This window comes from Miniopterus schreibersii, assembly GCF_964146895.1.
Source record: "Miniopterus schreibersii genome assembly, chromosome: 15".
NCBI classification, from domain to species: domain Eukaryota; kingdom Metazoa; phylum Chordata; class Mammalia; order Chiroptera; family Miniopteridae; genus Miniopterus; species Miniopterus schreibersii.
The window spans coordinates 47925430-48041578 of record NC_138115.1 but is presented as its reverse complement, the minus strand read 5'-3'; the positions used below and the strand labels follow the sequence as shown (position 1 = coordinate 48041578).

The window sequence follows — 116149 nt, the reverse complement described above, 5'->3', positions numbered from 1 at the left end:
AATTTATACTAGCCAAAAAGGTGGATTGGTTATTGCAAGCTTACCTTCCTATATCAGATGAATGGCAGGCTGATTACCTAATGCTGACCAGGGAATTCCTGATTGATTTAAGATTTCATTTTGGGGAGACCCAGAGCTGTAACTAAATTAAATGTCAATGCCCGGCCAGGCATGGCTCAGTGGTTGAGTGTCGACCTAGGATCCAGGCGATCGGGGTTCGATTCCTGGTCAGGGCACATGCCCGGGTTGTGGGCTCGATCAATGACTCATCATTGATGTTCCTATCTTTCTCTCTCCCTCTCCTTTCCTCTCTCTGAAAATCAATAAAGATATATTTAAAAAATAAAAATAAATAAATAAATTAAATGTCAATTTGGTGACATGGGGCTTAGCATAAGCAACTCCATTTGGTGCCTATTGTCCTGTCTTTAAGAAGTCCTTCAAGAACTTCTGGCCACCATGGCCAGAAGAATATACCTAAGGAACTAACAGTAAAGGTAGAACGAGATCCCTACTGTACAGGACAAGGCCCGACAAGCTAACCCGATAATTACCTCTCCCCCTGAGTTCCCACAGAAAGAACATTACCAGTCATGCTCCAGCCAAGCATAACTCCATTACTCCGTGCAAAACATTGTGTTTAAGTCATCCCCTTTGTGTTGCTAAAGGTCCCCCTGTTTCTTGTCACAAAAGCTGACAACCCAACAAATTCTTGGAAACCCACTTATCACAGTGCCTTTGTGGTTACTGAGTATAAAATGAGGAACAAACTAAGGGTCAGGGCTGCAGTTTGGCTCTTACATAGGTGAGACACTGCAACTATAGCTGCTGGCCAGCTAATAAAGGCTCCAAAATTCAAACACAAACTGGTCTGGTCTGTTGCTGGTCACCCGGTCTGTTGCTGGTTACCCCGGGACACTTCTTGATCAGCATTACTCAGGTAATTAACCCCTGCCATCCCCTATTAAGATTTAAAAATTTTTCTCAGTTGAATTTTGATCTTTAACAGGACAAAACAGCTGGAGGTGTGGGAAGGTAAAGTTTTATTGCCTGTGGCTGGGAACCAAAAGTACCCCCGCTAACCTGCCCCTGGTGGTTGTGTTGCTGGGGGAAGAGGCTATCGCGGAAACTAGCATCTGGCTCCCCTCCCTGAAGGGGCCCCAGGGGGAAATGAGTGACCCCTTAACAACGCCTTCCTGCCAGGACGGGTGGCGGTCAGCTAGATCTTCGTGGTCCCTAAACGACGCCTAGTTTGGGAGCCTGTTCTGGGCCCTTGGGGAGGGAGGCCCCAGCGCAGCCCCGCACACGCACTGGGGGGAGGTGGGCACACAGGCCAAGGCTGGTGGAGCGGTGGGGTCCCCACTGGGCATCGGAGGGTGGAGGGCAGGCGTCCGGCGCGGGAGGTGGCGAGCGTCGCCAGGAGCCGGTGGCTCGGACAGGGGCGGGCCAGCCCTGCGCTGGAAGCGGGAGGAAGCCGAGACGTTGGCCCTCCCAGGTTCCTAGAGAGGCCACCGAGGCCCGGGGCTGTGACGCGCGTGCGCGACCCCTGGGCTGCGAGCCGGGCGCGGGGCTGTGGTGAGGCCGGGGGCCGACGGCGGGGCCGCGGGAGGCGGTGAGTGTGCGGGTGGGGCGGGGGCGGCGGGGCTGCTGGGCCGCGGGCCGCGGGCGGGCGGCGGGGGCACCTGCGGGGACCCGCGCGGGGCGGCGGCGGCTGCGCCCGGGCCCCGAGGCTGCGCCCGGGCCGGGTGGCCCGGGACCCCGAGCCCGCGGCGGGAGGGCGGGTCCGGGAGCGCCTCGCGCCCGGCGCCCCGAGGGAGGGTTTGGGGCGATGGTTTCCGCGCTTTCTCTCGGCCCATCACGCAAACAAAGCGCCCCCACTCCCGGCGATCAGGTGACGCGGTGAGTGACAGAAAAGTAAAAGTACCTGCAGTCGGCCAGGGCTTTCGTCGGGAGGCTTCCTGATATTTCAGGATTCAGGCGTAACTGTGCAAACTCCTGCACATGTATGTTACGAAATGGGATCACCCTATTGCTGGTAAAAACTGACTCTGATAAAACAATATCGTGATGAAATGTACATACATTAACCAAATGATAGATAAGCGTTTACTGTTTTAACCATTTTAAAGTGTGTAATTCAGTGTTATTAAGTTAATTCGTACTGTTGCTTATTGGAAAGTTATGCTATCTTCAAGCTGTGTAATGAATTTGTTCAGATACTGGTTAATTTTGGTGCTGGCATTATGATACCAGTGAAACATGCTTCCAAGTATCATTAAAAGAAAACATTTTGTTTGCTGGTTATTTCCCATAATACACAGTGCATGAGGCTGTAAATGCTCAACAAGTGACATCTATGGAGAAAAATAGAAAAATCTTGTTTGTCAGGGTGATAGTTTCAGCATGAAGGAGTGGTATGTAAAATGCAGTTTGTTAAACATGAGGCGCATCTCTAACCTAAGGCCACCGTTCTGTCCTCTGACTTGCACTGGCCCAGGAGATCAGGTCTCCGTCCTGGTGAATGTGGTGGCCAAGAAAGACCATCCTGTGTCAGACTGTGGTTCAAAAGTGAAGACTCATTAATATTAGTCGGTTACTTTACAAGGAAATATCGGGGAGTGGTTTTAGCCGTTTTTTGATTGATTTCAGGGAATATCCATCTGTTAATACACAAGCGTCTATATGCGGCGTTCAGGAACTGACCAGTGAGGCTGCTCTTACATGCTATGTTAATGCTGAAGATATCAGATAAATCTTGGTTAAAAAAGTAATTCTTGCCCCAGCCTGGTGCCTTGGTGGTTTGGAGTGTTGTGCTGTACACCAAAAAGGTTGCAGGTTCTCTTCCTGGTCAGGACACATTCCTGGTTGTATTCCTGGGTTTCCAGTTCTATCCGGAGTCAGGGCTGGTTGAGGAGGGTTCAGGAGGCAACCAATTGAAGTCTCTTTCTATCTCCCTCTCTCTTTAAAGTCAATAACCATATCCTTGGGTGAGGATTTAAAAAAAAGTAATCTGGCCCAGCCGCCATGACTCAGCAGCTGAGCATCGACCTGTGATCCAGGAGATCTTGGTTTAATTCCTGGTCAGGGCATATGCCCAGGTTGTAGGCTCAGTCCCCAGAAGGGGGTGTGTGGGAGGCAGCCCATCAATGGTGACTCTCTCATCATTGATGTTTCTGTCTCTCTCCCCCTCTCCCTTCTTCTCTCTGAAGTCAATAACGACATATTAAAAAAAAAAAGGAATCTGAAAGATGGGAACGTTTTGAAGATAAGCCTCAATATGTACTTAAAATGGCAACAGAGGAAAGCATCAAAAGTACTGACTGTTCCGCCTTTAAATTTTTGGTGGCTCCTAATATCCAGGAAGTGTTAGTGTATAAGCACTCTATGATGTCAGAGAGTTGCTTGAGTAAAAATGCATAAAATATTGTAAACATAACTTACTTTATTTTGCAATCTCCAGTATTTTTATATCAGAAACAACCTGAAAGAGCTTCCTCCTTGTTTACTATACAGCATATCCCCTGTCACTAAGATACGAGGTGCTTTATTTATTTCATTATCTGTCTTTCCATAAGGTCCTCACAGCAGCGCTTTTCGCCTGCTGTGTTCACTGCTATGACCGTAGTGTCTAATACATAGTAGTTGCTCATTAAGTATTTGTTAAATTAATGAAAGAACGAATCCCGGTTGGAGGTAAGAATTCACTGTATTTTATGCCCTTGATTGCCAGGTCAATCCTAAATAATATCTAAGTGTTACCAGAAAGGGAGCCTGGCCCTAAACGGGTCTGCCTTGAACCAGCTGGTAGTGTGTGGGTTCTTGACTTCCTGCAGGAAAAATTTCACAGCACTAGTCCAGGTGAATTTTCGAGGACGTTTATTAAAATTGGGGACAGTGAAGCAAGGAGAGGCTGGGGAAATGAGTCTAGGCTGGTCTGCTTTGGCTCACTAAGAAGTCAGGAAAAAAGGGACCTGGAGGACAGGTTCAGAGGGTTTGCCTGGGATGAACTACTATTGGTCATTGCTGGCCTGGTTACAAGCCTCTTGGGGTCCCTTAGAGTTTGGGAGATGCAGGCCAGTGGGAGAAGGAAGGGGAGAGGGGGAGTGTGCTCTGGGGAGGAAGAGCATGCATGGGACCTTTGTTTTGAGAGGTTTTAAAGGCTGGGCATTTACCAGTGGTCTTAGGGAAGGGTTTTTCAATGGAATATTCATCAGCTTTATGCTGATATACCAAAATAACTTCATCTATTTTTGGGTGTGGTCTGAAAATAGTAATAATTGGATTTGTGCTGTCTGTCTTCCTGAGTGGGGTAATTTAAACCATTTACCCGGTGGGTGGGGAGGAGAAGTGCAAACCATTTACTCTTAAGTGTCCCTGGTTTAGGGAAGATGGAATTTACTAGATGGCTGCAAACTGCAGTTTAACTATTGGGTCTCAGTTTCCTTTTTATGCTTGTCCTGGCTTACTGGCCTGTTCATAAGATAGTTATAAATCAGAAAAAATGATAACTCAGACTACAACTTAACACCTTTTACTTTTGAAGAATTGTAGACTTACAGAGGGTCACTGAACTAGACAGTTTCCTTACCGTCTATCCAGTTTGCCTTCAGTTAGTATCTTGCATAACCGTAGTACGATCATCAAAGTTAAGAAGTTGACAGTGGTACCATCTGATTAATGAAACTGCTGACTTTAATCAGAGTTCATCAGGCTCTTACTGTTGACCCTGTGTGCTCCAGGATCCCGTCTAGAAGCCCTCATTTATTTAGTTGTCATGCCTCCGGATTCTTTTTCAGTCTGCGGCAGTTTCTCAGTCTTTTCTTGTTTTTTATGACGTTGACACTTTTGCAGTATTTTGTACTTATATTTGTAGAATGACCAGCAATTTGGTTTTGTTACATGTTTTATCCTGTTTTGAGAATGATGTTAGTATGTCTTGTTACTGGTGATAATAATCTGATCCTGTGGTTTCTGCCAGGTTTCACCACTGTACAGATAGTGTCTTTCCCTTTGTAATTAGTAGTTGGGGGAAGATACTTTGAGACTTTGCATAGAAATATCCTGTTTGTCCTTACCTTTCACCAGTCAATTAGCATTCTGTGGTGGATCTTGCCTGCAGCAGTTATTGCTGTAATGGTCTAATGAGACTTCCATTTCTGTAATTCCGTCTACATTTATGAACTGGAATGCTTTGTGAGGAAGAGCTAGGCCTTCACCCTCTTTTGTTTATTTGTTCGATTAGCTGTATCAGTGTGTGATGTCAGATGTGTAATTTCTTCTTTGGCTTGTAATGCAGTGCTGTCCTTATTTATTTCATTGCTTAATCTCTTCCTGCATTTGGCCACTGAGAGCTCTTTCAGGTTGCTTGTTTCCCCCTGAGGTGCCCCATCCTTTTTCATGTCTTTCTCTGACTTTCTGGCATCAAATTACTCATCTTGTATTTTTTCTACCCTGCCCTGGAATAAACCACTTTCCCAAGGACCCTGGTTCTGTTTATTTGAGAGCAGTATTTAGATGTCATGTTTTGGGCACTAGGTTTGAGCTTCTTTCTTTCTTTTTTAAAACAATCCTCACTCGAGGATATGCTTTAATTGATTTGTTGGTTTTTTTTTTTGTTTTTTTTAAGAGGGAGAGACACATTGATTGGCTGCCTCCTGGATGCGGCCTTTTGGTGTATGGGACACCACTCCAACCAAGCCCCCGCCTAGGAAGAGCTTGTTTCTTTTATCGTTCTTTCTTTTTTTAATCATCACCCCAGGACATTCTTTCCATCACTTTTTAGAGAGAGTGGAAGAGAGGGAGGAGGGGGAGAGAGAGAGAAGAGAGAGAGATACATCCATGTGAGAGACATCGATTGGCCGCCTCCCGCACGCACCCCAACCAGGGCTGGGGATCGAACCTGCATCCAAGGTACGTGCTCTTAACCGGGAATCAAACCCGCAATCCTTTGGCCCTCCGGCTGACTTTCTAACCACTCAGCCAAACTGGCCAGGGAGAGCTTGTTTTCTTAATTGAGATTTTTGTAAGTATATTTTAACACTTTAAATATGTACCGGAAGGGGAATCTTTCTTTCGTGGCCATTACTGAGAAACTTGTTTGCTTACTGTCCATGCATAGAGTAACCCTATCTACCCTCCCACGGGTAGGAAAAACATGAGAATAAGAGACTACTTCATGAGGATTTTTAAAGGGAAACAAAATGACATTGCATATGAGTCGAAGGAGCAAAATGACATAAAGAAGATGTCCTGCAGAATGGCCAGACAATTGCTTGGGATTTTCCCTGTTCTTTTCAAAGTGTGTGTTTTCATTGTGGGAACGAGAGTGGGTTAAGGTATGACTTGCTGAGAAGAGGCCCGATCCAGCTCAGGTTGCTTCCTAGACCCTGGCGGCTCCCATCTGTGGTAGAATCTTAACAAGTTGATGAATGAAGCTTTTCTTCTGTCCTCAAAAGCTAGTTGGGACATGAGTCACCCTGTGGCATTAGGATACCTGAGTTTAATTGCACAGGTTCAGTTCACTGGCCCCCATCTCTTTCCTATGCCCTGGGTCTTTAATTCAGAGTTTGAAAGACCCCCTCCTGGGCCTTTTCTCTTTAGCTTTATCCAAGTTCATGGTTTCAGCAGCTGGGCTCCCCTGTCCTTGAAGCCCTGGGCCCTTTGCCATGTTATCAGGCACCACCTTCACTCTTCTGCTTGTCAGTTTTCCCACCGGCTGTTTACAAATACTTCACTATGTGGTTGGACATTTCTGCACAGCTCCTTTAGAACAGGCCAGCTTGGAAGCTCACCACCGAAATCTAGTTTCCGTCCTTCACAAAGGATTGACCTGCCTTACTGGTTTTCACCCCCCTTTCCCTCCCCTTCTCCGGCCCCTCCTCTCCCCCTGCCCCTCCCCCTACCCATTCCGGCCCCTGCCCCTCCCCCTTTCCCTCCCCTGTCCCTGCCCCTTTCCCTCCTCTTTCCCTGCCTCTGCCCCTCTGGTAACCGCCAGCCTGTTCTCTGCCTGTTTGTTTTCTCTTGCACACTGGGTTTGGGGGCAGCCTTTTGCTTCTTTGCTTCTGTGCCTCACTTCCAGAGTTTGCCTTACGTTGCTCCCTTTGCTCAGCCAGCCTTCTCTGATTTGGTTCCTGACTCCATGGTTAAAACAGAAGTAAAGTCACCTGGGTTTTTTCCTTTTTTCCCCAGTTGCCTGAGCCACAGCCACTGTTTGCACCCAAGTTCCCTTTAAGGATGTGCTGCCCCTTTTGCTGGGTCTCTTCAGTCCAGGGAGCTGATACTCAGTTGCTCTGTATTTTAAGCAGAATTATTGGTCCCTTTGCTGGTTATAAAAATAGTGAGGAACATTTCAGGAGACATAAGTAAACAGGAAGGGAATGCCCCACATCCCCCCGCCACAGGAGACGCTGGCTGAGAACAGTGTGGTGCAGGGGCTTAGGGACTTCTTGTGCATATGCAGACTGTGCTTTCTTTTTATTTCGTGTCATGATTAAGTGAGTTCATAACTATAATTTCTAAAACTTGCCTTTTAATTTTTATTTTAGGAAATTGGGAAGTGACAAAAATGTAAAGAAAATGACAAAAAATATAAGAGTATAAAATGTATGAAGAGAAATAGCACATGGATAACCATGTCTAACATTTGTGTGTATTTTTATTTATCGTTTTGTGTACCTCAATAAAAAAAGAAATGAGAGACCTGGTACATGAATTTCGTGTTAAAACATCAAATTACTACGGATAAAATAAAATCTCTTTTAACTACTATTCCCAGCCTCCATGCCCACAATCAGCTTTTGAGAATCCTCCCAGGCCATTTTAAATTCCTTGGAGAACTTATGTGTACATCACACACACACTTATGTACACATATATGTGATTTTAGGTTTTTCCTGCAATTATATCTAGTGTGTTGTTTTTAACTTAGAATATGTTTTTGTTACTGTTGGGAGAGGCAGCGAGCACAGCCTCTGCAGCTCCCCTTTTGCCTAGCTCAGTGCAAGGTGAGTGGCGGGGGCAGGGAGCGTTTCCTGGCCGAGAGAGGAAGCGCGCAGCCTGTGCTGGGCTTCTGCCTTGTGGGGGACTGTCTTTCCCTGTTCGGTGCTTCAGGTAACCCCGTGTCAGGGGCACGCAGGCCCACCCCTGCTTTCTGTGTTTCAGACCCCACCTGCCAGGGCTCGAGGTCTTGAAGTATGCCGCTCCAGTCCACACCGCCCGCACCGCATCAGCGGTGAAGTGGATCCGCTCGTGGGGGACCAGTGGCTTTCCAAGGTCCCCTTGTGTATACTCTTTCCTCCCTCTTGCTATAAGTACGCACTGTGCCTCTTGAGCCTGGCATATATGTTTTCTGTTCTCAACAACTTAATATCATGCTCTGGCCTCCTCTGTGGGTGACACCTGCTTTTTAACCTTGGCCGCACAGCCTGACCATCCAGGGAACAGAGGAACGATGTTGATCTTAAGGGTCTGGTAGGACTTTTTCACTGTTGTATGGTATTTCATCTAGAAAGTGCTACACTTCTATTTAGCTGTGCTGATGGAAAGTAGGTTATTTCCAATGTTGCGTTACTACAAACAGCACTCTAGTGAACACCTGTGTAAATGGCTGTATACGTGTGCGAGTGTTTTTCCAGGGAGAGTCCCAGAAGTGAAATTCCTGGTGCCTAAGTGCTTTTCCTGTGCCTGTTGACATGATGGTGTGATCTTTGTTTTTTATTCTACTGATATGTTAAACTAATCTTGCATTCCTAGAATAAATCTCACTCAGGTCATGGGGTGTAACTTTTCTTAAATGTGAATGGAGTCAGTTTGCTAGTATTTTGTTGAGAATTTTGGATTTGTATTTATAAGAGAGATTGATCTGTCTGGTTTTGGTATCAAGATAATACTGGTCTTGTAGCATGAATTGGGAAGTGTTTCCTCCTGTATTTCTGAAGCATTTGTGAAGAATTAATACTATTTTTCCTTTAAATATTTGGCAGACTTCAGCAGTGACGCCACCTGGGCCTCAGCTTTTCTTTGTGGGCAGTTTTTGACTACCCGTTCAGTCTCTTTGCTTCTTATAGATCTAGTCAAATTTTGTGTTTCTTTTCTAGTCAGTTTCATCAGTTTATGTTTTATAATAGTTTGTCAATTTCATCTAAAATATTTGTTTGCAAAAATATATTTTCAAGTGATTCTTTTTATTTATGTAAAGTCGGTAGTATGTTCCCTCTTTCATTTCTGATTTATGTAATTTGAGTTCTCTCGTTCTTTGTCAGGCTAGCTAAAGGTTTATCAGTTTTGTTGACCTTTTCAGTGAACCAACTTTTTATTTCATTGATTTTTCTCTTTTTCTAATGTCTGTTTCATTGATTTCCACTGTATTCTTGACTATTTCATTCCTTCTGCTTGCTTTAGGTTTAGTCTGCTCTTTTTCCGGTGTTTAAAGATGGAAGATTAGGTTATTGAGATCTTTCTTTACATGTACACATCTGAATAAAGCTCTGTACATATTTTCCTGTGTTCTCAGATGTTTTCTCAGTTTACCCCGAAATGAGACTGGCAGGCGCCACTGTGCAGATGCTCATGGGCCTCTTCTCATACATCCAAAGATGATCCAAACTAACAGGGTCAAGGTCCACCACCATTCACATTGCTCCCGAACACTAATTTTGGTTATTTCAGTCTCTTGCCAGTGACGTCTGATGTCCAGCAAATTCCATTGTCCCCCGCAGTGCTGAAAAGATTCTCTGACATCCCAGCAGCAGCACAGCTGACAGAGGCTTGGCTTGCACTCTGCTGTAGACCCTGGACAGGAGCGATGCCTCCAGGCAGGTGGTATGCTGTGCGCCCAGCTCAGGCCCAGGCTTCAAGAGAGCGAGGGCGCCTTCAGATGGTAAAGAAGGAAGAAGAGGGTGAAGGCTGCACTTCTGTGCAGGCTCCTAGGCCCCAGACGCTGAACCGTCCTGGCCAGGAGCTGTTCCGCCAGCTCTTCAGACAGCTTCGCTACCACGAATCTTCTGGGCCCCTGGAGACTCTGAGCCGGCTCCGGGAGCTGTGCCGCTGGTGGCTGAGGCCCGACATTCTGTCTAAGGCCCAGATCCTGGAGCTGCTGGTGCTGGAGCAGTTCCTGAGCATCCTGCCCAGCGAGCTCCGGACCTGGGTGCAGCTGCATCACCCTGAGAGTGGTGGGAAGGCTGCGGCCCTGCTGGAAGAGCTGCGGAGAGACTTCAGTGGGACACCATTGAAGGTGAGTGTGAGCAAGTGTGCAGGGCCCAGTGACCTCTGCCTGCGGGTGAGCCAGCTTGTTTGGGGGTAGGGTTGGCCTCTGAACCCTCAGCCTTGAGGAATACAGGGGAAGCCTTCCCTTGTCATTCCCATGGCACCTGAGCATCAGCAAACTAGACCCTGTCCCAGGACCTCAGAGCAGGCAGCCCTTCCCACCTGCCCAGAGGACGATCGCTGCAGGAAGGGGGTTTGCAAGGATCCTTAACTAACAATGACACGTTTTTAGACACAGTGACTTAGTTTATATAGAGGCTGTCTCCACATCTTATCTTATTGGACCTGATGCTGACTGTAAGGTGGGGCGATGTCTCTTGCTTGTAAGGGGGACTCGTGGCCCCTCGGCACGATAAGGCCTAGAAGAGCAGTCTCTGTGCACCAGTCTGCTTTTTCTCAGTAAGCCTTTGAGGATTTGTTCTGTGCAGGGATGAGACTTCATTCCACACTGAACGACCTCAGTGTTCTTGCCCACGTTGTCCCTTTCAGAGCCTCAGTTTATTGAAAAGAAAATGCAAAACTGACCTAACAATGAGCAGTTGTTCAGTATGCATTTGATGAGTGCCTACCTTGGGCTTGGCCCTGGCCTTGGTGCTGGAAGCAGAGCTGGCTGTCCCAGTGCCTGCAGCAGAGCAGCAGGTCAGTTCAAGTGCACTCTGCCTCTCCTGCCCTCATAGGCGACCTTCTCAGTGCTTTCAGCATCTTTGGAGGTATTAAAACTAGCATTTATCATATTTGTGGGCTTTTATTTTTTATTTATTTATTTTTTTACATGTTTTTATTGGCGTATTCCCTGACCGGGATTCATACCGTGACCTCCTGGTTCATAGGTCAGGGCTCAACCACTGAGCCCCACCGGCTGGGTGCCAGGTACTTTCTTATGTGGAGCTAGACTCTGGTTCTCCCTCTCCCCTGCCGGGGCCCGCACGAGAGCCCAGAGAGGCTGAATGGTGAGGGCCCTCCCTGGGCTTTGTTCCCCTTTCCCCTCTGCCTGTAGGCAATAGAGGGCTGGCTCACCCTTCTCTGGTCTCCGCTCTTTAGAGTTTGGCCGCATGGCCTCCTCTCTGAGTTGCTTTCTGATTCCCATGGGGATCTCTCACATTTTCTTCTTCCCAGGACACAGCACCTGCCCAGAGCCCAGATGTGTGTTGGATGGGTACAGGAGCCCTGCGAGCCGAGCAGATATGGCCCTCTGCTTCACCTCCCAGGAACGGCTCTGCTCTGGGGGACCACCTGGAGCCTCCCTGTGAAACAGGGGTGCATGACTTCCTGACTGGGCAATCTGGTACTTGCCCCCTGGCACTACGACGCCAGCCTTCGCCACAGTTCCCCCATTTCCTGTGGTGTCCTCTTTCCACCATCTGTCCTCTCACCAGAATGCCTTTCCATCCTGGCCCTTAGCTCTGTGTCTTTCTACCTGTTCTGTGACCCATGTTAGCCCAGCCCCTCCTCCCTTGTACCCCCCACCCTCATTCCCTGGCCTCCAGTGCACACTGGGGAAATGAGAAATTGGTGTTTAACAACAGCCCATGCCCACTCCTGGGCCCCGGAGTGCTCTATGGGGGGGAAACAGTGGGCTGCCCTCTCTCATGGCTCTTTCTTCTGCAGATCCTCCTGCTGCACAGGTGCCTGCCCTTTCCCAGGGAGAGGGGTGCCCAGGAGATGCGGTGGCAGCCCAGCCTCAGGTGAGCCACAGGATGTTCAGTCTTTCGTGATGTCCAGGTGTTGCTGCCTGATGGAGCAGCTGCAGCTTTCCTGTGTCCTGCGTCTCTGTGTCCAGTGACCTCACACCCAGAGATTCATGTCCCAGTGACCGAAATATCCCCCCTGAGCCCAGAGCCCTTCTGCTGGGTGGTGGTCTTCTCTTTCACCCTTACCAGGTCCATCCTGTCCTCACTGAGAGCCACCCCATTCCCCTGCCTCCTCCTGAAAGCTGGGAACTGTGGGCCGGCTCTGAGGTAAGGACTGTGTTTTATAGGAGGCTCTGACTTTCAAGGATGTGGAGGTGACCTTCTCCCAGGATGAGTGGGGGTGGCTGGACCCTGCTCAGAGGAACCTCTACAGGGATGTGATGCTGGAGAACTATGGGAACCTGGCTTCTCTGGGTAAGGCATTGCTCCCCCTGCTCTGCCCACCTTTATTGCTGCCTTCTTACTGTTCACTATGGTGCATAGGAAGGGGCCTGACCTGGGTTTACATCCCAGCTCTGTACCTTTGAACCAAAGCAGAGCCTTCTCTTGACACACGGGGGTAAGAATGCCTGGCATGCTGGCTTATTGTAAAGATTAAGTCATGTGTGTCAAGTTCCTCTTCTCCTTAGGCATCCCAAATATGTCAGCTGATTTAACTGATTGAATTGTCATGTGGTGCCCACTGCCAGGGAATCCTAGTGATCCTTTTGGCAGTGACTTCTCTCAGCCTCTCCTGTATCTGCCCAGGGCTGTTAGGAATGGCTGTCTGGGCCTCCTGCCTTAGCTTCCTCCACCTGCCTCCCTGACCTTTCCCTCCTCCCTACCCAACCCCAGGCCCAAGAGGGTAGTTGTGTGTGACTCGTCTACCTTCCCACCCCATCCCCTCCCCTTCTCTTCTGCAGTGGGGCCTCTCACCAAACCTGCTCTGATCTCCTGGCTGGAGGCAAGGGAGCCGTGGGGCCTGAAGGTGGAGGCAGCTCAGCCGAAGGGGAATCCAGGTGCTGCCCCTGCAGGTGAGTTTCAGAGAACCTGCCAGATCCTGCTCTCCCAGCATCTCTTCTCTTCTCCTAAGGCCTTTCTCAGCAAGTCAGTCATGGGGAACTTACTCCACTGTTTGCCAGAAGGAAGGTCCTTATTAGTTTTGCTAAGGAATGCCAGGCCCTGGGCTTCTCCCTTCCAGACTGGCCTACCAGACATTCATTTCTGGCCCTGCCCCTTCCCCAGAAGCACTTTCAGTAACACTCTTGCCCACCGGAGGGCTTCAGTGTTCCTTCTCTGTTTTGTTCATTGATGGTCCTCAGCTCTGGGCTGCACCCCTGTTGACTCCCCAGAGCCTACCCCTTCCTGCTCTTAGGAGCCCTCATTCCACTCCTGCCCCTGTTCTCTGTGCGGCCCTTCCCCCTGTGGTCGGCTTGCTCTCCAGTCCTGTCAGCCAGCCCTCCTCGGAGTCCCAGCCCCGGCTCTGTTTGTACTGTGGTTCCTGTCCCCTCTTGCTATTGACACTCACCTCTCAGCCTTTTCTTTTTTAACTGGATGTGAGTCCTGCGAATGTCCATCTGCAATGCTCATCTTGCTTCTCCTCCTCCCTTTTCTGTCACCCAGATACCCTTCCACGTTTTGCTTTGTTAGTGACTATTTGGTAAAGGTATCAGCAGTCAAACAAAAACCATACTACCCAAGTTCATGGCACTTTTTTGTCCGTTGGTGCTTTTGGCGGTTGCAAGTATGGAAAAAGAGTGCATTCCCTTGTGTTTTATGTCAGGAGGGGAGCTCCAGATTAAATCAAACAAGATCATCTTAAATCCCAAACCTTTGGAAGAAGCACAGATCTTAGCTGTGTCATCAGGATGTCGTGTGGTGAGTGTTTCTGAGGAAACAGAGCCCAGAGTACCTGAGGAACAGAAGAGCATGTCACAGGAGCCATGTGGAAATCCCATCCAACTGAGTGCTAAGGAAAAAGAGGGCAGTTTCAGTCACAGCACAGGAAAGGAATCGGAGGAGGCAGGAGGCGGCAATAGTCTTAATCTCAAGCATGTGGCATATTTGCGAGTTTCCAGAAGAAAGAGATCCCGGAAGCATGGCTGCGGCCGACTCTTCCGAGCGAGCTCGTACTGCTATGACTACCAGGAGTATGGGAAGGGCCTCCGACGCATGCTGGCCTCGTTTAGCCTCTCCCAGAGAATTCACGCTGGACTGAAAGGGACCGCGAAGGATGTGCACAGGAAAGACTTCAGCCTGAGTTCTCATCGCCCACGGAGTCTTCACGTGGTGGGGACGTTGTATAAGTGCAGCGACTGTGGGAGGACCTTTAGCCGTAGCTCCCATCTTGCGCACCATCAGAGACTTCACACTCAGGAGAAACCGTTTAAATGCCGGGTGTGTGGGAAAGCCTTCAGGTGGAGCTCCAATCGTGCGCGGCATGAGAGAATTCACACTGGCCTGAAACCTTATAAATGCAGTTCATGTGACAAAGCTTTCCAGCGCTTGTATGCCTACCGCCTGCACCAGGAAACCCATGCTAATCAGAAATTTCTCGAATTTAGTTGGTGTAAGGAAGCTCTCAGAGCATATGGCTCCCGGTTGGATCATCATTTGCAAGACCAAAGCGGTGAGAAGGTCTTTGACTGCAGCCAGTGCAGGAAATCCTTCCACTGTAAATCATATATTCTCCAACATCAAAGGATCCACACGCAGGAGAAGCCATATAAATGCACCAAATGTAGGAAAACCTTCCGTTGGAGGTCCAACTTCTCTCGTCATAAGAGAATGCACCAGGAAGAGAAATTCTATAGTCCAGACAGGTGTAGAGACGGTGACAAGTGTAGAGAAGACCACAGGCGTGGAGACAACCACAGGCGTGGAGACGACCACAGGCGTGGAGAAGATTTCAGGGCGGCCCCCAGCTGCAATCAGCCCCCGAGCGTGCCCCCTGTGGAGGAAGCTTTCCTGTGTCGGCCGTGTGGGAAAACTTTTACTGAGAAGAAATCCCTCCTTAACCACCAGAGAAGCCACACGGGCGAGGGACTGTACCGATGCAGGGAGTGTGCGGAAGAGTTTACGCACAGGTCAGACTTTATCGCTCATAAGCAGCAGCACGCCATGAGCAGAAAGCCCGAGGACGGGCCTCCCCCCAGCCAGGATGGAGTCCCCCAGGCTCCTCGGAGCAGCCCGGCCCCGGAGGCGGCCTTCCGGTGCAGCCAGTGTGGCAAAGGCTTCCGCAACCCCTCTGTCCTCCTCCTGCACCAGCGGGTTCACACCGGGGAGAAGCCCTACAAGTGCCGGGAGTGCGGGAAGGCCTTCCGGTGGAGCTCGAACCTCTCGCGGCACCAGAGGAGCCACTCTCTGGGAAAACGGTACTCCTACCACGACAGCGAGGACGCTGCAGACGTGCAGCCAGAAGTCCTCCTGGGCAAGAAGAAACCTTTCTTGTGCCAAGAGTGTGGGAAGAGCTTTACACGTAAAAGGAGTCTCTTAGATCACAAGGGGATCCACAGTGGAGAGAAGCGCTACAAATGTAACCTATGCGAGAAATCTTACGACCGAAATTACCGCCTGGTGAATCATCAGAGAATCCACACCAAAGAGAAACCTTTCAAATGCCAGTGGTGTGGGAAAAACTTCATCGGAAGACACACCCTCAACATCCATCTGAGAAAACACACCCAGGCTGCGCCGTCTGAAAGCAGCCTGGCCAAGTCGCCTTCCTCCCGCGACAAAGGGGTGAGTTTACAGGAGTTAAAACCAAGTGGCGAGAAGCCCCAGGAAGCTTCTGAACAAGCTTGCGAGCAGAGCGCCAGGCCCACCGGACTCCAGAACATACCCGCAGGGAAAAAATGTCACAAATGTGGCACGTGTGGGAAAACTTTTAGCAAGACCTCGCAGCTCATTAGCCACAAGCGATTCCATACTCGAGAGAGGCCCTTCAAGTGCACGAAGTGTGGGAACACCTTCAGGTGGGCTTCCAATTTGGCTCGGCATATGAAAATGCACATTAATGATTAGCGTGGGGCCTGACGGTGGGAGAGAGGGCTCCTGGCTGTCCTGCTGGAGAACCCCGAGTGTAGGCAATGTGGGGAAACCGTCAGAGAGGGCCCAGCTCTTTCTCTTTTAGAAGCTAATCACAGAGAATCCTGAGGATTCAGAAATTCAGGATCCCCTCATTTTTACCCACTAGGAAATGAGACGTTTTTTGGTGACCTTCTGGAGACTCAGGCCCTCAGGATTGGCCTTTGTACCATGGCCTGGAGCTGCCCCAACCAGATCTTCTTCCATAACTCTAAAGGGAGAGACAGCCCTTTTGGTTTGACAAATGTCTGTGGTGTGGTGGGCTGTGGCTGCTGGGAAGGGGCCGGTTGGATCCTAGGTTTCCCTCCGAGTTTCACCTATGTTGGTGCCTATTCTGTTTGACCTTATAAGCAACAGCAGCAGCAGGAACTCGTAGTCTCCCCAGATGCCTTCCAGGGAGTTCTGGCTGCGCCTTCAGCCTACAACTGGCTTTGGATATTTGCTGTGGGAGGCAAGTGGAGGAGAGCAGGACGCTGGGCTAGTCCCTGGAGAATGGAGTGCTCCCGTGCCGGCGCCATCTCCACCCCACAGGTGTGCGTGGGCAGCGGAGATCAGTCTGTTAAACAGAAATGTGCTGAGCTCCTCCCACGTGGCGGACACTGGTGTGTGTACCAGAGGCCCAGCAGTGACAAGAACAAACAAAAGCTGCCGTCTTGGATCTTTACAGACAATAAACATGAGATCCATGGAGTATTTTGGTTGGGGGGGTTGGTGTTGTGGACAACATGCATCGGGGAAGAGTCAGAGGACATGCTGGATTGGGAGGTGGGTTGTGATTTTAAGGAGGCTGGTCATGAGGGGCCTCAACTGAGGAGGTGAAATTTGAGCAAAGACCTGGAGATCGGGGAGTGAGCTCTGTAGGTCTCTAGAACCACACCCAGAAGGTGGGCTCCTGTCTGGTTCCTCGGAGTGACTGGAGGCCTCTGGGCTACAGTGGCGAGTCAGCTGGAATAGGGGCCCAGAGAGGTGGTGGGCTCAGCTGCGTGAGCATCGGGGTCCTCGCTGGGGCTGGGCTGCTTTTGGACTATTTGAGTTGAGTGATGTGGTCTGAATGTGAATTACATTTTACAAGAGTTAACCACAGACACAAGGACTCACTAAAATGATATAGCTGAAAATTTTTTATGCAGTTATCCCTACTGCCAGCCTCCATGAGTGAACCCCCCACCTGCCAAGCGTCTGAATATTCTCTGAATATTCTGCAAGACCCCCAGCTCAGCAGGCGTAAGCAATTGTGACAGCGTAAGCAGTTGTGACAGCACCTCTGGCCCCTGCACACTGCCCTGTGCTGTCCCCTTCACCCGCAGTGCCACACCCCCACCGTGCTGTCCCAGCTTTCCCTGACCCTCGTCCCTGCTGCTGGCTTATCTGTTTGCCACGCAGAGGAGATTTTGCACAAAGTTGCCCCTGTTAAGGAAGAGAGCTGAATTTAGTTCAGTTGAGTCATGATTGGAAGTTTTTAAGAGGGTCTTTGAGTGAAATGCTGACAAGGCTACCCACAGGTGCGCTCCTGCCCAAAAGGAGCCTGGCTCTGCGTGGTTCCAAGCCCTAGGGCACAGGTTGACAGTTTCCCACTGCCCCAGTTCTCATCTCGAACCCAACTCTGCCCTGGAGGACACACCCAATTTTCCAACCCTGCCCCGTCTTCTCACTCCCCAGCGAGGACTGAAGTTGGGGCTGAAGAGAGCCAGGTGGGCAGGGACTCCGCCGAGAGCAGAGCGTCTGAAGGTCTTTTATTCGGCCGTCTGGCGTGGTCAGCCCCACCCTTGTTGAGCACACGGGCAGCCCAGGCACGTGCAGAGAAGCAAGCACAGGAGATGTGAATTAGTATGGAACATCTCACACTCATCACGTTGGCAGCTTTTTAAAAGCCCTGGTGTGGGTGTGTGGACCACTGGCAACTCAGTGCTGTGGGAGTGGAAATTGTGATGACGATTGTGCAAAGCAATTTGCAAAATCTTGTAAAGTTGTGTGTACTCTGTCACCCAGTAATTCTGCTCCTGGATGAGCCACAGAGTAACGCCTTGCAATGAAGGAGATGCTTTAAGACTGGGCATCGTGATATTGTTCGTTGCAGTATTGCTGAAATAGCAAGATTGGGTAAAGCCTACATTCCCATCAGCAGAACAGAGAAATACGTAGGTGGTTTCCGGTACTTTGGGAAGCGAATGTGAGAGAGCAAGAGTTGCATCTTTCACAGATGAATCAAATTGCTGAGGAAGTGGCGGGAGCTACAGACGGGGACCCTTTCTGCAAAGTCAACACTGTATCTGGGGTACCTTACTTAAACCTCTGTCTCACTTTGTAACCTCACAGGGTGCCTGGGGGTGGGGATGGTTAATGAAATAATGTATGTAAAGTGATTAGGACAGCGGCAGGAGTGGGAGCATTGCTGGCATATAGTACACCGTGTTGTTACCGTTTTGCACAATAATATATTTCCTGTGGATGCAAATTATATGAATTCAGAGTATAAAATCATGTATTGGAACGAAGTGTGAAAGTCCTGCTCTGCCCGCCCGGGCAGGAGTTGCTGATGAAATCGGTAACTGGAGGCTTCACTTGTGTTTTCTTTTTTAAAATAGATGTAGGTGGGTCAGCATGTTGATTTAACAGCACAGTGCAGTGGGTTCTTTTTTAAAACTATTTGCTTAAAATACTTAAAAATAAAAAGTTTTTAAAGTATGGGCTCTGATGTTTTCTGAGTTTCTAGAAATCCTCGCTCTGCCCTTTATGTGGTATTACTCAGAATGATCACTTAATCTCGCCAGGTTTCAGGTTCCTCACCTGCAAAAATCAGGAGCAACACAGGTGGTCCTTAGGAAGGGAACGGAGACCGGGTTTGCTCACCTAGACGGAGCGCCAGCAGCGGTTAAGGGCGCGCGCCCCTTGTAGGAGCGATCTCCCCGCGTAGGCGCGATCTCCCCCTGTAGACGCGATCTCCCCCCCGTAGGCACCATCTCCCCCCGTAGGCGCCATCTCCCCCCCGTAGGCGCCATCTCCCCCCCCCCCCCGTAGGCGCCATCTCCCCCCCGTAGGCGCCATCTCCCCCCCCCCGTAGGCGCCATCTCCCCCCGTAGGCGCCATCTCCCCCTGTAGGCGCCATCTCCCCCCATAGGCGCCATCTCCCCCCGTAGGCGCCATCTCCCCCCATAGGCGCCATCTCCAGGACGGGCGGTTGGAGGAGAGGATAAGCTGCCTCCCTGAGTTCCTCCTTCCCAGTGATGCCAGGTAAAGGCAGGAGGTGCAGACGCGAGTCTGACGATGAGGTGGCATCTGTGGGCGGCGGTGCTTAGTCGTTCCTGTGCTCTCTTGGGCGAGGAAGGGTCGTGAATGTGCAGGTACCAACTACCACAGCGTTGGCCTTCGTGCTGACCTTGCCAAGAGGAGGAAAGAAGTTTTGTATCAGCCAGGTTCTTGTCAGGACCCGGAAACCAGAAACCATGCCACTTATTTTAGTAAGAACTTTATGAAGAATTCTTCACTAGATACCTCTGAGTAAAAAGGCAAAGAGAAAACGTGAAGGTATCCAGGAGGCGGTAAAGCAGCAGCCCCCCCCCAGACGGTGAGCTGCAATACGAGGCTGACCCCATTCTTGATGTTTGACCGCTGATGATAACTTGAACTTTCTAGCCCGTTCTTCCTCACATCTGGGCAAGCTGACCTGACGGCCAGGCCAGGCTCTCCTCCTGAGCCCCGGAGAGGAAACTGAGGCAAACCTTGGCAGTTTTCGTTGCACTGGACCCCTCAGCCCTAGCCACAGTAAAAACTAGAGCCGCTCCCCCCTCCTGTCCAGGCAAACCAGCTGGCCCGGGCGCCTGCCCTGTCTCCAGGGAGCCTCATTACGTGAATAATGAACTTTCCTGTCACCTGTTATGTGTGTGATGTCGTTAGTCTTGATGTCAGGACAAGCTTGGGGTGGCGACAGTATCGATCCCACCTCTACAGTGCAAGTTACGAAGCGGGAACAAAGAGAAGTGGTTGGAATTGTCCAAAAGGCAAGACATCAGAAGAGAAGCCCTGTGGGCCGAGTGCAGACCTATGAGGAGAGCACGGGCTGGTGCAGTGTCCGCGCTCCAGAAGGGCCCGTGCTGGTCAGTCTGCAAGCTGGACTCAACTGCTGCCACCAGAGAAGCTGCCACTGCTGGGGGAGGAGCCTTGGGAACAGGAACCGGTGCCCGCAAAAAACAGGAAGGAAAGGGCTCCTCTTGCTCCTCATATTGGGATTCTCCAGAGAAGCAGCGTCAATGGGATGTATGTGCACATATAGGAAGAGATTCATGATAAGGAATTGGCTTGTGATTAGGGAGCCTGGCAAGTCCAAAATCTGCAGGGTGGGCCTGCAGGCTGGAGACTCAGGAGAGCCCGTGCTCCAGTTCCAGCCCGAAGGCTGGCTGCTGGAGACCCAGGAAGAGCCGGTGTTGCAGACGAAATCCGATGGCTACCTGCAGAGAATCCTTTCTTGCCTGGGGAGGCCAGTCTTTTTGTTCTATCCAGACCTTCAGCTGATTAGGTGAGGCCCACCCACATTATGGAGAGTAATCTGCTTTATGCACAGTCCACCAATTTAAATGTTAATCCCATCCAAAAAACAGCTGCACAGAAAAACCCAGAATAATGTTTGACCAAATAGCTGGGCACCCCGCGTATTAGGACACGCAGACCCAGGGAAAGGCCCTGAGAATGAAGATCTACCTCTGCAAATAGAGGTCAGGGCACACCAGTCCAGTCTAATAACTGGTAAGGGTTATTTTTAAGGGAAACTTGGATTCGCAGCATGCCTTGGGTAGTAGCAAGATGAAGGGAGTCCCCGCACTGCTTGGCTGGCACCAGAGAATTACATGGAGCAGAAAGAAGCGGGGAGAGAGAACAGTCACACGGACTAATGTGGAGCTGTTTCCAGATCCGGGAAATTGCTTTGCATGCTTGACCAGGTCAGGACAACTGGAATGTTTTCCAGACCCAGCACATTCCAGGAGGCAGGGGAGGGGTGCTGGTTAATGTCAGGCAAACAATGGCCATCAGGCAGTTTCTTTGGGGGGGGGGGTTGGATGAAAGCAGTCAATCCCCTTGATGGCCCAGGTCCAGCAGCTGTCACCCCCTCCTCCACACCCTGGCCCCAGGCGAGTTGACACAAAATTAATCATTACACTCTGGCACTGCAGCTTCCCCCTTAAATTCCTTGATGGCAGAGCCTGTCGGAAGCCAGCTGGCGGAGCGGAGACGGGTTGCGGGGCTCCAGCTCCATCATCATGGGCATCTGTGGAGGGGTGAAGTAGAGAGAATGAGCTGATAACTGGCACAGCTTCCCTGAATTGTTTATTTTAGAAATTCCTAGGACGTTTGACTCAAAACTTTAAACCAGTAATATTTATTAAAGAAATTGTGTGTTAAATTATGGACAACTGGTCACTCAGAGGTGCGAGTTAATGTCATAAGCAGCTGATTTCACACATTGACCTGGTACTTAGCTGTTGAATATGACCCGATCTTGCTGTAATGAACTCAAACTTAATGAAAGTCCAAGAAGAGCCTGAGGATTATCTTAGACTCAAGGGCAGCCCCTGGGAAAATATCCTGGCTGTTCCCCAAAATGTTAGTTACCATATGAGCCAGCAATCTCATGTAAAAGTGTCTCTTGTGGCCCTTTAAAACATTCAGAACATAAATATTGGAAACAAGACAAAGTATGGAATTTTGGAAAACGGTTCACCTTGGCCACGTTGAGCGGAGGGTGTTTCCCACACTCGGGGGTGTCGTGTCTGACCCACATGTTTAGAGTCCTGGCTGCTTCCTGCACCAGGCAGAGTCTTGGCTGGGATAGGCTGGGAAACACCTGACACAATAAAGATCAGGTTGCTAGGAGCCCCCAGCCTTCCAAGGCTCCTCCCCCTCGAAGCTCCCTCTGATGACTCCTCGGCAGACCTCAGACAGGTGAGCTTCAAATGCTTCATACCTTTCCAGTCCCCCAACTCCGGCCACCTGTTGAACCCACTGTGCCCTTGCTATCAGCCACCCTGGCTCTGGGCATCCCTGAAGGATGTGCTGACTTGCCTGTGACCTTGGGGCGGGCAAACCCTCTGCCCGAGGGCAACTTGGAACTTTGCGTAGGATGTAGGTGTCTGGACCTTGAAGGCTGGTTGATGGCCTAGGAAGTGTGCCTGGACATTTCTCAGGGGTGACAGTCACTGTCCTTTCTAAAGAAGGTGAAGAAAGTATCAAGCATGACAAAATAGGATGAGTCCCCAGCCCTGCTATTCGGCCCCCACCAAAGGTGGGCTCACCCTGAACTCAGGACGCTGCAGCTTTGCAGCCACGTCTGGCGCTGGTCCTGCAAAAGTGTTCACGTGGTGGGTGAGTTTCCTGTTGCTGCTGTAACTCACGACCACACACAGCTGCTTGGAACAGGAGCCACTCACCTCCCAGAGTTGTAGGTCCCCAGCCGGGCGAGGGTGGCTCGGTGCTCTGCTTAGGGTCTCATACGACAAACATTAACGTTTTGTCCACCCCGAGCTCTTATCGGGAGGCTCTGGGGAAAACCCTCTCCCAGGCTCATTTATTTTGTCAACAGAACTTATTTCCTTCCCGAGGCTTGCACTCGGCCGCCATCACCAAGCCAGCAATGGCAGGGAGGCCTCCTCGCACTTGGAACCCCTCCCTCCTTCCGCCGCGCCTCTGCCCCAGCCGGGGAAAGCGCTCTGCTTTCCAGGGCTCAAGTGGTTAGACTGGGGCACCCAGACTACACAGGGTAATGTCCCTAGTTTAAGATCTGTGATTTTAATTACATCTGCAAAGTCGCTTTGCCGTGGAATGAAACATTCACAGGTACCAAGCATTGGGGCATGGCCATCTTTGGGGGACCATTCTGACCACACATGGTTGTGGTTTTGTAAAATTTACAAGAGTGATTTATTTATTTATTTGCCAAGAACATCCAGCATTCTCCACTCTCTTACTCTAAGAAAGGGTTTTTCCAGCTGTAGTTCATTAATCGTTGCTTCCTTTACAAAATGAGTTTAAGGACTGGCAACCAGCATTTTCTTAATGGATACAGAATTGAATTGCATGGATAATTCCATAGAAGATGCTGCACATGCTCCATGAAACTTAGTACACACCCCCCCACCTGAAGTAGGTTCCAGATGTAAAGTATACTTCTTAGTGTACTTGGTTAATATTTAAAAACTTGTAAAGATATTAAGACCCTAGAATTCATCTGGAGCCTCTAGTGAGGCGTGCGCCTGGGCCTGGGAAGATCTTTGGAGCCTCTGGGAGGGTGTCCCCGAGGGGCCCCGGAGCAGGGTGGGTGGCAGGAGCGGGGCCGGGGGGCTCCCCTCACGGGCCCACTGAAGGTGCACCTGTGCTGTCTCGTCTTCTCCCTGTAGCTATGTCTACGAGTCACTTTGAACAGAGGAAGAAACCTCTCGATACGTTTTTCTGGGTAAACGAGATAACTGGAGAAGTCACCTACCCCCCGCTGAAGGCAGATGTGCCTGGAGCTCCTTTCGAGAAGCCCCAAGAGACCCCCGTGTGTCAGCGTGGGAGCATGCAGGGGGCCCCCCCCAGTGCCCAGGGCCGGGCCAGCTCCCCTGCATGGAAGCCTGACTCTCCATCCCCTCCTATGGCGTCACTGAGATACAGAGGCGCAAGAAACCCCCTCCCGTCTACACTGACCCACCACCTGGTTAGAGCTGGACCCAGGAGCCCCTCCCCGTTCTCAGCGACTCCGGCCGCCCCCCCACCAGCAGGAGGCGCTGCGCCACTATTCCGCCCCCTGAGTCCAGCCCCTGCAGCCCCAGCCTCCGCCTTTCCTTCCTGCCCTTCTGTCTTCTGGGCCTATACCTGCAAGCTGAGAAACGTCCTCACTGGGAATAACCGATTTTCCTTTTGAACTGAGCGTACTGGCCCGGCCGCGCCCCTTAAGCCCCTTCCCGGGCCCCGCGCGGCCTGCCTCCGACGCGCCGGGTGTGCGGGAGGCCCCGCGCCCGCCTCTGCCAGATTCTTATGGATGCGCCGGGCGCTCAGGCTCCATAAAGATGCACCTGCGATTCCGACGCGGCGTTTGCTAGGCTTCCTTTGCCTCCCCGCCGACTTGGTGTTTGACTCTCAGCTCTTTGGGGTTCAATAATCCGGTTCCGATGTGGGTGCCCAGCGACCTGCTCAGTCCCCACCGGAGCCAGGGGGCCTCCTTGGCTGAGGCGGGACCGGGACCGGGACCGGGACGGAGCCCAGGCTGTTCCGGGCTTCCGACCCCCTCCCCCAGGGCCGGGAGAGGTTCCCACGCCCCCTCCTCGGGTCCCACTCGCTTGCTAGAGCGGCTCCCGGGAGTCGGGGACACTTTACTTACCGCGTCGCCGGTTCCTGTGAGGACGGGAGTCGGGGCAGCCGGTGGAGCGAGCCCGGGGCGGGCGGGGCGGGGCGGGGCGGGGCGGGGGCTCCCCGGCTCGGGCTCCGCTCGCTCCGACCCCCGCCTGCCCGAGATCACTGGCCATTGGCGAGTGTTTCAACCTCCAGCCCCTCCCGTGTCCCCCGCGGCTGGAGGACCCACTTACAAGGTTGGGCCCTCGGTCAACCAACCAGTCCCCGCACTTAGGTGGGGGCCCAAAAGTCACCCCACCAACATGACAAAAGGCACCCCTGAGCCTCCCATTACTTGGAAATTCCAAGGATTTTAGGAGTCTGGGCCTATCAGATGTAATGAGACTACATGGCACACGAGGGCTGGGGGGAGCCCCCAAGGAAAAAGGCTTGGCAGGGTCCCCTCGAGGACGTGTTCAGGCCTCACTGGAAAGGCGTGGCCCTGCCCCCTGGCGGCGGAGTGGGCTGGGCGGCCGGGTCATGGTCTCCGGTCGCCGGGGAAGCAGGAGGCAACCCTCGGGGGCACAAGCGGGTACCGGGGGCCAGCCGAAGGTCGGGCCTGGGGACAAGCAGAGGAAGTCCGAGCATCCTCTCGGCGTCTAAAGGGCCACGGGGCGAGCCAGGGCCAGGCGCTGAGCCCACGGCTGGGAGCCCTCGGCTGGAGCCGGCTTCCACGACGCGACGACACGGTGCTTCCCACCCAGAGCAGCCGCGGGCGCAGGCGGGCCCCTTCCCGCGGTGTCCCTCTAGCGCCCTCTGCCGAGAGCCCACCTCGCGCGCGCTCGGAATCCACTCTGGGCATCCACTCGCGCAGAGCCCCGAAAGTGGGTCTGGAGCTCAGGTCTCCCGGGGGCCGCTTTCTGACCTGAGGATTTGTACTTAGACGGGCCTGATCCTGGGCAGTTTTCAAAGCTGGGACAGAATTTTCTCTTCTACGAGGAAGTCAAACAGGCATGTACAGCCCATCAATTTTCTGTACGTTCCTATTACAATGAAATAGCTGTAAAACTATTAATAACTGAATAGAGAGAAAATGCTCTGATTAATATATTATTTATTATGTAACAATTAGTTCTGAGACAAAGTCCAATTCAAAACATACTAATGATTTTAGAAATGACATAATCCAAACCTACTTTTCCAATAAATTTTCTTAAGTAACCTTTAAGGACCTTTTCTCTGCCATCATTTGGCTCTGGAAACACTGTTACATTACAAGAAAATGTAAGTACATGTGAGAAGGGATGATGCACATGCTGTAATAACTACAAACCAGTATTTCTTTTGAAAACACATTTAACCAGTTTAAATAACCAGTGTTTCAGATTAATTTAAAACATACTTCAAGAACGGTTTTAAACGTCTTTCTTTTCTAACGCACTGTGGGGAAAAATTCCTCACTTCTTCAGCAGCAAGGGCCACAAAAATGGTGCCGCAAGCCAGGACTCACCTTGTGCTCTTGAGAAACAATGAAGAGGTCTTGGATCTGGTGAAGAATATCCTAAGAAAAATATCTGCAGAGACAGAAGCCCTGTGTTTACAGGGGTGGCTCGGTGGTCGAAATAGCATTCCAAACACTGGTGGGAGGGGTGAGAATCCTGAATGGCTGGGACTCTTTGGGAAACAAGAATTTTTCTGGGTAGTGTTTTCCCCGGCAACAAATGAGTTACCTCATTAAATGATTCAGAAAAATTCACTGTTTGTTGGTTTCATGCTACGGTTTCACTATTTCAATGGGAAGGAAAACTTATGGTTTAAAACTAAATTCTCTGTCACTGAAGATGCTCAATACCAAATACTCAGTCAATGGCTTTTTTCCTTCCATTCTTTCTGTTGGGCAAAGTCCGGTTATGCAGCTTTTGCTACCCGTCAATGTTCTGTTCTGGACATCAACTGTCCATACTGGCTGCATAGTACATGTACTGATCCAGGGGATGTGACTATGAAGTTGCATGTTGAATTGGGTTGCGTACTCACCCACATTCATTCATATAAAAATATAGATTTGTAACTCTGTACAATCCCTCACATACCACAAATACGGTCTTTCATCCCAACAGCTTTTTGCCTGGTCTTGCCAGTCAGATAAGAAACAGCATAAGATGGGGAGTGAAAGAAAACCTTTTTAAAACAAGTTTCCCAGCAGCAATTATTTTTTAAAAATAGCTCTACTTTCAAAGCAGCAGTTAGAAACTTTGTTCTTGGAGTAGGTAAATAATACTGTTTTAGCAAACTGTGGATTTAAGTAAGTTTAATTTAACAGTTTCTTTCTTCTCTCTTTAAAAAAATAATATGGACTTCTGTGCTATTTCATGGCTTCTCCATTTTTCCAATTCCAAGGGATGCAGAGGTCTCCATCTTGCATCACGGAGTAAAAATGTGAGACGCAGAGGTGCATCCCCTGTAGGTAAGGCAGTGATTGCTCCAGAAGTCTCTTGCAGCAATCCACCATCTGTCTACTAGACACGCTGGGCTCCTTGTAAAACTTCTCCAGGGAAAATTTCTTCGTTGAAGCCTGAATCAACTCATTTTCCATAACCTTTAACCTGTTATAGCGAAAACAAAAGTAATATTGCCACAAGCAAATAAAAGAGCATAAAATGTAAATATTTTTAGAGACTGCAACTATCCCTTTCTACTCACAACAGACACAACAGTGGTTGTCATGCAGTACCTGTTATTTTCACATGTATCTCTAAAAGTATGTGTTAAATCTCTGTGGCAGTAACGGGGTAAAAGTAAATTAATACATAATTTAAAATGCTCTTATCCTGCCTCGCCTGGCAGCTGGTAGCCACTGAAGGAAGCAGAAAGCTGAGTGTGTACAACACCTCAAGTTTGACCTCTGGGCAGTAATGACTTCTAGAGGTTCCCCAATAAACAGCAGCTCACAACAATCCAGGCACCTGAGGCCTGGCCCTCTTCACCCTCACTCTTCTAAGGTCCAGTGCGCCCTTCCCTTCGCCTGAGGCTACAATGGCTCTGCCCCATCAAGGGCTACAGTTAAGGCCTAGAAAGTAAATGACTCAAGGCAGAAAGAGCTCAATGTCTTCCATTCTTCCTCCCACAGGTGGCAAGTGCTTATGGATGGGATGTAGTAAGTGATTCAATCCCCAAATGGCAACAGTGAGAGAGGACTCCGCTCCCCACACCCTCACAGGTGAACATCACTGGGGAAGCCCTCGGGAGACGGTGAGTAAAGCCACATCGCCATGGTCAGGCCTCCTGTCTAACTTAAGTATTGTGCCGGTTACAAATACCCAAGTACCCTCTTTTACCCAAGCTTAAACTCTGCATAGAGAGAGAGCAAGTAGAGTAAAACATGCATAGGCTAGGAGGTCTCGGAAACAGAAACGGTCGCTGTAGTTGGTCCGCAGTTAATGCTGTATCTGCAGTGACTGAATCCCTTCCTGCAACAATATCCAGGGCACCTTCCCAGGTGCTGTTTGCTTTTGTGTGAGGTTTCTCTTCCTAGGCAGGGTTGCTGAGAGAGTCAAGAAGGTGTGCAGGGTTAGGGCTGAGGATGTCTACTCTGTGCAGGATTAGAACTCTCCAGTACCATCAACAGCAGGGGATGATAAATTTTTTCTGTAAAGGGCTTTTTTCACTTGCTCTACAAAAGAGATTTGAACAGCCTGGCTTGGAAGTTAAAGGCTGTGCAGTGTGGCCAAGTCGCCAGGAGGTTCCCCAACAACACATCTCTGCACATCTCTGGGCAAGGCCCTGCATCCCTCCGGCTTCCAAGAGAAGCCTCTGGTCTCATCCCAGGGCCTCCCTGACCCGTGGGCGGGCCTGTCAGTCCCCCAGGGTGCAGTCTTGGAGGGGCCTCGAGTCCCGAGAGGGCCACACCTGCTGAGGTCTCTCGGGGCTGTGCTGGTGCCTCTGTCTGTAGAAGGCTAACTTAAAAAATATATTTTTTAAATTGCTTTTTGCCTTTCCTTGTAATTGCTTTGCTTTATTATACTCATAACTGATGAAAAAGAGGCAGAAAAAGGGAGGCGCCGAGAGATGGTGGTGTGGCTGGCGGCCTCTCTCCCTTTTCTTCTAATGCTAAGAAACGGACCAACATTTCCCAGTGAACTGACTCTTCTCTCCTTTGACACAAATTATGTCTATTTTTTTAAACACGAAGTTTAACCATTCTGTCTCTGACATCTACCCCGACAGGGACTTTTACAGTACCTGCTAAGCACCAAGGCCCTCAACAAATGTTAGTTGAATAAATGAACATTCTTTTAAACTGTTGTTTCTACTGTATGCAAGTATCAAAGCTATTAACCATTCTTTTATTGTTGCACACTTCTATTGCAGAGGTAATGGAATTTAGGTTCTTAGAAAACAGCGACAGCTGCTCCCGGGCAGAACAAGGTGGCAATAAGTAAATATGGAGCGTCCTCCATCGGTGAACTTCCTGAGATAAGGAATGTGACTGTCCCACACTTATCAGTCTGAATACCTGAATTTTAGGTTAGACTGAGTGGTAAGACCTTACAGGGACTGACGGCACTCACTCATCTTTCCTCTTCATGTTCTCTCTCGCCTGCTGGGCTCTGGTGAGAATAAACCACTGCAGGTTGGCTGGGTCGCAGAGCGTGGGGATGTTAAAATGCCCGAGTTCATGCAAGCTGGGAGCGTATCTGTCACTGGAATGACACATGTGAAAGCAAAACCCATCAATTCCTTCCATCCCCCACTGTACCCCAAAGAAAACATTTCATGAATCTGATTAATGGAGGATTCATCAGGGAAATCCACCCTAAAAGTAGAGCCTGACTGACTTAAAGTTCTGCTGTGTCCAAAGAGGCTCACATTTTTTAAAATTTTCACCCAAAGATATTTTTTCCACTGCTTTTCCGGGGCAGGGTGAGGGACACATCGATGTGAGAGTGTCACATTGATTGCTTGTCTCCTGCACGTGCCCTGACTGGGATTGGGGATCATGTCCTTGGCCAGAATCAAACAGGGGACCCTTCAGTCCGCAGGCCGAAGCTCTAACCACTGAGTCAAGCTAACTAGGGTGAGGCTCACTTTATCAGGATGACCACATACTTCCTGGCTCCAGATCTTCCCCATCTGTGAAATGGGGATAGTAACCCAACTCACAGTGAAGAGATAATGCATTTACGCTCTAAGCACAGTGCCTGGAAAACAATGTACATAGTACATGCACCAAAAATGTTGGCTACTGATTTAACATTAGTTGAATCCTGCCAAGTTTTGCACAGGATCAACTCTACCCTGTAAGTGGCGATATATTTACAGAATGTGTAGAGGTTCAACCCTTCAGTTCTCTCACGCTGGCTTTTATAATGTGTAAAAGAGTGTCGCTAACTGATGCAGTGACATTCTTTTCTTTAACTCCTAGGAACCACACACTGAGATCCAAAGCAATGTAATCTATGTGAATAAAGAAATGTCCTTGTTTCAGGAGTTTACCTGTTGAGGATCATTTGTAACCCACGCAGACTGCGAGGGTGGAAGGGTATTCTGTTTTTCAACAGTCGGTTATAGAACACGTTGAGCAGAGAGTAATACTCCTCAAGTGTCAGCACTGGCTGCAGTTCTTCGATATAAACAACCTGTATGTCACCCAGAAGATGGCTTATTTGGTCTTCTAGAAGCATCAGCCTCCTCTGAAGGTCAAAATAACTTGGTAATCTTTCAAAAAGCTACAGGATTTTTAAAAAAGGAAAGAAATATTTAATTTTATGTTATAATAACTCAATTTTAGGAGTCTAAAAAATGGTATTGAGATAATTTAACAAGATAATTATTTTCCTAGAGGGAAAGTTCAAGTAAGTGATAAACAAGAGACATAACGTAATGCTGGAAATATTAATATTCAAAACAAACCACATTAGATCTTAGGGATTTTCAGATAGGAATTGAAGAGATTGTAGAAATAAAGAAATATGTTCCAAATAAAAATAAGTTCTAAGTACCAATAGTTAGATATTTACGTAAGAATCTCAACTTAGTTTAGAAAGATTACATGGTAAAATAAAGAAGGGTTTTAGAAATAAAGTGTATGTACTTCGACTCCAAGTCTATTCAGAATTTACTTTAATTCACCTACATTAAATTAAATGCGATAATCACTACTGAGCTCCTACCATGCACTTAAGCACTAAACTGGGCCCCTGGAGTGAACAGATTAGAAGAGTCTGTCCCTGTTGGCCAGGGGCTCACAGTCAGGGTGCAAGGAAACAAAATAAAAATCAGAATTCAGCATGCTAGCTGCCAGGGCAGGGAGAATGGACACGGGGAAGGGTCAAGCAAAGGAAGTCTAATGTGACCAATCTGAAAAGAGAAACAGGACGCAGAAACGGTTGGATGCACTGGGGGTGCTGCAGGGAGTAAAAGCACCCGTGCAAGCGCGGAAGCACACACAGGCAGCAGATTCCCCAGCAAGGAGTCTGCTGAGGCTGGAAGGCGCAGGCCTGGGAGTGGACAGAGCACGGGCTGAGCAGGCGGGGGTGGGGGGCTGGGTCAGGGACTTAGATAATTGTACTTTCAGGACTTAGATAATTGTAGATTCACAGGCCTTTCAGTCAGTTCCCCAAATGGTAACATCATGGAGAACTGGAGTGTACAGTCACAACCAGGAAACTGAGCCTGACCCAATCCACTGCCTTATTAATTTCATCAGTTTTACCTGCACTCACTGTGTAATTAACTGTGTGCAATTTTATCACATGCAGATGCACGTGACACAACCACAGTCAAGATCCAGATGAGTTCCACCACAGGCATCCCCGTGCTACACTTTTAGTCACAGACACCTCTCCCCCATTCTTTAACCCCCAGCAACCACCAATCTGTTCTATCATTTAATTACTTTGAGAATGTCATAGAAGTGGAATCATACAGTTCGCAGTCTTTTGAGGTTGACTTTTCTCACTCAGCACACGCCCTCGAGACCCCCACGCTGCCGCAAGCAGCGCAGCTCATTCCTCCGTGAGTGGGGCTCCGCTGCACACGTCATTTAGCCACTTGGACACTGAAGGGCATTAGGGCTTATTCTTCTAGGTTTTGGCCATTATGAATATTTGTGTATAGCTTTCTGCGTGGACATAATATTTCATTTCTTTAGTGTAAATGCCCAAGAGAGCACTGCTGGGCCACGTGGTAGCACGTGGTCGAATGTCACAGGAAGCCTGCGTACTCTTTCCCAGAGGGCCTGCACCATTCTACACTCCTGACAGAGTGAATGAGTGCTCCGGTTCTGCACATCCTCGGCAGCACGCGGTGGTGTCATTATGTTTCACGTTAGCCACTATGACATGCAGTGACGCCTCACTGTAGTTCTAATTTGCGTTTCCCTAGGGCTAATCGTGGAACAGCTTTGCAGGTACTTGTCATCTGTATGTCTTTCTCTGTGACATGTCTGTCCATGTCTTTTGCCCATTTTCCAGTTGGATTATTTGCTTTTTATTGTTAGGTTTTGAGAGTTCTTTATATATTTAGATACAAAGACTGCCAGATATATGGTTTGCAAATATTTCCTACCAAATATTTGACTTGAACTGGTACTTCACCAAAGAAGGTATGTGGGTGGCAAAGAAGCACATGAAAAGATGCTCACCGTCATTCGTCACTAGCAAAATGAAAACTAAACCCACAATGAACTAGTACTGCACTCTTATCAGAATGGTTCAAATGAAATAGATGACCACAGCAAGTGCCAGCAGTTCCTTAAAAAGTTAGAATACCCTAACATATTCAGCCATTCCACTTTTACGTATTTACCCAAGAGAAAAGGAAATCTATGTCCATATAAACATGTGTAGATAATGTTCATAGCTTTAGTTCTAATAGCCAGAAACGGACATAACCCAAGCTGTGGTAGATCCACAGGATGAAATACTACGTGGCAATAAAAAGGAATAATTTCCTTGACACATGCAACAGCATGGATGAATCTCAAAATGGCTACGTTAAGGGAAAGAAATCAAATACCCCCACCCCAAAAAGTACACACTCTGTGCTCCCATTACATAAAACTTTAGAAATATAAACTCATCTATACTGACAGGCCAGTGGCTGGCTGGGAGTGGGTGCTGGAATGGAAGAGGGGATATGAGCATCCTTTCGTGGTGATAAATATGTTCATTATCTTGACCGTGGTAATGGTTTCACATATGTCAAATCTCATCAAATTATACAGTTTGTTGTATGTCAGTTATACACAGTAAATCTGTTAAAGTCAAAACAAAACAACAGAATGTGGCTTTTAGGTGATGCTTCAGAAAAAATTATAGAATTTCCAAATAAAACCTGACTTAAATATCAGTCTTCTAAGTATTTTAACTACATGATATTTAGCGTCTGATCTGAAAAGAGATGTAAATATAATTTTTTTTTGTTCACTGACATAACAGCATAGTTTGAAACAAAAGTATGTTGATGAGAAATCAGAGATTTTTTTGCATTTCAGCTTTTTCTTACTTTTGTCCAGTGATGATGGACGTCCATTGTCCCCAGCATCACATGGCCCACTGCACTGATCCCGGACCGGTCTGTAAATATTACTGTACACCCTGATGATAAAACACAAACCCACCGGTCACTGTCCAGAGATGCTTCATCCTTTCAGCACTGTGCACACAATTACTTGAATTTAGTGTATAAACTCAGGATTAAATGTAATAGAAGCATAAAGGCTAATTTTATGTCACTGATTTATTCAAAGAAATAGATTTGAAAATTTAGCTGTGATAAAGTCACATCTGCGAAGACTTTTAACACTTAGCTTTCCTCTATACTTTACAGGCGTGTATAGCAGCAAAGTAATATTTTAAAAGAAAATGGGAATGGTTTACCTTTTGCATTTTTAAGTGTTTCCAAGTTCTGCTGTGCTAAGCGGCCTAAACTATGCAGCTGGCTACAGCGATGGGCAAGGCCCCAGCTCCGCTGCCACCTGGTCCAACAGAGAGCACGTAGGCGCATTAAAACTGGGCACCCCTGGAGGAAGCATCCATTCACCCCCAGTGCTCAAGTATGCAAGCAACATATTTCTAAACTTGCTCACTTTTCAAAAGTCGGCCAAACGAAAAATAACTTGTTGACCAGAGGGTAAAAATATTACTAGTAATGTTCAAAGATTTAAAACAAGTAAATACAAAGCTTATTTCTCTTTATGTTTAAGAAATCCTTTTATTATACTAATCTCAGTGTGCTCTGACAGATTTTTAAAAAAATGTTTTTATTGATTTCAGAGAGAGGAAGGGAGAGGGAGAGAGAGATAAACATCAATGATGAGAGTTATTGATCTGCTGTCTCCTGCATGCCCCCTGCTGGGGATTAAGCCTGAAACCTGGGCATAGTGCCCTTTGACAAGGAATTGAACTATGACCTCCTGGTTCATAAGTCAAAGCTCAACCACTGAGACACAATGGCCAGGCTTTAACAGATCTTTTAGAGCTTATACTAGAAAAAGTTATTTTCGTATACATAGAGCCAAGACAACATCCATTTTCCCCCTCCTTTCCTCTTTTTAACTTGAATACCAACCTTACATGGTGGAGTGATAATTATTTTTTACGTATTATTTGTATATGAAAAAGGATATTTTTCTTACAAGCTCATTATGTAAAAAAGTTCAACTAGCTACAAATATATCAGTATCTAAACCTTACTTCACTATTTTAAACAAGAAATATAAAAGTTTTCTTAAACAGATGAACATTTGATTACTTTCATAAAAAGATAATTGAAGAGCCTGGGGTTGTGCAGGGGGGTGTAGGGTTTTCTTTGCAAAAAAAAAAAAAAAAAAGATAACTGAATATTTAGTTATCCAAATAATTAAAGTAAAAGATGCAAATATTTAACTGCTGAAAAACTTTACCAACAGATAATGCATTTATTCTAATCTCTATTACCTGATATCTGAGAGCTGCAACTGATGAGACAGTTCATCTTTTAAACGATCTAGTTCTTTTCTAAGTGGCAAACTATTCTCCAGCTTTTTAACAGCACGTTTCCCATTGTTATCTAACCAGGATCTAGAAAGAAAAACAGGGATATACGCATTCTAATGACAATGCAAACATGCCTACTATGGAAACACATATGCATTACTTTATAGTAGCCCCAATGTTAAACTCCAGTCAAACCCGGACCAAATTATAAGTAAAAAATAAAGGAGGGCGAGGCAAGTGTAGACAGAAGTAGCTGAGATGAGACTTCAGCAGGGCATTTGCTTGGGTGGGAAGGAATGGAGGTGGGAAAGGAGCACTAAGGGCAGTAAACATAGCAACTTAACAGCAGGTGTTTTTGGAGGCTTTGTGGTAAAAGGACTAGACTGGTAGGTCTGACAAATGAAGGGACTTGGATAGAGATGAAGGAATAAATATTGGGAGCTCTGGGTACTAACAACCAAGATTAAAATAAAGGGAGAAACTGGAGTCTACCCAGCTAGACCCCACAAAGTAACAACTGCAAGTTCCTCACTCAGGATACACTGCCTTTTAAATGTGATCAGTACTATTAAATAGTACTTCTCTGATGGCAACTCACGGTAGGGAATATCTTAAATGGTGACTTAGTGGACGTGCGCACACACATATTTATATATAACTAAACCATGTACTTTGAGAAACACTACTTAAACTTACTGATAATACGTATTTAACAAATTTAAAAAAGGAAAAAAGCAAAACAACTTTGCTGGTCCCCTATCAATAAATTGTGCTACGATTTGCAATTTGAAAAACACTAACTTAAGCTGATAATCTAGGGGAAAAGTAAATAAATGCATGTATGAGTTAAATCCTAACTATAAAATTCCCAAACATTCTATAGAAATAGTCCCAATGGTGTACTTGTTCAACGTGGCATTTTGTGGACACTGAGACTGACACAGAACTTATGACACTGAAAGTGATATATAACTACTTGAGCAAATTCAAACAGAAAAAATGGAAGTCTGACATTTACTGATATCTCAGTAGCTAACAGAATAGCATTCCAATAGTTTTTCTAAAGTTCAATGGCATGTTTTTGCACTGGGAAAGATAGTACATATGGGATTATTTTGTTTAGCTAGAAATGGATCTTGTTGGCTCCTTCCAAATTCAATTTTATATAATTAAAATATTTTTTGTTATATTATTTGATAATCAGAGAATATATCCAAAAACTGGAAATACTAAAATATGTATCACAGAGTAGCACTTCCTAATTTTTTTTAGATTGCTAAATTCCTTTTATTATAGTATATAATTTAAAAAATATGTTTTTATTGATTTTAGAAGGGAAGGGAGAGAGAGAAAGAGAAACACTGAGTGGTTGCCTCCTGTATGTGCCAGGACTAGGGATCGAACCTGTAACCTTTTGGTGTATGGGACGATGCTCCAACCAACTAAGCCACTCGGCCTGGGACACAGACTCTTTATATACAACCACAGGGACAGAATGTGGCTGGTCTTTACTGGGTCCAAAAATGACTTACTCAAAATACATGAATGGTGATTTACAAACACAACAAATGATAAATGTTTGTACATTTTATCAGCCTGTTCCACATGACATTTTAAAATGTCTCCATGTATTCTTACTATGTTTGGATTATTACAGTAAAGGACCTCACTACTGGACTCTCCAGAGAAACTGAAAATGAAGCTGAACACTTTAAGAAGCTTAATTTTTTTTATATGTATATAAATATATATAATTATATATGTCTTTATTGATTTCAGAGAGAGGAAGGGAGAGGGAGGGAGATAGAAACACAATGATGAGAGAGTCATTGATTGGCTGCCTTCTGCAAGCCCCCACCAGGGACCAAGCCTGGGTCATAGGGCAATGCTCAACCACTGAGCAACACCGGCCAGGCAAGAAGCTTAATGTTTAAAAATAGATTTAGATACATCCTTTCCTCATATACCAGGGGTAAGTTGAGGAGAATTTAAAAAACTTAAACAGTCTCCTGTATGTGTTTGGTATGAAAAGATAAAAAATTTAATACAATTGGAAGTATTCTGGCAACTAAGAAACATGACTATCTTTTTCATAAAGGTTACTGAATTAACTGTACTGATAGGATTACTTTTCCTGGAAAAGTACACTTTAATTTTAAACGTGAACTGCAAATAAGTTTAGTTAAACAGAAACTTGTACATACGTTAGGGTTGTTTCCATTTTCGAGACGTGCTCGAGGTCTTCATCTGGGTCCTTGAATCCAGTGAAGGAGTAATAAGACTTATCCCATTTGATGGGCCTGTCAGGCATCCTTTTCGCCTCTTTGAGAGGCTGGGGATGCGCACTGCTATTCGAGCTTTGGACATGTTCAACTGATAAACTGCAGGAGTTGAGAATATATAATACTGTGCTTAGCAGATCTCTGGTGTGCAAAGTAAATTTGACTGCTCGAAATCCTAGAGAATATAATTCCCCCAAACAATGAAGACAGATGATTATTTGCTTTATTTAAAATTCTGTCAAAACAAAAATTTTGTCATACAAAATTTATAATTTCAAAATCTTTTAAAACATAAACTCCATTAATTATTTAAGTCAATGTAAGGGCTGCTATACAGTGAGACACATCGACTGGTTGCCTCCTGCCCGCGCCCCTGCAACTGAGGTACGTGCCAGACCGGGAACTGAACCCGCAATCCTTTGTTGTGCAGTCCAACGCTCAACCACTGAGCAACACCGGTTGCGCTAGGGTCAAATTTTTTTTTAAAATATATCTTTATTGATTTCAGAGAAAGGAAGGGGGAGGGAGAGATAGAAACATCAATGATGAGAGTCATTGATCGGCTGCCTCCTGCACGCCCCTGACTGGGGATCGAGCCTGCAACCTGGACATGTGCCCTGACTGGGAATCGAACAGCCATCTCCTGGGTCCTAGGTCAATGCTCAACTGCTGAGCCATGCCCGGCCAGGCTAGGGTCTATTTTTAATAAAACTCCACGTCAGAGGTAGATGGAGAAACAGCCAAGGAAAGGACCTTGTGATTTCTGATCTCCCATATCCAAGCACAGGGGAGTAAAAGATAGGAGGAAACATGCTGCCAAATGCTCATCCCTGGAGAGACTGGGTGCACGCTGTCTTAAACATAAAGATCCTGTTTTAGTACCTTTCAGATCAAGCTCCTCCTCCTCCACCCAAGGTCCCGGGAGCCTGGGAGCATTCGGTGTAAGTTAGGGACCTTGGATGTGACAGCTTTGTACTCACACACAGTACTCCACCCCTTTCAGTTTAACAGTGAAGAACCAGGGGTTAAGGTCACACAGCTAGTCACCAGCAGAGCTAGAAATAGATTCTAGGTCTCAAGAGACCTATCAAATTTTGAGTTTCATTAATAGTTTGTTTCAAAAAAATTACATTGTATTTTCTAATTGTTTTAGCCTTCACTCACAGAAAATTCTTAGTACATCTTTAGGTTGTTTTAAAGTTCATTCTAAAAATAAAGTTATTTCCTCAAGGGTAACTGAAAGGCTATATATTTAGAGAAATAATAGAACCACATTTGCTCTTAATTTTAAGTATTAGTGGATCATGGATGGCTAAAGCTGTGACAAACGAGCAAACAGAACGCTGTGTATCAAGAATGATTCGCTCTAAAAACAACATAAGGCTGGAGGTAAGAGACCTGGGTTCTCACCCATATTCTATCTCCATGGTTCTGGGAAAGTTGCTGGACATTACTAAGTTACAATTACTACCTACCCTGCAGGGTACTTTGAGGACTAAATAAGAGAATATAAGCTTCACTTTAAAAATATATAAATTGTTACATACACGTTTAACACTTAAAACAGCACTAAAATAGGAAGGGGACAAATAGGAACACTTCAATTTTATAGACGAAAAGTTTAAACACAAAACACGGCTTATTTAAACACATGCAGCCAGGAATAGAATCTAATTCTAGGAAAAGAAATCAATTCAGTGATATTATTTTTCTATGACCAAGACTTTGTCCCAAAGGTGTTCTGGCAACGTCAGACTGAATGAACCTATTTAACATGAAGCTTGCAAAGGACAAACTAGAAATAAGAAAACATACCGAAAGTACTAAAGGGTTCCTGGCCATCAGAGGAATTCTGGTCTGTTTCTCTCACATAAAATGTTAGCTGAGTTGGTTTCAAGGACTTGAAGCCTGGTTTCTGGAGGTTTTCTAAATAGACACTTAACCTCTGAAGGGAATTTTCATTGACTTCCTGGAAAAAGATATTAAGGGGCATTTACACACAAACGAGAACAAGAAAACAATAGAAATTTTATCCTGACCTTTTAAACATATTGAGGGTATTAAATACTTCAGTATTAAAAAAAAGTTGGGATTTCACTGCATTGGTAGAGGAGGGAAAACATTCACCTCCTATAATCTACTATATTTGTAATCTACTATCCAGTGTAAAATGTATTGGCCTTTGTAACTCCATTTATCCTAAGTTATTTTTCCCATTAGTTTGCGTTCCCTGAGCACACACTGACTGATGCTGCAGGGACAAGGACTGGCAGTATTCAATACAAGGGACACCATCAGGGCACTGAAAAACCTTTCTTGGATCATCCTTTAAAAAGGACTCATCATGGAAACAGAGGCCTTAAACATTATTTCAAACCCTCAATTCTACTAAAAAAAAACCTGGTACAGAAAAAACAATTACTAATACTCTGAAGAGTTTACATGCTAGCCTTATTGTCTGCATAAAAATGTCAGATTTCATTAAAAACAGCATCTTTTCAGTTTGCAGTATCTATATTTCAAACTCGTTCAAAGCACTGATTATATCACCACGATAGAGCAATGCAAATGTGTAGAACACTCTGTATTATACTGTAACCAAGGCAAATAAACTAAACAGAAATGTAGACTAAATGTTAAAAAAATAAATGTTTACCCTTTCTCTGGGGTGCTGTCCAAAGAAATCTGGGTGCACTGCAAAATAGAACGGCCTCAAGGCATTGACTGCTTCTGCTCCTGAGAACGCTCTCGAACAAAAAAACCAGCGTGGAGACACCTTCTCCAGACACAACCTTTGAAAAGATGCGGATTTATTATTCGCTGAGGCGCAGACGTCCATGCACATCCCCCGTGCGTAAAGTGACGGCAGCATCACAATTACTGCGCATGCAAAATACCACAGAACAAGATAGAAACCAAAATGCAAAACTGGTTTTCTTAAGTCTACCAAGTTTTAACAAGCAGTGAGTGCCACACAGTTTGTAAAACCAGTGGACATAAAGGAGTAGAGGTCATTTTTTTCCTTCTAAACTCAGCCTGGATACAAAAGGCAAGGGAGCAGGCAGCCTGTTCAATCCAGGATCATTTCTGTTTCTGTGGTACTGCTTTGCTCAGTGTTGTCAAAGCACAAAACCTCAGGTCCATTTCTGCTCAAACTAGCTCACCACCCCCACTCCATATGCAGTTAGTCTGTTTCTTCTCACTTTACAGTGTCCCTTGAATCACTCCTTCTTTCCACTTTCCTGCTACCAATTACCATCACAAAACTGGGCAGCAGAGCCTCAGAATCAATCTGCCTCTCCCTAACCATACTGCACACAGGTTATGTCTCTAAAATCCCACTATCACTGTATTTCCTACTAACACACCACTTATGGTCTTTCGACTCCTGCAGAATAAAATTCATGCCTTAGTCTAGTATATAAAGTCCTCTAGGATAATTTCCAATCTATCTCTCAAACTTGATCTCCCACCACTCCTCACAGAAATCCTCAGTTCCAGCGATCATACTGGTTCTTTTCTTCTACATGGTGTCTAAGCTCTAACACATCCTCCCTGTCCCTCACACCCATCTATCCAAATTGTGCTCACTAAACAATTACCTACTATGCAGACCTACTATGTGCCAGGAGGCAATGTGCCTATTTCCCCCAGAACCTTCCCTTTTGAATCCTCATTATTAACAGTCTTTTCCTCTTGTGCACTAAAAACAAAACAACAAAAACTATTTGGAACATAATACCATAATGTGTAAATAATATATTTTCATTTGTTCTTCTTTCCTTCCACCTACCCAACCGTGACTATCACTGTTTTCTTGAAGGCAGTAAATATGTTTTACGTATACGTTGTTTGCTGTGTTGGTCTGGGTCTGCTGAAAGCAGAGGCCAAGACAGGATTAGATGTGCAAGAGAATTATTGGGAAAGGAAGGAGAAGGTAGGGAGAGCTTTTAGACCATGATTCAGACCTGTAGAAGGAGAGGGGGAAGGGGTGCTGGGTAGGAAGTCTTGGGCTGAGGCACAGTTCCAAGAAGGGCTCAGCCATGTCAAGGGGGAGTCCTTGAGCCAAAGCCACCCACTGGAGAAGTCCTGTGTCTTGCTGGAATGATTCTTAGGATTTCCAGAATACATACATAAATAGTAAATATAGCAGTCAAATGACCTTAGTATACAATTTAGATGCAAAGAGTGGTTTTCCATATGATAACAGCAGACTTGAGGACAACATGATAAAAAGTGTATTAAAGACAAACTTTATCTGTTTTCCTCTTACGCTTTCCCCGCTGAACTACTGTAAAAGATGGTCGTCTTCTTTTTCAACGTTTTTTATTGATTGTAGAGAGAGAGAGGATGGAAGAGGGAGAGATAGAAACATCAATTGGCTGCCTCCTGCACACCCCCTCCGGGGGATGAAGCCTGCAACCCAGGCATGTGCCCTGACTGGGAATCGAACCTGCAAGGTTTGGTACATGGGAGGATGCTCAGCCAACTGTGCCACACCTGCCAGGGCTGAAAGACGGTATTCTTTTATCTTCTGCTCTGAATGGACTCTTGCAGGACCTGGCTTTTCATGTGAATTTTTTTTCTGTTTTTGTTCTTGCCCTTCACCATAATATAAAATCACTTTAGAACTTGAAAAGTAACAATAAATTAAAATTAGCCAAATGCATAACAGGCCCCCCAATAGAAATTATAGATTGGACCATGAAGCTTACCTCCTCACAGATCTCAGGAGGCAAAACATTTCTGAATATATGTGTACGTCAACTTCCAGGCATCCATTAATCACTAAAAAGTTAAACATATACCAGTAATGAACAAGTTAAAAAACATTACCCAGTTACATCGCACTCACCAAAATGAAATACTTAGCAATAAAGCTAACAATGTACAAGACCTATATGAGGAAAACTACAAAACTCTGATGAAAGAAGTCAAAAAAGAACTAGGTGCTCTCCCTCCAGGGAACATGTCCATGCCTTACCCCTCCACCTCAGACACGTCACCTTCACCTTCCTCACTTCTAAGCTCCAAGAAGGGCCCTTCCTTTGCCTCTGTAACTTGTATCCGAAGCCCATTTCTTCTACAAATTACTTCTTCTACCTCTGTGATTTTCCAAATAAATGTTCTCATTAAAATAAAGAAGAAATGGAAAGATATTCCATGTTCATGGATAGGAGCAGTCAATACTGTCAAGATGTCAGTTCTTCCTGACTTTATCTATAGATTCAATGCAATTCCAATAAAAATCCCAGCAAGTTATTTTATGGGTATTGACACTCATACTAAAGTTTATAAGGAAAGGCAAATGACACAGAATAGCCAACTCAATAGTGAAGAAGAACAAAGTTGGGGGACTGACATTACCCACCATCAAAACTTACTATAAAGCTACAGGAATCAAGACAAGTGTGGTACTGGTGAAAGAACTGATAAATTGAACTTCATTAAAATTAAGAACCTGTGCTCTCTGAAAGACAATGTAGAGAAATTGAGGAGACAAGGCACAGATTGGGAGAAAATATTTGCAAAAAACACATGTATCTGAAAAAGGGCTGTTACCCAAAATATACCAAAAAAATCTTTAAAAAAGCAAATCCAGCCTTAGTTAAGACAGCACAGGTACAAGGCTCAAAGTTTGCAAAGAAGAGACTAGAAGGATATACATATGCAATCTATAGCTATCTCTAGTTAGCTAGTGGTAGGATATTAAGTGCTTTAATTTTTTCTTATTTCCTAGTTTATTAACAATGAACATATGACACATACTCTTAAAAATTTTTAAAAAAATCAATCAATGCTTTTAGCATATAAATTAAATGAAGAAAAGGAATAAAGCAGAGATTAGCATTATTCATTCAGTATTTAAGACAAGCCCCTAGGCCCTGGCTGGTGTGGCTCAGTTGGCTGGGCATCCTCCAATGCACCAAAAGATTGCAGGTTCGATTCCAGGTCAGGGCACATGCCCAGGCTGTGGGTTCGAATCACATTGATTTTTCTCTTTTCTCTCTCTCCCCCTCCCCCTCCCCCTGGCTGCTTGCCTTTTCATGTGGCACAGATCTTGGGACAGTCCTCGTCTTTGTAAGACCAAGGAGCCAATTTTATCACTTCCACCAGAAATAAACAGGTCCCAGAAAAACAAAACCACAAGGGTCCTGACTGATAACTACAGTGTCAACTTCTTAAATTTACTATGAGAAATATAATTGCTAAAAAGACTAGAAGATTCAGATCTGTGGTCTTTCCCTGATAGAAATTTGATTTTCTGTGTGGCTAGTCCTGTCAGCAGACTGAATATACACTGCTTCAGAGTAAAGCTGGGTGCTCTCATTTACCAGTGAGAAATGGTCTGAAAGCCTAGGGCACCCAGATCAACTGCAGGGTTCTTGTCTTCAAATTCTTGCATAGGTGGTTCTTGTGTGTATTCCATGGAGTCCACTATCCTCCCATTGGGAAAAGCCTCAAGCATGCTACAAAATAACTAAGAAGGTTACACTGTCTTATCAGACTTAGAACGCACTCTGGGTCCTTAAATTCACCCAATTTGCCAACAGGCATTTACCAAGCACTTATGTGCCAGCTTCTATGCAAAGTATTGGGAACAGAAAAATATTAAGACACTGCTGCCTCTCTGAAAACGTACAGCTCTAGGAGAGAGGGAGGGGGTGGAAACACAAACACAAGCAGATAAATTATAAAGCAACACGGTAAATGAAGTAACAGCCATGCGCAGAGTATTATGGGAAACTCTCAAGTGCTACACCTGGAATGGGGGGCAGGCTGTGGAAGGTCTTTTCCAAAGAGATGGTGTCCTCTCTGGATGGAGGCTGGACGATGGGGAAGGACACAGGTCACTTAGAAACCAATGCAAATGTCTGCTACAGTTCACTTAATAGTGATATTAGCTTCTATTTCATAAAATGAAAATTTCTAATTTTAACCGACATTCTGTGCTGTGAAGTGAGGCATAAAATATTCTGTTCAGTTTGAAATAAAATTTGGTAGTAGAGACACCTAAGTTGGTGGAAAAGTCGAATTTGGGTAGTTTAAGAAAAACTTTCATTTTGCTTAAATTACTTTAAAAAAAAATCCTCACCCAATGATATGATTTTATTGATTTTAATGAGAGAGGAAGGGGGAGCGGGGGGGGGGGGGGGGGGGGAGAGAAACACGATGTGAGAAACACCCACCGGTCACCTGCCACTCGCGCTCCCCCCCCCCCTCCGCGGGCTGAACCTTCCGCCGCGGGACGACCCCGACCGGAGTCGAACCCGCAGCCCTCCGGTGCCCCGACGGGAGTCGAACCCGCAGCCCTCCGGTGCCCGCGACGGCCCTCCAGCCAAATGAACCACCGGCCGGGGCTCATTTTGCCTAAATTACTTTGGACACATTTGGTAACGTGTTTGCCAAACTGAGATCCTTCGATTGATCTTTGGCCATTTGGCACAACTTTTATTTGACAGTGACTTGTTTTTCCTCAGGCTGCTCTCATTTAAACTGTGGCTTCCTCGGGGAACTAACTACCTTGTTCGCGTTTTAAAGGCAGTTTGTTGCATCAAAGAGGGATAAAAGCGGGCAATTTTTCATTGCTTTTCAGTTGAGTATTTCTCAGGGAAGGGAAAACAGGCAAAGAAAAAGTAAAAGCAGTTAGTCCCATGAGATAAACGAATCAACTGCGGCAAGGGCAACGTATCTGGACCGTTCGGCTTCCTTTTCTAAAGCTTTTGCTGCGAGATGTGAATCGTTACAATCTCCTACGGAAAGTCGGACTGACGCGGGCATGACGAGGTCGGCATAAACCGCCTTCGGTTTCCCGTTGCAAAGACAAGTTAACACACACGCGATGCAGACTCTCGGGCCGCGAGTTCACAAGTCAGCTCGCGGAGCTGCGGTGACGGCGCGCGGCCCACCGCGACCCCGTCCTGCCCGAGCCTCCCGAGGGCGCACGGGAGCCCCCCCGCCCCGCTCCTTACAGTTCCAGCCGGGGTCCGCCCCGAGCGCCTTCTCCCACCAGCGCCAGCTCCGACCTGTTTCACCTCCCACTCGGCACCTCTGGGCCGCGCGGGGCCGCGCGGCTGCGCCGGGGCGCATGCGCACCAGGGCGCCGGCCCGGCCCACGGGCGCGCGCCGCAGGGCCCGGCGCTCCCCCTGACCCCCGCCCCCCCGGACGGCGGCTCTGACAGGCTGCTCCCGCGGCGCTCTCCGAGTCCCCACCCCTAAACTCTCAGCGGGGCGCGCCCGGCTCCACCCCGCCACCGGGCGCGGGGCACGGCGAGTCCCTAAGGTGAGGCGCGGCGAGCGACCGGGCCGCTGACCGCGCTCTCATTGGCTGACGCGTGCCAGGCCTTCCTCCCTGGAGCGCGTGCGCGCAGCCCGGGCCGAAGGTTGAAGCCCTTAGGTGCCCTGCCCGCGTGACGTCAGCGCTCAGGTGACTCCCCGCCTTCCCGGCCGCTCGGAAGCCTCCGCGCGCTCGCCTTCTTACCGCCGGGCCGGAGGGAGCTCCGCGCGCCCGCCGTAGGCTTTAGGACGCGCCGGCGAGCGCCGAAATACGAAGGGCTGGGCGCAGGTGGGGGGCCTGGCCCGAGGGTCGGCGGAGCGACTGAGCACGCGCTGGAGGGCGGGAGGGCGCGCGGGCAGACGCGCGCATGCGCCCCGCCCCCGGCCCCCACCTCCCCAACTGCCAACGCCCGGCGCCCGGGGAGAGGGGAGGCTGCCTCCGCAGGTCCGCCGCGGAGCTTTCGGAGCTGAGGCTAATTTTTAACAAATTCTCTTCTCCAGCTTGCTTTGGACTTTGGCCCTTATCAGGATCTGGCTATTTTCAGACCTTAAGCGCTCTCGACCTTCAGCTTGGGTTTTTGCTCTGAGCTGTATTTCGCTGCTACGACTTCGATTAGCCCTAGAAACGGCCACAGATGGAATTAGGCAAATAACAATCACCTCTCTTTTCCCTTTTCTACCTTTTGACATTGCTGACTGGGCGGGGGGTGGGGAGCCTCCATTTGTTCCAGCCCTAAGGGCTCTTGACTTCTCATTAGAAACAGTCTTGTCATCACTTGTGATCCATTCCATCCAATCTCATTTTTCCTAAAAGCTTCATTATCGGCTCTGGCGTCTTGACCCTTTCAAATGATTCTTTGCTGTCAGCATCTAAACAATCTCATATTTCTCTAATTCCTTTCTTTGGGTTTCAGTTACTTCCTAACGACAAGACTGATTTATAACTGCCCCTTTACCATTCCTCACTTGTCCTCAAAGGCACCTCAAACGGATGGCAGTGGCATCCGAGCCGCTGTGCATCCCAGGCGCCCGGGCATTTAAAAGGCAGTTAGGGTGACGCCGTTGGTTCCTGCTGGAGAACCGCTCATCTCACTTCCCATCTCATTCGTGATATTCAGGCCCCACCTGACCGCCGCAAGGCGCTTTAGTCTGAGGTTCTAGGCTTATTCCAGTGATTACCATGTTTTGGGAACTCCTTTAAGTACTTTCAGCCCCCGTAGTTACGTTATTATTCACCTTATTCCGACTTTTTTTCCAATTTTAAATGGTTTAAAGCAGCAAATCTAAAGTATCAAATTCAAGATTGAGGATGACAACCTTGGTAGACTCTGAAAATGACTTCAGAAAAGGAGTTTTAACTTCCTAAGGTGGTTTGTAGGGACCGTTCTTGTTTGGATGTTTAAGTTCTGGTATATCCGTTTAAAATAATTTCTTCAGAGGCAAGAATATGTGGACCAGACTGACAGCTGTCAGAGGGAAAGGGGGCCGGGGGTTGGCCTGAGGTGGGCTAAGGGGGAGAAAATGGGGACATGTAATAGTGTCAGTAAAGTTAAAAAAAGAAATACTGTTTTCTTTAGTCATGCTGAAAGTATTTCCAAACTCTTCTAAGATACACTAAAGGAAAACTATTCATGGGGTAACAAACATTTTTGGTGTAACTCAGAAGGTCCTCTGGTATTTTAGTGTTGGAGTCATTTTTCAGTGTTACTTTGCTGTTCTGTATTAGATGTGGAACAGGCTTGAGAAACTGGACCGAGGACACACTACTTCATACCCCTAAAGGTTTTTCTGAATACTTGGTTACCTGCTTGCACATTTCCCCTTTTATGTCTCCCTCTTATTAAATGCTGCACAATATTCAGTTTGTAATTTTTCAATGTTTGAGTATATGGTGAAATCCCTAACTTAAAAAGAAGTCAAAAAGTAACCAGAAAATCACTCCGGTGGGGGTAAAATTATTATAAATAGCATACATCGATCAAAATCTTTAGTGTTTGAAAACTATTAACACTAAATAAAGGACAAAAGCTGAATATAGTGAAAACCGTCTTTATTTTTATTATCTTATTTTCAACAGTGATTACTTGAACTTAAAAAAAAGTATTAACTAATGGTTATTGAAAAGCCAAACCTTTCCAGCCCACTTCATGTTCTCTTTCAACCATTTCAGGGCAGAACAATGTTCCAAACTATAGACCTGTTCCTTATTAACATTGACGGTCATGTGCTTAACAAAAAGCTTGGGATCCGATAAACGAGCAGCCATCATTAATCTTTCCACTGCAGCTTGGTAATCATCCTTGCTCCGGGATTTGTTTTCTTCACATCTATAAAGTAAAGACCTCACAAAGTCAGAAACTCTAGGAAGATATTTACATTTATTAGTACTAGTTACGACACACTTTTTACTGTATACCAGTGGCTTTCAAACTTTTGACCATGACACAATAAGATGCATTGTGACCCAGTAGACACCCTCATACATAAAAATGGAAAAGTTTCAGAAACAAGATGCACCCTTACGACAACGTGTGCTCTATTTTTTGTCGTCTCATTTTTAATAATGTGGTTGCAACCCTCTAGACTGGTCGCACCACACAAATGGGCTACATAACCCACAATCTGAAAAAGTTAATAGCCTCAACCTTTGTATTTTCAAAGTTAATAATTGCATACTTTTTCATTATAATGCATGAAAGAATATTGAATTTAATCAAGTTTGGAGTTACTGACATGCTTTAACTTGATATTGGCTATTTTTAATTGTAAACATACTATGTAGCTGACATTTGGTAACAGAAATTGTAGTGTTCCTTTACTGTTTCTGGTTATTTTTCTTCAGTCTTGATTTAAGGTACTTCACAAAGTGCTAGAATTAACTTTTCTAATAACTTTTCTACTAGTTTCCGAATTTCATAAAATTCGTACTTAATGGCTGTTTTTCCTGTGGGATAGGGAGTGGGAAGTATTTAAAATAGAGATGTGGTTGTTATATTAAGCATCACTTTTTGTGTTTGCTGCATCCTGCTCTTGGTATCTATAGGGTCCAGCAGCAAGGCCCTACCTGCATTAAGAGCACAGTGTGGTCCATAGAGTGGTGGGAATGAGGACTTCCACTTGGAACAGGAACCCGAGAGAGGAAAAATTGGTCAGGCACCTTCTAATACCTTCTGGCTTGGGAACTGGTGCCTAGAATCTGGTCGATTGGGCATGTGCCAACTATGTGCAGTTTTTGAAATGCTAAGGATGAATAAAGTTCTTTCTCATAGAAGTTATTGTAACAAGATGGGGCTCAGCATGATGAGAAAACAATACTGGCTTGGAGAAAATCAAAGGTGGGGTCCCAAATACCCCTAAAATTCAACAGTGAATACAGAGGCTGCATGTGTGTGGAGAATGCAAAGCTGTGAGAAAACCATGCCACTCTCAGGATGATGGGAACCCAATGCCTCAGCTATTGCAGTACACAGGGCAAATAAGGAAGCCCTCAGAACAGAACAGAGCTAAAATAAACTAGCCAATTTTAGTTGGTTTAAAAACGAAGGTGGCTCTCATCAACTGCCGGACATAGAAAAACAGGCATGGATACATGGAACAGAGTGACAGCTGTTAGAGGGGAGCGGGGATGGAGGACTGGATTAAAGGTGACGGGATCAGCCAAAGAACACACATGCATGACACATAGACACAGGCAACAGTGTGGTGATGGCCAGAGGGAAGGGGGGCTGGATTGCTCATTCTGAGAGCAGTTAGTGGCATGTCACGAAGACACTCAAGGAACCAATGGAAGGGCCCATGTGGCAGGGAACTGAGGCTCCCTGCCAACAGCCTTGTGAGTGAGCCATCTGGGAAATGGATCCTCCAGCCCCAGTCAAACCATCAGGTAGGTAACTGCAGCTCCTGACTCCAACTACGTGACAGACCCTGAGCCAAAACCATCCTGCTAAGCTACTCCAAAAGTCCTGACCCACAGAAACTAAAATAGTATTTGTTTTAAGCCACTAAGTTTTGGGATAATTTATACACAGATAACTGAGAATACTCAATCTGAGGATCTGGTTTGTAACACCAGTAAACTGAAGCAAAATTTTTATCAGCTCTAAAACAGGAGTCCCATGAGATCCTTGTATTACATGTTTCCTGGATAAGGCTGACAAAAAATTGTAATAGTATAAGCCTAAATTCTGGGACTTTGAACGAAATTATTTAAAGGGATGCTAGTCTGGTCCAACAGCTACACTATAATATTTATGCATATATAACATTTTAAAATTCAGAAACTAGGCGGATGGGTTTATTTTCAACAGAATTGACTGAGCCTAGTAAACTATCACATAGGTCCCTTTTAGACCTGGTCTTAGATCTTTGTGTTGACCAAAAAGGTAAATAACTTTTAGGTGCCTATCTAAAAACTGTCAGTACATGAAAAAGACTGATACCTAAAGAGGACTCATCTCTGAATCAATACAGAATCTCTGAAGTTGTTCAAGTTTTTATTGAGTGCTTTGGTTTTAAGTCTCAAAACAGTTAACGCTTTCTTCTCAATTTAAATGTTACCCAAGTTTGTAAATACACACTACACAACAACATAAACATATATACAAATATGTAAAACATCTACATCCTAGGGCAGGTACAGGCAGTCATGATCTGCTTTCAGGATGCAACTGGAAGTTATATCAACCAACCTTTTCAAAACTATCTGAAGTGTCTGTGTAGGAGTACCAGGACTCTGAATACTACTAGCATTAGATACCAGGAAGATTTCGATAGCTAAAAGCATTTCAATCTCAGATAAATAAGACGGAATCCGTAGGAGTTTTCGATATAAATTTCCCTCTAATGGTGGATAGCAACCCAATGAAAGAGCACCTGAAAATCAAAAAAAAAGATCAAACTTTACTAAAACTCTCATAGGTGAAAACCCAGACTTCCAAAATATACATAGGTGATAATTACTTACAGTACAGAATAACTGATCACATTACACAGATTACACAAATTATATGGTAATGAGCTTATCCTGGTACATTTAAAATTTTCTGTAAAATGTTTTTGAAACATTAAACATGAAATTAGAAATACATTTAAAAAAACTCTGAAAAATGACTTGAGCCTCATTTTGACAACTGTATATTTAAAGCCATAGTCAACAATTTCAGAATAACTAAAATGCCAGAATAGCTACTTGAACCACTATCTTTGAATGTGTATCAACTGTTCTGTGTACATATTTGAATTTCTAGTTGTAAATATTATACAAGGATTCAGGGTTAGAAAATCAAAGCAAAAACCAATATACCAAAACTTTTTTTAATGTAACTTACTTTTGTAGTGAGCTCTCGCTTTGAGCCATAAACAACTCCTTCCTAAAGAAGTAATTAATCTTCTAAGAGAGGAAAAATCAATAGGGATGCTCTTTGAAATCATGAATTCTGCTACAGAGGATGAAATACCAAGACTGTTGCTTTCTATACAGGCATCTAGAAGTTTATTAAAAAGAAGGCTGTACTGTGAGACCTCCACAGTTTCTGAAAAGGAAAAAATAATGGATACAATGAAACTGGTCTATATTAGCCCCTCAGACTTCTTTTACTCCTTTCCTTTCTCTCTGCTCCCCTTGGCACTTTAGGAGTGGCAGTCACTCAAGTGCCATCATCTTACATATTCTTTTAAGTAACAAAAAAGCATTCAACAGAAGCCAATGATTCATTCATTTTGCAATGAAGCATAGGAAGGAAGCTTGGCGGCAAATTCAGAAGCTGCATTAACACCTCTGGGATCCCCACAGGTGACTCATCTGCAGTGTCTCAGATGGCGGACAGCACCTTTCCGTTTGCATTCCCTCTGCAGTTCAGACTGTGGACATGTACTTCCCTTGACTAAAAATCAATCATCCCCTCATAATATTCAGTCAAATAGAAGGAAACCCTTTGTTGGGTATTTCTGTTCCTCCCCATTCTTCACTTAGAAAGGGCAGTCCTTGGAGACTCCCAAGACTTTCATTCCCTATATTAAGTTAGCTCACTCTATAACCTAGACTCTAGGTTTTCAACCACGTTAGGCCCTTTTAGTGGTCCAGGCCTCATCAGAAAATTAGTGTCCTTAACTTCAGTCTCGTCCTAAATATTACCTTTAGGAAAGAGGAACTTTCCTAAAACACCAACTTTGATTGGTGAAGCAGAGGGGAGGCCCTCAGGTTAACATTTTCATTAAATGTTAACCCATACCTCTGAACCCACCACCCAAAGCCTTTCGTTTCCCTTAACATGGACTCCCTCTTCCTGTCTATATGATCCGAGCACAAGCATTCAAGAGCACTACCCTGCCATCACCCACGTTAGCTTTCTTTCTTTGAACTTTTCACCTGCTTAATTTCCTCTACTTATTCCATGTTTACCTATGTTATAAGGTAATGGAAACCAAGTTCTATATTTGTTAATAAAAGAAAAAGTATTCTTCATTATCCCAATACAAAGAATTCTTGTAAGATATAAAGCTTGCTGGGGGTCCTTAACACTGTTGGCTGCTGACGTGGCAGAGATAGGAAAGGCTTCTGTTAGGAACTGCTGACCAACAACCCAAAGACAAGCATCTCCACTTTTTTTTTTTTTTTTAAACCCATCAGGAAAGCATATTCAATTTGTAGAAAACACATTTTACAGAAAACAACTTCATTAAAAATATATGCTGGGATATAAAACTCAAACCAAAACAGGTAGAGAACTGTTTCTTATTAACAGTTAAATACCAGACGGGCAAGAGATAATTAAGCTAGACTTCTAAAAAACATACCTTGAGAATTTTGAAAACCTGGTAGATTTTGCAAAACTTCAAATGTCTGTCTGTAAAGGCTCTTCGCTAAGATTTCATGTGCAATTGTACAGAGCAGATTGTGTCGATTGAGTACATCCAGTCTATCACAAGGCCATAGTGGTGTATCGATTATCCACTCTGACTCTTTCAAAAAGAAAAAAGTACTAACACTTTATTTACACTATGAAAACTACACTTATTTAAAAACATTAGTTGTGATTACATTTTTTGGAAAGTGATAAATATGTGTACTCATAAAAGATAACCATGGCTCAAATGTATTAGGAACATATAGTGATGATCATACCTTATTATTTTTTAATTATTTTTCTTAGTATACTAATCAGTTACTTATTCATAAATTTAATGTTTATTTTTATGTGACAAAAATGTTCAGATTATAACATATTTGTAATAATGTAAAATTTTATAAGAACACTTATTATAAGAATACATTCTCAAAAATAAAAACCAGTTTACAATGTACTTAATACTAGTTTTGTTTTTTTTAAAAATAAATATATCTTTATTGATTTCAGAGAGAGGAAGGGAGAGGGAGAGAGAGATGGGAACTGAACTGCCATCTCCTGGATCCTAGGCCGATGCTCAACTGCTGAGCCACGCCCAGCCAGGCAATACTAGTTTTATGGTGATAAAAGTTCTTACTGCATTAATCCTGTTTTTCTCTGTTCCAGAGTTGGGAAATATTTTCCGTTTGTCTAAAAATCTCAGAGTCAAAAGGCAGTCAAATTTTCTATAATATTCTTTATCCACTTACCTTCCAACATATGCATATTCAGTCATTACCATGAAGATTTTGAATGTAGGCACTGAGAATGAAAGACTATAAAGACAGTCTGCATTGAATGAATTTCCAGGCTAGTAGTGAGTCAAGCAAACAACTATCAAGGTGAATACTGCGATGGGGGTGGGTGGGTATCGAAACATATCCTTTCTCCCCTAAATGTATACATTTAATATTATCCTGACCAAATTTCCTACAGAACTATATTAAAACCTGACTCAATAATCCTGAAATACATCCCAAAGAATAAACAGTTGAGAATAGCAAAAAAACAGTATGGAAAATATAAATATTATCACCTATTCTAAAGCTATATTAACTAAAAGGAGTATGGTGCTAGCACAAAAAGAGATCTCTTGTAGAGGAGACAAGTACAGAAACAGACCCAAGCAGACATGATTCTAATGTATGATAAAAGTGGCATTTCAAATAAGTGAGTAAAGGATGAGTTGGGACATTTGGGGGAAATAGGTAAAGTTAGGCTCCCACCTCATATCAAAATTTAAAAGTAACAATAAAAAATTCTGAAGACCATATGGATAAATATATAATTTTGAAATAGCCAACAACTACCTAAAGCATGATACAAAACAAAAGTTATGAAAGATTTAAAAAGCAGTTTATGTTAAACAGAAAATGTCAGTTGGGCAAAAGAACAAACAAAAATGCAAAAAGAAAAATCAGTTTTCCTAAGTGTGATATATACACATCACTGATGGTACCTGAACTAATTTTAGATGTTATAATTTTAATAATTTGTTATACAAATTATAAAAATAAAAGGGTCAAATTAAATATAAAAATAACATTAAACCTGTGATTTCATATATATTATTACTTAGGATGAGAACAAGTTGGTTGATTTACTTTTAAAATGTTTACTTTTAAATATAAACTATCCCTATAAAAATTCAAGCAAAACAAAGTACAAAGAAGAAATTAACAAAACTCTAATAAGCCCATCAATGAAATTTCACCAGGGCTCACATCTGGTGAAAATTATTTGGGAAAGAGGTATTAATGACCTAAATAGTGACTATACCTAGATAAATTAGATATTAAGTAGAAAGCCATCCACTGATCAAAAATGAAGACAATAGTTTTAAAAAATATTAAAATTGTTTATATGCTTATATTAGTACTATAGTGACAGTTATTAGGGTCCAGGAGTTAGGGCTAACCCTTATATTAAATTTCCTAGTATAAAAAAGTTAACATTAAAAAGAAACAACACCCCAAAATACACACATCTATGCTTTTAAGAACTCCAGACTGAGACAACATGGAAGGACCTTAAAAGCATTATGCTAAGTAAAATAAGTTAGACACAGAAAGACAAATACTACATGATCTTACTTATATGTGAAATCTTAAAAACACATACCACCAAACCAAAAAAAACAAAATAATATAAGATTTGTGGTTACCAGCAGTGAGGTTTGAGGGGCAGGGGAGCTAGACAAAGATGGTCAAAAGGTACAGACTTCTAGTTATAAGTGCTGGGGATGTGATGTAAACATGACTAGTTAACACTGCTGAATGGTCTACTTGAAAATTATGAAGAGAGTAGATCCTAAGAGGTCTCATTACAAGGGAAAAGCATACTTTTCTTTTTTCTATTTATATAAAATGATAGATGTTAACTAAGCTTATTGTGGTAATCATTTCACAATATATGTAAGTCATTATGTTTTACACCTTAAACTTACACAGTGCTGTATGTCAACTGTATCTCAATAAAACTACCAAAAAATCTTTAAAAAAACCCTCCTCAAAACAGCAATTTCTTCCCTAGGAAGGTACAAAGATAGTTAAATAAAGCAAGTCCACAGATAATCCATAATTAAAAATCCATAATAAAAATGATAATGCTTACAGCAGTGGTTAAACTAGAGGAGTTAAGGAAGTCTGGTTTTGGGACACGGGTGAGGTGTGAGAAGTCACCACATGAGAATGCATAGGTACATGGTCTTCAAAGTGAGGTCCCCGGACCTGCACCATCAGCCATATCTGAGAACTTGTGAGAAATACAAATTCTCAGGAGCCACCCGAGACTTAATGAATCTGAAAATCTGGGTATGGGCCAAGCAACCTGTGTCTTCACAAGCCTCCCAGGACATTTCGGTGGTCAAGTTGGAAACAAGACCAGAATCACCACTTTGCTCAGCTGGCTGACCAGCTTCATCTGGGTCTGCACACATGATTTGTTTTTCTGCTCTGGTTGCAATTTTATAAAGTCCATTTAAAGGAAATACTAGGGAAATAATAGTACTGGTGTAGGGCTTAAAAACATGGACTTTGTAGACAAAGAGACCTAGATTGGAATTCTTGCTCCATACTTATCTGCTGTGTGATCTTCTCTAAACTTTAGTGTTCTCATTGTGGGATACCATCAGCTATTTCATGAGGCTGGTATTGACTCAACAAAGACAAGTAACACACTTAGCACAATGCTTGGTATGTAGCAAATACATTATTAAATAATCAAGAGAAATACAATTCAAAAACAGACCAAGAACATGAACTGATAATTCATAAAATAAGGACAAATAAAGTTAAATTTTCTAATAAGCAATTAAATGCATAATAAAGCAGTGAAAATCACTTTTGCCCTATAAACTAGCAGAGATAAAAAGGTAATATATACAAAGCTGGCAAGGGTGTTTCATGATATGCATCTCCATACACTGGTAAGGAGACTATTATCAGTACCACCTTTCTAAAGGCATATTTTGTTTCTAGTCAGAGATGAGACTTGGAATGGGTTATACTGAATAGCCAGATTAGGGTTTGCATAAACTGGAGTGCACCAGTCTGTCTGATAACTGACAGTCAGAATATTGGGCATTAACATTTTCACTGTTTACATGCACCTGTGATCCCAAAAGGGACAATGTCTATATAGAATATACACCTATGTAATATTTTTCTAGGATTTTCCTCATGAAGGGAGGCTTCCTAATAAACTAAAATAACTTGCCACAAATCTGAATGGGCATAGGGCAAATTTGTCAACATTTACCAAAAAGCTTTAAACTGCCCTTGTCCATTAACCCAGCAATTCCATCAGAATTTATTCTAAGGACATAGTAGAGATTTTGATAAACAATAATCCATGCTGAACATCCCTTTATCTTAGACATTAGAAAACAAGCTGGTTCAAGAAGAGTGGATTCATAGGTATAGTTATGTATTTATATTTCTAGATATTTGTAAGATGGAAAACCATTCTTCCCATTAAATGATGTTGCAGGAGAATATTCCTTTTCACAGAAGGATGGCCATAGAAAGACTTCCCTGAAAAAAAGTGCAAGGTACAAAAAGAGTCTGTACAGCAACATTAAAGTGGACAGGAGTCATTTCTGGGTGTCTGAATAAGGGACTTTTATCGTCAGCTTTGCTTCTCTTCCTGTTCCCACTTCTCCATAAAGCATATGTGTTGCTTATATTAAGGTAATAAAAGTTATTTTAAAATTCAAGGGTGGTTTCTGAATAAAGGGAAGCATAACTTTTCACAAAACATATTCTGAGAGTTATTTTTCAACTTCAAAACTGATTATAAAATTATGATTTTCAGGCTTTTTAAAAAATGATGGTATGGGAAAGAAGTCAGGGTAAGAATTTGTTGTTTTTACCACGACACAAGCTACTAGTGCTGAGAAAGTTTAATGTGTGAAAGTGAAAAGCCAAAACAATATATTTCCTCTCATAAAGTGTCACCCAGTAAACCAAACATGGGTAAAATATCCTGCATTTCTCAAACATGAGTATTGCATGTAACCCCTTCTTTTAAATGCACTTTGTTAAAAGGAAAACTATAGAAAAAAAATCTTATGTAAAAGGTTAATCTGCCTCTCATCCCTGATGCCAAGCACTCAATTCCTTTCCCAGAAGCAACCACTATTATCTCCTAGGTGTGCTTCTACAAATATGCTAAGGGTATATAAGCACATATGTAAGTACCCATTTTATTTTTATACAAACGGTAGCGTACTCTATACCCTGTTCTGCACATTCCTTTTCTCACTTGATAACAGAGCCTGAAATCATTTCAAATGAATAGCTGTAGATCTGCCTCATTCTATTCCCATGCATGGCTATCACACAGTTTAATTAACTGCTCTTCCCTTAATGAGCACTTGAGTTATCCTGAATCCTGTGTTCTCATTGGTGATAATGAAAAAAGATTTCAGATAACATACTGCACATACCTTGTATGCAGATATAAATATGTTTGTAGGAGAAAGTCCTAGACATGGAGTTAATAGACTGATATACGCATTTTCAATTTTGACAAGTATTTTGCCAAAAAGCTCCTAAAGACAATGCGTGTGAATGCCTTCTCTATACCCTCAAAAAAAGCAAATAGCCAAACTCTGATCTTTGCTAGTCTGAGGTGTTCTGTTATTTTTTTTTTAAATATATCTTTATTGATTTCAGAGAGAGGAAAGGAGAGGGAGAGAGAGATGGAAACATCAATGATGAGAGAGTCATTGATCGAGCCCACAACTGGGCATGTGCCCAGACCGGGAATCGAACCCCGATCGCCTGGATCCTAGGTTGATGCTCAACCGCTGAGCCACGCCCGGCTGGGCGGTGTTCTGTTATTTTAATGTATACTTCTCCTAAGAGTATGAGACCCACTACAAGTGAGGTTCAGCCATTTGTATTTCCTTTCTTGAGATTGGCCTGTTCACTGCAGAACCCTTTCAAGAACTAAACAATTCTGGATAGAACTTAGCATACTTCTGTGGGCCCTTCTTTTGAAGAAAATTTTACTTATGAAAATGACTCTTTTAATGTTTTCTTTTCTTTATTTCAGAGAAAGGAAGGGAGAGGGAGAGAGAGAAACATGGATGAGAAACAGCAATTGGCTGCCTTCTGCACCGGCCCCCAGCCCACCCGGGATCGAGCCTGCAACCCAGGCATGTGCCCTGACTGGAATCGAACTGGAGACCTCCTGGTGCCTGGGACTATGCCCAACCACCTGAGCCACACCAGCTGGGCTAAAAATGACTTTCAATTGAAATGCTCACTGCAAAAGAATCCTGTGCTTATAACTTACAGAAAATGTAAAGATATCAAAATTAAAACATCAAAATTGTAAAAATTTTAAATCTCCTTAGAGCACTCCACATCCCTCCCACAAACTTCCCCTCATTCTGTTTCAGGTAGACGTTTCCTATAATAGAACGACCCAGGCCCATTTTCATCAATGATTTTAATCTTTCCATTTCCTGCCACATCTCTTCTTTCTAACAGAGCTTGTGACCTCTGACTTGCATATTTCGCCAACTTCTACTTTTGTATCTTGGTTGCTCTTCCCCACTTAGCAAACCTAGCTAGTGCGGTTTGCTAAGCTGTAGAAAACCTTTTCCGGCAAGTTTCTGATCATGAAGCCCACTCACAGCATCTGTACTCCATATACTCTGGGTACTGCACACACGCAGGCACGAATATGAGTGTGTGCCAGTACATATGTGTGTGTGTGTTCATGTAAAGGTTATCTATTTGCTTTACTTGGGCATATATTCCATCTTCCCACCTAAACTCAGATTCTCAAGGTTTCTTCATTCTTACCCCATTTTATCAAATAAAATCTGCCTGATGGTCCAAGCAGCCAGAGTTACTATTAGATACCATGCTGTACCACTACTGTGCTCCCTACATTTTTATTGACCTCCTACCAAACAAACCTGAGTTGCTTTATGCTGGCTTCATTTCAATTTCTGCTCGATGGATTACCTTACTAGGGAAAGTAAGCTTTGCTTGGTTTCCTTGGAAGTCATGTTTGCCTGTACATGCAGAGAGAATTTATGCAGACTGCAATCAGAATTTCCCTTTCTCAGATCACAGCTGAAGCCTGGGCTCTAAACCTGGAATGTCTGAGTTTGAATCCAGCCTCCACTCCTTGTTACATCATCTGGGGCAAGTTGCTTAATGTCTCCGACAACGTATTTTTTTTAAGCCATAAAATGGGTACTATAGTAATTCCAAACTCAGGGCTTCTATTAAGATTAACTGAGATAATGCAGGTAAAGAATTTAGTATGATGTCTACAACAAAGTAAGAACTAGCTATTCAACAAAGGTTTATACAATTTCTTCTTTGAAGCTATAGGTTAACTTTCTCCTTTCATTTTATACAACCACCACTTTTCCTACCCCCATGACCATTAGAGTTTAGACCAAATTATCATCCACAATTCAGTATTAACTAAAGGCAGTGATTTTCAACAGTTGTGCTGCAAGAATTTTTAAAACATGCAATACCTATTTAGTCAGGGGTACCACCTCTTTTCCCTTAGATTGTCAAATAAAAAAATGACAACAGCCAACACAGCAATAGCCTTCTGGTGTGAATGAATTAAAATTATACCTATTTTTTGGTCATATTGGCAAAAAATATATTTTTGGTGTGCTACAGAATTTTAGTAATTAGTTTATGTGTGCCATGAGATGAAACAGGTTGAAAATAGCTAACTTAAGGTAATTCATTACATAGACAAGAATTTATAACACAAATTTATGTTTGCATATATCAGAGCTTACCTCTTAATACCCACATGGCACCATCTAGGCTTCCACTTTTTAGAAAAATTTCTACTGCAATATTCACAATTTGACATCTTGGTGCTAACTTCTCAGGCCCTGTAAGTCCTTTTAAACTTGTAAAATGTATTTTTAATTCATAGAGCATATCTAAGACCTTCCTTCCCTAGAGTAAAAATAAAGAGCACTAATTGAGTACCAATCAATCATTTAGAGTATTAGAGACATACAAAGTTACACTGATTAGTGATAGAGAAACCCATTATTCAATTCGAAATATCATTCTAGACGGACAGTTCTCAAAACTGCTCCAAGATTCTACTTAAGCCCCTTCTTGCTCAGCCACAAAGGTAGAAGGGGAAGGGGGAGCAAGCAGGGCTTTGCCTCATATTACCCCTTGCCAACCATGGGACCCCTTTAAGCAGTTCTCCTTTCATGTGTTTTATACATTGTGCTTCCCCCTAAAGATTTCATTTGGCACAAGAATTTCATGCCTTGGTGTGGAAAACTATAAGTTTTTGTACTTCTGTTGATCACCTTGAGATCCAGGAGGGAGAGACAGTAAAAATGAAGACAATTATCAAATTTAGATAAAGAATGATAGTGAAGAAAAGGATAAGATTATTGGCTGAAAACTGTTTCTTTGATTCAACAGATTATTTCACGTAGTCTACATAAAGGCTTCTTGGACCTATATTATTATTTTGTATCGGGGATCAGCAAACTTTTTCTATAAACAGTCAGATAATAAATACCTTAGGCTTTGCAGGTCGTATCTTGTCAGTTGTACATTCTCTTTGGTTATTGTTTTTAATTTCTAACTCTTTAAAAATGTAAGAAACACTCTTAGCTCTCAAAATGTACAAAAACAGGCTGTGGGCCAGACTTGGCCTTTAGTTTGAAGACTCTTGTTTTATGTTATATACTATCTTGAGTGAGATGCATATTGTGATGTCAATGTACTTTCAATTTGACTATATAAATAGTACATTTTCAAGAGTTAGCTGCTTTAGCTTAATTTCAATGGTCTTTTATGTTAAAAAACGAATAGGTTGGATTAAAAATACTGATATTTGTTCTAAATAAGATAGTGAAAATTTTTAATTAAAATACAAATTCACCAGCTTCTTAATAACCTAATAAAATTTGCTCTAAAATTTGAGCAAAATCAATTTGTGTTTTTAAAAAGGGTCTTCTTGTTAGGTAGTCCTTAATTTCTCAAGCATTAAATATCCAAGATATTAATGCTATGACCAACCTTAAGCTAGACTATGACGCCAGGGACACAGTACATTCTGTCCATTCCAGGCCTACCACACAAGAAGTACTAAACCTCTTGGAGACTTCAGAGACTGAGACCTTCTGTACAATGATTCTGCTGCCTTTTAATTTTAAAAAGTTCATGATTTTATATGAGTGACCATGTACTTAAATGTTATTTGAACTTATTCAATTTTGAAGTAACAGCTATATAAGAAGTAACAAAAGATACATATTAATAGGTGATTTGCTAGTGGGCGTCTGTCAACTGTTCCACTCGCTATATTATTCCATCCCTCAGCACTTCCAATTTTGGGTTTTCCTGTCTTCTACTTTACTTAAGTTTACTAAATCTATAACCCTACCCACCACCTCTCAGGGAAATCTAAAGAATGGTAGTATAACATGGTCTGGAATCATTAGACCACTTCTATGGTGAGCTAAACCTCAAAGGCAGACATCAAGATATATGGTATTAGTATTCCAGAGCATTCTAGGAGGTGATTTTTAAGTTCTATTAATTGTGAGTATCTTGGGTTCATCTTAAAAAAGGTGTCTTGAACACCTGCAAAATTACAATGCTACTGACTGATATTCAGGAGCTGGGGAAGTTAATTCTGAATTGAAAGTTGCTTCAAATAAATATGACATTTAGCACAGCTTCTTAAGTGTTTTCTACACTGAAATTCTTCATAGTAACCAGTCTGATGCCACCTCCTTTCCACATTTGCCTAATATAGCACCTAATAAATCACTAATTCCAGGAGTCATTTTGTCACTTGTGATGATTATTAGCAAATTCCTAACTTAACCTATATTCTGTTCAAAAATCTGAAACTAACTTTCAATACTAAGCCCAAATGAAAATTTAATAAAGTACCTTGGACCACTGCAACAGCTTGTGATAGAAGTACATAGCACTGATTCCGATTCTTCCCAGCAAAGTTTTATCTACTTCACTATTTTGTGGATCTTTGCTAACTGAAACACAAAGTAGGCACATGGAGAGTGAAATAGTCACTTAAAATAATGGAAAAGGCAAGTTAATATGGAATTACTGATAGGAGCACAAACACCAGGTGTCAGCAAACTACAGCCCACAGGCCAAATCTGGCCTGTGGCCTGATTTTAGATATAGCCTGTGAACTAAGAATTTTTAATTTTTAAAGATGTGACATAGATCATATGTGATATACGCAAAGCCCAAAGTATTTACTATCTGGTTCTTTACAGAAAAAATTTGCTGACCCCTGATGAAAAATAGAGTAGTTAAGAGCTCGTGTCAAAAATAAGAACATGAAACATCTGATATTAAAACACCAATTTTTGACCTTATATCATTAATCTTAATTAGATGAAAAATTTTATGAAACCTGTAATATTAACATCCTCAACATGGAAAACATTAAGAGATTTACATGCCTGTTAAGAACATTACATCACCCTAACACATAAGACTCACACCAAAACAGTGACATTTTACCTGTTTCAGCAAATTCACAAAATGGGACACTTGGTCTCTCCTCTTTATAGCCTTTTGTTAGCGTTTCAGCAACACAAGTACAGAATCTCTGGAAATCTGCAAATTTTTCACAGTCCATTTTTACCTTAAGGTATAAATTTCCCAATTTGGTCCAGTCACCTTTTTCTTTACAGTTCTACCAGAATTATTAAAAACAAAACAGAAAAAGAAAGCTGTTATATTATGGGGTAGGTATATGCTGGCATTAGATGTACAGTAATTAATAAGACAATCTCTGCAAATCTTATAAACTTACTGACAAGTGTTACAACATTAATAACATGCCATTGTATGATTTGCTTTTCTGACTATTGCAGGGCCTTTATAAGTTCTAGCCTGGCCGGCATGGCTCAGCACTTGAGCACTGATCTATGATCCAGGAGATCAAGGTTCGATTCCAGGTCAGGGCACATGCTGGGGTTGCGGGCTCAACCCCCAGGTAGGGGGTGTGCAAGAGGCAGCCGATTAATGACTCTCATCATTGATGTTTCTATCTCCCTCTCCCTTCCTCTCTCTGAAATTAATAAAGACATATTTAAAAAACAAACAAAAAAACTTCCTTGATCATTTTTTCTCTGTATAACAGCCACATTTCTAAAACTTTTCCTAAAATAGGGTTACTATTCAAAGTTTCTGAGCAAGGATGCCAGCAATTTATTTAAAAATAAATAGTGTCATACCTCTATTTCATTCAAGGCTGAATCTAAATCACAGGTCCAGTTCTTTTTAAACTGCCTCATTTGTAACCTTTAACAACAGAAATGTGTTCATTAATGCACCCCTCCCCCAAAGTCACTATTACTCCTAATTCATTTATTTTACAGTTTATACTTAAGAGACTGGAGGAAAAAGAACGCATTAATATACCATAAAAATTCTTTAGAGCTAAAAAAATGTCAACTGCATAAATATCAACCGTACACTATTTCCTTCCCAAACCATGGGCAACAATAAGGGCAAAGGAAAAGCTACACAAAACCATACCTCCAGCCTAACTTGAAGACAGAATGCCAAAGCTTCAAAATAATTGTGAATAAAGAGAAAAAATAAATCACAGCACTTGATCTCTACTGTTCACATTCCACCCTCACCGTTCCACAAGCAAAGTCAGAACAAAACATAACAAAGCAAAAAACCTGTGGGGAGAACCAAAAAGGGAAACTACCAGAGGGATCTACATTGATTAAAAAACAAAACAAAAACCACTGCAGAGACTAAGTCCACATAAGTTTGAAAATGCTAAAAACAGTGTCTGGGTGGGTAGAACACAGACCACACAGGGGAACGTCAGTCTGTATGATTTGAAGAAGGCAGTCTGAATGCAGCTTTTGGGAGGAGAGACAAGAACGGGAAGCAGGAGCACCCTCTGGCAGTTGCAAAGGGGAGGAGAAAAAGGGGAAAGAAAGGCGGCCACGGAGCCAAGGAGATTGCAACAGGCCTGTGAAGAAACTCTCCGTGTCACTCAGCAGAGAGAACAGCTACCATCAGTAAGTCAACAAACAAGTGCTGCTTTTATTTCAACAAACGACAACGCTGAAATACCCATAACCTATAATATATCCACACAATAGAGTACTTTGCATTTATAAAAAAATGACAAGTTTCTCTAAGAATTGGTTTAGATTGATTTCCAAGATATACTGTTTGAGTGAAAAAAGCAAAGTTGAAAAGATTACTTTATGTAAGAAAGAGTATAAGAAAATATATACATACCTGCTCATTACAAGAAGGATTAACCAGAAACTAAAAGACTGGTTACTTCCAATGTGTAGGCAGGAAAGGAGTAACGGAGAGAATGGAAATGGGAAGTAGGGTAAGGAGGGGCAACTCTTCTCACGGCATCCTTTTTGCCATAGCTTTGATTCTTACAACAAACAGTAATGTTTTATGTAACTCCCTAAATAAGTAAAACCAACTAGGATGTGGAACTCTGAAATACAGTATAAACAGTAACAGACAAACCTAAATGTTCTACAAATAACCACACTGAATGAGAGAGAGAACTACCTTAAGTTAACGTAGGAAATAGTATTTTGGCTGAATACTGTAAGGCTAAAGGAAAGAAGAGCTTTTACTAATACTGTACTCCAGATAGTAACCCCCCGGGGTATGGGTTAGCAGTTCCGAAACTACTTCATGTGGATAGGACTGGATAACTGAGTAAACGTATTGTAGATAATGAGAGCTTTCTCACTGTCAGAGACAATGTATAAATAGGGGGCTAAAATGCACTTGTGTGTTAGATTAGACGCAAGCTATCAGCATAACTCATGTTTTATAATACCCACACAGAAATCTTTGTGTGTTTTGTATACATGTATTTCCTATACATATGTATTTACATATTTTCACATGCATATCTATTTCCTAGCCCTGTCCACTGACAAGACCTGGCTGCAATGACACTTCAGCAGCAATGAGCCTATGGCTCAGGGGGAATAACAACATAATTGAGACTTTTTGCTATGTATGTATAGTTCAATAAAATTTTTAAAAAAACTCATGGCTTTTCTTTTACTCAATACAGATATGATAATTACAAGAGTAGTATCAGAATATAGGTGTTTTTTTTTTTCCCCAAAGGCCTTTGGAGGTCCATAAGCTGAACAGAAAAAGGAAGCAGTGAGAGAAAGAATGAGAGGCGTTAAAATATCTTAAAGACAGTGAAAGAAAAAAGAATTAAGGTAACATATACATAAGAAGTGCATTAAGTGGAATTAAGTTGTGAACCAGAGGATAAGAGAGATTCCTTTTACACTTGATGTTGCAGAAAGATCTGGTGAGGGTGACCAAGAGGGTTGGCTAGAGGCAGCTTGACTAATGATGATGTAACTAAGACACAGCCAAGAGACGGGAGAAAGGCTTACACTGGGTAACTAGATGTCTGCACATGTGAGCAGTGATAAGTGCTTTGTCTTCATCCTTATAAGTCCCCATAGCCTTAATTATAATGATTTTTCTTACCTGGATTTCATTTCCAGAACTGCAGTTATTTCTTGTTTGGAAGCCTGTACCTGGTGTAAGAGCTTAACAATATAGTTACAGTGTTCTGGGTCAAGCACCATCCCAGCTTCAACAAGCTGTAGAAGAGAAAAAACATATTTCTCTTTAGCCTTATGTAGTCATCCTTATAAAAATATGAAAGAGTTGAAAACCAATGTGTAAAACAACTAAAAGACTGATGGAAGAAGTGAAAACAAGTAGAATTAAAACTCCTTAAAAAATGTAAACCCATGTTTTCTTCAAATATTTGAGAGCCACAGTAAGACACTCTACTTCAAGAATTTAAAGCAAAAATGAAAACAGTAATTTGAACTTGAAACTTGAATGTTCTCCCTGTTCTCCAAGTCATGGCAAGTTTTGTCACTTTACGCCTCGTTTGGTACTCATTCCATCGTTTAGCATAGCACTGATGTATACTTTATCCCCATGGTAAATTTCCTGAGAAGCATCAAACTGAGGTTTTCTGCAGCTACTAGAGGTGATCAGTAATTTCTGATTCAAAAAATTTCCAGGCAAGTAATTCTGTCATATTTCATAATGTGGAACTAGAGGTATTCACTGAAATATTTGTTCACCTGCTGTAGTAGTTCCAGTGCTGCTTCCCAAAGAAAATGAAGGGCTTTCCTGCTATTAGGCCTATTCTGAAATGGATGACTGGGTAGTACCAAATACTAGGAAGTATTCAAAGTGAAAATTTTAATATATTTTTAGAGAGTCATATTTTTTTTGTTTATGCAAAATATAAAATTCCTAGCCACCATTTCCTATTTACTTTTAGTCATGATTTTTTATTTATATATTTATTTATACACTTATTTTTGTTAGAAATGACCTCAAATTTTTTGTAAGAATTTCCTGTAATCATCCTTAAGGTGCAGATATGAGGATAGTTCATGAATCAGAAAGAAGTCACCTGAAGTACTTGGAACTATTTATTTATGGGGAAAGGCCTCTCAGTCACTAGAGTCTATTTATAAACCCTATTTCAGGAGAAAATAAACATTTCTGAAAATGGAATTCTTCGGTATAAAGAATGTGAATAAAAGGCATTTTAAGAGTGAAAGTGGAAATCGTTATTTTCTTGAAAATAGTTTCTTTCTAAATCATTGTTTTCACTGATTATTGACTATCAGAAAATAAAAAGATAAAATAAAATTATACCTTGCAAAAGATATCAATTAAAGCAGGTACAGCACTCCTTAATTTCATAGTTGCCACGTACTCAAATATTTCTAGTAGTATTTTCAGAGCAGGCTGGATAAAACAAAAAAAATTACACTAATTTTCTTGCCTTCTTTCAGTACATTTTAAGTGTCTCAAATTTGTTTATGCTGAGAAATACAAGTGTTCTCTAGGACATATTTAACAAACATGGAAATTGAACTGCTAAATCATATAAAGAGTTATAACAGAGGAATTAACTTAGAATATTAAAAATTATATATTTTCAGGTTACTTACCAGCGTGTTAACCATTATGCTGAGGTTCAATACCTGAAATACTTCTTTTAATAAGCAATGTTTGAGTAAAGAATTCAGAAGGTCATTTAGCACTTGTAAATCAAAGTGTACACCAGGAGGAAACTTTCTGTAGTACTCCATAAACATATTTACTGAAAATGAAAAAATATATTAAAGTTATTTGCTACTTTTAAGATAGTCATCTTTCGTAAATTTGACTTTTTTTTTTCTATTTTAAAAGACTCAGTAGAAATTCATTTTCTTAAAAGGTACATTTCCAGTATCACACATATCTGATGAAAATAATTTAAAGCAAAAGTTAATGGCAATGACATTTGAAGTCAACCATACTTTAGGAACTAGATTGGAAGTTAACTCATGTGCTCTCCACAAAAAAATAGGTCCAAACTGCCTCATACACCATGGTCTCAATATGAACTCCCAGGAAGTCATGGTCCCAGGGAGTCTTCAGGCAGTAGGCCTGGTGATATATGAGAAACTGTGTAATTTGGGGATGGATGCAGGCTATTTTGACATATACCCCTTCTTGTTTTAACCCCACCAACATGTTGACCCTGGGGATATTTATTCCAGCTTATGATTATGAGCATTTTACTAAAAATTACAACACTGATTAATTTCCTTTGAGAAAGTTTAATGTCAATTCAATTCCTTAATCAATTTTCTATACTTAAACCATTTCTAATTTTTCCTAATTTTACTAAAATTTTAATTGGGATCACTTCATTGATTATTTTTTCCCCAGTTCTAAAATTTCCCAAGGTCAAAAATCTATACATACCTTCTCTGAAACTGCTTTAGTAAAAATTACTTTGGGTTTTATTTTTGTGTTATTTCTGCCCCAAATACTTAGTACTCCCTGGATTACTTACTTGGTGGTGTTGCTTGGGAAAGTCAGTAGCTACTGATAAAATTCAATAGCATAATAGAAAAGTTAATGTTGAAGTTATAACTTTCAACAACTTAATACATTATGATAATATTCAGCTTTATTCTAAAGTTTTTTTAATATACTACAATCTTTTTCCTAGCACATACAGAAAAATTCTTCCTGCTATTCACTTTGCAATATCTGTATAGCTGCCTATATAAGAAATTCAACAGATAACATGGGATATTCAATGTCTGCTACTATAACTTATTAAAACTGAAACTGCAGAAGGTATAGTTGCAAAGAATTTGTTAGCTAGTGTTGTAGTCCACTAATAGACACGCATCTCTCCTTTATTTCTGACATTACTTTTAAAATTTAAATTTAAATATTAATATAATTTCTTCTTTAATTTTTATTTTTTAATTCTCACCTGAGCATATGTTTTTATTGATTTTTAGAAAGAGAGGGAGAGAGAGAAAGAAACACCGATGTGAGAGAAACACTGACTGGTTGCCTCCCATACACACCCCAACCGGGGATGGAACCCACTACCTAGGTGTGTGCCCTGATTGGGAAGTGAACCTGCAACCTTTTGGTGCACAGGATGATGCTCCAAACAACTGAGCCACCCAGCCAGGGCACCTATTTTTAATTCTAAGACCAAGAGCTATTCTAAGGCATTTGGTTTTCATACTTAAAAGTACTAAACTACTTTCAAACTGTAAGACACAATAGCACATTGTTTGAAACACATTAATGAATTTATAGTAATCATTCCATTGTCTCTAACCTGCACGTTGTAGCAAACACAGCTCATTGATACTTATATATTTCTTAAACACATCCATGCAAACCTGCAAAACTCATGAAAAATGTAAAATTACCTTTTGATATGTCACAAAACGATACAAATTTCAATCCTATCTTTATGCTTATTTCAATTTTTTAAAATGAACTTAAAGCAATAGAATAAAGAAGCTGATGTCAGGTTAACTCAGATCTGAAATGTATGCTGAATTCATTACAAAACCTTAGTAAGAGAAGCTCTGTCAAAGGGTCAAAATCATAAGCAACTGAAGAAGGGAGGAAAATCCTTGAACATTATAATAAACCTTATTTAGGTCATTTAAAAACAAACCATTTACTGACTCACGGATAAAACATTGACCAGTGGATTAGAACAGAGCACCTAGAAACAGACCCTCACATACACAATCAGCTGACTTATGACATGGTGACACTGAAGTACAGTGGGGAAAAATAGTCTTTTTAGTAAATGGTGTTAGGTAACCTAGGGATCCACATGGGAAAAAATATGTATCTTGACCGTCTCACATCATAAACAAAAGTCAATTCTGTATGGCTTAGAGTTTTAAATGCAAAAGATAAAACAAAACTTTGAAAGGGAAAACAAACATCATGACCTTGACAAAGATTTCTTCAACAGGATGTGAAAAATTAACACCATAAAAAAAATTGGACAAAAAAATTAAGAAATTCTGTTGATCAAAACACACCTTTAAGAGAGAAATGGCAACTTGTGAAGTAGTAAAAGTTTTTTTGCCATATATATATCCAACAAACAACTTATATCCAGAATATGTAAAAGATTCTTAAAACGGATAAGAAAAACAGTCCCATAGAACAGAGGCAAAATATTTAGATATTTCCAAAAAGGGGATATCCAAATGCCCAATAAATATTGTGAAAGCTGCTCTGCTTCGTGATCAGCAGGAAAGGCCTCACTCCCCACCCACCAGGATGGCTGAACTTTAAGGGCCATAATACCAAGAGCTGGGGAAGATGTGAGGCAACCAGAACTCCTGGACATTGCTGGGGAGGGGGTGGTTTGGTCAACTGCTGTGGAAATGTTTGGCAGTGTCTACTAGAGCTGCACAAACCTACGCAGACCCTATGACCCTGCAATTCCAGTTTTAAGTATAACCCGTCGTCATAATGTGGACATATGCTCACCAAAAGACATGCAGAAGAACACTGGCAGCATCACTCTTGTAATTACCAACCTTAGAAACTACCCAAATGCCCATCAGTAGTATATTTATCAACAAATGTATTTTTATATGCTCACACAAATGGAATTTCAATATTATATAGCAATTAGCAAGAAGTGTCTACAATTAAGTAAAATAGTTGTATATCAAAAATATTGAGCCAAAGAAGCCAGAAACAAAATGTACATAAAGCACAAAATCAGGCAAAGCATCTATTAGGAGTAAAGGAAAATCTAAATTAAAACATGGCTGAGATGGTTATTAAAACAATCTCTACTTCAAAGACTTTACATACTTTACCTTTTCATCCCCTTGCTCAGGCACGTGAGCAAACTTGCACTGTGATCGCTCACAGCCACGTAATGTATTAAAATGAAATTTGCAATATCTATGGGGTATCATCAACCCTAGGGACTTCTGAAACACCTAGAAAATAAGACAAATTCCCTTTCTGTGTGAAATGTAGAACACTTATATTCAAGTGAGAAAACATTTGAAGTACTCAGAAATATATACCCAAAACAGTACCAAGATAAACTTGCTGACTTGATAAAAAATAAAACTCCAATTTATCTTTAAAAATGATGAAAAATCAATTAAAGTGTCTGAATTTTTACAATTTCCCTTAGTGCAAAATAGTCAAAGTTATTAGTTTTAACTTTGCATCTTTTAAAAAGCTTATATATTCCCTCTTCCTTCTTGTGTACCTGCACCTTTTGCTTTCACAAAAAGACAATAAGCATCATATTTCAAATGCATTTATTAGAACCAAAATTTCCCTTAGCTTTTTGGGTTAACAGAAAAAGGCAAATGACAGAGTCAAAGCTTTTTGCGACAAACTTCTATAAATTGCTCTCTCTCACTATTCCCTTTCATCAGAGGGAATATTCATCCTGTATTTTCTGTTTTGGATATCCACCCCCCTCTTCTGCTTTCAACCTCTTATGTTATTTGTGAATATCCTCTGAATCACTACACATTTTCTGCCTCTTACCATCAACCCCAATTCAAAATCCATACAATGTCTGGAACTGCTTAAAAAATGATAGGGAAATACAACAGAAAGGCCCAAAGTATGTGCTTTATAAGATTATTTTTTACATTATTCTTAATCCTCACTTGAGGACATGTTTAGAGAGATGGAAGGGAGGGGGAGAGAGGGAGAGAAACATCATTGTGAGAGAAAAACAATGATCAGTTGCCTGGGAATCAAACCGACAACCTTTCGATGCACAGGATGACACTCAACCAACTGAGCTACTCCGCCCGGGCAGATTATTAGTTTAAGGGGGGGACTTACCCTTACAATCTTTTCCCTCTTAAATATTTCAGAGGTCTCAGGATTCTGCAACTTTAGGACACAATGCTGTCCTGGAAATCTGGTATCTAAAAGTGATTAAGAATGACATTACACACCAGTAGGTTACAACTTATTTCTTTCATGCAATGAACCAGATGACTACCGCTATTTGCTTTTAAGTGTCACTTGGGACTATTCATGCTCAGTTCAGACTGTGCGGCCATGGGGTATTCTTGTGAAATAGACTAGGTGCTCCATGAGTATTTCAAGACTTAAATTTAAAATTTATAATAAGCTGAAGACACTTTTTTAAAAGCCTTACACAGCAGCATTGAGCACTGCATTCAAATGATTGTCTTTAAACAATACTTTAGACAAGTAGTATACACAATAAACTTTTCTAGGGGAAGCAAGCTACTGACATCCCAGGTGCTTCAGAATAAACTGTGCCCCCTCAAATTCACATGTTCAAGCCCTAACCCCCAATGTGACTTTATTTGGAGGTAGGGCTTTGTCTGGAAGTATTAAGGTTAAATGGGGTCAAAAAGGTGATAGAATTAGTGTCTTTATAAGAAGAGACACCAGAGAGTTTGCTCTCTCCATCTCTATGCACATGCACTAAAGAAAAGGCCATGTGAGGACTTAGCAAGAAGGCAGCCATCTGCAAGGCAGGAAGAGAGCCAGAAACTGAACCCTGCTAAAACTTTGATCTTGGACTTTTAGCCCCCCAAACCATGCAAAGTAAATTTTTGTTTAAGCCACCCAGTCTGTGGTATTTTGTTATTGCATCCTGAGCTAATGAATACACCAGGCATTATATTCCTTAATGTTGGGCTTTTTAAATGAGAATTAGGACATAAAAAAGTTTTAATTTTATCTTTAGAAGAAAGTTTAATTTTAAATAATTTTTTTTTACTTTGGCAGCATCCAGATATAATTTGGAACAAGCTTAAGTTTTTGCTGCATAGCTTTGCAGTAATTTGCATTATGAAACCTGTAAGCTTTTCAAGATAAAACACATAACCATCGTGGGCTTGCTGCTATGGTATATAACACCAAGTAGCATGAAGTCAGTAGTGGGAAGGTACAGAAGAGTTAGGTGTGAGCTACACAAACAGGTTTTATTGTTTCTAAGTTCATTCCTCAACTTAGCTTATTTTTATCAAAACATTATGAATTATTAAAAGAACTGACACAAATTCTAAACTACATTCTAAATCAACTAAAGTATGAAATTTTAGATATTACCATTATCACATAAATACAGATCTCAGAAATTCCATCAAAAGTACTAAGTAAAGATACACAAGCCTTTTAATTTTAATATATTCTATGTTGTTGTTTTTTTACTTTTTTTATTCTTGGTAGAAAAATTTCCTATATAAGTTTTTATATTATCAAAAGCAAACAGGATTTTATTAAGAAAACAGTACCATTCATCCATGGCTTTACTAGTGTGTCTTCTTGAACAGCACTTGGATTATTCAAAGGTGGTAGCGATAAGCACAGAGGTTTGGGGCCCAGTGTTGCTAATTGACATTCACCAAGCGTAATCTCTGCATTTTTAGAATCTTTGCTATGTGAGCAGAAAAACCAAAATCAGAACTTAAATTTATTCCAAAAACATTAAAGTAATGAGAATCAAATTAAATAGAAACACAACCTAATGCTTTGTATATGCTATATACCATTATACTATGATTATCCAGAATTTAAGGGTTTTTAGAGAGAGAAGAAGGGGTGGGGGAAAGAGACATTTGTGGTTCCACTTATTTATGCATTCATTGGTTGATTCTTGTATGTGCTTTGATGGGGTATCGAACCCATAACCTTGGTGTATCAGGATGATGCTCTAACCAACTCAGATACCTGGCCAGGGCCAATTATTCAGTATTTTTAACAGGTTGTTTCTGCCTTCTTGACTAGAAAACCAATGTTTGTTAAATGACTGGGGTAGGGGTAGGAATGAGGTGGTGGGATTAAAACTAGAGCAAAATATTTTTGATCACACCAGACAAAAAGTTTGAGGAAGAACTGGCCTAGCATTCCAATACAGAAGAGATCATTCAATTACTTTGAGAGTGCAATAAAATAATTATAAATTATTCTTCAGGACAAGTATATAATAAATTTAGACATGTACTTGAAAGCTTCCTTTGGGAAGTAAAAAAATGTGTTGTTCTTGGTTGCTCATTTAAACAGCTTTGACTACATTCTAATGTGAGATTCTCTACAAGCAACTTTAGAAAAACTTAACCTGGAAGTCACTTATCTAGAAAAGATAACTTAAGCAAGGGGGAGGGTGGGAAGCATCTCAGAACTGACAGGTATAAATGAATTTACTTTTTAGAAGATCACTCAGATACTATAATATTTTACCTTAAAAACAATTCTAATAAGCTTTTTCAATTGGGGTTCCCCAAGACAAGAGAGAATAAAAATAGTAAGAAAAGGGGCCTACACTTAGCAGTTGAAAGTTAGCATCAATGGAGTTTTAAAAAATACATATAAAATATATTTACTTCTCTCTCCAACTTGGGACATCATTGGTATGTGCAATCAATATAACTCTCCTCCAAATAAAACAAAAGCAGTAACAAAACAAAGAAATAGGAATATAGAACTTTATAGATGGAAAAGATTCTCCAGTAAAATTCTTTAATTTTTAATTGGATGACTGAAGCCCAGGGAAATGACTTGCCCAGTGTCACACTCGTGGTCATTACGGTAGAGCCAAAGTGATGATAAAATTCTGCAGGCTGCAGTAACACTTTTTAGTTTGTAAGCAAAATGCTTTCAATAAAAAAAAAGTTAACCCTGTTCCCTTTTCTTTAAGATCTATCAAATTGTCATGAATCATATTGGGCTTCTGTGCCAATCTAATTCTTACTTAGGCTTTTCCTTACTATAATGGCTCTCAAACTTCAGTATGTATCCCGATCAGCTGGTGGCCTTGTTGAAACAGATTCATGGGCCTCATCTTCAGAGTTTGGGATTCAGTAGGTCGGGGGTGGGACCCAATAATTTACATTTCTGACAAGTTCCCACATGATGGTGCTGCTCCAAGGATCACACTTTGAAAACCACTCGCTTAACATAAAATACTTGAACATAATCATCACTTGATCTGTGTGCTTTGGCCTCAATAGCAAAATGGGGGTGGAGGATGGTTCAGACTGTCTCCAAGGTGTCCTCCAACTCTAAATTTGGTATCTGTATATGTTCTAGGTAAGTGTACTGCAACTATCAGTACTAATCACTGCAGTCATGTAAAATACCTGCAAACTGCAATGTTCATCTGATTTCAGTCACTTTTACTTTCATAAAAGTCACACACATATTCTTTATTCTTATTATTCCTTATGCCTTCCTCAAAAAATATTTTAAGGGTTCAAAAAACTTAGTGACAGCTTTAAGGTAACTTATAATATCCCTGATATCTAGGTATAATTGACACATTAAATAATGCCCATGTGTGGCTAATGGCATAGTCCCAGCACATACAGCAGAAAAACACATTCAAGATGCAAGTTATAACTGTTTTAAAGTTACATAATTAAAAATTATGTTACAGACCTTTTGCAAACTTCATGCATATTTTCCTTTTCTTCTTTAACAGTCACTTTGTCTGAAAATTTACACTGTGAAGATATGGTTAAAAATTTCAAGTGAAAATATCTGTATTCCATATTAAGCTATGAGGCTTACCAGGTTTATTAGAATGTATTAGATGTTAAACAAATGGCTTATAGCCAACCCCAAAAACAATTCTACACTCTACATTATTAAAATATTGAATACTGACTTAAGAATTTCCACTGTTGCTTAAGAAAAACTAATGCAAATCAATGTATTTTCTCAGCTTTTGATATCACTTTTTATTATACAAGTCAAGATTTCAAATTATGAACTATTCAAGTTACGCTTTTTAAAAAAAATTTTATTTTAGAGGGAGAGAGGGAGGGAGGAACATCCGTTTGTTGTTCTGCTTATTTATGCATTCATTGGCTTATTCTTATTTGTGCCCTAACTGCGGGATCAAACCCACAACCTAGGCTTATCAGGACAATGCTCTGACCAACTGAGCTGCCCAGCCAGGGCTATGATTCTTTCCATTAAGAAAAAAAGTTTTGGGTAATTTTTATTTTAGGTGGTACTTAAGAACATAAGTTTTTCATTAGAAATATTTATATGTATTTAGGTCTTAATTCTGCTTCTGGTCAGATGGAGGTGTCTTTGCTGAGGTGTCAATTGCAAGTGGCCTCAGGGGCATCTTGAGGAGTCAGCAACATGGCAGAAGACATCAAGACCAAAATCAAGAACTATCAAGACTACCCCTTTTGACAGCTGCTTCCCCAACCAGAACCAGACCAGGAACCGTTGGCAGAAATACCTGGACTTCCACCCCTGTGAGAAGGCAGTGACTGCTAAAGGGGTTGATGGCTCAGTGTACAAATGGCACTGTGTGTGTACAAGACCCTTTGCCCCATATCCTGGGTGTCAACCTGGGATGACTGCCGGGCAGAAGGCATGTTTCCTGGGAAGATCTCAACTGGCTGCACCCCATCTGTCCTCTGTCTTTCTCCCAGGGAGGTGAAGAGGGAACTGGGTATATCCTACTCTATGATCCCAAATCATGGCTTAATAATACATACTTGTTGGAAAAGTAGAAGACTATGTAAAGAAGCTGGATGACTGGGAAAGAAACTGGGTTGGAAATAGTACCTGGACCAGTAAGAGAGGCTTCAGAGTGAATATTTTTGTCACGTTTTAAATTTTTATCAAAATTTGACTACCTCCTCTGTGCCAGACAACAGTGAATGATTATATGAAATACCCTCAAGCCCCTGTATGCACTAAAATTTATCTGTATGTTCCCTTATCTGTATAATTTAAAAAATTTAATCATATAATAAAAACACATAAAAAGAAACATTTATATGTATTTAAAACATTGCTATACTTAAGATACTGAAGGTAGCAAAAGTGAAATAAAAGATAGGTATTTATATGATTTGCAGGGTGGAAAAAGCCTAAGCATGACACCAAAGGTAGAAACTATGAGTTACGGCACCAACAGGTTTGAATACCAACATTTAAAATACTCTTATATGGCGAGACTACAAACGGCACAAAAGCCATCCAAGCCATCCGTCAGAGTCAAGAAAGGCTGCACTGATTCTACGTCTCCGCCTCCCAAGATAAGGTTTAGATTTAGACTGATTTAAACATACCACCACCAAAAAAACAAACCCACTAGAAGAAAATATGGGAGAAAATTTTTGATCTAAATACGACTCATAACTCAAAGATCATAGAAGAAAACTGGTAAGGCTGACTAAAAATAAACAGCTCCTTCAAGGTAAAAAGCTCCTAAACCAAGTCAAAAGACAAGAAAAACAAGAGTACAGCCACATAAGACAAAGAACAAATGTGTTTAATATGTGAAGTTCCTACCAATAAAAGTTCACAATCCCAGAACAATGGGCAAAGGACATATAAAGGAAGTTCACAGAAAAAAATATAAATGGTTTTTAAACATTAAAAGATACCTAACTAGGCTCATAAGAGAAAAGCAAATTAAGACTAAAAATCATTTGTAAAATGGTTTTGTCCACAGAAATATGGACAAAAGGAAAAAATTTAATACTGAGTTGGTGAGTGTGTGGGGAGAAAACTGGCATTCTCATTCAATGTTGTTGGACGTATAAATCAAAGCAATCTATGTAGGCCAATCAGACAATCCTACGTCTAAGAATTAATCCAAAAATGCTTACACATAGGCAAAACACCTTATGCTCAGAATGCATACTGCAGTAATATTTAAATAGCAAAAAATGGTAACCAGTGTCCATCATAGCTGGACTTACTGAACAGAGTATGTCCATACAGTGGGTAATTATAAAAATAAAGCACCATTACATAAGATGTAATAAAGATTTCTTTTCAATGTAAGTTTCAGGAAGCAAGATAAAGAATGGTATGCTACCCTTTGTATAAAATTAAAAATACACAATAGGTCCACTTTGAGAAATGGCAGAGTATCTCTTACTGGGCTAATCATTCCAAAAATAACAACTATAAACCCTGGATGAAATATAAAATATTACTGCCTGAAAGCACTGAAAAGATATGAAAACCAGGCAGAATCTGGAGGGGAGTCTACACTTGGAAAGAGGGAATGGCACTGGGTAATGGTCCTGTTTTTATGGCTTTATTTCTGAAGGCAGGTCCTAGTTGGAACCACTTGGGAGGGCCACAAGTTTGCCCCACTTATATAAAGAACCAGAAGGCAGAGTTTAAGGCAAAGGCAGAAAATGGGAAGTAAAGATGAGAATCCTGGAAAGGAGAGAGAGACTAAGATAGGAAGCCCTAAAATCTCCTTACAAATTTAGTCCAATCTCTGCTAACCCTTGAACTTTAACTATGTAAGGGAGACTCCAAACAGCCCAGCTAAAAGAACTGAGCAAAGATTTCAACTGCCTGCTACTACAGGGGAGTAATCTGGAGCATAAGTTCACTCAATTTAAAACCTAAGCATGCAATTACCACACAACCCAGCAATTGCAGACCTGGGCATTTGTCCCAGAGAAAGTAAAAATTAGGTTCGCACAAAAACCGGTACACAAATGTTTATTTGTAATAGCCCCAAACTAGAAACAACCCAGATATCCTTCAATGAGTGTATAGCTAAATAAACTGTGGTAAGCCATACCATGGAGTGTTATTAAGCAATAAAAATGAATGAACTATTGATACATGCAACAAACTTGATGAATAATATCTAGAAGATTATACTGGGTGAAAAAAACCCATTTGAAGAGGTTCCATACTGTATGATTCCATTTATATAACATTCTTGAAATAAATTATAGAAATGGAGAACAGATTAGTGGTTGTAAAGGGTTAAGGAGGGAAGGAAGTAGGTAGGGCAATAAAAAGGGCAACATGAGGGATCCTTGTGGTGATGGAAATGTTTTGTAACTTGGCTATATTAATGCCAGTGTTCTGGTTGTGCTGCTATACTGTAGTTTTGTAATGTCATTTGGGAAAATTGGGTAAAAGGTACATGAGATTACTATGTGTTGTTGTTTTTACAACTGCATGTGAATCTGCAATTATCTCAAAATCAATGATTCAATTGTAACCTTAAGAAACTGCAAGAAGAGCAAATTAAATCCAAAGCAAGCAGAAGAAAGAAAAGGATCAGAGCAGAAATCAGTGAAATAGGAAACAAAGCAATAGAAAAAAATAAAACCCAAAGTCAGTTCTTTTGGAACAGTAATAAAATTAATAACCTTCTAGCCAACCTCCAATGAATCTACCTTTATTGCAGAATACCAAAATTACAGAGATGAAAAATATTAATGATTGCTAAGTTATGCATGTTAGGGGTAGCGAGGGAGGTGTGACTAAAGACAAGGGAGATTTTTGTAGTGATGGAATAATTATCTTGATTGCAGTGGTGGCTACAAAAAATCTGCCCACTTGATAAAATACACGGAACTATATACATTCATCGTACTAGCAAATTCTTGTTTCTGGTATTGTACCTTAAGATGCAGCCATGGGAAAACTATGTGGAGGGTACTCAGACCCTCTTCTTTACTACTTTTGCAATTTCCTGTGAATCTAAAATTATTTCAAAATGAAAAGTTAAAAATAAGAAGTACAATAATATTTTAACTATCTGGGGCTCAAAATTAGAATCATTAAGCAATTACTACTTAATTCTAAATCTAAACTGTTACATATAAATTTTGACTATAATTGATACATAGAAGAAAAAAAACAAGGTCTCTGGAAAAGTGTGTGTGTAATGTCTGTGTATATGTATGTATTCATGTGTACATATATATAATATATTACATGTGTACATGAAATTGATAAAGCATTTCTAAAAATTCATAGAAAACCATATATAAAAGCAGAGAAGTAGTAGGTCAGGCCTATGTCCTATAAGTCAACCTATTTGCCCTCTAAAGTTCCTAAAACTCTTACTGTGTTTAGGTAAAAGATATAGCCTGTGGCCAGAATATGATTCTTTCAGTCAATAAAAAGTAGTTACACTTGTCATCTGATGACACTATTAAGATGAGTTTCTGTATTACCACTATTTATAGACCAAAAAGTAAGAAAATGCGAAATATTCCCTAGTACCTTTTCATCCAAGTCTGAATTTTTTATGTGTTCAATGAAGTCTCCCAGTTTTTCATTTTGAGAGGTCCTATTAACTTCTCCTAAGGAAATGTTTACATCTTTAAAATCATATTTTATCTCATTTGCTGAAAAGAAATAATATTCAACTGTAGAAACTACAAATGACAAAATAACGAAGTCATTCAAAGATTATCCTAAAAATGAGTTAGAATTCAGAAAGTCTTTTAAAGTCCAATATGACAAATATGAAAGAGTTTTTAGCAAATTATACAGTTATTCCTCTTTATCAAATAACTCCATTATATGGCATAAAAAGAACTGGCAGTAAGACGAAGTTGAGACATATCAAGATAAATTTTAAGTCTTTCTTGATCATGTCCAGTTGTTTTCAATATATTTTTAAAACTTGGAAGCCAAAGAAAACTTAACTTTCAAATTAAGTTATTACCTGTAAAGCTCTAGGTATTTAAACCTATAACTAGATATTATTAAAAAAATTTAAAAGAACTCAGATTTAAAATGTGATAAAGCTTATATATAAGACTACAAACATTGCTAAGGTCAATAATTTATCCTTTGTAGATAAAGCTTAACAAAGTTATTTATGAAATAAAAAATTTCTCAAAATCTGATCTGCCAACCAGGCCATTAGAACTGAGAAAAAACTAAGTGAAAAGCTTCCTATTTTAATGAATTTATTTTGACTATGCCTGAATCGAGATATGAAAAGATACTTCAATACTGCATACTCTGAAAATGTCAAGTTTTACCTGCTGGCAAGGAAGTACAGATCTCTGACTTCATCAATCCAGGATCCAATACAGGAAGTTCTCTATTACAAAGCAAACAGAGCTTAAACATTATAACATATTCTATGCAGATCTGGTTCTCTAGACATTATACAATACTAGCTTTAGTAGCTGGTGAATATTAGCTCAGGTCCTCCAAGAACAGAGAACTATACTGGAACTCAGAACCCAGCACACCCAAGTAGATTCCTCATTTGGTCCTTCAATTTCATGTGCTTCAACTGTTAGGGATGCTGCCATTCAAACTTTGTTACTCAGAGAATCTGATGACATACAAAGCATTTAAGAAAATTTTAAGTATTACACCAATACAAGACAATGTTTAACTTTTACTTTCAAGTATGTGTAGGTATGTCTTATTGCCAATGTAAAAGGAAGATGGTTTGAGAGCAGTTTGAATTTTGTTTTTTTGTGGTTTCTGAAAACATATGGTCCAAAGGTTAAGCTATGGAGATCAGAGTTAGACCAACCTGGGTTTAAATACTGTTCTGCCACTTTGCGTGTTAACTGTGACAAAATTATTTAACTTCTTTGAGTCTATTCATCTCTGTAAAATAAAAATACCACCTACCACGAGGTTATGTTAGGATTAAATGAGATAAAATTTCCTTAAAGCCAATAGCATAGGCTACAAATGAAAACCACGTGTACAGGATCCATTTGAAAACAAATGGCCAAGTACCGTTCCATTTTTTTAAAATTTAGACAATACAAAAGCACATAGAAAATATCATAAACACCCATAATCCCACCATTTATTCATTTAATAAATGAGTTTTATTAAACGTATCCTAAATAGCCAAGAAAAAGGGAAACTGAACATTTTATATACACCATTCTTTAAAGTCTTTATAAAATGAAGTATTTTTCCCCCAACATAAACCCTAGAAGTAATAAGTACGCAGTTTGAGGAATGGGAAAATAAGAATGGAAGACATATACACATGCAAATCTCCTTTTCCAGTTCATACCCCTTTAGACTGGTATCTGTCTACTACAACATTTCCATTTCATTATTTCAAAGGTCTCTCCAATTCAACAATTTGACCTCACGACCAGTACTCCTCCCCAATCCTGTCCTTTTGCATCAAAGGACTGTAATGCCCCTCTTTAAAATGAGAGAAACCAGGTTATCATCCCTAACAGGCCCATCTCTGGCCTCACCCCCGCGTAATTAATCTATATTTCCTAAAGTTCTCTCAAATCCACTCCCACTTCTGTTAGAAATCACCATGTTTTTAAAAATGGATTGATTTTAGAGAGGAAGCAGAGGAAGGAGGAAAAAGAAATACTATTTGTTGTTCTACTTATTTATGCATTCATTGGTGGATTCTTATATATGCCCTGACAGGGGATCAAACCCGAAACTTTGGCATATCGGTACCACACTAACCAACTGAGCTATCCAGCCACGGTAACCATGTCCTTTTGTTCTAAATTACAAGAGCTCCCTTCCAATCTATTCTCCACAACAGAGCTACGATTTTTAAAATACAAGTCTAAAGATATATTAAATAAAAAAAACCCACAAGTCTAATTAGATTTTCTTGCTACTTAAAAGTCCTTCAGTGAATCCCTGTATGTACTTAGGCTAAAGTTCAAACTTACTGTAAATTCCAGTTTACCTAGGGTGGTCTATTTATGCTTGTTTTCCTGGCATATTATTAATACTTCCCCATTCCCATCTTAAAAGTTTTGCACTTCAGAAGTTCTATGGTATCCTACTTGTAAGGCCTTTCATGCCTGAGATTTCTGCACATTCTGCAGCTTTGCTTCTTGCGATTTGAACACTAAGCCATGGGACGTTGTTTTTCAGTTGTGACAACATGCCCTTCCTGTGGGCTTTCATATAGGCTATTCTTTCTATGACAAAATTCTACTCACTTTTCTTCACCTACTGGCAAATTCCTACTCATCCTTTAGTGTTCATTCTTAAGTGTCACTTTGACCAGGACATCTTTAGTATCTTGTACTTTTATCCTGTTTTATTGGACTTGCTTATTTTCCTCCCTGTGTGAACAAGGCCCATGTCTGTCTAGTTACGCTCCATATACTCGGCACTTAAAATCCTCCTGGCCAGACATGAGGGAGACCCAAATGAAGATGCCTCTCTCCTATCTAGAAATTCCCAGTAAAAGGGGGAGATTTACATACAAGCAGACATAATATACTGAGGTATATGCCAAGAGAACTATTAGAACAAATCCCTAGAAAAACATCTGATGTGATTTGAAGGATAACCGAAGGAAAAGGGACTTCCAGATAAAGAAACATAAGCAAAAGGATTCAAGTACATGACATATTGTGCAAACAGTGAGCTTCTTGCTGTGCTTATTTTTTATTAGCCTTTTACTCCCCTTTCCTACCCCTCCAACAAAGTGGCTGCTAAAGAGAAAATGGATGCAGGTCTACAGAGTGCTGAAAGCCAGTGGAGTACTGTAAGTAGTTACTGACAAATAAGTTTTTATCTCATAGGAACACTATGAAGAGGGTACACTTATTACAATAATCTAAGGGAAGGAAGAGTAAGACACCAGCAGTGAAAATTGAGAGGAAGGAAAATCGTGAGATCGTAAGGTAATAGTATGCATAGGATTAAGTGACTCAATAGAGAAGGAAGGGATGTTTCTGTGGTTTCTCACTATCCTGAAAATTACCTTCATAATAGGCATTAGCTTCAGACATAAGAGGTTATTCCTGACAAAAACAAAATAAATAGTATATCAAAATATACTGCTTTAATTTCAAAGATCATATTTTTTATAATGCTGATAGTTTATAAGTGTGAGAAATGTTTTACTATGACTAATTTACAAGGAAAGTAAAATTGCACATGCCACTTTTGTTACAAGAAAATTAGTTTTGTTTCAAATTTGAGATATAGACTAAATTCACCTAAATTAAAAAATAAAGTAAGCAAAATTGTAATCCATATAAACATTTTACAGTTTTACATTTGTGGAGTGGAAAGTTCCAGTTCTGCCTTGATGGAGTGAAAAGGGAAACAAATGAAGGGTAGAAGGAGCAAAGAAACCAACAGGTTTCTCTATAGGTTGAGGCTACAGGAGTACAGAGAAGCAAAAGAAGGTTTGAGCAAAAAGGAGCGAATGAGAGGCTTCTGAAGAACTACACAGATTATATCAAGTTTATCCTTGACCTGAGAAGTTTTCAACGGGGTGATGAAATTTAATGAGTTTCAACCAGCATTTTTTAAATAAAATAGACTAAAGTACAAAATATGTTACATTACTTGTAGTAAGGAAAATACTGTTTTTGTAAATCTATTTCATATATTCATAAGTATGCACTGGACTGTAATGCAAAATATATCTTTACTATGGGTAACAGGAAGGTATGAAGATGACTGAGAATTAGCAGGACATTTTCGAGAATAAAATAAATGATATACAAAGCTCTCAGTCCTCCATCTATGTGATGTTACAAGTTCTTGTAACACTAAGAACATGAAGAACACGGCATTACAAAAGTAACTGAAATTTATAAATACCAGAGAAATTTAAGTCACATACTACTGAATCTTAGTGGAAAGTATTTTCATGTTTCCTTTTGAGTTTGTTCACAGACCATTATAATACTCAAGTACTATAACAAATACAAGTTAGAGTTTGGAGAATTATAAGAGCTTAGTAAAATATGACAAACTATTAAAGAATACTTGGGCCACCCCAGAATAGCTCAAGTGCCAGAGCATGAAGGGTACTACTTGGCTCCATTTAAAGCTGCACCAGGCAAACTCACCCTCACTAGGGGCTAAGTCATCATTTAAAACCATGACCTTAAAACCACAAGTTTTCTTCTGAAAATTAGTTTAACTTCCAACTCTACTTTCAAGTCCTAATTACATCAAATAAGCTTTTCCGAGACTTCCGTTACCTCAAAAATGATTTTTTCTTTTAAACTAATTCTGTAACTTATTGTCACAGAAAATAGTTAAAACATGCAGTACTGTTCTTAATAAGTAACTTGGCTGAAACAAAAGTCTGCATATTGACAATAATTAAAGAACATATGAAAATAAATTTAACTTTGAAAGAAGCAATCTCAATTTAAAAAGCCATTTACTAAACCACCATTTTAATTTTGGACAATCTGCTCCATTATAATTTCCAACATATATAATTGTTTTATGTCGACTATAAGTTTTAGCATAATGACATTTCCATGACTCAGCAATAATATGCTATGTTATATTTAATAACAGGGTTAAAAAAATGGAGCTTCAATAATCACTGAATAAATTAGTGACACTTAAGAGCAGAAAGTGATTTTGAAACCCCCAATAATAATATGTACCAAAAGGCCTACTTGAACATGCATACCTCAAGTTATCACTTGGTTTTTTTTCGGGAAGTTCCATGTGCTTGGAATCTGCTGATTGGTGCTCTTCAGCAACATTGGGTTCCTGGCTTATCACAGGGACCTCTGAAGTAAATGAGAGCTCCCCTTCGGTGGAGATTCCAAAGAGGTCTGGGTCATCTTGAATTACATCAATTAAGAGGACATCATCTTCATATGCTTTAAGAATATCTGGAATAATTTTAATGTCCGAAAAGTTCTTAGTCGTTTTCCTACCACTAACTTCAGAGGAAACTTGTTTGAATGTTTCTTGTTCAGAGCAGAAGGCAGGGCTTTTCTCTGTACATCCAGGATCATAAAAAAGTGTATTATTTTCAACTGTGAGAGGAACAGCTTTCTTATTGGAAACAATATTGCCTGGTTCAGAGATGTAGTTAGATGGCTTGTTATTATTACCTTGCTTTAAAAAACTTGAAGAGATACTATAGAAATTCTTATTGCAGTATGAGTCAGAACTAGCTTGCACTGTAGTGACATTATTTTGTATGTTTAAAGATTGAGGTCCTGAAATTACTGTGGAGATGTTTTCTTTATTCCTATTCTGTCTTATCTCTGCTCCAGATATATTGTCAAGAAGCTCTAGGGGACTATATGCTTCTCTGTCTGAAGACTTGGCATTTATTTCTCTTCTTTTTTCTGTTTTATTCTTAAGTAAAGGAATTTTAAAGTTAGTCAGCCGTCCCGTGTTCAATATTTTAACCAAGTCTGGAACCACAAGTGTTGGCTTAGCAGTACATGCTTTTCGAGGAATAGTTTTGCCTGTAGGGTTATTAGGTTCCTGGCCATGCTGGGAAGCCACGGTCAAATTAAGTTTTGTTAGAGTTCCTCTATCTTTTTTCTTACTTCCTATTAAGTTTTGAGTCACATTAGGTAACCGAGTTTCTTCAGTCGTATTAGAAACTACCTCTGACTCACTTTTGCTCGGTTCCTTGGACGTCATCTTTTCATCATCGATCATGGGTTCCTTCATAACAGTTAGAGTAGGTTCTACAGCAGAGACTATTTCAGAGACTGAAGATAAACAACTTACATTAGAGTCCAATTTTTCTTTACTTGAAGATTCACTGTTTCTTTCTTTTGTGGAACTTTGTAATGATAATTTGGAGTCAGTTAAGTCAGTTTGATTTGTTTGGTGTTTAAGAAAGTCATCTTGCCTAAAGCTTTCCCCAGGCCCAGGAAGACAGTAATTTGATTTTGGCAAGGAAGCCTTTTTCCAACAGTGAGCAGATACTCTAGCACATGAATAACAAGGCCAAGTTCTTTTACCCATCATTGGTATTGCTCGGCGACAGCTGAACTTAGGTTCTTCCGCTTCATTTCTTAGGTCTCCCTGAGATCTCTCTTCAACAGCATGGCAGTCACTAGGCGATTTCACTTTCAAGCTTTTCACTGACTTAAAATATTCTTCTGGTTCTGTGCTTTTCCATTCTTTGGGCTCTGAAGCATTCTTGGTTTCTTCTTTCAAAAGTGGCTCTAGGGTTTTCTGAAACATAGTATTTATATGATGCTCAGGACTTGTCTTTTTTCCTACTGTTTCTGGAAGACTTGATAAGTGATGCACTGGAGAGAGTGTATTATGGTCTACTTTTCTTAAGACTTTTGAAGTTTCTGCTTCTTTATCTTCAGCACCCATCTTGTTTTCTTGTAACAGCAACTCAGACTTGTTATGTGCATTAGAGAAGTTCATCCCGGTAACCACCTCATCTGTTTCAGACACCTTCACCCTCTTCCTGGGTTTTCTCCCAGCACCGCTCTCCTCTACGGAGTATGTATTTTTCTCATTTTGAAGGCAGGGAAGCAAGCCATTATTTTTACTTTGGTATAAATCACTTTCTTCAAGCAGTAATTTATTTACTCCCATGAAGTTTTCTTCAGTTTTTGAAAGCTGAGGAATATTACTTGTGTCCCTTTTATCTGAAAGGCTCCTAAGGCTTCCTTTCTTGAACTCTGAGGAATTTTCTGATACATGAATACATCCACCATCAGAATTACATGTAAGGTTATTTTCATCATTACAATCCTTGGAATGGGGGAAACAACTGCAATCATGTAACTTTAAAACAGAATTATTTTCTACTCCAGGTGACAAGCTGTTACAAGAATATTTCGGAGTATTCTTGTACAGTTCATCTTGGAATTCAACCTTTATATTTTGTGTAGCCTTATTTTCAGTTATTTTGAAAGGTGAACTTTCTAAGCTTTCAAGTGTTTTAATTCGAATTCTTCTTTTAATACCGTCTACCAAAACTTCCTTACCCAAAGACTGCAAGAGAGCTGTACTTTGAAATTCACTGCACTCCACTGTTTGGAAAGATTCCGAACTGGTTAATGATTCCTTTCTTACCAGGTCAGCCCCTGGCTGTGGATCATCACTCGAGGCTCCAGTAACTTTTCTTTTTTCCTTGGCTGATCAAGATGACAAAACATACCAGAGAAGATTTTACATTGCAGAGGAAAAAAAGCAATACCACTTAAATTTAAAAAGCCACCCGTTTTTATTTCCCTGAAGTTTCCCTAATTTCTGTTAAGGAACCAATACAAACTTGTATAAATTCTAAGACAACTGAATAACCTCCAGTATCATGGTCATTTCACACTAGCCAAAAATGGATCACTAACAGGAATTCCTTTTTTTAAAAAAAAAATCTTTATTGATCTGAGAGAGAAAGAGAGAGGAAGAGAGAGGAAGAGAGAGGAAGGGAGAGGAAGGGAGAGGAAGGGAGAGGAAGGGAGAGGAAGGGAGAGGAAGGGAGGGGGGAGAGAGAGAAACATCAGTGTGAGAGTCATTGATTGGCTGACTCCTCACGCCCCGACTGGGGATCGAGCTGCAACCCGGGCATGTGCCCTGACTGGGAATCGAAACGCGACCTCCTGGATCCTAGGTCGATGCTCAACCGCTGAGCCGCGCCCGGCCGAGCAGGAATTCCTTCCACAGTAATTCTGACCAGGAGCTCCCAACTGGGCAAACATCTGGGAATTCCCGTTTCTCACCCCTCTCCTGGTCCTCAGGAAAGCCCGCGCTCACTCAAGTTAAACACTAGTGGTAGGACAAAGATGGAGCGGGCTGAGGCGCAAAGGCTAGAAAGGGAGTGACCCCTGGGTGCTTTCTTACTGCGCCTTCCTGACTGCAGGGGAGCTTCGCCGCCTCTGCTTCTAAGCCCTGCCGGTCCCACAGGTGCGAGGGGCCTACCTGCTCCCCATCCCCCACCCGCCACCCCGCCGGGCCTTCCCAGCCCCCGCGCCTCACCCGACTTGTCACTTTCCACCTCTTCTCTCTCAGCCGCCCGGGCCACCATTCTCCTCTTCCGCCTGCTCTCCTCAGGCCCCCGGGCTTCGGGGCCGCCGACTCCCACCTCGCTGGTCCCCGGCCGACGGCCTCGCTTCCTCAGGCCTCTGGCAGCGCCTTCACGCCCGCCGGACGTCGTGGTGCCCGAGGGCAGTGGCCGCCGCATCGGCCCCACGCTGCCCGCAGCCCGCCCTACCCGCTGAGGAGCCCGCCGGCTGCGCCAAGACAGGGACCAGACGCCTGTCTCTCCGCTCCGCCTCGCCCACCCGCTAGGGCTGACCGGAAGCGGAAGTGGGCAGCGAGGCCCGGCCTGGGCATGCGCTCCACGCGCAACGTGCGGAAGAGCCGCTGGCGCCCTTTGAGGCTTCGCCGTATTGAGGCCTCGCCGCGGCCTGGGTGTGGCTCCGGGTAGCCCGGAGCTTTCGGAACCGTTCTGGGCTCGTCTCCCACCTGCTGCCCCTTGTGCCCGGCTGCTCACAAAGCACTGGCAGCCAGTGCGTTCTAGTTGCACCCCAAGCCCGGGTCCCTTCCCATCTGCCCTCCCGCTGCGTTCCCTCAGGTGTCCCGTGGGCACCGCAGGCTCTGGCTGTGCAGACGGCGTCGTGCCTCAGGCTGGAGCGCAGCGGGGTCGCCACCTCCCCCCAGCCGGCGAAGCCAGAAGCCTGGGAACCCGCAGCCGCTTCTTTCCGCTCCACCCCGCAGCCAGGTTCCGTCTGCCCGATTCTGCTTCCCGGGGCGTCCGCCACCCCCCCTTCGTCGTTACTCAGCGGGCTCTCGGGCGGGCTGACGGCGCCGGCCTCCAGGCGGAGCTCCCGCCGCCATCCTTGCGCTCTGTCGGCCTCCAGCTGCCGCCGGCCGTGCCCGCCTCGGGAAGGGGGAGCCCGGCGCTTCCCAGCTTGACCCTCGGGAACCTCCGGGGCCCAGACACTGAAGCTGAGGCAGCCCCACCTCTTCAGTGTGGGGCCGGCGGCTCCGGGACGTGGCTCCGAGCGTTTAACGAGTTTTGTCTTACTGCCCAGGAGCCGCCCTGCGGCATCGCCCGATATTCATTTGCCTAAGTGTCTGTTTCTTAAATTTATGATTAAAGGAGAAAATGGCATAAGATTAAAATGGTTAACTGATTTTAACAATTAAAAAAATTTAAAGTTTACCTTTATTGTTGAAAATATTACAGATGTCCCCTTTTTACCCCCATTGATCCCCTCCCACCCTGCATTCCCCCCCAGGCCTTCCCCAGACCAGTGTCTGTGTCCGTGGGTTAAGCTTATAAGCATAAGGTCTTTGATTACTCTCTCCCCGCCCCCGCCCCCTCTTCCCTCTGAGATCCCTCAGTCTGTTCCATGCTCATGTCTCTGGATCCGTTTTGTTCCCTTATATGTGGAATGTAATAAACTGAAGTCATGTGGTACTTGTCTTTCTCTGACCGGCTCACTTAGCATAATACTTTCTAGTTCCCTCCATGCTGTGCCAGAGGGTCAGAGATCCTTCCTCTTTCCAGCCGCATAGTACTCCACGGTGTGAATGTCCCACAGCTTTTTACCCACTCACCTACTGATGGGCACCTGGGCTGTTTCCAGGCCTCAGCTGTTGTGAACTACGCTGCTATGAGCATAGGGGTGCGTAAGTTCTTTGTGATTGGCGTTTCAGGATTCTTAGGCTATATTCCTGCAAGTGGGACCGCTGGGTAAAATGGCAGATCAGTTTTTAGTTTGAGGAAAGTCCACTGCTTCCCATAGTGGCTGCACCCCTGGCAGCAGTCTGCATTCCCACCAGCAGTGCACTAGGGTTCCCCTTTCTCCACACCCTCGCCAGCACTTGTCCTTCCTCGATTTGTTGGACCCATTCTGACAGGTGTGAAGTGATACCTCATTGTGGTTTTAGTTTGCATCTGACTAGCAACATTGAGAGCATTTTTTCATATGTCTCTTGGCCGTCTGTGTGTCCTCTTTGGAGAAATGTCTATTTAGGTCCTTTGCCCATTTTAATTGGATTGTTTTCTGTTAAGTTGTATTGTCTTCCTTTTGTTAAGTTGTATGATCCTTATCTATTTTGGGTATTAATCCTTTGAGATGTGTTGTTGGCAAATATGTTTTCCTGTACAGTGGGCTCCCTTTTCGTTGTTGGCTTCTTTTGCGCTGTGCAGCTTTTTAGTTTGATGCAGTCCCATTTGTTTATTTTCTCCTTTGTTTCTCTTGCCCTAGGAGATGTACCGGCAAACATACTGCTTGCTGTGCGAGATGTCAGATTTTGCTGCCTATGTTTTCCTCTAGGATTTTTATGGTTTCACTTCTTACATTTAAGTCTTTTATCCATTTTGAGTTTACTTTTGTGTATGGTGTAAGTTGGTGGTCTAGTTTCATTTTTTTGCATGTACCTGGCCAATTTTCCCAGCACCATTTATTGAAGAGACTGTCTTCGCTCCATTGTATGTTCTTGCCTCCTTTGTCAAATATTAGTTGACCATAATGATGTGGGTCAATTTCTGGGTTCTCTGTTCTGTTCCACTGATCTATATGTCTGTTCTTGTGCCAGTACCAGGCTGTTTCGATTACAGTGGCTTTGTAGTATAACTTGATATCTGGTATTGTGACCCCTATTGTGACCCCTACCAACTTTGTTATTCTTTCTCAAGATTGCCAGGGCTATTCGGGGTCTTTTTTGGTTCCAAATAAGTTTTCGAAGTGTTTGTTCTAGATCTGAAATATGCTATTGGTATTTTAATAGGGATTGCATTGAATTTATAGTAATAATGGACATTTGGGTCCATATTATGGGTAATATGGACATTTTAATGATGTTAATAATTCCAGTCCATGAACATGGTATATTTTTCCATTTGTTTATCTTACTCTTATTTTTCAGTGTCCTGTAGTTTTCCGAGTACAGGTCTTTAACATCTTTGGTTAAGTTTATTCCTAGGTATCTTATTTTTTTAGTGGCAATGGTAAATGGGATTTTTTTTAGTTTCTCTTTCTGAGAATTATTGATGTATAAAAATGCCATAGATTTCTGGGTGTTAATTTTGTATCCTGCTACCTTGCTGAATTCATTTATTCTAGTTTTTTGGTGGAGTCATTAGGATTTTCTATGTACAGTATCACATCTGCAAATAATGACAGTTTTGTTTCCTCCTTTCCAATTTGGATGCCTTTTATGTTTTCTTCTTGTCTGATCCCTGTGGCTAAGACTTCCAGTACTATGTTGAATAAGAGTGGTGAAAGTGGACACCCCTGGTCTTGTTCCTGTTCTTAGGAGAAACGGTTTTAGTTTTTGCCCACTGAGTATGATGTTGGTTGTAGGTTTGTCATATATGGCCTTTACTGTGTTGAGGTATGACCCCTCTATTCCCACTTTGCTGAGTTTTTATAAAAAATGGGTGTTTGATTTTATCAAACGCTTTTTCTGCATCTATTGACATGATCATGTGATTTGTCTTTTAATTTGTGTGATACATACAATATTCGCAAATCAATACATGTGATGCATCAGCCTTGCATCCCTGGAATAAATCCCATTTGGTCATGGTTATGATCTTTTTAATGTATTTCTGGATCTGATTTGCTAATGTTTTGTTGAGGATTTTAGCATCTATGTTCATCAGGGATATTGGCCTGTAATTCTCTTTCTTTGTGGGGTCTTTATCTGGTTTTGGAATTAGGCTAATGCTGGCCTCGTAAAGAGCTTGGAAGTGTTCCTCCCTCTTAGGTTTTTTGAGATAGTTTGAGGAGGGTAGGTGTTATTTCTTCTTTGAATGTTTGGTAAAACTCCCCCATGAAGCTGTCTGGACCAGGACTTTTGTATGCTAGGAGCTTTTTATTACTGCTTCAACTTCATTGGCAGTTACTGGCCTATTCAGGTTTTCTGACTCTTCCTGATTGAATTTTGAAGGTTGTATTTTTCTAGGAATTTGTCCGTTTCATCCAGGTTGTCCAACTTGGTGGCATATAGTTGTTTATAGTATTTTCTTACAGTCCTTTGTTGGGTCAGTTATTTCACCTCTTTCATTTCTGATTGATTTATTTGGGTCCTCTTTGTTTCTTGATGAGTCTGGCTAAAGGTTCATCAATGTTTTCAAAGAACCAGCTCTTGGTTTCATTGGTCTTTTGTTTGTTTGTTTTTTATTGATTTCAGAGAGAGGAAAGAGGGAAAGAGACAGAAAGGTCAAATGATGCCAGAGTCGTTGGCCGGCTGCCTCGTGCACACCCCCCTGCTGGAGATGGAGCCTGCAACTCGGGCATGTGCCCAGACCGGGAATCCAACCTTGATCTCCTGGATCATAGGTTGATGGCTCAACAGCTGAGCCACGCCAGCCAGGCTGTTTTATACTATGTCACTTATTTCTGCTCTGATTTTTATTTCCTTCCTTTTACTTAGCTTTTCTTGTTGTTTTGAGTTTTTAAGTTGTAGGGTTAGAGAGCCTATTAGTTTTTCTTGTTTGAGGTAGGCTTTTAGTGCTATGAATTTCCCTCTCAGGACCACTTTCATTGTGTCCCATAGATTTGGAGTTGTGTAAAGTTTAACACATGTTCATTTTTACATGTATATGAGTCACGATTTTCTTTTTGGGGGGAGGGGGAAGCTATCTTTCAACACCACACATACCCTGCCCTTAAACCACACTGGATTTACTACTGGAGTCCCTCAGATTTCATATGCTCTGTCATGCCTTTGCCTCTCTACATACTAGTCTTGGAAACTCTTTGCTTATCTGCCTGGTAAACTACATTATTAGCCCCCTCAAGATTCACTGTACTAAGTTCAATTAAAACAAAGCAGGTGTAAAGAATTAGAAAATTTCTTTCTGTAACAAATTTGTTTCTATTTGTAAATACTTTCAGTAAAAGGGAAGTTTAAGAATCGGAGAGTAGAAATTGTTTTAAGGATTTCGGGCTACATATCCATTCTAAGTTCACTTTGTGCCTCAGTTTCCTCATCTGTAAAATGAAATAAGAGTATCTCCTGAAGGAAACCAGAGTATGTCCTCCCAAATATGCCTCTAACATAATTAAGCTGAAGGCTTTCTCTGGTTGATCCTAAATTGGAAACACAAAAATTAGGGAAGGTGTCAGTTATTAATCAAGTCCTGGTTATTTGGGGATGGTTATTACAGAAGTAATTGGTTAGCTTTTGGGATTATTACTAGAGATAGTAGTCTGACTTCTCACAAGTCTGACTTACTGGGCCACTTATTAGATAAGGGGGTTAGTTTCCTGGACAGGTTGTTGCAGGTTGTGCGCAGGAACTTATATCTGGCTACAGTCTATATGCATATTTAGTCTCTCACTCCTTTTCTCCTGCCTCACAATGAGCCTTCCTCTGTCCAAGGCTGACCCTAACACTGATGATCTCAACATCACACAGCCCCACTTGCCAAACTCTCCAATACTTTTTTTTTTTTACCTGCCAGATGCCTCCAAGTCTACCTACTTAGTTTTTTTTTTTTTTGTTTTTTTTTCAATCTTCACCTGAGGATATTTTTTCCATTGCTTTTCAGAGTGGGAGAGAGAAACATCAATGTGAGACACATGGATTGGTTGCCTCCCGTACGAGCCCCGACGGGGCTGGGGATCGAGCCTGCAACTGAGGTACGTGCCCTTGACCGGAATCAAACCCCGACCCTCTGGTGCGCAGGCCTATGCTCTAACCACTTGGCCACGCCGGCCAGGGCCCTACTTGTACTCTTGCTCCTTAGTTCCGTGTAAACTGGTTTCCTTCCCAGATACTCAAATGAGATTTCAATATCTGATGAGGTTACAGGATTAAAATGCTCACAGCACAAACATTGCAAAACCCATAGAAGTAACGTATCAGGCAGGCACAGCCACAACTCTTCAGGTGTGTTCAGTGAGGTGGGGGTAGGGCATACAGGTTACTTCAGAGCACTAGGTCTGTTAGAACTGAAGTCCTCTGCCTTTTATGAAATCAGTGGCTCCAGGCAATGTAATGGTCTTTGTAGAAACTAAAGATTCGCTTGCAGCCCTACCTAAGGCACTAAAGCTACCTTTCCCATGCACAGTGTTTCTGCCAATAAGAAACACCTAGAAACATCCCTGGCCGACAATTCCAGCCTCACCTGGGAACTTGTTAGAATTGCAAATTTTGGACCCTACTGCAGACCTCCTGAGTCAAAAAGTCTGGGTAGGGCCCTGCAGTCAATGTTTTAACCAGTCCTGCAGGCGATTCCGGTGCAGGCTCCAGTTTGAGAACCATGGTCTAAATTCTGGGATCAATCACTTCCTTCGTGCCTTGTGAGACCGAGTTAAGACTCTGTAGCATGCTTGGCATAAACATGCTCCTGAGGCATTTGTTCACCTCCTTGTGTAGAATACAGGGAGTTTTTTAGTTACTGTACCACCACTATAATAAGCTACATTCACACTTTGAGCCTGTAGTTTTCCCCAAGATCGGCTTGAACCCCAATCACCGTTGCTACCTGCCCTATGATACACCTTGAAGTCAGCTGGAGCCATGACTACAGAGAAGTACAAACCGACCCCGAATCCTTTAGTAGCTGGCTCCCCTTTTTGTGGTTTAGTCACGCAGGTAAGGTGACCCCTCCTAAGTGTGGCATGGTTTCCCCCACAGCCACTGCAGCCACAGTCACAGCCCTCAGTGACTCTGCCATGGACACAGCTGCTCCAAAGCCCCCGCCTGCCCCAGCATAACATGTCTACGCCTCTGGCTTCAAGAGCCTTCTAAAGTTTGGGGTTCACTGGGTCTACTTAATTACTGCCAGAGAGGCCAGTGCAGCGAGAAACCAACAGAGGGCACCTGGCCTCATTGCTCTTCAATCCCCGTTCAATGAGCTACATTAGGTACAGCCCTGAGCTGGCCAGCTGTGCCTCCTTGCTGACCAATTCTTCTGGGTTCCTTCAGATGGGAACGAGGTGCAGCAGGGAAGCAACTCCAGGTTGTCATAAAACATGTCCTTTTCTTCCTATCTCCTGTAACTCCCAGTTATCCCAAAGTTACTTTTATTGCCTCCTTTATCTTACCAATGAGAATGGCAGGAATTTGGGGAGGGGCAGAGACACCCAGGCAGCTGAGAAGTTGCGACATAAAGGTATTAGGCTTTAAGCACATGCTCCTGGAAGTAAATGTCAGCTCCTCCAGCCCGCCCCCATGCACTTCATTAGCAGCTCCAAAAGGAATGAGGAGTTAGGGTCCCAACTGGAATAACTTGGAGGTTGTCAGTGAGAAGAACCCGATTCTCTGAAAATGTTAGAATTTTTATTTGGGCCTGAGGACCATAGGCCAAGAACAGAGCTTCATGAAGCCTTGAAAGAGCTCTAACTTGGGGGGGGAGGGGGCGCTTATATAGGTAGAGGGGTGAGTACACATTTGGTGCATTAGAAATTTCAATTAGGGTACATATGATTTAATAATGAGTAGTTTCACATCAAATGGAAGGATAAGGTTGGATCCTAGTGTTCCCAGGCATCAGGGAATCTGGGGAAAGGGTCTGGGAAGTCTGGGAAGCATTAGAACTTTGAAACTCCTTAAGGTGAGGTTTTATCAGGATGAAGAAAGAACAGGCATCATTTTCTATGGTCACTGATCTTGAGTGTTACACTTGTGGGTTGTATAAGTGACCATCCCCCAGTTTTGTGCCTTAGTAAGACATTTAAGGAAAGCTCGTTCTTTCTTGGTTACCGATTAAGTCAGAAGCTGAAGAATCATTTTTCTTAAGGTGCTCATTTGTTTATATCCCCTCTTCATCTTCTTAGAAAGCCTGAGATGGAGTCTCTTCCCTCTTGACAGATTTGTTCCCCTAGACTTCTGGGCTCCACTAGGGCTCACAGTGGGAACAGCTAGCTCCTTCAGGTAGGAGGGAATCAGTCTTGGTTCACTGTCTCTGTCAACCTGCCATCCTTCCAGCCCACATGTCCCCAGCTGCCAGATTTCTTAGTTAACCTTCAATTCAGCATAGTTCAGTTAGATATTGCAGGCAGCCCCTTCTTTCTCCATGGAAATCCCTAAACCGAGACAGACGTCTCCTCCTTAATCATTTTTTTCCTTTTAGAAAAAGTTCTGATCTCTGGTTCCTCTGAACAAAACTTTGAAGAAAACTAAGAAACGTAGTTTTCAATACTAGATGTTATAATATCCTCCCCAATGTTTGATTTCAGAGAGAGAAAGATGGAGACAGAAACATTAATGATGCGAGTCATTGATTGGCTATCCCTTCACCACCCCCCACACCGGGGATTATGATTTTTTATAAGCGTGGTAAGTTTTGCTTCCAAAATTCCAGCAAGACTGGAGTCTCCATAACTCCCACCCCATCCTGTGTCACTTTTGATAGTGACCTCCCTCCTGAGGTGAGGATATTATATGAAGGCAGTAAGCACAGAAGGGTATGAACAGGCCCGTTCAGTTACCCTCCTACACCCATCACCGTCCAGGGACTATTTTGAGAGAAGCTGGAGATCCTTAAGTGAAAAGGAAGAACCCGAGCACGCCGACAGTGGGAGATTTAGGCAGAAGGTAGGCTTAGAGAAGCGATTTCCCTTGGTGCACAGAGCTTTAGAGAGGTTTGAAAGACAAGGCCTCACAGTAGTGTTGGCTCTACATTTAAGAAAACTTGCCACAGAGCTGGCAAGTTCTTAAGTACAGTATGTTGCCAACACCCAGGTAAAAACTAGATTTTCTTTGATTTTTGGTCAGGTTTTTTTGACCATTTTCTAGGCTTTCTGGTAGACATATCTTCTTGGTCACTGACCAGTTTGAGGAAAAAGAGGTCTCAAGATACCTCACAAAGAGCAAAGCACATTATAGAAAGAAAGACTCTGTATTATGGCTTCCCAACCAAGAAAGCAGCCAGGCATTGTGAGCTTTGATGGAAGTGACTAAGAATCAAGGGGAAGGGGGACTGTTTACTTCACCTGCCTAAACAGCCTCCTCCTACAGGAGCCCTTATGTGGGCGCAGACACTGAGGAGTCCCCCACTGCTGGCCTCAAGCTTCACATTTCCTCTCCCCAGGCCTGACTTCACCCTGAAGCCGCTCAGAGAGCTCCTCTGTCTCGGGAGCGCCACCCACCCACCCACGCCTACGGGCCTGAAGACTCGGGGGCGCTGGCTCAGCCCTGCTTTTATACTAACCCCCTGCTTGTTAGCTGAGCGAGTTCAGCTGAGGCTGTGGCAGCCTGGCGCCTGCTGATCATCTGGTGCTGGCCGAGTTCTGGCTCATCTTCCTACCCCTTCTCCTTCGGGGTTGATGCCTGTAAAATCTAATTGTGTTCCATAGTTTAATATTGAAATTCTCATCAAGGCACAAGGACTGATTTCCGCTTGTTATAAACTACTTCATGTCAACACCTAAAAACAAATCTTACCAATAGTTTAGAGCACAAAGGAGAGCCAAATCTGTATTTTTTAAAAAAATGTTAACATTATGTTTTTAATTGTGAAATATAACATTCCTAGATAAAATGAGTATTTTAATCCATAATTGTAAAGCAAACACCTCTGGGACCACCACTGGGGACCAACAAAGGGAACAGTGCCCAATTATGAGAAACTTCCCCCGCTCCCGTCCTTTCTTGCCTCTTTTGATGACCATTTCTTGTTTCCTTTATGGTTTTACTCCCTATACGTCTGTTCTTAAATGATCTACTAAAGTTTTGGCTCGTTTCGAACTTCACGTAAATGGGTCACACTGTCTGCATTTTTTGCTGCTCCCCCATTTTATGTTGCCAGCATTCATCCAGCTTGTTGCTGCAGTTTGGTTGTTTTCATTGCCACATAATATTTCACGTGTTAATGTCCCCCAACTTACCCATTTTCATTGTTGATGGCTTTGAACAGGTCCTGGGGAAGCACAAATAGGGAACATGGCAGTCACTGAGCAGTTCTAAAAGTTCTAAGAGTGTGATTTGTCCATCAGCTGCAGCCCTCCCCAGGCACTGCTTACACACTTACTGCCCTGCCGTGGAGGGCACATGCTGTATTCTCTGTCCTTTGAATTCATGGGTCATGTGTATTGTTCCTGAAATCTGAATTTGCAAGAAGAAATAACCACCTTGAATGGCGCCTATTAGTGGTTTTCCTTTGTGCTTAACTTGTTTAAATGTTTAACCTGATGTAAATTCTGGACTTTAACCTCAGGATGGATAACCTGGAATTCTTCTCAAGTAGTGAGATCTACCTTGGCTTGAGAGGGTGGACCTAGTTTGTACCTGATTATCATTGGAGATCATTATTATTATTTTTTTATTTTAGCAGCAACCCTGAAAAGTAAGGAATTCTGATCCTAAAACAAGCAATCCAGAAGATAAAAACCCAGCAATAACATTTTCATATTTTGAATCTAAAATTATGAACTCATTTAATCCTCACAAAAACTTTATGAAAAGCGTACTACCATTGGACCCATTTTACAAATAGGTAAGCTGATGCCCAGAAAGGTCAAATAATTAGCCTGAGGACATACAGCTGAAAGTGCTTTACTGTGTCTCCCTAATTCTTTCTAGCTAAAAACCACTTGTTCTCTATAAAACATTCAAGGTTTTTTGTTGTTTTTTTCACATATATCACCTCATTCTATTCTCAAAATAACAATGTGCCAAACTGTTTAGTAAGCTAAGGTTTAATTTCTTTAGCAGTTAAAATGAACTTTCTATTTTAGGCATTAGGAAATACAGGTTTTCCCTGCTATCCGAAAACACAAAGTTCCTATGAAACCTTGTGTAAGCAAAGCAGCAATCACCTTAGGACACATCTTGCTAACGAATGCAGAAAACAAACTGATATAAAGCACAGGTGCTCACAGACACAGTGCAAAGTTATAGGGGCTTGATTCTGAGACGCTGAGTGTAGTTCCCAGGAAGGAGCTTGGCTGAGCCACTCTCACTGCTTGGGATGAGCTCTGTCTGTATAACGGCTGCTGCAAAACATGCTGAACACTATTTTTGCTTTTCGCCTTTTGTTGTTGTTGACGTAAAAGCAAAAATCCTCTTTGGATTTCTTTCAGTTAGCAAAAACACGCCTAATGTAGGTCTTTCATAAAAGCAAAGTGGTGTAAAGCAAACTGAAAAGAGGGGGATACCTATAATTAAGTGTTTCGGCAACTACCAGTCTACTTTTTGTTTCTACGGATTTGCTTACTCTGTACATTTCCTATTAATGGAATCATGCAATATGTAATCTTTTGTGTCTGGCTCCTTTCACTTAACACTTTTCCAAGATTCATCCATGTCGTAGCATGTATTAGTACTTTATCCTTTTTTATTGCTGAATAATATTCCATTGCATGGATATAGTGTGTCCATTTACTAGTTGACAGCCACTGCCCCATCCATCCATCCATCCATCCATCCATCCATCCATCCATCCATCCATCCATCCAGACTTTGCTCTGAAGAACCATGGTGTCCTATGCAATTACAACGGGGAAGAGAAGGGTCCTAAGCCAACGGTTGTTGTTTCTGTGGGTGTTTGAGGAGCCCCTCCTTAAGTCTTTGGTAATTTGCAATTGCCTCAGAGAAGTAATTTTCGGTTCCAAGCTATTCTTTTGTATTTTAGCTTTATGGCTTTTCTAAAAGTACTAAGCGGTTGAATTTTAGCTTTGTTTTTAAATCCTAAGTAGGGGGACTCTGCATCTAACATTAGAATCATCCCTAGAAGGGCACAGGGTGGGGGGTTATTTAAGCCATGTCACCTGCCCAGGATAATGGCACTTGAAAGGAGTTTGGGCTATTGGTATATTTCATGGGTCTTTGAGGCTTTGGTTAGAAACGGACGTTTGAAATTGAACTGTAATGATCAGAATAAAGAAGTAAAATGCAGTATTATGTGGGGCTCATGGGACCTTGTCACTACCCAAGGGAACAGGCCTGTCTGCAATGCTAACAACTAAATCACCATGACAACACCACCCAGTCATTTTAATTTTGGTCATGGCTATGAAGAGGCCAGATGGTTGCTATTTTCGTTGATAGTAAACTCCTGGGTTTTTGTTTTCAACTCAGTTCAGGTGTTGGGTCTTGATTCCGTTTCAAGGCTGTAACGTATCTGGAGACAAGCGAGGATGGAGTCCTCTCAAGTGTGAGCATAACGAAATAAAAGGTAGTGCTTCTTCGAGCACCTGCTCTGGTTGGTTAGCTCTGGCTTCAACTCACCTCTTACTGGCCACCCAGCCTGGGTCATCAGTGCAGCCTGCCAAAGCACCCAAACCAAAATGATACAGTGCCCAGTCTAGGTCCTGCCTCACAGCTCCATCCAGGCACCAAGACGTCGCTGGCTATTTCTCTTTCCCTTCCATGGCAGGCCACTGCTGCTCTAGAGACAATTTTTGGTGAGAGAATGCCATTGACTTTAAACCCGGAGGTGTCCTTGTGCTTCTTCCCTAGCATTGGGTTGGCTTATGAATCTGCATCCAACCTCAGAAGTGGGAGGAATGAAACGGCCAAAGAACTCGGCTTTTCCCACGTTTGCTTGCGATACGGATCAGAAGTCTTTAATGCTGAATTCTACTTTTGATAAAGGCAATTATTATTTTTACTAGTTTTTAAACTACAGTTAATTCCTTTACTGTGACTCCCTCCCCTTCAGATGGCCAAACACATTGGAAGTAGAAAATAAGTCATACATTCCCACGATTCAATACTGAGTTAACTCAGAGCATAGTGTGAAGTAGGTGCTCAGTGTTGTGTTGATTAAAAATGAAACGCAGGTTCTCTGGCATTTGAAACTCTTCAGAAAATCCCAGGTATTCTTGTGAGAGGCCCCAAATCTATGATGAGTCCTACAGCAAATATTTAGGCCATGCATGGTCCTGACTGAAAGGAAACTAAAATATGCCTAAGGTAGCAGGTGCTTGAGATGATGGAGAAACTGAGCTGAAAAAGGCTTCCTGATCATCTGGTTTACCCTACCACTCTTAGCCTTTCAAAAAAACAAGGATACTTTTTCTTTACAGACTCCACAACTGAAGCCCAGATGTTAGACTACCCCATAACTAATTAATGGTAGGGTAGTACTGGGGGCCTGGTCCGATAATGACGACATTGCCCATGCCATCTAATCTACCTTCCTATGGCAGAGCAGCGTGACGAGTTCACGACGGTTCAGCTTACCTACTTCGCACCTTCTGGAGGTCGCCAGCCTGGACTGTGGGAACAGTCCCCTTTAGGTTTTATTTTCAGTTCTTATGTGTCTGCTCTTATGCTATTTAACAATCGATGTTTCATGTACAGACATAGCTGGTAGGGACCCAACTGGCTAGTTTATTTCTCCACGTAGTCTTTCCTCTTTCAGAGGTAGTCATTTCCTTCTGGCCACTCTCCAGCTGTGGCTCCATCTATCTCTCTTGTCCCCACTTGGCACCAGTTCAGAACACCCTCAAAGGCTCCTTCGTGATCCCAAAGGCTATGTTGGTTCAGGAGCCCAGCTTGGTCTGCCCTTCCATGTTGATTAAATTATCATTGCTTTTGGCAGAAAGCATTCGACTACATTCTTGGCATTGGTCCCCAAGAGCCAGTTGGCACACTTAAAGCTAGAGCTTTGAGTGGCACCTCCATGGGGAGCTGCAATCTACCTCCATCACCTTTTAATTATAACCTTATGAATTATGCATCCATGAAGATGGCAGGCACTATGTGTGAGATGTATGATTTTTAAAATTTTCTGTAACACAGAACTGCTAATGACAGGGTTACTACTGGATTGATTTTTTTGGTATTTGTTTCTAGATGTCTGAAGGCTATTTTCTGAATAGCAGGAGTAATAAGACTATCTGAGGCAGTTTGTGGAAGGGAACTCTTTGTTTAATACTTCCTCTCTGCCAGGACTATGCTAGACTAGACACATTTTCTGTAATCCTTACAACCCTGTCTGAAGTATCTTCTCGATTAAGGCTCATAGAGGTTTATATCACGCAGAGTCACATTCTTTTCATGGCATCCCTTTGGGAGTAGTCTTTTTCTAAGTAATATGATATTTGTATTTTTGTCTATGTGTAGTTATTGCATTTCTAAAACCAATTATGGGGAAATGTTGGGTTATTACCATGGCACTAAAACAGAAACCAAATTTTCCATTTATGTCCTCTGTCTTTACTCAAGAGGTATACTGTGAGGGCTGCTGGTTTCAAAGTTGAGTTTACTGGCAATCTGTCCACCTAAGAGCTGGACTTAAAATCCTTGGCTGTGGCTATGTTGGTCCTGCAGTGGAGTTTTAGGGACTCTATGTTCCATTAAGGTCAAGATTGTAAGTCGAGTGAACTTTGAGGCTTGTCACCTGGTCAAAACTAGAATCATCCATGCAGGGAGTGGGAGCCACTAGGATTTGTAGCAAACTGTTGGATTACTGCTCCAATTCGTTATGCATTGGTTGGCTCCTTTATTCAAGCATATACTGAGCATATACTGTATTTTGTGGCAGAGTCTGAAACTACGAAATTCGGACTATCTTGCCCCTAGGACTCTTGTAGCTTGATGGGAGATGGGATTTGTAAGCAAGCACACCCCAGAAGTAGACTGTGTACTCACCGCTCCTCTTCCCTTGTTCTTTCTCCCACTAACATCCACACCACTTCTTCGGTACCCAGTGAACCTCCAGGATAAGGAAATTTGCTGTGTGGAAGTGCTCACATACTGTCAGTGACCGCCTCCTGGAGGAAGCCCGCATGAGGTCTGGCAGCCGATGCCAGAGGCTAGGAAATCACGTTCCTTCTTCCTGTCCTGCGGGCAGGCTGTGCAGAGTCACGGCCAGCCAGCAATCCAGCCACCTTGTCCACCGTTTCTCTGTGACTTCCTTAAATCTCATCATATGCCTTAGGAAGTGGGACTAAATTTTTAGACAACCCAAAAGGTACTTGGGAATCCATCAATGACTGAAATTTTATGTCAGCAATATCAGATTGTTCTTATGTACTTCGAATGTTTGGATTTTCTCAATGTTCTTAAATCAAAGTAGCAATCACCCCTTCAGCAAATAGCGTAGGTATTTATTTTCTGCACTCTGCTGACCACCTAGGCACTGAATCTGTCTGATACGAGCAGCTAATCTAGGGAGACAGATTACAGGATGAGAGCAACCGTCCTCGGATCTCATCTCCTGTCTCTGTTCTACAATCCTTGGAGACCAAGCCCGGGGCCACAGTGGGATGGCCAAGATCTCATTGTTCTAGATTTAAAAACATACTTTCATTATCTTTAGGAAATGATGTTTTTTCCTAAATTCTCGCTGAGACCTTTTATTTAAGATTTTGTTTATTCAACTAAAGCCAGATCCATAGGAGTTACGCAGGTAGCAAATGTGGGCAAGAGGCTTGCCGTAAGAGTAGTAGGTGATTCCTGTCAAGTCCTGATGAGCAACGTGGGGCTGTTGGCCTCTCAGGAAAAATTGGCCCTAGAGAAGAAAGAAGCAAGAGTGTGCTCTGGGAACTTACAGAACAATTGAGAACCCCTGGGAGAGGCGGCCCCAGCCGTCAATTGTGAGGTGGCTGAGGATGGTTATAAGAAATGCCTTCGGTTCTGTTCACGCTCAGTCACCGCCTGCTCCTTCCCCGTTGAAACTGGGAGCAGCCCCCCAGCCCCCAGTGAAAGCCGGATAACATCGGGGCAGCAAACGGACAAAAATCCCCTCCCGCTGGTGTGAGGAGCCGGAGGGAAGGGCTGACCGGCCACCCAGGGGCAGTCCTGTGTCTGCTCGCCCACCTCTAACCCAGGGCTGGTGCTCTGTGGCCCCTCCCCAAAGCCGTGCGTTTTTAAGAGTTTGAAGGTGGTAGAGGTCGAAGGTGGTCCTGTGCTGCCTGGGGCTCCTCCCCTGCTCCTGCTTTAGGCTCACAGGGGCCAGAGGAGAACCGGACTCTCCGCCCTCCCCAGGGCCTGTGGCAGGCAGGGTGGCAGACGCCCTCAGGAAGCAGCCCACCGTCCCCACGACTAGACACTTTTGAAGAGCGCCGTTACGTAACAGCCCACAAACCGAGTAACACAAACCCTCTGAAACAGAGCTGTTGGAACAGATGGTCGGGGACTTGCAACAGGGATGACCCGTGAACTGGACATAAACCGTGTTAGCAGCATGCGGCAAGAGCAGGGACTCAAAGAACCAAGTAGAAACATGAGAAAAGTACAGAGAGAGAGCACATCTGTGGAACAAACATTAGCAGATACAGCCGAAGAAGGAACTAATGAAAGAGCAGATGAGAGGAACAAAGTATAAAGAGATCATGAAAGAAAACGGCAGATAGGAAAGATGGCTCTGATGCCTGGGAGACAAAAGGGAAAGGCGGGGACTGTGGCTGACTGCAGCGGGGGCCGCGCTCAGCGTGGCATGATGTCCACAGAGGCATTGTTCGGCTTGCACTTAACTTAGGAAAATTGAGACCAAACTTTTAAAATAGAATTTTAGCATCTCTTGGGGGAGAAAGAAAATCAAAAGACCTCCACTAAAACCAACTTCCTGTTCTTGCTACAGTCCTTGGGGTGCGGAGTGTATTTGACCTGGGAAGGACGGGATGTTTGTGCACAGCCCCCACCCAGCCAGATCATGTCTCTCTTAAACTGTTGAACTACATAAAACTACATTTAATGACATCCCTAAAATCACAGTGAGCCACGTACAGCTTTCAGTTTGGGGAAGGTGTCCTCCAGTCCGGCAGCGGCCACGGTCCAGGAGCGACTGATGATGGGGTGGGGGAAAGCCCTGTGGCTTCCAGTGGCTGACAACTCTAGTCACCCTTATTTAGGTTCTTCTTTAGTAGAAGGTGTGGCTCTCGTGGAGATATGAGTAGCCTGGACAGTTGCTCATGTTACTGTTTAAAATCCGAATTTACCTGACAGATGGCTGGGGTCTTCCTGTCAGTGTATTTCATAGGCCTTTATCCCGGGCTTCCTGCTGTCACACCGCCCGAGGCAGCCCCCAGGCATCTCCTCCTGGCCTGGAGGAAGGAGAGTCAGGCTTGAAACACCTAAGTGGCTACAGCAGCTGAGAGGCGACCTGTCGGCTCTTTCCCAGTGAGTGGGCGGCAGGCCCCTCTACCCCGGGGCAGAGATCGCAGAGCATCAGATCCTGTATTAAAAAGGGGCAGAGGGAAAGTCCTCCTCGCCTGTTTCCAGACAACACTGTAGTCTCTAAATGCGGCGCTACTGACCTTGGGGTTCATGGGAATACGCTTCGGGGGTCAGCGAACCACTCAGAAGACCAAATGTAAGATTGTGTGCGCATAAAATGGTTAAATCACAATCCCGTTTGGAGGGAGCAGAAAGAACCATGACTCTAAGAACGGGAAAGAACGGGAGCTTTTTCTCCACGGGCTCTTGCCCTTGCTCAGCGGAGGTGCCCCCGCGTCTGTGGGGGTTGTGGCGGGCGGCCGACAAGCTGGGTGGCTGGGTGCTTAAGGGCAGGAATGTCACTGGTATACCACTGGTTGCTGGCAAAGATATGTGAGTGCTGAGCCGGCACCAGGCACCGCATCCTGGCGACCAGCCTAGGGACGGTTCCTGCTGGCCCCACCCGAGATGCTGGAGGGTGGCAGGTTCACGCAAATGCGGGCCGCCTGCTGTGCCGCTGTGAAAGCCCAAAGGCGCGTCCCCTCCTCAGACAGGGTCTGGCGTGCGGGGGAAACAGGTCCCCGGTGCATCAACTCCCTTCCAACGGGGAGTGTGAAGAAACACGGAGCTTTTCAGGATTTCCCGGTTGCCGCTAGATGGCGGCGCGCCAAAGGCTATCTTACACCAGGATGCTCTGCCCAGGAATGCACGGAAGTGTTGCCCTGGAGTGTAAAAATTGCCCTAGTAGTTTGAAAGAAGGGTGCTAGGAGCGAGCTGGGGACCTCTCCTAATCTCCTGCTCCTGCTCCCGCCCCAACCCCCTTCTCCCAGAACAGTTGAAAGTGAATATTTCATATTTTGGTTTAAACGCATCAGTGTGTAATGCGTCCCCCCTGCCTTTGTTCCCTGACATAACTCTGGGCTTTCATCTGCAGAGCATCTGCACCCGGCGTGACTGGTGTGATGACTGTAACCTCAGCAAGCTGAGTGTGGATATCTTTGCTTTGTCCCCGACTGTATAGGAGGACAGCAGTCAGCAAGGCCGATGTGTCCCATCACAGATTGGATTCCAAGGGAACAGATGGAGTTAGGGATGCAAATGGTTCCAGGAATTCCCCTTCCTTGAGGGACCAGAGCTGTGCTCAGCTCTGCTGAGAATGACCTTCTCCAAGAGCTGTGTCCCACGCCATGCCCTGGGCCCTGAGCAGCTCTGCCTGTGTCCCGAGTGTCATCAAGCTTCTCATGAACTACTCTCACTGGCCCTTCCGCCCCTCCCCACAGGTGTTCAGACCCTTCCACAGCGCAGGAGAAGAGCTGTCTTCCATGGGACCCCTAGTCCCTGCCCTGGTCAGCTTTCTCTGCACTTCCCCTTTACCTGCCCCAAACTCTTCCTCTTCCTACAGGTAGGAAGCAAAAGCCCCTACATGTCAGCAGGTTCAAAGAGAGACTAAAGGTAGCACAGAGGCTCTGCTCTGACCATCGGCCCAGCTCAGCCCATCCAAACACTTGACAGAGGCCGCTCATCCAGGTGTCCTCCCCCAGATACCATAAGCTCACTTTCAGTACTTCTCTGCTTTCCAGCTTCCAGGCAAGAGAGTTTAAAAGCAAACCCCGTCCTCTGTGCATGGATGCCTTGGCACAAGGTTAACATGAAGGCTCATTGAGTAAAGGTGACATGAACGCACTTTCTTGAGAGAAAGCCCTGTGCCAATTTAAAGGAGTCCCTTTCAGTCTCGGGATGCAAAGTCAATCTGTTCAGGATCGTAAACTCGCCTAGTGGGAATACTGAGCAGTGGTGGAGCCGCCTACGATCCATGCTCTACGGAAGTCACAGGCCGTTCTGGAGGCACCTTCCTGTGGGATGTCTCCCAAGACAGAAGGGTGACTGTGGGTAAAAATTTAGGTACCAAAAGTCATGGAAAGTCTCTGCAGAGAGGGCTGGGTTCCAGGCTTTACCCCCACCCCCAGTTTCCCTCCTGGGCTCTAGGGTCCAGTTTGCACCCACTGGCTTCATAGACCATGGAGAACAGATGTCAGGCACGTGGGGAGATGAAGTAGTATTGGGTTAACCCTTCAGAGCTCCAGTTTATAACCACTTCTGGCTTGTTATTGGTGTGAGTGTGGAGCTAAGTGATTAACGGCTACTTTGCAAATCAGCAAGTGCCATAATACTCAATTCCCTAAATCACAAGGGGGCAGATGCGAAGTCTCTAGGCAATAAAAAAACACAACAGCAAATGTTCCCCCTTCTGTGTAAAAAATGTGTGGGAGAAAAAAGAAGTGACTTGCAAAGATTTGCTGCTCTTAAAAATTAGTCTTTACCTTAAATCACCCACTGCAAGTTCCCGTGCTGCCAGCCTGTGGGGCTCTGGCTTGAAGCTTCCAGGGAGAGAGAGGGGGGTGGGCGGGGGAGAGAGGGAGAGGAAAAACACTAGAGCAAGCTAGAAGCTGCAGTCCTTTTATAACCTGGTCCTGGAAGTGGACGGCCATCACTTCTGCTGTGTGCTATTGGTCACACCCGGACCTATCCTGGTACAGTGTGGAAGGGACCACACTGGCGTGAACACCATGGCAGGCATCTTGGAGCTGCCTACCACAAGGACTCTTGGCAGAGCTTAGACTCAAGTTCAAGTGGTGCTTCTGACCATCCACCTTCATCCTCACCCCCTCTGCCAGGGGCATCTATGTGGGCAGCCTTGCAGACTCTCAGCTGCCTGGGTGTATCACAGCCCTTTCCTTTCTGGGGTCTGGCTGCTTCCCAGGGGGTTCTTCCTGGGAACTGGGAGCAGGTTGTCTCTGTCATGGGACCCCCAGACTTCTCTGCTTGTTTTCAACTATCACAGCCCAAGGAAAGCTCTTCGTAGGCTATTCCTTCATTTTATGACCCAAATACCTTTCTTGAGAATTCCACCCTAGAACCAGGGGTTCAGACTTCGGAAACACTCTGTGCAGAGCCCAGGCCGCTTGTAACTTCTGCCCCGAGGCGGTGAGCACAGGGCCACCTATCCAGTGGACCTGCGAACAGTGAGGGGGTTGGGGTGCCAATCCTTCCCCACTGTGAAGTCCAAATCCGTGTATAGTTTTTGACTCACCCAAAACTTAGTTGTCCCTCAGTATCCATTGGGATTGGTTCTAGGACCCCTGCAGATAACAAAATCCATGGATGCCCAAGCTCCTTATATACAGTCGTGTAGATCGGCGCATACAGTTGGCCCTCTGCATCCGCGGAGCCTCTGGGAGCCGAGGGGGCTCTTTCCCTGTCCCTCGCTGGCTAGTCAAAGCAAGCTGGCAATTGCATAATAACCCATTTTCTTGATTCACCACCCTCAGTTTCCTTCTGCCCCACTCTTTCCGTGCCTCCTCCTGGTTTCTGCTGTGACATCCCTTTGTCTAGGATGACTCCAGTACAGAGCTGTTTTGACTTTGGAGTCTGTTTAGCAAAATTAAGAGCCGGCTTTGATACAGCTTCAGGGAACACCCCGCGAACCTCAGCAGTTGCTTCATTCAACCCTGAGATACAACAAATGCTCCAAATAGGGCCACACATGCCTAGCTTTGCACAGCCACCCAGCAAGTGGCCGTTTAATCTCAATCGCTTCCCACAGTGTGGGCCAATTAAAGAGGAAGCCAGCAGGGCAAGGATCACTGGTGAATCTTTTGAGGGAAGGAGACCCCAGGGCTGCCTTGCCAAAGGCTCTCCCCCTCCATTCACGCACTGTGAGAATGCAGACCATGCAAGCTGGATGGAGGGCTGCCCCAGAAACGGAGCCGAGATGCAGTCCAGATGGCAGAGAGCGAGGCAGTGACACAGAATAGTATCTATCCCCAGGGCTCAAACCTTCCAAAATGAGATTTACGGTCCTGGCCCGCCCTCGCTCGGGAGGAAACACCTGCTCCAGCAGCTCCGGGAACGGGAGGGGCCTCTGATGATCAGCTTCTGTGCCGGGATCAGATTTTTGCAGCGAACTAGTGCCTGGTGTGAAATTAAAGCTATTTTGAGGTGGGAGGAGTTCTCAACCTTTTCCTCTTTGCATTTTGCGCCCTGATTAATTTCTCTTTCACCCTTTATTCTCAAGTCTCCTTTCCTGCACGATTCTTCCTTCTCTAGCTTCCTTTCTGCCCTAGTCTCCTCTCCAAATATTTACAGCCTGTGCTTTAGGGACCGAGCCAGGGCTTACCAGGGATTCCCAGCCCAATCTGCCCATCAGTCACCTGAGGCCCCAAAATAGTTATGCCTGGGCCACTTTTCCGACCCTATAAGTCAGGATCTCTAGGGGTAGGGCCTTGGTATAGAAATGTAAATTTCCCACCTGACTCTTTTTAAAAATTAATTGGGGTGACATTGGTTAATAGTACCAGACAGGTTTCAAGTGTACATTTCTATGATACAAGATCTATATATTGCACTGTGTGCCCACTACCCAAAGTCCCATCGCCTCCCACCAGCTGATTCTAATGTGCAGCCAAGGTTCAGAACCACTGGCTACAGAAATGCTAAGAAAAAAGGTAGATTTGACTGTCCTGATCCACTGGGGTTGGCTTAATACCGGCACATGGATTTCTAGAGGCAGGATTCAGTCCTAGAGATGAGCTGCAAGGACTCAGGTTGTTTTGTAGCTGTCCTCCTATTGTCCAAAAGATACACATTCACTGACGAGTATTAGAAAATGGAGACAAAAGACTCTATAATCCAGCCACTCAGAACCACCATTAATATTTTAGTGTACATTTCTTTTACTCTTATTTTTATCCACATGCACAGAGAATTTCTTGAGTAGAAATGGGATCACACCACATAACCATTTTCTGTTAATATCATGAACCTCTTTCCATGCAATTACATGATAGAACACAATTTTAACTGGTGGCATAGTATTGTTTAATTGGTCTCCTATTAATGGATTTTGGGCTACTGTTTTGTTCTCTTACGAGAAACACCATGATGTCCAGTATTGTAGCGAGATATTTGCCCACATCTGTAGGATTGGTCTGACCCTCTCTCTACACTCATTCACTGGGTCATCTTATCTGGTCCCATGACTTTAATTAAACCCAAATAGTGACCCTCCAACATCATGTGCACTTCAAGTCACTCTTGTTCGTAAGCAGCTCTTAGGGTGCCCCTCTGGTAGCCCGAACCTCGTTTCCTATCTACCTACTTGTCTATTTTTTCTTCAAGCCCCAAATCTAGACACCACCTTCAGTTTCTCCCTTACCCCCAGCAGGAGACTCTCTGCACCAACCCGCATACAAGACGTGTCTGCTCTAGCTCCATATCATCTTGAATCCACCTGCATCTGCCCCTCTTCCTATCACCTTCTAACCAAACCGTCTTCATCTCTCACTTGAACTAAACTTTTCACCCTTGACCATCTATTTTTTTCTCCACAGTGCAGCCAGAACAGTCTCCTTCAGGCAGAAATCACACTATGGCATTTCCTACTTCAAAGAGTTGCCCGGCTTCCTACCTTCAGGAATGAAAGTCAGGGCCTCTCGCCACGCTCCGCAGGCCTGCAGGCAGGGCCCTGCCTACCCTGCTGGTCTCTTCACTCATTCGGCCCGATGGCCGGGCCCCAGGCGCACTTGCTTTCCTGCCCCTGCGCGTCCCCTGCCCGGGAATGGGCGGAAGGGAAAGGACGGCCGGCTCATCTGGCTGTCTGTCCTGCGGGCGGGCAATACGGCTGAATCCAGAGATTCGGGGTCACTCTCTGATTCGGGACAGGTAATGAATGGACAGAGGGGGAAACTGTGGAAGATGGAAATGGAACACACGAATGAAGACTGATGCTGGGAAAGGGTAATGTCGTATTTTCCTAAGATTGCATCTTGGAGCAAGAGAGTACTACTACTCTTAGATGTTCGTGGTGCCAAACCATGGCAGATGCTGGAAGAAATCTCTAGATTTGCTTTCCCCCTTGAGAAGGAGATTTGGACCGAAGCCAGAATACATGATCTATTTTGGAATTCTACTCGGTTGATTTAGGAAAATGACATCACTCAGGCCCTGATGACCAGCCCGAGTAACAGCAGGCTGGACTGGGTGGTGCTTGTTTTATTTTGTTTGTGTGTTTGGGTTCTATTTGTGACGCTGGTCCTTTTTTAGCCTTGAGAGAAATCCTGTCTTTGAACTGGGTTGAACACGCCGTCTGATTGTGCCTGGCAGCGGATGTGTTGGATAATTGTGAGCCAGGATGGCATCGCGTTAAGGGTGTAAGAGGAGCTGCATCTTGCTCCTTACACAGTATCTTAGAATCTGCTTTGCCTTTTGACTATGCCAGATGTGACTGTGGATAAAAACTATACAAACAGCTTTGAAGGAGTCAGGATGGTGTCCAAGGGGCGCATGTCTGTGACATGGCGGCCCCGCCCATCAAAGCCCCTGGATTCAGGTGGGTGGCGCTGCACAGTGAAGCGTGGAGGCCTGGGTTAGTGGAACTTGCTTCCTGGTGGCTGGGACATGGTCACACCCCAGACCAGATGGGACCCAGAGCTTACTGAGCAGTGGCCTCTAGTGACCACCTGGGTTAAGGAAATAAGTGGTATATGAGGAAAAAGGGCGTTTTTGCTTGGAAAGATGGGAAAAAATGATACTAATGTATGTCTCACACATCACTTTAATCTCTGCCATAGTTATAGAGTAGAATAAAAGAGTCTTAGCTTCCCATCTAGAGCTAAATGAAAACCAAACCAATGTAGATGATGATCTCCAGGTTGAAAAGATGTTTTGGGAAGTTGACTTAAGACCTCTCAATTGATGTAATCCCCAAGGGGACTTGCTAGAGGACACTATGGAGTTGAACGCTTCTATCAACACTTATAAATGGGGCAAACAATGGAGGGAGGGGGGATAAGTGGAGCAATTGGTAAAGGAATATGTATCAGCAAACTTGTGATTGGGACAGTCTTGTTCACTTGTTTTATGGAGAGAACTCCAAGGCCTCATTGGAGGATACTGGTCTTGGCGATTGTCTATATTTAGTATATTTATTTTTTTGTACAACGAATATTGTAGAAGTTGCTGTGCTAAGAAAATGCCTCAGATATGCTTCAAGAAGGTTTTGATGGGGTTCAGGAGGTGAACTGCATGGAGGGGTTAACAGCTGGTTCTGCGATCCTTCCTCTAGCCTCCAGATATCTAAGGATTTGCTCTTGTCTTTTTGCAGCATTAATAATTGTTGGCATGCTGTGCTCTTGAGTAAACAGAATCTGGGTAAGGGTCGTACAGGTGTTTAGTCTGTACATGAACATTGTCAAAGCTGGTTACCGAGCAATGGGCAATGGGCACTGATGAGATGCAGCTGCCCTGAGGAAGGGCGGGGTATTTGCATGCCTGGGGGGCGACATGGCCGGCCAGTTGGCATAAAGCCGGAGGGGCTGAGCTGATGGCTTCTGAGCTGAGGTCATCTGCACTCAGTCTTGTCTCTTGTGTGCACACATGTCCCATGTTCAGAATGACCATGCCTGGGAGTCGCAGGACCTCTGCTGTGCCATTGCCATGCATGCCAGGATACTGCACGTCCTCTGTCCTAAGGTAAAGCTCAGTACACTTGCTGTGGGGTGGGGCCCATCGTGTCCCGTGAGTTTGGTTGTCTGAAGCCAAGTCCACTGTGGCTAGTAGAGCAGAGTGGACATTGCAATGACCTTAATCATTATATACAGGGGTGGGCAAAAGTAGATTTATAGTTGTATTGCATTAACAATACATAATTAATAAATTATGTACTGTTTATTAATTATTTATAATTAATAAATCATAATACAGGAATAAACTGTGTTTCGCATACTCACAACTGTAAACCTACTTTTATCCATCCCTGCATTTTGAACTGTTTTATTCTTAGCCACAGTGTTTAATTCACAGCCATAAGAACACTTGATGGAAAGTAGGAAACATGAGGAACATTGATGTTGAAATAGATGTTTAAGAAGATAAATGATAATTCCTCAAATTTGCCTCAAGATGTTCTCCTCAGATCTGGAAGCTGCATTTATTAGCTCGAGGTCTTTATATAGCGGATCACGTCTCTCTTACTTAAGCAACCAGTGCTACAGAGAAAATGTGGTAAGAATTACTCCAATTTGGCTTTCTACTTATGGGGAGTAAATACTACCCACATCTGTAACGCATTATTTGCAGAGAAATGCTTGCAAATAGCAGCCTAAAATGTGCTCTCTAAATTTGTCACTTAAAAAAAACATGAAGATAATAAAAAGCCAGTTAATTTTATCTCAAAACACTAGAATTCTAACCATCTAATATATTGACTGCTATTTGTCACTAATCAAGAGTATCCAAAGGCACTTGAAGCATTGAACGTAAATTATGCAGCATTTTGAGATAGAAAAGCAATTTCATTCAAATCCCAGCTTAATTGTCACCTCTTCAGGGGTCCGCCTGAACCACTCTATCTAATGTCTTCCCCACCTCCTTCCCTATGAGTCAGGGTTTTCCATGTTACTACCGCGGTGTTTCGTTTGCACCCTCCTGCGCTCCCCTCTAGAATGGAAGCTCCACGCGGGCTGAGTCTGTCTGTCTTGTTTCCCACTGGGTCCTCCCGGTGCCCAAGAACATTGTTTGGAACGTAATACTCATTCGATTTGAACACATGACCTTCCCTGGGGTATAAAAGGTAGTTATTTTGTGACAACTGACAAAAATGGAGAATGGGATGCCTTTTCCTGTAACATGGTATCTTGATGAATGCACAATACCAAGTCTTTATACAGCCAGAGAGGATGTGCCATGCTTTGCATTTAGAGACCGCCGGTGGCTCTGCTGCAGTGATTTAAGTTTATGCGGAGAAAGGGGACCCTAGCGCCCTGCTGGTGGGAATGCAGGCCGGGGCAGCCACTGTGGAAAGCAGTGTGGAGTTATATCAAAATTTAAAAATGGAGCTGCCTTATGACCCAGCGATTCCACTTCTGGGAATTTATCTGAAGAAACCTGAGACACTAATTTGAAAGAATATATGCCTCCCTGTGGTCACTGCAGCGTTATTTGCAACAGCCAGGATGTGGAAGCAGCCCCAGTGCCCGTGAGAAGATGAGTGGATAAAGCAGCCATGGTTCGTTTACACGATGGACTTCCACTCGGCTGTAGAAGGAAGAACATTTCACCCAACTGTGCGAGCACTTTTGCACTTCAAAGCAAAGATGTAGGTCTAGATGTCCTGGGAGGTGTTGCTGTGGTTTAGCTCTGAGCAAAGGACAAGCTTGGCAATGTACAGCTGAGCTCAGTTAGCCAAAGAGCACTGTCTGAAGCAGGAGGCACATGAACTGGGCATTACGGGGCAGGGACAAAAGTGCCCCATATCGTATCTCATGCTCTCAAGTGTGTTCCGAAGGAATTGTTGTGGATCTCCGGGAAGGCCTCATGTTTTGAGGGAAGGCTGGTCCAAAGGGAACCTGCCTGTCACTTCCTTCCGTTGGAATAAGAAGGCCCACTGGCTGGCAGGGAGAATCCAGTAGCTACAGCGAGTCGCCTCCCACCCACGCCGCCTCTGCTCCCAAGTGCCTCCCAGTGTTCGTACCTCCTGGGTTTCAGAGGAGGCTGCCTCACTCTGTCCCCGGGTGGGTCTGATCGGTGTCATCAGAATTCCTATTCCCCTGCAGGTAACTGGATTAGGCCAGGGTAGGGGACCACGACGAATACGGGAAATAGGCAGCTGGCGTCTTGCTGGAAAGGTAACCTCGTGCTTCAGTGCCTCTGGCCGCTGGCCGGCATGTGATGCTGGGATGGCCACGGCAGCCGCGGGGCGGATCCAGGGGTAGATGGAATGAGCCGGCGTCACTGAAAGGCAGAGCTATGAGCCCATCGAGCTGCCCTGCTCACTTTGGATTCTTCTATGTGAAATAATTTCCTTGAGGTTGAAGCAGGTTGAGTTGGTTTTCTGCTACCTACGGCTTTAGGTGTCCTGCTTGGGAGCATGGGGAGGGTGAACCCCTGGCATTTTGAAAGGGCCTTGGGGCGACCTCAAAGCTTTAAAATTGCAGAGGGCACAATTCAGCTGAGAAATAGTTCCAGACAAAACTAGTGCATTCCACGGCTGATCTCCAGGAGGCCTCGGGGCCTCGCAGGTCAGCTCAGTGGCGGCGTCTTTGATGGTCCCATAAGTACCTTCAGCTCTGGGAGGACATGGTCTCCCAAGCCCTCTCCGCTTATTGATGGTTTGTGTTTGCTGATTGCACAAGCTTTACATATTAATGGCAGAGAATAACAAAAAGGATACAAAAAAAATCACAATCTCAGTGTTCAGCTATTTTGGTATATATTCTGGATTTGTGTGTATGTGTTTCTGGTTCATTTTTTCCCCTTTCAAAAATATGCTTATCACATTGTAGTTTTATAACCCAATATTTAAACTCAAGACTGTAACGTGACATTATTTTCCACATATCATTAAATATATTTTAAAACTTGCTCAGTGGTGTACATTATTACATGAATATGTAATAAATTATAAACTGGTAATATTCTACATGAAGGGTGCATAATTCAAGCTTTGCATAATTCAGGACTCTCTTTGTCACAAACAGGGATGCTCGAGAGGTTTTCCTCTATATTAATAACAAATACCACCAGTACTCAGCCCACCAGCTTTGGACCACGATTCTTAAAGAACTTAACATGTGAAGGTCATTTACATTATTTCAGAATTTGTCAACAAACGCTGGAGCACCTGTTAGGGCTGGCCTCACGCCTAGGCTTGGGGACTCTCTGAATGGGAGTTAAATTTCTAGTTGGAGACAAACAATAGACACAATCAGATTTACCTATTTATCATGTTTATTATATTTGGAGGTGATACGAGTTAGGAAAATAAGAAAAAAAATGAAGGCAGCACAGGGGAGATTGGCTGCGCCAGCCTCTGAGCTGAGGTGTGGACTATTAGACTCAACATAGTAAAGACATCAGGACTGACTGGACCTGCAGGGCATCGAGAGACCCTGACCAGCCTTTCTGACGAGCCCAATGCTCTGCTTTATGACTGAGGAAGCCACTGACTTGGGGGAATTAATTTATCATAAGGGCTGGTCAGAGAGCCTGGCAAGAGAGGTGCTCAACAGATGCCTCCTTAATCAGGACGGTCTGTCTGTCCAAGGAAATAACTTTACTACTCCCGCAGCACCGAGCCTCACACTGTCTGACCCTCTGCCTCCCAGCACTTTGCTGCTCCGAGGCCCCAAACTGAAGAACATTAGGCTGAAGGGCTCTAAGACGTACAACTGCGCTCTCGCCAACACTGAGGTGTGAAGAGAAGGGCTCTGGACGCCCGTCCACCTCTTCGCAGGCTCCTCCACCAGCACCCGGCCTCGCGATACCTATAGTCTTGGGGTTCTGTCCTGGGTCCTCTCCTGGCCCCCATCTGCTCTCTTCCGTGGATTTTTAATACCATCGAATTGCTGACTGTTCCCAAATTTTATCTCTACCTTTGATTTTTTTCTCTGAGGCTTTGTCCTCAAACCTCTCACGGCCCCTAGAACACCGCTGCTCAGATGTCCACGGGCAGGACCCTTGGCTCTTCTACCCCCAACCTTCTCCTTTCGTCTTTCCAATCACAGCAAATGTCTCCACTCTCCCTTCACCCGCTTCCTAGCTCCCCAAATCAGGCATCCTTCTACAACCCATTTGTTAGGAAGCAGGGGACTGCTTTAAAGACTTAAAAGGTACACAAATTGGAAATGAAGAAATAAGACCGTTCCTATTTGCAGGTGACATGTTTTTCTATGGAAAGAAATCCCAAGGTATCTTTAAAACTCCCAGAACTATTAAGTGATTTCAGAAAGGCCGCATGGTACAAGAGAAACGTACAGAAATTAATTGCCTTTCTACACACTAACAACAAACATGTAGAAACTAAAATAAAAAAATATCATTTACAATCACACCAAAGAAAATAAAGCACAAAACATGTCCGGAATCTGCATGCTGAAAATTACAAAATGCTGAGGCAGGAAATAAGAAAAGATCTAAGCGAATGGTAAGTAAGACATGTCGCGTTCTAAGTAAGACATGCTGTGTTCACGGATTAGAAGACTT

At 43.1% G+C, this 116149-nt stretch overlaps 3 protein-coding genes, 1 long non-coding RNA gene and 1 pseudogene across 13 annotated transcripts; 2 read left to right on the top strand and 3 right to left on the bottom strand.

Annotated features, from left to right (window-relative positions):
- Positions 1-1546: 1546 nt before the first annotated feature.
- ZNF445 (zinc finger protein 445) lies at positions 1547-18893 on the top strand. Of its 6 annotated transcripts, XM_081160163.1 has the most exons (8): positions 1910-2035; positions 9667-10231; positions 11380-11548; positions 11872-11948; positions 12242-12368; positions 12857-12967; positions 13717-15907; positions 16129-18893. In XM_081160163.1, the coding sequence occupies exons 1-8, from the start codon at positions 2016-2018 to the stop codon at positions 16133-16135; spliced, it is 3267 nt and encodes a 1088-aa protein (XP_081016289.1). In that variant the 5' UTR covers positions 1910-2015; the 3' UTR covers positions 16136-18893. The 6 variants fall into 6 exon arrangements, with proteins under 6 accessions (XP_081016290.1, XP_081016291.1, XP_081016293.1 ...); XM_081160164.1 differs by lacking the exon at positions 1910-2035 and adding an exon at positions 1547-1612 and having other exon boundaries at positions 13717-18892; XM_081160165.1 differs by lacking the exon at positions 1910-2035 and adding an exon at positions 1556-1612 and having other exon boundaries at positions 9717-10231; positions 13717-18892.
- A 582-nt stretch (positions 18894-19475) lies between these two features.
- On the bottom strand, positions 19476-23536 carry LOC308567812. Its single transcript, XR_014000379.1, has 5 exons — positions 22439-23536; positions 22304-22350; positions 22074-22216; positions 21733-21855; positions 19476-21279 (listed from the first exon to the last, which is right to left on the bottom strand). It is a non-coding gene; the product is annotated as an uncharacterized lncRNA (long non-coding RNA).
- A 1876-nt stretch (positions 23537-25412) lies between these two features.
- Positions 25413-45268, bottom strand: TCAIM (T cell activation inhibitor, mitochondrial). 4 transcript variants are annotated; one of them, XM_081160161.1, is made up of 11 exons: positions 45062-45268; positions 41295-41367; positions 39236-39371; positions 38395-38548; positions 36502-36678; positions 34259-34381; positions 33200-33297; positions 32826-32917; positions 29814-30046; positions 28889-29020; positions 25413-26923 (listed from the first exon to the last, which is right to left on the bottom strand). In XM_081160161.1, exons 5-11 carry the CDS (start codon positions 36606-36608, stop codon positions 26683-26685), a joined length of 1026 nt encoding a protein of 341 aa, XP_081016287.1. In that variant the 5' UTR covers positions 36609-36678; positions 38395-38548; positions 39236-39371; positions 41295-41367; positions 45062-45268; the 3' UTR covers positions 25413-26682. The 4 variants fall into 4 exon arrangements, with proteins under 4 accessions (XP_081016287.1, XP_081016285.1, XP_081016284.1 ...); XM_081160159.1 differs by having other exon boundaries at positions 36502-36754; positions 45062-45255; XM_081160158.1 differs by lacking the exon at positions 45062-45268 and adding an exon at positions 44553-44689 and having other exon boundaries at positions 36502-36754.
- Positions 45269-46891: 1623 nt separating this feature from the next.
- TOPAZ1 (testis and ovary specific TOPAZ 1) lies at positions 46892-87278 on the bottom strand (the record flags this gene model as incomplete). Its single annotated transcript, XM_081159510.1, has 20 exons — positions 46892-47183; positions 49545-49728; positions 50184-50387; positions 51652-51816; positions 59029-59194; positions 61169-61269; positions 61772-61946; positions 62491-62557; positions 64775-64890; positions 65975-66067; positions 66274-66425; positions 67959-68022; positions 69481-69606; positions 70481-70566; positions 71914-72056; positions 74057-74121; positions 78641-78765; positions 79411-79472; positions 83790-86232; positions 87074-87278. 20 exons carry the CDS (start codon positions 87276-87278, stop codon positions 46964-46966), a joined length of 4962 nt encoding a protein of 1653 aa, XP_081015636.1. The 3' UTR covers positions 46892-46963.
- Positions 74771-75175, top strand: LOC308568137 (cytochrome c oxidase subunit 6B1 pseudogene; annotated as a pseudogene). The gene has a single exon. The product of its transcript is annotated as a cytochrome c oxidase subunit 6B1 pseudogene (transcript).
- Positions 87279-116149: the final 28871 nt, after the last annotated feature.

Excerpts from the sequence above, each read along its gene's own strand:
- ZNF445 (XM_081160162.1), top strand. The coding sequence starts at position 2,016 with ATGGGATCACCCTATTGCTG. Across the intron at positions 10,232-11,379 it reads TCAGTGGGACACCATTGAAG|GACACAGCACCTGCCCAGAG; the intron begins GTGAGTGTGAGC and ends TCTTCTTCCCAG. Across the intron at positions 11,549-11,871 it reads CTTCCTGACTGGGCAATCTG|ATCCTCCTGCTGCACAGGTG; the intron begins GTACTTGCCCCC and ends TTTCTTCTGCAG.
- TCAIM (XM_081160158.1), bottom strand. The coding sequence starts at position 44,670 with ATGCGCCCCGGCGCAGCCGCGCGGCCCCGCGCGGCCCAGAGGTGCCGA. Across the intron at positions 39,372-41,294 it reads CTCCTGAGATCTGTGAGGAG|GTTGTGTCTGGAGAAGGTGT; the intron begins GTAAGCTTCATG and ends ATCTTTTCAAAG. Across the intron at positions 36,755-38,394 it reads GGAACCCTTTAGTACTTTCG|GATTTCGAGCAGTCAAATTT; the intron begins GTATGTTTTCTT and ends TATATTCTCTAG.